This window comes from Canis lupus, chromosome 8 (genome assembly GCF_011100685.1).
Source record: "Canis lupus familiaris isolate Mischka breed German Shepherd chromosome 8, alternate assembly UU_Cfam_GSD_1.0, whole genome shotgun sequence".
Taxonomy (NCBI): Eukaryota; Metazoa; Chordata; class Mammalia; order Carnivora; family Canidae; genus Canis; species Canis lupus.
In genome coordinates, this window is record NC_049229.1 from 4,112,660 (window position 1) to 4,236,565 (window position 123,906).

General features: G+C 49.0%; 5 protein-coding genes and 2 long non-coding RNA genes across 19 annotated transcripts; 5 read left to right on the top strand and 2 right to left on the bottom strand.

Moving 5' to 3' along the window:
- The first annotated feature begins 31,475 nt into the window (after positions 1-31,475).
- LOC111097197 lies at positions 31,476-37,142 on the top strand. 2 transcript variants are annotated; one of them, XR_005362810.1, is made up of 3 exons: positions 31,476-31,685; positions 32,201-32,339; positions 36,459-37,142. It is a non-coding gene; the product is annotated as an uncharacterized LOC111097197 (long non-coding RNA). The 2 variants fall into 2 exon arrangements; XR_005362809.1 differs by having other exon boundaries at positions 36,514-37,142.
- A 21,191-nt stretch (positions 37,143-58,333) lies between these two features.
- On the bottom strand, positions 58,334-59,662 carry LOC102154870. The gene is made up of 3 exons (XR_005363059.1): positions 59,434-59,662; positions 58,765-58,885; positions 58,334-58,647 (listed from the first exon to the last, which is right to left on the bottom strand). It is a non-coding gene; the product is annotated as an uncharacterized LOC102154870 (long non-coding RNA).
- On the top strand, positions 59,166-71,116 carry DHRS4 (dehydrogenase/reductase 4). Its single transcript, NM_001048234.2, has 8 exons — positions 59,166-59,378; positions 60,481-60,658; positions 66,096-66,197; positions 68,215-68,285; positions 68,382-68,433; positions 68,740-68,874; positions 69,066-69,121; positions 70,581-71,116. Exons 1-8 carry the CDS (start codon positions 59,248-59,250, stop codon positions 70,693-70,695), a joined length of 840 nt encoding a protein of 279 aa, NP_001041699.2. The 5' UTR covers positions 59,166-59,247; the 3' UTR covers positions 70,696-71,116.
- Positions 71,117-71,886: 770 nt separating this feature from the next.
- On the top strand, positions 71,887-89,003 carry CARMIL3 (capping protein regulator and myosin 1 linker 3). Of its 10 annotated transcripts, none has more exons than XM_038544257.1 (40): positions 71,887-72,016; positions 73,513-73,607; positions 73,942-73,992; positions 74,093-74,152; positions 74,238-74,353; positions 74,569-74,666; positions 74,907-74,977; positions 75,076-75,149; positions 75,386-75,461; positions 75,545-75,633; positions 76,118-76,212; positions 76,439-76,525; positions 76,748-76,857; positions 76,998-77,075; positions 77,641-77,717; positions 77,798-77,902; positions 77,997-78,066; positions 78,554-78,635; positions 78,760-78,856; positions 79,019-79,073; positions 79,154-79,326; positions 79,603-79,671; positions 79,886-79,979; positions 80,069-80,167; positions 80,590-80,718; positions 80,903-81,016; positions 81,463-81,638; positions 82,431-82,518; positions 82,655-82,792; positions 83,072-83,135; positions 83,279-83,487; positions 83,873-83,976; positions 84,681-84,996; positions 85,392-85,520; positions 86,182-86,248; positions 86,363-86,452; positions 87,935-88,053; positions 88,140-88,320; positions 88,476-88,586; positions 88,700-89,003. In XM_038544257.1, exons 1-40 carry the CDS (start codon positions 71,977-71,979, stop codon positions 88,726-88,728), a joined length of 4,125 nt encoding a protein of 1,374 aa, XP_038400185.1. In that variant the 5' UTR covers positions 71,887-71,976; the 3' UTR covers positions 88,729-89,003. The 10 variants fall into 10 exon arrangements, 7 of the variants coding, with proteins under 7 accessions (XP_038400185.1, XP_038400186.1, XP_038400187.1 ...); XM_038544258.1 differs by having other exon boundaries at positions 88,703-89,003; XM_038544259.1 differs by having other exon boundaries at positions 83,876-83,976.
- A 1,836-nt stretch (positions 89,004-90,839) lies between these two features.
- Positions 90,840-97,320, top strand: CPNE6 (copine 6). 2 transcript variants are annotated; one of them, XM_038544021.1, is made up of 17 exons: positions 90,840-90,946; positions 92,300-92,471; positions 92,855-93,034; positions 93,388-93,462; positions 93,628-93,702; positions 93,854-93,937; positions 94,029-94,118; positions 94,474-94,578; positions 94,806-94,892; positions 95,114-95,173; positions 95,429-95,562; positions 95,650-95,704; positions 95,791-95,842; positions 96,158-96,291; positions 96,429-96,665; positions 96,850-97,027; positions 97,136-97,320. In XM_038544021.1, the coding sequence occupies exons 2-16, from the start codon at positions 92,304-92,306 to the stop codon at positions 96,985-96,987; spliced, it is 1,674 nt and encodes a 557-aa protein (XP_038399949.1). In that variant the 5' UTR covers positions 90,840-90,946; positions 92,300-92,303; the 3' UTR covers positions 96,988-97,027; positions 97,136-97,320. The 2 variants fall into 2 exon arrangements, with proteins under 2 accessions (XP_038399949.1, XP_038399948.1); XM_038544020.1 differs by lacking the exon at positions 90,840-90,946 and adding an exon at positions 91,608-91,702.
- A 2,764-nt stretch (positions 97,321-100,084) lies between these two features.
- NRL (neural retina leucine zipper) lies at positions 100,085-102,634 on the bottom strand. Of its 2 annotated transcripts, XM_038544022.1 has the most exons (3): positions 101,843-102,634; positions 101,282-101,689; positions 100,085-100,417 (listed from the first exon to the last, which is right to left on the bottom strand). In XM_038544022.1, exons 2-3 carry the CDS (start codon positions 101,660-101,662, stop codon positions 100,085-100,087), a joined length of 714 nt encoding a protein of 237 aa, XP_038399950.1. In that variant the 5' UTR covers positions 101,663-101,689; positions 101,843-102,634. The 2 variants fall into 2 exon arrangements, with proteins under 2 accessions (XP_038399950.1, XP_038399951.1); XM_038544023.1 differs by lacking the exon at positions 101,843-102,634 and having other exon boundaries at positions 101,597-101,662.
- An 8,953-nt stretch (positions 102,635-111,587) lies between these two features.
- On the top strand, positions 111,588-121,667 carry PCK2 (phosphoenolpyruvate carboxykinase 2, mitochondrial). The gene is made up of 10 exons (XM_038544264.1): positions 111,588-111,742; positions 113,677-113,922; positions 114,386-114,570; positions 114,657-114,860; positions 115,228-115,415; positions 115,742-115,904; positions 116,173-116,391; positions 119,131-119,268; positions 119,528-119,623; positions 119,865-121,667. The coding sequence occupies exons 1-10, from the start codon at positions 111,714-111,716 to the stop codon at positions 120,317-120,319; spliced, it is 1,923 nt and encodes a 640-aa protein (XP_038400192.1). The 5' UTR covers positions 111,588-111,713; the 3' UTR covers positions 120,320-121,667.
- The last annotated feature ends 2,239 nt before the right edge of the window (positions 121,668-123,906 follow it).

Below are 123,906 nucleotides of genomic sequence, written 5' to 3' on the forward strand. Positions count from 1 at the left end.
AAGGAAATATAATCAAAATCACAATAGATAAATTGGAATAGAATATTTAAAAGATATTTAAATAATTCAAAAGAAGACAAATGTAAGAAAACTATTTTCTTCTACATGAGGAACATTCTGACATAAAATGTATGGGTTTTTTTATTCCAATCAATTTTCCAGATGCCATCTGGGTATCCCACAATTTAATTCAATTCGGATATTAACTGCCCCAAGTGCAGACCTTACAGGTTAAAGGCTCAGTCCCACAAACTTCCCTTACGTGGGATGTCAACCACAAGTTGAGGCCTCCCATACTTCTGACTGTTTGGCTATAAATCAGGGGTTCCCACAATCCTCTCCTTAGTTTCTGTAATTTGCTATAACAGTTCATGGAACAAAAGGAAAAACTCTACAATTGCTGGTTTATTATAAAGATGATAACTCAGGAACAGCCAAATGAGAGTGATGCATGGGCAAGGTATGTGGGAAGGAATATGGAGCTTCCATGTCACCCTCCCAGCATCTCCATGAAATTCACCAACCAGGAAGTTCTCTGAACCCTTTCAGTTAGGGTTTTTATGCAAGTTCCATTATGTAGACATGACTAATTAAATCGTTGGTCATTGGTAATTAAGTCTACCTCCAATCCTTCTCCACTCCCAGGTCTGGATTAGAACTGAAAGTTCCAACCCTCTAATCACAGGCTTGTTCTTCTGGCAACCAGCCCCCAGCATCCAACAGTCATTTCATTAGCATAAAAAAGAGACTTATCACTATAGAGATTCCAAGAGTTTTAGGAGCTCTGAGCCAAGAACTGGGGAAGAGGACCAACTTTGTATTTCTTATAACACAACATTACAGCACAAGGGGGAAAGGAAACAAGCAAAAACAAATTTGTAAAATGGTATACCTAAACCCAAACATAAATAATTACATTAAAAAAATGAAGTATGTCTATATGCACTAATGTAGAAACATCTCTGTGATATTATGTAAAAAACAAGTTATGGAACAAAACATTAATTACAATAGCAGTTAAATTTTAAATATGTTCCTATATGTCCATGTACATTTATATTTTCAGCACAACACACACATATTAAAAAAGGTGTGGAAGGATCTTCAAATTGAAATTCATTCTTGAAAAGTCAAGGGAATTAGAGAAGAGAAACAGTATCAAGAGGAACTTCTTTCTGTATGATTTTAATTTTTATGACAAGAATGTATTTATGTATTACTTTGTCATTAAAAATAAATGAAATTAAATTTAAAAGAACATATTGTTTCACAGTGTACTGGTGATACCATCTGGGAATTAGACATTTTTAGGTCTCCTGACTCAAGAGTGTACCCAACTGTTATCAGAATTTGTCAAAGGGAGTTATTAGTATTTCAATCTATTTCCCTTCTGTGCTATTTATCTTCTGCTCCCATTCTTATTCTCCCTCTGAAATTTGAACCCTATAACCGAAGGGTTATGGGTCTCATCTCCTTTCCTTCACCCACCCCAACATCATAACACTTTTCTAGAATTTAAAATTTTCAAAATTTTACATATTCCTAGGCATGGCATTTATATTAAATATATTAGGCAGTCTTCCATTATAATTTTTTTTTAATTTTAAAATATTTATTTATTTATTCATTTATTCATTTGTTTGAGAGAGAGAGCATGTGCGTAGCATGTGGAGGGAATTGGGGGCTGGAGGGGCAAAGGGAGAGGGAGAAAGCAACCCAAGTAGACTCCTTGCTGAGCACAGTGCCCAAGGCAGGGCTGCAGGAGGGCTTGCAGTGGGGCTTCACCCCACAACTCCAAGACCCCAAGATCATGACCTGAGCCAAAACCAAGAGTTGGAGGCCCAACCTTCCATACTACCCAGGCGCCCCTTCCACTATTATTTTTAAAGTAGTTGTAGAGCAATATTTTTCAAATTGTAGGTCTCAATCAGTAGTGAGTCATAAAACTTATGTAGTGGGTCTCCATTCACATTTATTTTCTAAGAAATGAAATAGAATAGAAAACATCCAAGTACACTGAAACTGTAGTGAGGGTGAAAATTGTTTTGTGAAATGTTTGTTTTGTTGATGTGGGTGGATGCTGTGTGGAGATGTGAGGGATGGGAGGGGGTGTGGAAGTGGGGGTGGGGAGTGTGAGGGTAGGGGGTGGGGGTTTGTGTGATGAGTTGCAGTAGAAAATGTACTTCTAAAAAAAAAATGTACTTCTGTGGGTGGAGGTAAAGGAAGAAGGAGGAGAAAGGTAAAAAAAAAAAACTGTTTTAGTGAAAACATTGAAAAGAAACGTGATGCAATTTACCTTCTTTCCTTCTGATACCTACACAGATGAGTAATGTGTAGATACTTACACATTAAGTAAATGATTAGCCAACAGATTCTTCACTGTGTAAGCCTAGAAATCTTAAGTTAACTGGACTTTTTACAGAGGATGCCATTTAGTCATCCCTTCCTTCATCATTTATTTAGCATCTGTTACGCGCTAGGCCTCAGTGAAAGAATCTTTGGAAATTCAGGGGGAAGAAAACATCTTGAATAGAACAAGGAACAAAAATAAATAAGATGTTTGCACAAGGATCAAAACTGTAATACAGATGTAATACAATGAACCAAGGGATGCCCCCTGAGAGAACAGGGAAAAACAGGCATGCATACCCAGACCCACTGTCTCTGCCTGGAGCAGGTAGGGGCTAGGGAGGACCACAGGAGCAGAATGGGTGCCATGGGAGGACCACAGCTCCGTTTAGCATAGGACCCACTGGGCAGGGATCAGAGCTGTTGCAAAGTTGGGCAAATATGCTGATATTTTGAGTTGAATAGTATAGAAAAGTCTTGCTGTGGCTTTGGTTTAGAAAGATGACAAAAGTTCTGGATGATGGTGATGGTTGTACAACAATATGAATATACTCATGCCCCTGAACCATACACTTAAGAATCATACAAAGGTGGGGCGGGGGGGATGCCTGGCTGGCTGAGTTGGTGGAGCACGCAACTCTTGATCTCAGGGTCATCGGCTGGAGCCCTGCATTGGGTGTAGAGATTACATAGATGATAGATGATAGATAGATAGATAGATAGATAGATAGATAGATAGATAGATAGATGATAGATAGATCGATTGATCTTAAAAGAAAAAAAAAGAATCATGCAATGGTAGCAGCCATAAAAAACAATGAGATCTTGCCATTTGCGAGAACATGGTTGGACCTAGAAGATATCATGCTAACTGATATAAGTAAGTCAGACTGGAAAAAACAAATACCATACAAGTTCACTCATATGTGGAATTTAAAAAACAAAACAAATGAATAAACAAACAAAAAGCAGATTCAGACCTATAAATACAGAAAACAAACTGATGGTTGCCATAGTGAAGTGGAGTGATAAGCAAAGTGGGGGAAAGGGTGGGAGGCACAGGCTTCCAGTCATGGAATGAATAAGCCATGGGAATAAAAGGCACAGCACAGGGAATAGAGTCAATGACACTGTAGTAGCTTGGTATGATGACAGATGGGAGCTACACTTGTGGTGAGCATAGCATAAGGTATTGATTTGTCAAATCACGATGTTGTACACCTGAAACTCATGTAACACTATGTGTCAACTATGAAATTTTTTAAAAATTTATAATCATTACAATGGTAAATTGTATGTTTTGTGTCTCTTGCTACAACAGCAACAAAATAATAAGCTGAGGCTTGAAAGATGAGTATAAGGCAGACAAGAAAGAGGATACAAAGAGACTTTTAGACAGGGAAACAGAATATGCAGTCTTGGATGTAGAAGCCTTTTGATTATGAGAAGTAGAAAAAAGGCCAGAGCTGCTGGAGGGTGGAGTATTGGCAGAAGGCAAGGAGATGGGGTGAGAAACGAGCCTGGTAAGTACTTATTCTCACAACCAATCAGTCACCAAACCCCACAGAACCAACCAAGAAACATCTGGAAACCCTGCTGCCCCCACTTTGGTAGTAGAACTGGTCTCCTCCTGCCTTCCAATCTTCTCTCACTTGGCTATCCATGTACTGAATGAATGAGACCACAGGCTCTGGACACAAATGGCCTGGGTTCGAGTTCTGACTTTACAACTTGTTAACTCTGACCTTGGGCAAATCACTCGGCATCCTTAAATGCCCATGGTTAAGTGTGGCAAATAATAGTTCCTGTGCCGTAGTGGTTTTGTGAAGATTCAAAAGCCAATACACAGACAACATACACAAAGCTCAGACCACAAATGCAGATCTACACAAAATGTAACTTTATGCTCCTATAATCAAACATTTTTATTTTAAGGGACCATTCTAATAGTTGCCAGAAAGTTAATCTGTCAATACAAGGAATCCCCGAGGCTTTAATTTCAGAGACTTCTCAGAGCCACAGCACTCATCAGGCAGGAGCCATATGATTACACTCTTGAAAGTAGGAATGAGGGACACCTGGGTGGCTCAGTCAGTTAAGCATCTTCCTTCAGTTCAAGTGGTGATCCTGGGGTCTTGGGATTGAGCCCCACATCAGGCTTCCTGCTCAGGGAGAGCCTGCTTCTCCCTTTTCATCTGCTCCTGCTGCTCTGCCTATTTGTTCTCTGTCAAATAAATAAATAAAATCTTCAGAAAGGAAGGAAGGAAGGAAGGAAGGAAGGAAGGAAGGAAGGAAGGAAGGAAGGAAGGAAGGAAGGAAGGAAGGAAGGAAGGAAGGAGGGAGGAAAGGAAGGAAGAAGAAGAAGAAGAAGAAGAAGAAGAAGAAGAAGAAGAAGAAGAAGAAGAAGAAAAGAAAAGAAAGAAGAAAGAAAGAAAGAAACAAAGAAAGAAACAAAGGAAGAAAGAAAGAAAATTTGTTTCAGAGGTGATTTCTGGAAACACCAACCAGTGAAGATGACAAGGGTCACAGAAAGGAAGGAAGGCAGGGTGCCTCAATGAGTCAGTAACTGCTTTGGATTCCCAGTAGGCTGCCAGATGAAATACAGAACTCTGATTAAATTTGAATTTCAGATAAACAATGAATAAGTTTTTATTATGTGTATGTCCCAAATATCACAAGGGACATAATTATACAAGAAAGATATGTATCATTATCTGAAATTAACGTTTAACTGGGTGTCCTGAATTTTTGCTCACTCAATCTGGCAACCCTAGCTCCTGGGGCTCGGTCCCCCCGAGAACCTCTCATGGAATATGCCTCAGAGATGGATTATGGCCCAGAGTCATCCTCAGTGAAGGGTAAAGAAGATGGGTCTATTTACCCACCCAGTCCCATTCGCCATTGTTTGAAGACTCCTCTGTTTTTTCTGGCCTTCCTTGCTCCCAAGCTCAACATGGTCTGGCCAGCCAAAGCCATCATCTGGCCAGCCAAAGCCCTCGGGCATCATCACAGGGGCTTGCCTTAGACCACTGTCTGGGGGAATGCTGGGTGCTCAGGGGAAACAGATGGTGCACAGGCAGTGTCTGCTACAACAGATCTTACCACGTGGCAAGGCTGGCATGCACCGAGTCCTTGCATTCCTATGTTGTCCTTTTTTCCTTTGGCCCCAACAGTCAACTTATCCAAGGGCCTATTGACTCAGATGTTGTGCTAGTAAATAAATAAATAAATAAATAAGAAGAATTAAAAAAGGAATCGTAGGTCTGTGATAATGGATGAGAGTTTCTGTGTAACACATACTTTCACACTGTTCCCTTAAGGAAGCTATCCCCATATGGCCTGGACACTGGCAGTGTACATGCGTCCCTTTCATTCAGTATCATTCACTGCAGCAATCTTAGGCTACTGCGGCGTTAGGCATCAGCCAATCAGCTCCTGGGAAGCAAAGGGCTTCAGTCAGTCTGGGCTCCAGCAAATCAAAGAACGAAGGCTATGAGAGGAGAGGCAGTGAGAACTGGTCCTATTTGTTCCGCTCCATAGAAATGACTGTCATTGTACAGGAAGGACCTCTGGTCACAGAGCTGGAGGACTTAGCCAGAAGCTGCCTGGCCTACTACTACTCAATCTGCCAGCAGTGACAGTTGCCCCCAACCCTCATGAAAGGCGAGTGGGCGCTGCATGTTCATCGGTCAGGGCTCTCGGCGGAGAAGGACTTCAGTGCCCGAGGAGAAAGGACTTCGAGGTTTACACACTTCGAGGCAGTATGGAGACTGCGGCTGGTTCATGAAACCAGGCAGGGGGCGGCCTAGGGAAGCTGCTGACAGTAATCCAGCTGGTGATTCTCAGGAGGGAGCTGGAGGCTACCATATGTGCCCGCATCTGTTCGCATGGGCCGAAAGAGACACTGACTTCTCCTCTGCCTTCCAAATGTCCTGTGCTTACCTTTAATCGACAGACTCCAACCCAGGGGCATAGAGGAAGGTGAGAGTGGGGAACAGAGCTCCAGACTTGCCTGCAGTGCAGAGGACAACAGAGAAAAGGGACAGGGGTGACACTAAGTTGACCAGGGTAACCCGGTTCAAGCAAATTAAGCCAAATACCCATATGCGGGCTGGAAGGCACCCAGGATGCCATCAAAGACCACGGCTCCTCGTGTATTAGAAAGAAGCTTGTGCACACTCTGGCCAGAATCCCTCAGGCAAATGAAGCCCAGGCAGGCGTGGTGGCTTCATAATTCTGCCAGCTTCTGTTCCCTTCTCAAATGTCAAGCTGCCTGGATGTCTCAGGTATGGATCTGCCGCACACACAATTCCCATATGGCACACGTCATCTTTCCCTCAGCCTGGTAGTGGCCTCAAGCATGACTAGACTCTTCAAAGCCTTGGCTCAAGAGAGCAAGGTCTGAAAAGAGAAAGGAGCTTTCCTCTCCCCTGCCTAAGTCCTCCCTGGGACATCTCTTTGCAGGACCCAGAGCCTCCCTGATAACTGACACAAATACCCGAGGCCATCTGTTTTCAGTGATGCCAGAGGGGTATGATCTGAACCCAGGGCCCCACAGGACAGCCACATCATTGTGCAAACCAGTTAGTTACCCACACAAGATGTAAGCATAGACAGTAATCACAGAGAGTTTATTTTGTTACACTCTCAGAGGTCTCACTGGGGAGATGGTGGATAATGAGGACCGGAGAGAGAGGAGATTTAGAGGAGGAAGGTGAATTTGGGGGGCCACACTGAGTTTAACCTGTCTGCTGAAGAGCCAGGCAGTAGAAGCAGCCACGGTGCTCTGGAGCCGGGATTCTGGGGGTCCTTCTTGCTGAGAATACACAGCAAAATCACCACCTGGTGAGCTCCTTCACCTTCCAGATTCACTCTTGGTTCTCCAGACATTTCACGCCCTAAGGGAGCTCCTGCAGATCTGTCTCCTATCTGCCACCCCTTCCTCCATTTCCCCCACCTCATCAACAGATGCACCAAGCATGTGCTAGGCCTAGTGTACTGAGTATGATAATGTAGTCATCAAAGAGCAGTCACTTGATAAATATTTGTTGCATTGAATTGAACTGAGAGGAAAGGCTAAGGTGGTTTAAATTATTACATCTTATCCCATTTCTTTTTTTTTTTTTTTTTTTCCTTATGCCATTTCAAATCAGATTTGAGGAGACACCAGTCAAGGCCAAATAGAGTCAAAAGCAGGAAGAGACCAGTTCTGGGGTCCTGGCACTGGACCCACAAAGTCCCCTTTTGTGCTGCCACATTCAAATCTACCTAATCCACCAGCTAACTGCTGGGCTGCAGAGAGAAGAATGACATCTGATGACACAGGAGTGCTGTGGTCAGTTCTGGAGGCATGGAGCTCTGGCTCAGGAGGAAGCAACTCACTCCTTCCCCTCCCTGGCCATACACACTGCCTGGTTGGGCTTGTGTCTTGTCTGAGACAAAATGCAGTTAGTGATCTTGGTCCAGCTATCCCTGTGCTGGTCTGGTTTTACCTCCCTGAATACAACCAAGAAACAAGATCTTTCCTGGCCTTCATCTCCACCGTAGGAAGGCAAATCCCAGACACCTGGGCTAGACTAGGCCTGGTTGGGCTGAGCTCCCAGTATAAGCCCGGCCTTTGGGGGTGCAGAAGCATTGACCTGTCTCTTTTGAGGGTCTGAAACTCTCAGGTCAGAACTTGAAGCTGTAACTGTACTCTGTCATTATGTTGAGAACCCAAACCCCACCCAATACCAGTTAAGTTACTGCACTGTCTTGGTGGGAACCTTAGAGATTAGAAGTTAAGGGACACCTGAGTGGCTCAGTGATTGGGTGTCTGCCTTTGACTCAGGCCGTGATCTCCGGATCCTAGGATCGAGTCCCACATCAGACTCCCCAGGGCAAACCTGCTTCTCCCTCTGCCTATGTCTCTGCCTCTCTCTCTTTGTCTCTCATGAATAAATAAACAAAATCTTTAAAAAGAAAGAAAGAAGGGCGCCTGGGTGGCTCAGTGGTTTAGCTCCTGCCCTCAGGCCAAGGGCGTGATCCTGGAGCCCAGAGTGAGATCCTGGAGACCCGGGATCCAGTCCCACGTCAGGCTCCCTGCAGGGAGCCTGCTCCTCCCTCTGCCTCTGTCTCTCTCTCTCTGTCTCTCAAGAATAAATAAATAAATAAATAATCTTAAAAAGAAGAAAAAGAGGGCAGCCCCGGTGGCGCAGCGGTTTAGCGCCGCCTGCAGCCCGGGGTGTGATCCTGGAGACCTGGGATCGAGCCCCACATCGGGCTTCCTGCATGGAGCCTGCTTCTCCCTCTGCCTGTGTCTCTCTGCCTCTCTCTCGCTCTCTCTGAATGAATAAATAAATAAATCTTTAAAAAAAAGAAAACAAAAGAAAGAAAGAAAGAAAGAAAGAAAGAAAGAAAGAAAGAAAGAAAGAGGAAGAAAGAAAGAAAGAAAGAAAGAAAGAAAGAAAGAAAGAAAGAAAGAAAGAAAGAAAGAAAGAAATCAGAAGTCAAGGCAAAGCTTACACACTCACACTTTACAGGACAACAAGGCACAGCACAAAGGGCAGTGAGGTGGGGGATGGAGGGCAAGTGAACTGCAAAAGGTGTGTTGCAGAGCTGCCCACAGCCCCGCAAGGAACACTGCCAGTTAGTTGCTCAGTCATGCATGACATCTGGGAGAGGCAGAGAAGAATCACAATGCCTGAGAGCCATCTGTCTGGGACAGAAAGGACGATGACTTTATCTGTCAGCTCCTTCCCCAGCTCCTGTCTCTCACTGCTCCAAGTTCACCCCATGGGGTGTGAACTCTCCTTTATTTCCAGGTTTGTTAGCAGCTGGTGGGGAAACCAGAGCCTCCACGGTTTTGATAAAGTCAGGTCACTTCTAGAATCTGTATGGTCATTTAATATGGGAGAAAGAACAACATATTCTTACTTCCCTTTGCCTTCACCATATATTTTTTTAACTGAGCATAACTTGGGCTATCTCCTCCAATGGGTCCTTGGTCCAAAGTCTCTGGGGTATTTTTGGGGGTTTTTTGTTTTGTTTTGTTTTCTTAAAGATTTTATTTATTTATCCATGAGAGACAGAGAGAGAGAGAGAGAGAGAGAGAGAGAGAGGCAGAGACACAGGCAGAGGGAGAAGCAGGCTCCATGCACGGAGCCCGACGTGGGACTGGATCCCGGGTCTCCAGGATCTCGCTCCCGGCTGAAGGCTGCGCTAAACCGCTGGGCCACCGGGGCTGCCCTCTAGGGTATTTTGAAACCAGTTGTTTGTCTGTCTGTTTGCTTGTTTTGAGAGAGATAGAGAGAGAGAGAGAGAGAGAGAGAGAAACAGAGAGAGTGGGAAAAGGGAGAGGGAGAGTATCAAGCAATCTCCATGCTCAGCAGCAGGGAGCCCAATTTGGGGTTTGGTCTCAGGATCTTGAGATCATGACCTGAGCTCAAATCACAATGTTTAACCAACTGAGCCACCCAGGTGCCCAAGTACTTGAAATCAATTTTAAGAAACAGGAGAAAAATATTAAAGAATCTGTTACTTTATAATACATTTAGATTTTTTTAAAATATGCATTAGAATTTTTTAATACAGGGGTGCCTGGGGCTCAGTAGGTTAAGCATCTGCCTTTGGCTCAGGTCATGATCCCAGGGTCCTGGGATGGAGCCCCATGTCAGGTTCCCTTGCTTGGCAGGGAGCCTGCTACTCCCTCTTCCTCTGCTATGCCCCCTGCTTGTGATCCCTGGTTCTCTCTCTCTCTCTCTCTCTCTCTCTCTCAAATAAATAAATAAATAAATAAATAAATAAATAAATAAAATCTTTTAAAAAAATTTTAATACAAAAAAGCATAAAGATAATCAAAGTGCCAGTGAACTGGACATAAGCTCTCAGCTCCCCTTTTATTCTTGCTGTTGCTATAGCAATAAGTGTCATGCAGGTGTATGTAAACTGACACCATCTCTCTCAGTTGCGCTACATTCCTCTTGTTCTCTTCCCAATGTGTCCCTAATGCCGTGGCATGGGACTCATGAGTAATCCAAAACCGCAAGATGGTTAACAAACCTTGGGAAAATCCTTAACCTGTGGGGGGAGGGAGCTGGTGAATAACTGATCCCCACTCCTAGCCTTTGAATGGGGAGATACCAAGGTACATTCTTTATGGCTTCTCAGAAGATCCCAATAGCTCAAGCCCCAACCTCCCACAGCATAACCTGGGAGACTGTGGATAGGTGGCTCTTGAGGGTGTTGGACCAAGAGAAGAAAGATAAGGTTGGACATGGGGCAGTTTATTGATTTGGGAGCACTCTTTCATAATTCAGATTTAACATCGTGGCAAGGTCACCTAGAGCCGATTCTATACGTCGCTGGGACTGCTCATTGAAGCTTGAACAAGACAATAACCTACAATAAGTGAGCTGAAGATGCTGCAACTGCCTTGGCCAACCATTGAGAAAGGAATCAGAAGCTCTTGTAGGTGGGAATTTTAAGATAGATTATTACATGAGGCCACTGAACTACCACCTAAGTATCCCAAGCCAAAGTGGTCACTAAAGGAGCTCGACACAGAGCTCTGTGTCAATAGTGTCCAGTGGGCAACAAAGATAAACACCCAAGTAGTGTGTTGTTTGACTTGTATAACTTAGAGGGTGGGGTGGGGTGGGGTGGGGTGGGGGAAAGGAGAGGAAAGAGCAGTTGAGTAATCACCACAGTGAAATATCACAATCTCTTATCAGTCTCTAACCCAAAGCCCAGTGATTGAAGGGATGACCTACTGGGGAAAGACATGCAATAGCATTGCAAGTATACATAAGTATTCCCTGAATAGTCCCCGGGGGAACTGCAACCATTTACAAAAAGGAAAAAAATGTGCACTGAGGGAAAAAATAATACCTACAACTTTTGAGGGCTATTGAATACAAGGACTGAGCTGTTAGAAAGGGAGAGCATCTGCTGTAAAGAAGGCTTATGGAGGCCAGGTGATCTATTGGCTCCAGCCAAAACAGGACTGCTGGTGACCACCGCCTCATCGTGTGGCCCTTCAGGACAGTGGTAGGGATGTTCTCCCAGTGGGCAGTTCTTCAAACAATACTCTTGGATGTCTATTTGGTATAGAGAAAGAAGTGTCATGAGGTAAGTCTCCTGGATGATGAATGACCTTCCTAGTTGGTCAGGGACCTGGAAGAAGCAAGACCATAATATCAGAGAATAGGATAACTGGGGAGCAGACAGCCAGATGGACCTGTAGGAATGGGCACAAAGCATGCAGATCAGTGCTCACAAGAGAGCATCTGTGCAGAAACTAAATAGACAGAATGACTCTCTTGATTATTTCAAGTGCTTGCACAATAGTCCAATGGTGACCAGGGATTGAGGCTAAGCATGCACCCAATAGCACGGGCTCCCTTTCATTAACACTAAATATAGCTCATTGCACTACTGAATTCCCAGCCTATCAGAAGCAGGGAATGGCCCCGCACACATTCAATATGAGACCATTCTCAAGGACAGCAATCATCCATGTGGGGGACAGGTTGATCACATTGAATGGCTGGATTATCATCACAAGATTCTGCACCACATTGCCTCAGACCAAGGGACCCATTTCACGGAAAAAGAGATATAGCAATAGGTGCATGATCAAGATATCCACTAGTCCTGACACATACAGCACAACCTAGAAGCCTCTATCTATTAGAACAATGGGATGGCCTATCAAAGGCTAAGTTACAGTTTACAGATAAAATACTGTAGAGTTGGGATTCAGCATATACCATGTATATATTTTATATATATCTTATATATGTAAGTATATATACTGGTAACAAATATATATATATTTTTTATATTTATATATATTTATATATGTATAAATATATATTTAACATATATAGAGAGAGCTTATTACCAATATATAGAATACATGGACCTGGAAAACAAAGACTAGAAGTCATAATGACCTCTCTTACCATCAATCCTAGTGACCCACTCGTGGAATATACACTTCTTGTCCCCAAAACCTTAGGCTCTGTTAGACCAAAGTGCTAGTTCCTGGGCAACAGGGAGCAGAGGGACACTTCTACCTGCAGAGTCAGTAAGCATCCTCTTCCTCTGAGCTTAAAGCTGAGTACTGCCTGGTAATTTTGGGCTTCTCATAACAATGGGTCAGTAAAAAAAGAGAAGAATTAATAGGTAAGAGAGGATATTGATCCCAATTACATGAGGAGATAGGTGACTGCTACACCATTAAGAAAGGAAAGAGAAGGGATCCTTGGGTGGCGCAGCGGTTTGGCGCCTGCCTTTGGCCTGGGGCGCGATCCTGGAGACCCGAGATCGAATCCCACGTCGGGCTCCCTGCACGGAGCCTGCTTCTCCCTCTGCCTGTGTCTCTGCCTCTCTGTCTCTCTCTGTGTGACTATCATGAATAAATAAATAAAATCTTTAAACCAGGGTCTTCCAGGAAGCAGACACTAAAACAATACTTATGAGAGAAAATAGTGAAGGAGGATCCAGGAGAGGCTGGGAAAGCCACCAGACTGTGATTTGGGTCTAACTCTAAATAAAAGAGAGGAAAAGAACATTGAGGGGAAGTGTGCTAGACTGCTGTGCAAGCTAAGGAAAGTTGAGCAAAATTGGTTGATAGAGGAGTCCCATATCTCCCAGGACAAGCCTGTCTCAGTGTCCTTGCCAGGCTGTCATTGGCTGGGAGTCTCTGGGGAGAACCTGGACTCATAGGAAACACCAAGATAGATTTCAGAGTACAGCAGCTGGGGCCTCAGTCACTTATACTCTGTAGTTGGAAGTCTGCAAGACATAGTCTTAGCACTACAGTAAATTAGATAGATACACACATACATACATTATATACGTATATAAATATACACACAATCTCCCTGTTGTTCTTTGTTCAGCCCTTCAGGAGCAAACTGTCTCAACAACTTTCCTTTTCTCTCCCCACTTAAGACATTTTAATCAATAATCTCAAGACCAAAGTATCTAATCTTCCAAGCCACAAAAGATTGGCCAATTTCACTGTGAAAGAACTCTAAACTTCTGGTTGGTAATGAAAAAACAAACTGAGACAGAATATTTGTAACATGTATGATAAAAGGACAATTTCTTCAATGTATGGAAGTGAGGCAAGTGGAAAGTGTTAACAGCCTGATAGTAAAATATATAAAGCAAGTACCCCACTGCGGAGTGTAAGGGGTCATTCTATATGTCAGAAAGTGGCAAATCTAAGTAGAAGCTAAATTTTTATGCACAGACTTGAAAAATTATAACAAGCTATGAAGTTATGTTGAAAGACATGGTTGATAGTGAAAAAATGCAAAAGATTCTTAAGCAATCTGCAAGGAGAAAGACAATGGAAACACATGACCCCCGTGAGAAATCTCTTAGTTGAAATGCATGACAAATTGGCATTCAGTTTGAACAAAATGTCTCCTAAAATAATCCAGTTCCATTTAGTGAGTTCATATTTCCCAAGCACATTTCTGATAAGAATTAGGTTCTTAGGGGTAAAAGGCTCTCACTTGGCGGACATGATATCATCAACCCTTTAGTTGGTAAATTTATGGAAGTGAAATATCCTGCCACAAATCCATTTCAGTAAGGTCATGAGCTGGGGAATTTGCCAATGGTCTGATCACTCAGGAATAAGAGGACAGTGAGGACCTGTGCCCACTGAGCTAAGGAAAGACTTCAGACCGGTGGCTATCCTACTGAGGTGAGATGCTCCAGGAATCACAGCACCAAGCAGAGCAGCCAGCCCCCACATTGTCCATGACCTCTCTCTTGGAGATACTTTAGTTCACCCTGTTGCTCTTCTGAAGATGGAAAGGGCCTGGTGCACCCACCTCTGAATCCCGGTGTCCTCCATCCATTCCAACTCTGCTGAGGCTGCCAAAGCTTCAGGCTGGGCCTTAATGAGTTACAGTTCTGTCCCAAGGATAGGGCTGAAAATGGGAGGCAGAACTCACAAGGAAGTGGGTTTTCAGCCAGGGACTTGAACCACTATTTGGCCATAGGAAAGAAGCAGGAAACACAGAGGCCTCTGATTCAGTAAAAAGACAGCATGAGACTCTCAGAAGGGCTGGCAGATGAGTGAGCAGAATCACACCTCATCATTATTCTACTAGAAGGCCTGCACTGCAACGGTCCATGCAGTCAGGTGGCCTTCACTCCAAGAAGGTGACACCTGCTGGCTCGTACCAGATGAGGACAGGGGTGAGGGAACATGAAGAGTGTAGGTGGTGGAGGTAGGGAACAATGGAGAGGCACAGATGGGAAGGCATGCAATCCAGTATCTTCTTTCTGCCCACATGCCTTTCCCATGAGATGGAGGTACAACTTCTTCCCATAGGGGAAGAGCCAGTGAGGCTTTGCAGGGGTAAGAATAGTGATGGGTGTAAGCACTGACTGTAGTGACAAGGGATGGGAAGAGGAAAACCACTCTGAGCCTCTTATTTTTGTTTTATGGGTCACATTCATATAAACCAAAATACATTTTCAAGTGATTCTGAAAGAGATGAGATGGTAATCCCAAGGGCTTTCAGGTACAATAAACTTGTTTATGTCACAGCATCTGAAGGATTAAGTGTAATAGTGCCCAAATCTCCACGGACTATGAGAAGGGAGTGTCTCTACATATTGGGTGTGTACAGACATAAGGATTAGAGTCATGGGTTCCACTCTAGAGGAACCACTAGAAGACACTTGTAGTAGTTGCCCCGAGACTGGTTCTAGGATATTTGGAAACTATAGTGAATTATTATCTAACTTAGATGTGTAAGTATTTGAAAGTACATAATGTCAAGAACATGGTTCATGCCATCAATTCCAAACATCCTTGCAGTAGAAAACAAATATTCACACCCTCTGTGCATGAGACTGAGCAATGAAAGAGTGAGGAAGATTTCCCAATCCTGTCTATTTACAAGCTGTCATAGAAGGACAAGGACTGTCTTCTTCCCCTAAAACTAAGTCTCCGTGTCCTCCTCCAACGCACTCTCCTCATACACCAGCACCTCCTTTCTCTTCCTCCCATTTCCTTCCTCGAGCAGACCCCAAACTGGTTGTTTGTCAGTCAGATGTATTTTGTAGTCCCAAACTCTTGTTTTAAAATTTTAATTAGTTGTCAATACTTTAATTTTTTAAAGATTTTATTTATTTATTCATGAGAGATACAAAGAGAGAGGCAGAGACATAGGCAGAGGGAGAAGCAAGATCCCTTTGGGGAGCCGGATGTGGGTCTTGATCCCAGGACCTCAGGACCATGACCTGAGCCAAAGGCAGATGCTCAACCACTGAGCCACCCAGGTGTCCTGGTTGTCAACATTTTAGAGAGCACATAAATCCATAAAAAGTCTAGATTTCCAACCCATTTTATTATTTAGATTACCTACCTGAACTTTCTGAAATATTGGTTTGAAATCTCCAACCCTGTGGCCATTTTTGCCTCACCCAACAGACAAAGGCTATCTTTTTTTTTTTTTTTTTCTACTTATTGTCAGCATTATAGACCATTGGGAAGGAACAAGACTCAAGAGTATTTGTCATCAGTCTTCACTTCTTCTAACAGATGAGAAAATTGATGAGTAAGAGATCATAGAATATGGTCAAGGTTATATATTGATTGGGAGTAATACCAGGGGAGCATTTAGACTCTTGTTTTTTGAGTCCTTAGCATTTTCCTTAGTGTACCCATCATGTCTTAGAGGTAGGGAAGTAAGGAAACATTTTTCATTTCCCTCTTCATTTGTTACACTGATTTAACATCTGCTGTGCCCCAACCCAAAGCCTCTTTTCCTAACAAATTTGAGGCTACCAGTGCATGACCCACTATTGGGTAATCAAGCAATCATTTTTAGATGTAACCCAGATATTCCTACCTTCTCTAGCTATCGGGGATCATGCTTCCCTTAGTATGAGAACCTGAGTATGAGTCCTCATCTTGCTTACTTATAGAAAAATCCCATCTTTTATCAGGTTTCCCTTCCCAAATATTTCTGATTATTCCGAAGGAATGCTTAAAGGTCCCACAAATCCATCCAGATTGTCCCTTCTCCCCCTTGCCTGTGTCTGGATGGCTGCTCATCTCTGCCACGGGTCTCTTTTCATCTTATCATTACCTTCTCCACACAGATAATTCTCCCCTCAAACCACTTTCTTCCAAGTCCATATCTCTGTCCACTGCTATATTCCTCAGGTGTAACATTTCACAAAACTATGCTTAAGCTTTACATGATAACAAGATCCAGCAACACCACAGAAAAGAAAACGTAAACCAGGAACTAGTTACATCTGCTCCTTGATTCCCTAGGTTAACCACCCACAGGAGATTACCCACTAACCAGTTCTCTCCTTTGCCTCCTACCTTTAGCACAATTTCAGGGGCCAGGGATAGGCCTTTGGCCATTTCTCTGCCCAAAAACTAGACCTCCCAGCTCTTCTGAGCCCAGTGAAAAAGAAAATCTAAGTTTCAGACAAGTTTTCCACCACAGTCATCCACAATGCCAAGTCTACCTACAGGGAAGACAAACTGTGGAGTTGTTTAGCAGTTTGTTTCTTTGTTGTCTTCTACCTCTCCACTCCAGAATAGTCTTTTATCTTGGCTTTTCAGAATCAAAAGGCCCATTGAAGTTTTTTCACAATATTAAAAAAGCAAGGCTTCTGCTTCCCAAAAATGAATTCTAACTTTCACCTTTAACAAAATGGAAATTTTTCTGGCATTTTAAAATGTTTTCTCAAAAAAAAAATAAATAAATAAAATAAAATAAAATATTTTCTCTTTATACCTCTAGCCAATTAGGGTTTGTTTTTGTTTTTTTTATAAGAAACTTTATTGATTTTTTTTAAATTTATGATAGTCACACACAGAAAGAGAGAGAGGCAGAGACATAGGCAGAGGGAGAAGCAGGCTCCATGCACCTGGAGCCTGATGTGGGATTCGATCCCGGGTCTCCAGGATCGCGCCCTGGACCAAAGGCAGGCGCTAAACCGCTGCGCCACCCAGGGATCCCAGGGTTTGTTTTTTTAATGTAGAGATTTAAACCTTAACTAGATGAACCAAGAAAAAAATGTCTTATAAGACATCTTTTAAGGCCTATAGACCTTCCTGGGAAGTGTAAGTTTTTATTTTTAATATCTCAACATGGGTTTTGGAGAGTGAGTGATCCCCAAAAGAAATAATTGAGAAATTGGTCCAGACACTGTTCTGCAAAAGACAATATCAAGAGAATTAGAAGACAATATTCTAGGAGAAATAGGCTGGGAGAAAATATTTGCAAAAGCACGTCTGATATAGGACTGTCATCCAAAATATACAAAGAACTCTTAAAATTCAACTAAGAAAAAAACGACCCAATTAAAAATAGGCCAAAATGGGATGCCTGGTTGGTCAGCGGTTGAGCCTTTGGCTCAGGACATGATCCTGGAGTCCTGGAATCGAACCCCACATAGGGCTCCCTGCATGGAGCCTGCTTCTCCCTCTGCCTGTGTCTCTGCCTCTCTCTCTCTCTCTCTCTCTCTGTCTGTCTCTCATGAATAAATAAATAAAATTATATATATATATATACACACATATATATCAAAGATCTTAATAGACCCCACACAAAAGAAAATATACAGAAGGCAAATAAGCAAATGAAAAGATAATCCACATCATATGTCATTAGGGAAATTCAAATTAAAACAATGAGATACCACCATACCACAAATAACAATGAGATATTTGGCTTTTAGAATAGCCAAAATCTGGAACTCTGACAACGGCAAATGCTGGGAAGATATGGAACAACAGGGACTCTCATTGTTGGAAGATTGTAAAATGAAACAGTCACTTTGGAAGACAGTTTGTTGTTTCTTGTAAAACTAAACATACTCTTACCATATGATCTAGCAGTTATGCTCCTTGATATTTACCCAAAAGAACCAAGAACTTATGTCCACACAAAAACTTGCATATTGATGTTTAGAGCATGTTTATTCATTATTGCCAAAACTTGGAAGCAACCAAGATATTCTTCCATAGGTGAATGGGCAAATAAACAGTGATACATCCAAACAATGGAGTATTATCCAGTGTTAAAAATAAATGAGCTATTGGGGTGCCTAGGTGGCTCAGTCGGTTGGTTGTCTGACCCTTTATTTCGGCTCACATCATGATCTGAAGGTTGTGAGATGGAACTCCTGTGTTCAGCAGGGAGTCTGCTTGAGATTCTCTCTCTCCTTCTGCCCCTCCCCCTTTCTCTCTTAAAAAAAAAATAGACTATCAAGTTATAAAAAGATAGGAAGATCCTTGAAGGAATATTACTAAATTAAAGGAGCCAATATGAAAAGTTTACTTACATGTTGTATGATTCCAATAATATGACATTCTGAAAAAGACAAAACTATGGAGATAATAAAAGCCTTAGCAGTTGCCAGGGGTTGAGGATTGGGAAGGACATGAACAGTAGAGGACAGAGAATGTTTAGGGCAATGAAAATACTCTATATGACATAATGATGTAATTATACTTTTGTCCAAATCCATAGAAAGTACAACACCAAGAGTGAAATCTAAGGTAAACTATGGACTTTGGGTGCTTATGATGTGTCAAGATAGGTTCATTCTTAGAAGAAAAAAAAAAGTACCATTGTGATGAGTGAGGTGATAATGGGGAGGCCATACATATATGGAGCCAGAAGGGACTTGAGAAGTCCCCATATCTCCCTGTCAGTGTTATTGTAAACCTAAAACTGCTCTAAAAAAAAATAAAATCTTTTTTAAAAACCAACCAATATATGGGCACTTGGGTTGTTCAGTTGCCTGACTCTTGGTTTCAGCTCAAGTCATGATCTCAGAGTCCTGGGATGGAGCCCTGTGTTGAGCTCTGTGTTCAGTGGGGAGTCTGCTTGAGATTCTTTCTCCCTACCTCTCAGATCTTCCCATTCAGCCTCTTTCTCTCTAAAATAAATAAAGAAATCTTTAAAAATAAAATAATAAAAATCAATCACTATAATTCACCATATGATTCAAGAGAAAAAATCACATTATAGCAATCAATGTAGAAACATCATTTGCTAGAATTCAACATTTATTCATGACAAACTAATAGCACACTAAGCATAAAACTTCCTTAACAGATATAACAAATATATATAGATATTTGTTATATATATCTATATATAAATATATATATATCACATAGATAACTTAATGAGGTCATTTGAAATCTTTCCATCTGAAGTCAGAACAAGACAGTTACCTGATATAATCACTTCTATTCGACATTATTGTTGAAAAATCAGAAGGCAAAAATAGATAAATATGAAACACAATATGATCTAATGTATCAGACTCTCCTTCTATGGTTTCACCCATTAAGTCATGCTTAGGGAAGTGTCACCCACTAAGAATATTTTTTAATGTTTTTTTTTTATACTTTCCTCTAGTACTTCTATAGTTTCATTTTTATGTCAACTTGATTTATGTATAACTAATTTTACCATAGAAAGATGAAGTAGTGATCCAGCTTTTTTATTTTTCCTAATCTCTAGCCTCTGAAAGAACTAAAAATAGAAGAGGATTTTACTTTTCATTTGATATTTTTCTAGTCTATTTCATCTCTTAGCTAGGTGTATGTGTGTGTGTGTGCATGTATGTATCTGTGTGTGTGTCTTTTAGAGTTTTTTAAAACCAATTTTTAAAATGATTCCCATGTTTTTCATAGTCTTTACTTAACTGTGGCTAATCTAGGATTTTATATCTCCTGTGACATTAGAAAAAGTTTATTCTATACCTTCTTTCACATTATGGATCTACTAGTTCCCTGACTACTTTCATTAGCCCTCCTATTAATGTCAACACTGTGAAGACTTGGATGAGAGAGACCCCTGATGGAACTTAAGTAGAGGAGAATGAGCACAGGGCCAGAATGCAGACACTATGCCCTGAATCAAGGGTAGGAGGTATATGCTGTTTTCATGGACATGAAACAAAGGCAGAGCTCAAACCTTTGCCCAGATCTTTTCTGTAGTGAGCCCAGAAGGCCAAATTCAGCATGGCTGACTTGCTCAGAGATTGTGCTACGTAAGGAAGAAAGATGCTTCCAAAAAAACTAGGAAAGTTCTCCATAAGGCACATAAATTCACCTCCTCTTGATGAAGCAAAAAGCCCCAAAGAACTAAAGTCATGAGAATGGCAACTGGGACGTAACATTCACTCTAGTTAAACACCAGAAATCCTAGATCCCAAGTTAGCAGAGTGGTTTAAAATATGTGAAGCACTTCAATCAGCCAGAGCTTTAGCACAGAGAAGAGGATGTCTGTGACAGAGGACTAAAGCATTTAGCTCTATCGTCCTGTTCTTCTCAGAAGCTGGCTTGGGTGCAAGGTGGTCTCAGGTCACAGAGCTGAAAAAACAAATCAGCAAGTGCGCCCTGGTTGTGGTGGTACTAGGCGTGGCCTCAGCACCCGTAACAACGTGGACCAATATGTGTGGCAGAAATGCTTGGCCAGCAACCATCATCAGGACAAGGCCCAGGCATCCATCCAGATGAATGAGGCTGAGGTTGACAAGATGATGGGCAGGTCTGAAAGCCAATTTAAACTCTATGCTATCTGTGGGGCCATTTACAGGATGAATGAGTCAAGTGACTTCATTCTCCAGCTAGCCACGGCTAACAGCTTTCAAAGAGCTTCTGACTAGAGAGGATCACAGATGTGGAATATTTGTCATAAATAAATAGTGAAACACTCCACCTCCCAAAAGAAAAGAAACTTCCCACACTAGTAAATATACCAGGAAGAATGAGAGATGCCCTACCCTAGACTACAACCACTGGCAGCAGAGAGGAAGCGGTGGGTAAACAGTACCCATGAGAGGTAAACAGGACATCATCAAGTCCCAAGGCTTTATGGTTATTGTTAAAACTCTTTATTGATAGTAATAGTAATATTTTAGCACAGATGAGGAGCAGGAAGATCAGATGTGTTAATCTTTCTGACAGCCACTAAAAGGTTTATAACTCAGCACCTATTGGAGGGCCAGGTTTACACGAGATGCAGGCCACGCTCAGGCTAGCTCTGGCCTCAGCCACCCACTCTCTCTCTGCAGTGACAATGACCAGCAAGGACCTTCTGTTTGGTTGATCCTGAAAAGCAAGGCCAGGTCAACACACACAGAGACAAACGGAATCAAACAAGGACCTGAAGATTGAGATAATTAACCCCGGTTTGGCTCAAACATAGGGAATCATAACCAGGTCCGTGTTCAAGCCTGGTGAGGAAAAAAGTGGCTACCTTTAAGCCAGAACTCCATGCTTTTGCTGTTGACCACAGTTCCTCATGTTCTGTGGACTCACTATACTACAGCCAGATTCCAGAGGTTAAGGATTTCTGGAGGCATCTCTGGGGTGCAGGCAGAACAGATGATCTCTACTTGCCTTTAGGTCAGTAGAGATCAGGTCAATCTAAGCCTGGATTTTCTACAAATCTGATAGGGAGACGGCTAAATCCAAACAGCTTTAGCTTTCTCCATTAATTCAAGTAAATATTATGGAACACCAAGTATTTAGCCATGTTAATCATGCAGGACCTTAGGCCTCAACTGTTTATGTGCCATCGGTAAACCAGTGCCATTAAGGTTAAAAAAAAAAAAAAAAGCTTTAGAGGCGAAGCAAATACAGAGATTCAAATGCTGTAATACTACAATGGACAGCTATCCATCCAAGCACCATAGATAGGAGTGTATTTCCAGAGGTCATCTGAGATGATTATGCAGATTTCTTTATTCCATTCATGTAGAACTTTCCCTGATTCTCCCAGCTTCATTCTAACTATACTGGAGCTTCATGCCCTGTAGGCATTGAAACTATAAACAGATTCTCAGGTGACCTTTCCTGCCCCTGGACACTTGCCTGGTTTTTTTTTCACTGCAGTGGTGATTTGTTTACCACTAGCATATATACTTTCTTTTTTTTTTTTAATTTTTATTTATTTATGATAGTCACACAGAGAGAGAGAGAAGCAGAGACACAGGCAGAGGGAGAAGCAGGCTCCATGCACCGGGAGCCCGACGTGGGATTCGATCCCGGGTCTCCAGGATCATGCCCCGGGCCAAAGGCAGGCGCTAAACCGCTGCTCCACCCAGGGATCCCATACTTTCTAAGTTTAAGGCAGCATAGGATCATTTGGCCATCATATGTGGCAACTCAATAAATTCCTGTTGAATTAATATGGATGGCTGAGAGGGCATGGATTAGAGGCACATCTTAACATCCTCAAATCAAATCTGAAGAGAAGCCACTGGTCATAGTAATCCCAAGGCAGAAAAAGAAGAGCCCAGACCCATAGTAGGACCAGAGGCACCACAGTCAACTGCAGAGTCATGAAGTTCTGGCTTAGAAGGAATAAAATGCTCTTCCTTTCCCCAGCCCTGCACTGTCCCTTTGCATTTCCCATGTCTGAACCAAAATGCTGGTGATGCAGAATCATTAATACCCCAAGGCCCTTGAAAAGTTGGCACTTTCTGTGAAGACATGACTTTCCCAGGGAAAGAAAGACAGAACCTAAAGGCACTGACTAAACATGGTAATTTTTCAGAGAACTAACCCTGGTTACCAGGAATGCAACAGGATTTAACAATGGCAAATGGAGTCACATCAGGCCTCCCCTGATGTACCAAATGGAATATGATAAATGGTTCTCTCTTTGCTCTTAGACATTTGCATGGAAGAGTCCCTCAGAGAGCCAAAATCACTACAGTAAGTCTGAGCAGCTGGTGTGTCACTCACTGAGACCAGCTGGCAGGACCACTAATGTACCCCCAAGAGAGAATCTGCAGACAGGGAAACAAGAAAGTCACAGTGGAAAGAGAGCTCAGCCAATACGAAGAACCTGCCTGACTCCATAGCCTAAAATCAGGTTTATGCCTCACCAAAGGGCTCAGGGTGCCTCTAAGTGGTAATATCAGGAGACTATGTCAATGTTATGTGGTACTCCTTTGACCGAATATAACCCAGGACACACACACACACACACACACACACACACACACCTCTTATAACTACATTTAACCCAGTAAGAAGTGGCTCCTCTTATTGGGAAGGCTGAGGTGGTGGGATAAGTGATTGAGGAATGTCTGGGCAATGATACAAAAATGAATTCTTCACCAGACTGCTTTTCATGAAGTCCTACAACGTAATTCACAAATGATTTGAAGCTCAAAAGAGGGGAGCAAAATATTAACCTACTCTCTACTTCTTTTCCTGATTTCTGGATTTTTTTTTAGATTAAAAAAATATTTACTTTATGTTAGAGAGAGAGATTGCATGTAAGTGGGGGAAGGGGCAGTGGGAGAGAGAGAGAGAGAATCTTAAGCAGGCTCCATGCCTACCTCAGAGCCTGATGTGGAGCTCAATTTCATGACCCTGAGATCATGACCTGCACCAAAACCAAGAGTTTGACGGTTAATTAACCAAGCCACTCAGGCCCCTGCTGATTTCTGATTCTTAAGTAGCATGAAATCATTTTTAAAACAAAAATTGTAAAGAATAAAATTTAAATGGCTACCATTTCCTAGACATTTGCTACTAACTATAAATGAAAGCAGTATAATACATGGATATGGTTAGATAAATCAAATATTACAGAGAGATACAAAAAATTTTTCTTAAACCTACCAATTTCACTCTCTAAAGGCAATCACTACTTTTTAAAAATGCTTACGTATCATTCAGAAAAATATTCTGTATGCCTATATCAGCATGCATATTTATATATTTTAATTTATATCAAAAGATTTATGTAGACTATTCTGTACATAACTTTCTTTTTCTTTGAACTGAACATTACTTTTTGCACTCACTAGTATGTCTTGGAGATTAGCACATACAGATCTACTTCATTCTGTTAATAGATACATATGTTCCACAAAAACAGTAGATACATCATAATCTACTTAACTAATGCCATGTTAGTAAGTATTAGGTAGTTTCCAAGTAGGTTATTCTGTTTTGTTCTGAGTTTTGCAATATGAATAATTCCAACATAAACATTCTTTTATATATGTGTATATTTATACATACATAATAAAATTTGGATACATAAAATAAAATGCATATAATAAAATATATTTATGTATATTCATAAAGTAAATTTTTACAGCAAATGGAAGGATGTTTGTATTTGAAGAGATTTCCCATATAGCCTTCTCAATGGGATCCTTCCCGCTGCCACCGTGTAACAACAATTGTATCTTGCTTAATGATCGGGGTCAGTTAGTCCTGTCAGGAGGGTGAATCCCCTATTTCCCTACTGTCCCTTGTCACAAGTAGCCTAAAGTATCCAGACAGAAGCCATAGCTTATAATTCAATAGAATTCTTGCCTTTTCCCAATGAAAGAATTTCCTCCTTGGGAATGCTTTACATTCACAGAACCCAGGAATGTAGGAATGGGAAAGAGATTTTCCCCAAGTTGGTCACTGGGAGTGATGGTAAACAGGGCTACTCCTGCTTGTACCCTTTATTTCCCAGGGAAAGGTGAGAATGCATAGTTCAGGAGTATCAGCTCTGAGGGCACATCTCATACGCAGGGTCCCATTCTTTCCCATCAAGGGCCCTGGCCTCAAATGGGAGTCAAACCTTCTTTGAACTCCTCGACTTTTGTAGCTAAGACTTAAGCCTGATTCTCAGCTTTCTTTACCCTCTCACTGCAGGAGCTAAGAGCCTCTTTATATGCCTCCAAAGAGGTCCTCCAGCTCTGACACTTAGCTTTTAATGATTACCCCCAGTTTTTTGTAACCTTTTCCAGAGCATCTATATGTTTATGATTTTCCCTGTGTGTCTCAAATGTTCTACAAGAGCTGATATGTTCCCTTCCACCAGTACACCATCACAGTTCATAACCAGCAAATGAAAGCACTGCCACCTTCCAGCAGTGCTCTACCACAAGCAACACCAGCTGGGTGGCCAGTCATCCAGCTCTAAAACCCTACCTCAACATCTGCTTTCTAGAATACTCCATCCCTGTTTGGGTTTCCCAGGAAGTGAACTCTGAGATGGAGACTAACATGCAAGAGGTTTATTAGGGAGTCCTTCTGGGACATACCCCTGTGAAAGGGAAGAGTAGGAGAAAGAGTGGGTAGAGGATAGAGTGGTCTTAGTGGAATGCCTCAGGGAATTCTGTGTCTGAACCAAACGCTGAAGATGGATCCATCTTAAAATGAGATGACCCCTCAGGGATCCCTTGAGTTGGAGAGAGAGGTCTGGGCTCCATACCACTCATTTATCAATCATTAGTTGTGGGCTGCTAGAAAAGGGTCAAGACCTCAGGCATAGTGTCTTTCTCAGCTAAAGAAATCCTGAACAGTTTGATTGTTGAGAGCACTCCCAGCAGGAAGGGTAATACTAGCAGCAGAGGGGCACCTGGGTGGCACAGTCAGTTAAGCATCCAACTCTTGTTGGCTCAGGTCCTGACCTCAGGGTCGTGAGACTGAGCCCCACATTAGGCTCCACACTTAGAACAGAGTCGCTTGAAATTCTCTCTCCCTCTCCCTCTGCCCCTCACACTCCTATACGCTCTCTCTTGCTTTTTCTCAGTTAAATAAATAAATCTTAAAAAAAAAAAAATACTAGCAGCAGATATCAGCAACTACCACATAGCTTGAGCTCTGGAAGTAGATATACCTATTATATAAACCCTTAGATCCTCTTTATCAATAGTACAGTATACCTGGGGATTATGTGCTCTGTCCCCTGCTTATTCCCAAGAAAACCCTGAGGAGCACAATATCTGACATCACAGATGGGCCTGTGCCCTCAGAGGTGGCAAAACCTATTATAATAATTTCTTAATGCTCAATCATATGGCCATTGGTGGGAAGCATCAGTTCCCCACCACACAGGCCTCTCATCAGGTCTACTAGAGGATCCTCACAACAAAACAGCTGGCTTTCCCCTGAATCCAAGAGACTTACAAAGAAGAGAAAGACCTAAGGCCACTTAAGTCTTCATCTCCAATATCACAAACAATCCCTTCTGCCACATTCCATACTTTAAAGGCAAGTCACTAAGTACCTCCCCCACTTAAGGTGAGGGAAATTAGGCTCCACCTTTTGAAAGAAGTAGGATCAAATAATGTGGACATATTTTCAAACCACCACACGTACAGAGAAAGATATTTCCTGAATCAAGAATGAAAGAAACTTCCAAGGAAGGGAGTAGACGGAGGAGTTGAGTAAAAAGTTTTTGTTTTTACTTCTGTTTTTTTTTTTTAATAATCGGTGTGTATTTTTGTCATAGTTTTGTGATCAAAAAATAGAAATATTATTGACTATTGAAAATGCAGCAACCAATGAAACTGGGAAAGAAGCCAGATGCTCATCAAAGGGGCAGATTGTGACTTACTGCCCATCTCTGTCAAGGTCTTTTCTGCTTGTCCCCACCCAACCTGACACGGGCAACAAGGAACAAAATGATCATTGTTAAGAGCCTCTCGGAGAAGTCATCATTTTCCTAGCACACAAACGAGGAGTCAGATGACTGCACTTTACTGAGAAGTGAAAGGTTGAGGGAAAAGCATTTAGAACCATTAGTCTGTTTTCCTGCATCCCCATTCTTCATCCACAATTTCATTTTATGCGGAAATCATCCTATTAGTTTTAATGGCTTGATTACAGGCTCTGGCTAGGGCACAGACATCCCAGGGGAGGCATCCAAGAGGGCGAGCTGGGGGACTCTATACCCTTGTGGTTTCCCTCAATGCGGCCCTTGGGCCCACTCCCTTTCCGGTATCCTGCATAGACTCCCATTCTCCAATATCCAGGGCCTGTCCCAATATTTCTAGGCAGTTAGGGGAACACTGTGGGAGGATTTGTCGACAACATGCAAGCAGAGAAATCACACAGCAGCTAGGTAGGGATTGTCCCCTGGTCCTGATCTTATTAGGAAGTGTCTCTCTCCTGGGAGGCAAGGTGTCTCCACCCTTCCTGGGCCTTTGCTGACCCCTTCAGGCAAGGGGAGGAACTTCAGCTGTGTCCACACCAGTGTAACATTCCCAACTCCCTGTACCCAGGTATCTCCCTTACCTGACCCTTTGCTTAGGAGAGACAGCTAGAGTCCCAGGCTACATGCTGCATGGAGGAAGCCCAGCATGTCAGGGCATCAAGTAGGAACAAATAGGACTATCTCCCCTACCTATGACAGAGTATTTTGTAAAGGGGACCTATCCCCCTCACCTTATAGACTAAGAACCATCCAGTGGGCCTCAAAGACATTGCTAGAGGAACCTTTATTTGAACCACTAATTCCCTAGTCTAGATTCAAGTCTTGCATTTTCCTCCCTTTTGGGGGCCCACATACCCTGGAGAACTCCCAAGTTGGAGACATTTTTTATTGAGCCAGGCTGCTTTCACAGAAATGGACCTCCTGTGAGTGTTGGCCAGAGTGCAGACCTAAGGCAGCCACTCTTGAGGCTGTGAGCAGCAAGAGCATTGCTCTGATTCCATCTTTTCTGCCCTGGGAGACTTCTTCAAAGGCAGATTCTCTTTCTGACTTCATTCCCCAGCACAATGCACCTTATTCCCAACCTCTCCATTCCTCTGAGAAAGCTCCACAAAGCCAGGGTTGAGGGTCAGCAAAGCCCAAGTGTCCATCCTCCTTTAGGAATGAGATTCTCATCTCAACAGCTTCTCTAGAAACATCTCCACATATCGTCCCTGATGTTTGCTCTCTATGGAGCAATCAGCTGGTGAGGATTTTCCTAGCACTCCACCAGTCAGATTGACCAAGGCCATGTTTTAGAGGGGGAGATGACTAGAGATGAGTTAACAAAGGGCAGATAGAAGCCTGTAAAATAGGGAATAGCTTTGGGCAGAACGACAACATTTGTCTAAAGGGTCATCTTTCCCCTAGTCATCTGAGCCCTCTCTAGGAGAAAAAGCATGGCCCATGTGAGAATGGATTTGAAATGTTGAAGTTGCTACTTCAACATTGGGAAAGCTTGTAACTGCGCACAGGAGGAACAGTGTGACTCCTGCATGGTGAGATTTTCAGGTAGTATCCAACTTGGAAGTTGTCCTCTTCTCTTCAAGAGCCAGGGCTACTTATAAATACTTCAGTGCAAAACAGAAAGAGATCAAGCATTCCCAGACACTAACCAACATGATTTTTTTTTTTTTTGAGAGAGAGAAAGAAAGAAAGAATCTGTGTGTCTGTATTGGGGGAGAGGCAGGGAAGGGCAGAGGAGAGAGAGAGAGAATCTTAAGCAGGCTTGATCTCACAACCTTGAGATCATGACCTGAGCCAAAACCATGAGTCAGATGCTTAACTGACTGAGCCACCCAGGTGCCTTTGACATGCATTTTTGCAGAACAAACAATATACCATCTGAGGCAGGCTTAGTAATGGCCCCTGAGGATATAGATGTCCTAATCCCCAGAACCTATAAATATTTCCTTATATGGCAAAGAGCACATTGCAGATATGGTTAAGGATCTTGAGATGGAGAGATAATCCTGGGTCATTGGGGTGGGCCCTAAATGTGATCACAATGTACTTCTAAGAGGGAGGCAGAAGGAGCTCTTACTACAGAAAAGGACAAGGTGATATGATGATATAGCAGAGATTGGAGTGATGCCCTTTGAAGGTGGGGGAAGGAGCCACAGGACAAGAGATACAGGTGGCCACTAAAAAACACAAGGAAATGGATTCTACTCTGAAAGCCTCCAAAAGGATTTAGGAACACCTTGACTTCAGTAGCCCAGTGAGACTGATTTTGAACTTCTGACCACCAGAACTAAAAGAGAATAAATTCATATTATTTTAAACCACTTCATTTATGGTAATTTGGTAATAATATACCATCTTTAAGCCCATCATTGTGCGTGCTTTTTAACAACTTCATTGAGGTATAACTGCACATGTTTAAGGTGCACAATTTGTTAAGTTTTGACATGCATACACTTGTGAAACCATTGTAACAATCAAGATAGTGAGCATATTCATGACCTCCAAAAGTTAACTCATGAATCTCTACAATCCCTTGCTCCTGGCCATCCCTCGGCTCCCCCACCCCCTTCAGGTAACTACCAGTCTTTTTTCTTACTACAGATTAGTTCGTTTATAGATGAAGTCCTATAGTATGCACCTTTTTCGTCTGGCTTCTTTCACCCTACCCTTTAGTTCAAGATTCATCCATGTTGTGTGCATATCAATAGTTCATTCCCTTTGGCTGCCAAATAGTATTCTATTGCACAGATATACTACACTTTGTTTATACACTCACCTATTGGTGGACATTTCAGTTGTTTGCATTTGGGGCTATTATGAATAAAAATGCTGTGAACACTCATGTAAAAATCTTTATATGCTTTCAATTTGGGGGGTGTAGTAAATACTTATTAGTGAAATGGCTAAATCATATTATAGTGTGTTTCACTTTCCAGGAAACCACCAGACTGTTTTCTAAAGTAGTTATATAACATTTTACATTTCCAGCAGCAATAACAGCTTGCTTTTATATCTTTTAAACTCTTTAAGATTTTCATTAAATGAAACTCATCCCCACCCCCGAAGTAAGATAAATAAATGTAGTCTTACTATAATGAAAACCAAGAAAATAAATGATAGAAAAAAAGAAAATAAAGATCAGAGAGAGGAGGTAGGAATAGAAAGAAAAAAAGGTAGTCAGAGGGAGGGAAATGGAGGAGAGGAAGGGGACAAGGTGAATGAGAGAAAGGAACACAGTGGTATCAGACTCAGATATTAACACATGGTCATGCAAAGGAGGCTGGGAGAGATTATAGGAAAAGGACTATTCACAGAGCCACAGGCAGGGCTTATGAAACCAACAATGGATATTTCATACTCTGGTTACCACCTCTAGGCCAGAAGGGTTTCAGGAAAGGGAGATTCTGGGCACCCACAGAGCATAGCTGCAGGGAAAGGGCCACTCATTGGAAGTAGGATGCAGCCATCTCTTTTGAACTGGAAGGAAACACACCTCCACCTCCTCTGCACCTGCCATTTCTGTCTCCTGCTGATGGTGTCCAGTAGCCAAACCCAACCAGAGCCAGAAGGCATCAGAGTATGTTGATGACATCTATATGGGCCAGCCTCCCTGTTTGGGAGTGGATGGGTGGAAAGTGCCGTCTGGAGGGACAAAAAGAAGACCTCGGATATAGGAGCCAACAGAGGAAAGGACAAGGAGCTAAGCTGCTTTTCCATCTGCCTCTGTTTTATTTTTATTTTATTTTATTTTATTTATTTATTCATAGAGACACAGAGAGAAAGAGAGAGGCAGAGACACAGGCAGAGGGAGAAGCAGGCTCCATACAGAGAGCCTAACGTGGGACTCGATCCCGGGTCTCCAGGATCACGCCCTGGGCTGCAGGTGGCGCTAAACCGCTGCGCCACCGGGGCTGCCCATCTGCCTCTGTTTTAATGACGCACACAGATTAAGAAAACAATATAACTATTTAGAAATATGCCGAGGGATGGCAGTGCCTTGCGATGTGCAGGGCTGTGCACCAGAATGTTGATTACAATTGGTGCACTCCATTTTGAAGATCTATTTTGAAGGAGTTATTAACTTGGGCTTTAAACACAAAACAAACAAAATGATTAATTCTAAAACTGCTGCTGTTGCTGATCTTATCCTGATTGGATCCTTATTAGAAAGAGGAAAACTAGGGAGACAGAACATGAAAGACTCCTTACTCTGGGAAACGAACTAGGGGTGGTGGAAGGGGAGGTGGGCGGGGGGTGGGGGTGACTGGGTGACGGGCACTGAGGGGGGGCACTTGACGGGATGAGCACTGGGTGTTATTCTATACGTTGGCAAATTGAACACCAATAAAAAATAAATTTATTTAAAAAAAAAAAGAGGAAAACTCTTCTAAATCATGAAACACAGTACTTGTGGATTTGTGTGACTATGAGCAAAGGAAGCAGGTATCCCCAGGATGGAGGCTTGCGTCTGAAGACCCTGGACAAGCTTGATGAGAAAGACACAAAAGTCTTTAAACCTTAACCGAGATGCAGAACATTTAGTAGGACAGAGCATCCTCTTGGCAGATGGTTAGTCTTCCTCTTCATCAGATGACCTGCCTATTTCTGAGTTAATCATTTGCATTCTATTCATTTCAACATGAGGGCTGCTGGTGAAAGAACAAGATAATCAAGGCAAGAACTCAAGCATCCATCAGATCGACTGAAGAGCTGGAAACTTTCTGTGTATCCTTGCTTTTTAATCTCCTAAAACCTTAAACTACATCCCCCTTAAATTATATCCATATTTCATCTTTTATAGAATGTTTTGGATGTCCACAAGCAAGTAATTTATAATAAGATGTTTTCTGAACTTTCTTATCTCAGGTGGGAAAACTGAAATCTTCTTTCTCATTGATTTTTAAAACTGGTGGTATGAACATATCAGCGCCTGGTACGGATGAATTCACCACTTTACAAAGTGGACACTGAAGAGAAACCTCCAGATGATTGGTCACAGTTTTGTCATCTGGATATGCCATCAAGTTCCCTTAATTGGCACTTTTGGGTTCTTTACTGTCTGCTCAGAACCTCTGAAGGGAAATGTTAAGAAAAATCGAGCTTATTGCTATTAATTGCTTCTGGTTCCTGCAGTTACAGAATCTAACAAGATGACACTAACAGGACAAGTAGTTTGCTGTGGTTCCACACATTTTGAGAGGTGTAAAGATTATCAACAAAATTTTTCTATTCATTTACTCACAATGTGAGACAATTCAGGGGTAGAGTGGAAAGAACAGTTAAATATGAGGTCAGAGTTTGGTATTCTAACTTCAGTTGTTTTACTGACTAGCTATACGTGCGAGGTCGAATTCACCCAATTCTGCATCTGTTTCTTATAGCTTCCCAACAGAATGATTATACTTGACAAGATTAATCCACCTGACAGTGGGCATAAGATCATTCAACCGAAACAGCCCTGGGGCGGCTCCAGTCCAGGACAGATTTAATGGTAGGAACAAGAAGTCTCACAAAATGCAGGTAAAGAACAGCCTCGGACAGCACAGCCATGAACAGAAAAAGATAGAATAGAGCACGTAAGAGTCAACACAGAAAAGCAGCATAGACAGAAATCCCCACACCAACAGAGCCAGAAGCCATCCCCACCCTGGTAAATTAGCAGCAGGTATCTTGGAGAACATCTTAAAGTCTCCTTAGGAACACACCTGGCAAAGACTCTAGAAAGGCAAACGTTGAGCAAGTGCATAAGCAAAAGCCCTGTATTTGTCTGCTAAAGCTGCCACAACAAAGTATCGCAGACTGGGTACTTAACAGACATTTATTTCTCATAGTTCTAGGAGGTGGAAGTCCAAGATGAGAGTATTGGCAGGTCTGGTTTCTCCTGAAACCTCTCTCTATGGCTTGTAGACAGCCACCTTCTTCACTGTGTCCTCATATGGACTTTTCTCTGTGTGCTGCTCAAGTTTGGAAAACATATCAGGACCCTCTATATATCATTTAAAGTTCATTATATAGAAGCATGCCCACATATCTGTATTCTCATGATATAACAGCATTTGTCTGGTCTTTGTTCTTTGTCCCAGTTTCCTGGAACAGAGCTTCTAGAACCCCGGGAATTTCCCAAGTGATAGAAGTATCCTCATCATTCATGAGCCCCAAATCATACCTGGATTTATGCTAAGATAATGGGACTGGGGGTGGGGGCTCCTGGATAGCTTCAGGATGAGGGCTGGTCACTACAAAGACTAACCACCTCATTAGAAGGTTGGGACTTTGAGCAACAGCCCTACTTCCAGGGTGAGGAGGAGGGCTGGAGATCACATTCCATCACTTGATCAATGATTTAATCAACCACACGTATGTAATAAAACCACAATAAAAACTAGACACTAAAGCTCAGAAGGGCTTCTTGGTTGGTGAGCACATTGATGGGCCGGGAGGGTACTAGCTCCTGATTCTCCAGAGAGGGCAGGGAAGCTCTGCATTCAGGACCCCTCTCGACCTTGCACCATGTGTTTCTTCACCTGGCTGGTCCTGTTCTGTATCTTTTATAATAAATGTATAGTCCTTAACTACAGTGCTTTTAGCAAATTATCAAACCTGAGAGGACTGTGGGAACCTCCCAAATTTGTAACCAGTTGGTCAATAGTGCAGGTGACCTGGGAACCCCCACAGTGTGCCTAGCATCTGAAGTGGGAACAGTCTTGTGGAGGACTGAACCCTCAACTCATGGAGTATGTGTTAACTCTGGGTGGTTAACACCAGAAGTGGATTATAGTACACAGGTGGTGTCAGACTGGGGAAGGGGGTGGTGGGGATGAAACAGAATCCAGGCCATATTTTGCTTTAGTCATTCTTAATTTCAAATCAAAGAATCTCTTATCAAAGGGTGTAAAAAGTCTTGTCTCAAAACTAAGATAGGAGCAGATTTGTCCACATTTGAGAAAAACCACTGGCTTTGGGCAGCTCAAAATTCAGATCTTGTTACCTGGTGGCCAGGTAAACTCCAGGTAGCCCCTAGAGACTTAGCGTCATTCATACTTTCTCCATCGGCCCTAACACCACTTGAGGGTGAAGCCTTGTTATTCCCATTCCTGGCCACACTGCATCCACTGGTCCTCTGCGTCTGGGAAGTGTTGTCTTTCTGGGACCTCAAGACCTGCACATGTGTCCCCTCATAAGGTCCCGCCATGAACTTCCTTCTCAACAACCAGTGTGCGTTTGATATTTTGGTGACCTCTGCAATGAAACTGCAGCCTTTCATACTTTTTAAAAACTAGGTGCTGACATAAGCAGCATTCACCAGTGCTAAAACCCCTCCTTTCACATCCTTCCTGGATGAGCACACTCTTTAGCTTCCCTACAGCTTCCCACTAATTCCCTACAAACATTGAGCTGTGCTTGAGATCAATTTATGTAAGGAATTTGGTTGAATATCTTTTAGGAATGACTACAGTCAAACTTCAAGTCAGTAGTGGGCAGGGGAAAAACTCCTCGTCCAGAATGCTGTCTTAATAAGGTCCATTTTAGTCCAGTTAGATCACAGTTTATATACTCAATATGCCCAAGCAAGGCACATGAATTAGAAAGATCTGGTTTTCATGCTGAATATATCATTTAACAAATTCTGCCATTAACGTTCTTTAGGTGTTTCTAATTGTTTGTATTATAAATTTGGTTATCAATTTTTTTTATAACCAGAAGTAAAATCCCATTACAAATGACTCTTCATAATGGTTCTCTTCCAAGCCATCCACAGGGGCAATGCTTCAGATCCCACCAGTAGTCTGTGTAATAGTAATTGTCCAGGAGGAAAATCAACAATTGTCTATTCTCTTTATTATAGATAGAGCTGGAGAACTCAACCAACTATGCACAGAGCAATTCCATTTTTCCCATCACTTTGTAGCAAATGCCCTTTTACCACTTTCCTCACTCCCTGACCACCTCAGGCATTCTGACCATTCCTCTCAGAAAAACACATGAAAAACAGGTGTTTTAATGTTTGGAAGTTGGAGGAAGAAAGGGAATGAGTTGGCTAGTATTTTCCTCCTTGTTCTCCTGGGTGTGGAGCTCCTGATCACACATTTCAGAGTCTGAGACTTCATTCTGAGTCACCCCCTGGTGCCCTGTCTTCTGCCTGGGCCAGTTTAGCAAGAACCACACACACCCACGTAGTGGAGAAAGAGCTAGTAGATGCTGCCCTTTTCTTGAGCTCCTCCTTTATTTTGTGCCAAAACTAAGCTTAACTACAGGTTCCCATTTGTGGTCAAACCAATCAAGAATTCTAGGGGTCACTAGAAATTGGTCATTGCCAATTGTGTTCCTGAATATCAGGAAAACAATAATATTCTCAATTGCAGAAAAAATGATAGGAAATATACGGCATACATAATCTACACACACACATTGTCTACATATTTTGCCTCTATTTTGTTTCTATGTGATTTGGAATTATGTGTCTTCTCACATAACTTTCCACTTGTTTCAAAACATTTTCCCTTAACATCACATTCAGAGGTATTTTCAGGTAGCAGTTACTGGAAGAGAAGGAAATCAAAGTGCTTTAATGAGCATTTCTAGTTTTCATCAAAAATGAATGTCTTTATATACAACTGGTCCTGATAAGCATATAAATGTAATCATATTAAACATGAAAATGTCACCGATGAGATTTGTTTATTCCCCAATAATTGGACCAATTATAAAGCCAACTAAGATTATTAAGTGTTATTTTTCATTCTCAAAGAAAAGAGAATTTTTTAAAAAAATAAAAACTTCTTGGTCACAGCAAGAACCCAAAGGACTACTCTCCCTGTCTCTTTGCATGTATTTTACCTCAAACACACAAATACAAAAATCCACTTCAAACAAACCACTATCATTGACTCAAATCTGATCAATATAATCAGTAGAAGAGGGCTTCTGTCCATGTCATTAGAGAGAAAATACATTACCATTATTTGGGAGGCCTAAGAAGAAGCAGATCTAAGACATTTTTCCCAGGATCCCTGGGTGGCACAGCGGTTTGGCGCCTGCCTTTGGCCCAGGGCACGATCCTGGAGACCCGGGATTGAATCCCACGTCAGGCTCCTGGTGCATGGAGCCTGCTTCTCCCTCTGCCTGTGTCTCTGCCTCTCTCTCTCTGTGTGACTATCATAAATAAAAATTTAAAAAAATTAAAATGTTTTTTCCCTTGGAAATAGTAAGAAAAGTAAATAACAATCTTTTAGATTCGGTGAATGAGGCCATATGGGCTAGAATTTATTATGCAAGGTCTTAATAAAATCCTCATGCTACTCTAAATTTAACATTAGAGGGTCACCTGGATGGCTCAGTTGGTTAAGCATCTGCCTTCTGCTCAGGTCATGATCTCAGATCCTGGGATCAAGCCTCACAGGGGCGGGCCCCTGGCTCAACAGAGTCTGCTTCTCCCTCTCCCTCTGCCCCTCCCCATCGTTAGTGCTCTCTCTCGCTCTCTTACACTCTTCTGTCTCTCTCTCTCTGTGTGTCTCTCCTCCCAAATAAATAAAACTAATTTAAAAAATAAATTTAACATTAGAGTTTTGTTAAATCTTGTGGTAGAAATAACTAAGATGCATGCGTTATGAGATGAAACAGTAAATTTTGCTCTACTAGCTGCAGTGGACTTCAGTGCTGCCGGCCCCCAGACAGATTGTCTTCTCATCTACAGAAAGCACCTGTTATTTCCTCAAGATCTGGAATAAGACAGCACAGCAGTTCCATAAGGGGCTCAGGATGGACACCAAGCAGCGTCACTTGGTGCAAGTGGAACAGAGAGCAGGGTCAGCAAGGCCAGGTGCCTGCCCTCCCAGGCTCCCGAGGAACAGTGTGCTGGGGCCAAATGAATGGAATGTGCTATGGAGATGTCCAGCACCCACAGCACCCACCCCCTCCTTGTATTCTGCTGTCTTAGAAGATGTGTATAAAAGTGGCCTCATGTGGGGGAATAAACATTTTGTATATGCACACGAAACAGTTCTCATTTTAGGTGTCTACAGTTTAGAGGGATTCTCCAATATGCCTCAGCTTCCTCAGAAAACATGATAGCCCTCAGTCCCATGGGACACTGGATCTGAGATCTGGCTCATTCCCACACAACTTAGAAAGAGGCCCAGGATCAGGGTCCCACACCAGACAGTCCTGCTTACCTCCACCACAGATAGCAGGACATAGTTGTATATGCATACATGCACCACGTACACAAGTATACAGTTGTCTGGGCGGGGAGGGAGTTAACTAATAGATTTCATATTTTTGAGTAGTTTTAGGTTCTGGGTGATAACGACGTGTCAATGTAGATTCATGGGTTGTAACAAATGTGCTACTCTGGTGGCAGATGTTGACGATGAGGGAAGTTGGGGAGAGGGGCGAGGGGTATAAGGGAAATCTGCGTGCCTTTCATTCAGTTGTATATTTGTAATGTTCAAATTTAAGCACATATGCTTAGACTTGCCCTTTCCAGAGATAGCCCATCATCCATATGACCTAAAATAATATGAGTGGTGATTACAACATGTTTTTTTTAATGCTACCTTGAAACTAAAACTATTGCTCCCCTCAAAGACTGAGAATGGTTGATCAGCAGTGTTAACAATGACAGCCTTGCATTCATGCAAAATTATTGAGAGAAGAAAAAAATCATTTATGCCCACTGAGCACTTCGTATTGTGTCATTGTCCTAGATGTTAGCAAATTGGGTTCTTCTTCCTCTTTTCTTTCTAGTTTTTAGTAGCTTTGCCACCACCCTAGCTAGAAATCATAAAGTTGGGCACCTGGGTGGCTCAGTGGTTGAGCGTCTACCTTTGGCTCGGTCCTGATCCTGGGGTCCTGGGATCGAGTCCCACATCGGGCTCCCCACAAGGGGTCTGCTTCTCCCTCTGCCTGTGTCTCTGCCTCTCTCTGTGTGTCTTTCATGAATAAATAAATAAAATCTTTAAAAAAAAAAAAGAAATCATGAAGTCATCTTTGCATTGTCAGTCACCAAATGGTCTGATTCGACAAGCCTCAGATGTCATCGCCTCCTCCTGAGCCCTACTGCTCCCTTCGCTCACACCCTCAGGGCTCCCACCTGGCCTCCTTGGTGTCTCCTCATGCCCACCCATTCTCTGTAGCCACCAGTGCTGTCTTTCATTCATTTACCAAATGTTGATTTCTTACCATGAACAAAATTGTATGTCTCTTACTTAAGACACAGGGGTGGATAAGACATCTCTCCTGCTCTCAAGGATCTCACATCTAAAAGGCAAATTCCCTTTTGTCACTCACTCTTCAGGGGACTCTCATTGCCTGTAGAATGAAATCAAAACCTCTAAGCACAGCACACTTTGTCATTGTTCATACTCATGGGATCTGGCCCCCATGATACTGCTCTGTCTTGTCTCCCACATTCTCCCACCGGCACCCAGGCTGCAGCCCCCTCAGCTCCCTATATCCTGTCCCCACCCATCCCCCAAGACTCATGCAAAACCACATCCTCTACCTGGAAGCTCCTCCCTCTAGGAAATCCCTGGACTTTTCTTCAAAACAAATGAAATCCCCTCCTCTGCCTCTCTCCCCGACACAGTAGATTCGTCCTTCCTCTTCATATATGGCTGTACAATGTCCACACTGATCTGTCTCTTGGGGGGCTGCCAGCCTGGAGAAAGGGTTAAACAGGCAATTTTGTTTATTCATTCGTCATTTGTCAATTATGCCTGCTTTGGATGAGAGCCTGACAGACACCCCATCCAGCCCTCCCAACCATCCCAAGTGGCCTTCCAACGTAGAAGAAAAGGAAGAACGCAGAAGATGTGCAGAGGCAGCCCACCGGGTCCCTGCCGAAGGGCCCGCAGGACGTTACCTTGGAGAAGTCGCCATGGCTGAATGTCTTCCTCTCAAGCTTACAGGCTCAGAAACCTAACTTCACCAACACAGAGAGAGTAGGAGAGTCTCTCGGGGCGCCAGCATCTCAGAGAGCCTAAGCTCCCGGAGTGTGATGTGGATGAGCCAGAGGGCCAAGTCAGTCACTCTCCATGTGCACCACAGCGAGTGCATGGCACCTACTATGTGCCAACCACTGAGTGCTCGGACGTGACTTAACTCACTACTCCTCACCAGTAGGAGGCAGGAACTCTTAGTATCGCCATTTTACAGATGAGGAAACAGAGGCACAGGGAGATCCAGTCACATGCCCAAGGTCACCAGTTAGGAAGTTGCAGAGCCAGAACTTTTCTCTTTAAGACTTCAGCTTGGGGACACCTGGGTGGCTCAGTGGTTGAGCGTCTGCCTTCGGCTCAAGTTGTGATCCCGGGGTCCTGGGATCGAGTCCCGTATCGGGCCCTCCACAGGGAGCCTGCTTCTCCCTCTGTCTATGTCTCTGCCTCTCTCTCTGTGTCTCTCATGAATAAATAAATAGAATCATTAAAAAAGAAAAAAGACTTCAGCTTTTTTACCGAAAGGGTTACAGAAGGGCTTTAGCCAGCCAGACCAAAGTGCACATCATCATGGGACTCCTCAGATTCTTCTTCTTTGCTTCCACTTTCTCCTCAGCATGGACAGCAGTGGTGCAGGGTTGGGGGGGGAGTGGGGGTTGGAGGGGAGCAGGACTTCCTGATGGAGCAGGTCCAGCACCCCTACCCAGTAGGTGGGGTGCCCAACCTTGACCTCAGCCAGGGCCTTTGCAGACAAGCCTGGCCGGCAAGGTTCAATGTTCACAACCGCTGCTTTAATGAGGGCATTGATCCTAGGCTCTGGGACTGTCACCACACTGCTGCCATGCAGGATGATGGCTGAGTAGATGCCGGTGAGCTCCCAGATGAAGGCCGTGGTGCCCGTGAGCTGGGCAGCGCTGCAGGGCCCAGTGCTAGTCATGGAATGAAGTGCCCTCACCCAGCGAGGCCTTAGCTCCAAGGACTGAGCTCCTTGGTGGCCACTGAAGAGAGGGGAGGCAGAGCTGGAATTTGAACCTGGTCCCCAAGTTAGTGGGGGTTTTTTGTTTGTTTTTGTTTTTAATTGTATTATTTATTTGAGAGAGAGAGAGAACAAGTGGTGAGGAGGTGGACAGGCAGAGTGAGAGAGAGAAACAGACCCTCTGCTGAGCAGGGAACCCGATGCAGGGCTCAATCCCAGGATCCCAAGATCATGACCTGAGCTGAAGGCAGACACCAAACTGACTGACCCACGCAGATGCCCCCGAAGTTGGTGTTTTTAACTATTTTGGTGAACATAGAGAAACAACTTCCAAAGGGACCAGTTAGTTATTCCCACCCTCCCACAGGAGGTTTTATCCTCCCTGTGGGGGCAAGCAATGTGGGAAGCCAAGCAGTGCCACAGGAGGGTTACTCGGTGAGCATGTTACCATGACTCCAATGTGTGATGGGGTCAGAGTAGCCAGAGGCATCCCTTTCCACAAAAACACTACACCTGTCCCTTGCCTGAGCAGCACCTAGCCAGTGTAGACACCTGCCACTCTTCAGGGCTATGTGCTTCCTCAGCTCTTGTTCTAACAAGAACAATATTTTTATTCTAATAGTTTTATTTAGGCTTTGGTCCATCTCAAGTGGCCTCAGTCTTTCTGCCTCCTTCAAGTGATGTGGCACTCCTCTGTTTTGATCTGTTCTATGCTGATTTTATCATTTCTAGCTCAGAGAGCACTTAGCTCCCCATTTCCACCTGTGCAGGTGACCTTGCTGTTGCCTCCTCATTCTGCCTCCGGGTAATATTACCCATATTTGAGATGACAAAACAGGGATTAAGGTCACAAAGCAGGTCTCAAGAGCAGACTTGAACCTAGGCCTTCCCAATACCAATCATGTTCTTTCTACTTTGCCAACTATTTAAGAGAAGAGTTAAGATCTGCAGCTACCCTGGGGCGCCTGGGTGGCTCAGTCAGTTAAGTGGCTGGCTTTTGATCTCAGCTTAGGTCATGATCTCCAGGTCCTGGAATTAAGCCCCACATGGGGCTCCGTGCTCAGCGAGGAGTCTGCTTGAGATTTTTCCCTCTCCTTCTGTCCCTCCCCCTGCTCACATGCACAATCTCTATCCATCTCTCAAAAATAAAGAAATCCTTAAAAATCCTACAGCTACCCTACCTCCCCTGACCCTAGATCCTCGGGCCCAGTCTGGTGTATCTGCTTCCCCCACTTGGCCTCAGCAACCCACCCCAGGACATTCCCCTTGTTCCAAGCCTCCGTGGTGTCCCCACTTTACTTCCCCGGAGGCCCTGGTCCCACTCCATGCCCTACTCCCTGGTTGTATCTGCACTATACCTCAGGAGCAGTCCTGGCCTCTCCCTCCTAGCCGTTGCATCACATGCACTGCCCTTCTGGGGCCTTGTCCCCATCTCTACTCACCTTCACCTTTCACACTGCATCTCTCTGCTCTTTGGCCCTCAACCCCAAGATCTGACCAGATCTCTACTGCTTCACCTGGACTCCCAGGAGGACCCACTCCCGCCTGGTGCCTTCTGTCTAGCTTCAGCTTGGCTTCCACTCCCCATCCTTCCAATTATTCGACACGCTGACTAAATTATCTGGATTTTCCAAGGCCACATTGATTTCAACTATTCTGTCTCATCATCAGACCACTTGGCCCAATTTTTGGATCAGAAATCCTAGTCAATGGAGATTTATTGCACCCGGATATCATTTTCAAAATTGGTGCCACATACACAGGATACAAAATTCAAAAGGCATCAAAGAAGATCGAGTACAAATAAAGTCTCTTCTCAGCCGTGGCCCCAGGCCCACAGGCCCCCAGATCCCCTACTCAGACACTGGGACTTCGAGCAGTTTCTCATCCTTCCAAAGAGCCCACAGATCTCTAACTCGAATGGGACTGGCCATATTTCAGAAACAGCACTGCAAATTCTTAATAACTTATAAATTTTAAATTATTTAAAGAAAGAAATTAGAAAGCTCAGCTTCAATCCCATTCCCTAAATGAATTTGTGTCATTCCTCTAAACAGCATTCCAATTTTTATCTATACACACACATTTTTCATTGTTTAATCATGATAATATGAAAAATTTAGATCTACTCCCATTGCTAATTTCATACACACATTTCGTTTTCATTATTTATAATGACTTACATAATATTCATTTGGGCTATAACCCAATTATTGGGGTTTTATTTCAAGTTTTAACAATTATAAATAATATCAGTATAACCACCTATAACTTTCTTCTTTGAATTGTTGCTCTCAGATAAGTTCCCAGAGTGGTAGTATTGAGTGTAGGGACTAGTTCCTGTCACATTTAGCCAAATAGCTCTTAGAAAGGTGACAGAAGTTTGCAATGCTTCATACAGGAATGAAGAAACATCTTACTTTCATTCCATAAGTACAATAATTATGATTATCAACAAAAAAATGCTTCCTCGTACTTTCTCACTTAGCTCAGGTCAATGCCACCTATTTAGGTTTCTGTGTTTGGTGTAGGCTTCTATTAGAGGCAGTCCTCAGAGCTAATTGGACAAGGTGACCAGTTGACTTACTAGGACCTTGGCCAGGTATTTGTGGCATCCCACATAGAGGGCACTTTGGCAAGGTCATGAATGAATGGGCACATTCTCATTCTCTCTCTCTCCCTACATCCTTGGTGATATTGTTCCATATTCACCAAGCTCTTTTTATGTTCCTAGAAAGGGCAATAGTCTTTCCAATTTACATTCTTTTAAAAGTGATTTTCTCTTTTCAAGTGTCACTGCAGTTGTATTTTCCTTAGAGTGTAAAATGTGTCTAAGACCCTCCCACTCTGGAGAGCGAGACTTGGACTTGAACTTGGACTCTGCACTCGCTAGTTATATCTCTTTGACAAATCACTCAGCCTCTCAGAGGCTGAACTTCTACCAGTAAAATGAGAGAAAATAATATCTGTCCACCTCACCTAGTTGTTGTAAAGGGCAAATCAGAAGATGTAAGAGCATAAGAACTGTGTTATAAATAATGTCACTCTTGAAATATCCTTAGGACTCTGAGGCCATATGACTCTTCTCATTTCAGATCTCATCTCTTATTGGTTCTGGGAAAATATCATTGCATCTTCAACTATTGACTCAGTGCCTCTTATTTTGTCTGCTTTTCCAGGAAGTCTAACTGCAGAAATTGCAATGCTGAACTCTGTTCCCCAGAATGGCCCTCCCAAATGTTTCATTTCTTAATTCAGTTTCTTAAAATTCTGAATATATTGCTCAAGACCTTTTTTTTGTTCGATTTAAGTGGCAATTCCACTTTGTGCAACTTAAACAACATCTTCAGTTTGTCTTTTGCAATGATCGTTACCTTCATTCTTTTTAATTCTGACCCTCTCTCACTTGAGAGGAGATGGTATCCACTTCATTTCTTTGAAAAGAGGCTGCAACCGTTTTCTGAATTCTGTGTGTGGCTCCCCATGGTTGCTCTTTCTTCAGGGTTAATTAAAGCAAAGTTTTCTGTATGTTCTCTCTTCTTTTTTGAGTGATGACACTTTCTCAGAGAAGGCCACATTAAATTTTTCCAGCTTAATGCATCCTCCCCCCCCTTAAGTTATCTTAGTGACTGACCTCTGCTCTACCATGGAAAACTCTTTAGCAAAAATTCTGATTGATTTTAATAGAATTGGTGATTAGGATTTGATTTGATTTGAGTGAGTTTCTACTCACTCCACCATCTTCCTGGATAATATTCCTACCATGTCAGATCCTTCTATCCTCTGGTTCGAGAAAGTCTGGAAAGAACCCAAGACCAAAGATGGGATTAGAACCAAAGACCAGAAAAAAATGCTTTTTTGTGCTTTGTTGCTGCTTTAAGGCTCATGTTGGACCTAAGAAAAGGAGAGCAAGTATGAAGGACTAAAATGAAATCTTACCACAAACCCCTTAATAACTCGATTTTTTTTTAAGATTTTATTTATTTATTCATGAGAGACACAGAGAGAAAGAGGCAGAGACATAGGCAGAAAAAGAAGCAGACTCCCTGCAGGGAGCCCGATGTGGGACTCAATCCCAGGACCCCAGGATCACCACCTGAGCCAAAGTCAGATATTCAATCACTGAGCCACCCAGGTGCCCCTAATAACTTGATGTATTAGCTGCATTCCTAAAGTTTCTGAACTTTCCAGGCATCTTGTAAGCAGCAAAGGCTGTGTGGGTTTCTCTAGCAAATGAGGGAGATGCTAGATTATTTCCAAGGTCGTTTTCCAGCTCTGAATTTCTTCAACGTTAAATAATATTTAAGCTGTGGGTTCTGGCATTCACTGTGGTGACCAGAATTATCCCCACTTCCTGCTACCTCACCTTCAAAGTGCCCCCGTGTGCGTTTGTGCCCATGCGCATGCACACACACAGACACACCCCTACTCTGACTTCCTCATTGGTCAATTTTTCAAATCAACTGTTATTAAGCATAAAATGAACCCGTGAAAGGGACAGAGAGGAAACTGAACAGGACACTGGTCTCTTTGGAATCATGGCAGCTCTGCTCCCCGAGATCTGCTCCAGCACATGAGGTGTCTAAGAGTAGACCCCACATGCCAGCACCCCCAGCCTAGCATGGCTGAGGCACCAAGTCTCCACCCCGTCTGGACTCTGAGGGGAAGCCCTGAGGCCCTCTGGTGGACACACTATAGGATCGCAGTCTTCCATGCTTTGCAAAAGGCCCAGGAGCCCACCTGACACGAAAGCCTCTGGCAGCTTTGCCCCAGTGACCTGAAACCCTAACCAAGGGCCTACCTGTGAGGGACAGGCTAGGTCTTTGCCTCAGAAATGGTGACCTGTGTTATTTTGGGGCACGCTATTCTAGCAGCTGTTAGATTCGAGACTCAAAAAAACTAGGCTGGTTTTCAAACTGGGTGATGTTAAAGGCCTACATTTGTACTAGTATTTTGGGTAATCCAAAATCCGGAAGAAAAATTTTTTTTAGATTCAGGCAATTCAGAATGAAGCTCCTCGCCCCAGGGATCTTGTCTCTCCTTTGAACTTCAGTTACACTTACTTTACACAGGGCAACCCATTCTCAAGAAGGCACCTGTGGCATCTACTGGCAGAGAAGTGAGGCATGGCATAGTGTGAATGGAGGATGTGGCTCCCTTAAACATCGATCAGCCAACATTGTCTCTTTGCTTCTTCACTCATGTAAGCAACAAATATTTGTGAGTTTACCTTGTGCCAGTTGTGGCCTATTTGCTCTCAGATCTCTTCCCTGCCCCTTGCAAACACTGTTCCCTGTTTACTCTTACCAACTGCCTTCCAGCTGGAATGGCCAGTAGGAGACACTAGAAACTGGTGGGAGGCTGGGAAGTAAGAGAAGCCAGGTTAGTTTTTCCATCCCTCTCTCCTTATTTTGAGCACCATTTTCCTGCAAATGGGCCTACCTCCTCACCAGACAGCCCCTCCCTGCAGGGTCCTGGGCAGTCCCTTCCATAGTGCAGACTCAGCTTGTGATTCTAGTGACACCATCCCTCCTCTGTGTCCTTCGAGCCCTCTTGGTAGCAGCACTGTTCTGCGGGTGCTAATAGCTAGTCGTTTCTTCAGTCCATTCAGCTTCTCACCTCTGTCCATTACCTAAGTGATCCATTCCCTGTTTTTAAATCCCCTCTTTGAAGTGCCCAGGATGATGCTGTACTCAGTAAGAGGGATATAGCAGTGAGCAAGACAGTCCCTGATCCCATGTCACTCATAGTCTATCAGGGAAAACAAATACTTAATAAACAATCTTAATATATATATTTCAAAAGGGAATTATGTCAGAATGTACAACAGAGAGACCTGATCTAAAATAAGAATAAACTTTGTAGCTCCACAGGTAACATTAGAGATTCTGAGTAAGTGGGTCTTTACACAGGGACGCAGCCTCACGAGCTATGGGGGCAGCATGGCAAGCTTGAATGCCCCTTCTCAGCCTCCCTGGATCCAGCAGGGAAGAAAGGAAAGGTCTATAGTGAAAGAGGGAAGCTGGGGCTTTCAAGCAGGATTCCATTCACAGTAGCCACAGAAGCAGGAATGGAGTTATTCTGTCCACCTGCAGTTATTCTGTCTGCCAACTAAGCTCTGCCTGGTCCAGCCAGGGAAGAAACCAGAATCTCGGAGGAATGCATTGTCCATCCCCCTGGCAACCTCCAGAGCATGGGAGTTGGGCAACATCCAGGCCAAGGCTGCCTCAGAGAAAACGCAAACATTTAAGCTCCAACGTGACAGTATTTTCTAGGCATCCTCCCAACCCAGCCCCACCTGGTGAGAGTGAGGACAGGAGAGCCAGTGGCTGCTGTGCTCTTTTGTACCAAAAGGTTCCTGTTGTTGTCTTGCTGAGCTCAGGGCACCCTTATCTTCTCTGTTTACCCCGTCAATATTGACAAGTTCCAAATTCATTCAATGCCTCGACTCCTCTTGCCAAATCATAAAAGCTCTAAACTTGTAGATCAGATGAGGCAAACATACACCTTCACCTTTGCTACTTACATCACTGTTTACAAGATCTAAAGTGTATATTTTCAATGGAGGTTTTCCAACTGCAGACTACAGACGAGAGTCACGACTCAAATGTATGGCCATCCCAAGTCACCCCTGCCTTGCAGAGTCCTCGCATACAGATTGAGGGAGAAAGCATGTTTTAGAGTCTTCTTCTCTTTCCAAGTTCACTGCCCAACCTAGGTTAGTATTAGACCTTAGTATAGCTACTAACATTACAATTCAACATACTACTGATGTGGTTTTTGAATGTAGGTGAGGTTTGGTGGGGTCCAGGGCCGATGGCCAAGAAAGAATTCTTGAGATGTCTTCGGTGCAAAATAGTGGTTTTATTAAAGCACTGGGGACAGGACCTGTGGGCAGAAAGAACTACTGCTCCCTGCTGCCTGCTGCTGCCCCGGGTTTATGAGGGGCCACTGATTATATACTTTAGGGTTGAGGGAAGTAAAGACAAGGGAAGTTCCAAAAGGATTTTCATATGCTAAAGATTCATATGCTATCCCACTGGATACAGGAGGCCTTGCTATTTTCAAACTAAGGTTGCTTTTCCCTCTAGCAAGACATGAACATTAAGACAATTGGGAGCTTCCTGGAGGAACATTATACTCTGCTTGTCTCAAGTATTTGTCGATGGGCTGCAGGTTATGTGGACATCTAATTTTATCTATATTTCTTTCTGCCTTTGTTTCCCATTTCACTACCACCCACAGGGCTCTAGTCTTGCCTTTGAACTCCAATTACTTATAGTCTACATTGTCAAAAATCATGACTCAAGAAGTCATGATGGGTCAGTTATGGTTACTGAGTCAGGCCAAGAAAAGAAGGGAGCCCCACTATTGCTTGAGACCCTGGGCTTTTTGAGAAAATAAAGCCATAATGTCTTAAGGCATCTACTGTATGTAATGAATTAGCTTGTGTCTCTTCTGCTTCTAGAATGGTACTAGCTATGCACCATCCTTGGGAAAATTGAGGAAATAGTCCCCTGAATAATATTCTATAGACCTTAGTTCTCTTCTGGAGCCCCTGTTGAGTAAGGCTGGCCCAAGAGCTGAAGCTGGTTCCAGCAATACTTCTGTCACTCTCTTGAACCTGTCTAGTTCAAAGGACCACCCATGAATGATTACACTCACAGCATTAGCACTAGTCTGGGAGGAATGTTTATTTTAAGAATATAGGTATAAAAGCATAGTGAGAGAACCTGGAAAAACAGCCAAAGGAGCTCCCAAGAAGTCCACACCCTGGTCTCCTGATGGCCTTTTATCTTCCCTCTGCGTGTGTGAGGCTCAGCAGATGCTTATCAATTTAACAAGGTACTCATTCAACTAACCAAACCCATTCAATTTTAACAGATAACAATAAAAAACATTAGACCTATTTTTATTTGACCCAATCGCCTTTGCAGGACCCATTTTCTGGAGAGATCTCCATAGGAACCCCTACTCCCCACCTCACCCCACCCCACCCCACCCCCCCACACAGAGCCTGTGGGCAGGGAAAGGACTAAGATGCTAGAATGAGGAGCCAGTAGGGTAGAGTAAAGGCATGAGAGGGAGGATTGTGTTATCCACCTAGAACCTCCCAAGCCCTGCCCCCTGGGGCCAGGGAGAGCTGGGGCATGAAGGGGGAGAGTGAGAAGGAGGTACAAATAAATAACACTTAGTTTAGCACTTTTTTTACAGCAGTTGTTTTCTGGATGTTTCATTGATATGTCCTAGCTCCTCAGGTAGACTGTAAATTCCTTGAGTGCAAGGACTAAGTTCATGCTGTAAATCTTTACAGTGTTTAGCACAGTGCTTCTCCTGCAGATACTTAATCAGTATACTGTTGATTAATTAGAATCTGCTTTGGGGAAAAAATTGTGTACCCTTGCAACAATTACAATATGAGGTTTATGTGAAAGTACTGTATGAATATTATAAAGCTTAAAATACTTACTAGTTGTGCACTATGAGCCATCCCGGACCCTCACCATGCCTCCTGGGGGACACTCCATCACACCTCAAATGTCCAACAGCCAGCACTCTGAGCTAGGGAGCCTGTCGTCGCCACTGGAATTGAGCACAGCTTCCCCTAGAGACAGAGCCTAAGGATTTCTTTCTCACTTAATTTTCCAGAAACAGTAGTCAGGACAGAAACTGAGGGCAAAACTAACCCCTCACACACACACCCCACCCCTACTCTGCTCCCTCAAGTCAAAGCTTTCTCACCCCTCCCCCTATGTGAACACCCCCTTTATGGCTGAATTCTAGAGTCTCAACAACAGTCAGGAACCAGCTTATATTGCCTCCCCTGGGGTTTGTGGCTCAGCGAGGCAGGGGTCTGGTGCTCTCTGTGGTCCGAACCAGTGAGATCTGACTGCGTGTTTCAGGCTGGGCCTCACAGGGTCCTTCCTCCTGGCATGGCTCTCAGACTGGTCAGCCTGAAACATGGATAGTCAACACTTTGGGGTGGGGAGGGGCATATGATACTGACTCTCACAACCTGAACTCACATGAAATTGATTTAGTCACAAAAGCCAATAGGTTTTTGCAGCTGAATAGGTTTTGGTGGGGAACGTTACCTCCCAGTGACAAAAAAGATGTTAGCTGAGATCCACATCTCCTACCTGCAGTAACAATCAGAAAGCAGTGGAATGAATGCGGAATCAGGTGGGAGGGAGTTGGCTGATGTTGAAGGATCCTGCAACCAGACATTGACCATGCTAATGAACATCTACCTCCCACACTGCAGTACACCTTTGTGGTGACCAAAATGGCCACATCTACCAGAAAACATGGCTCTTCCCTGGGACAGTAGTAGAGACCCTACAAATTCTTTTTTTTTTTTTTTTTAAGATTTTATTTATTTATTCATGAGAGACACACAGAGAGAGACAGAGGCAGAGACACAGGCAGAGGGAGAAGCAGACTCCATGCGGGGAGCCTGACATGGGACTGGATCCTGGGTCTCCAGGATCAGGCCCTGGACTGAAGGTGGCGCTAAACTGCTGAGCCACCCGGGCTGCCCAAGACCCTACAAATTCTTAACTCACAGCCATCTTCAACCAAATCCTCCTAAGCTGAGCTCTCCTTCCTTTTTTCTTAATCATTCCATTGAATTTTCAATATATCTTAGTTCTTTATTAAATACGGACACAATCTTACATCATGTACTAACAAATAAGGATCTTCAACCGATACCACGATGGCAGGGCTCCCAAGGCCTTGCAGGAAGATAGGTCTCTTGCCCTTTCTCTGCACTGCTTTCCAGATTTCATCTCTACTGTACTTTGGGGGTTGGTGTTTTCTTCTATTTGTGGCCTCCAGTGGGTTCTGGCAGCCAGGTCTGCCCTGGGATCTCTACTGATCTGTCCAACAGAAACTTGCCTGACTTCTTTGTTAGGTCTCATCAGCTGTTAGTATTGTGATGTGTCATCTTCCCTTCTTTTAACGGCACTGTCTTGAGGGGTAATTGCGGAGCAATTCTGAACACCCCACTTCTCTCCACCAAAGCCACAGTTTTGGGCCATAGCTCTGGAAAGAATATCCTGCCATGCAGTCAGGTATACCCTCTGGCTCTGCTCCAAGGCAAACTTGGTCTTCCTATTTCTGCTGGTCGGCAAAAAATTAACAATCAACCATCATGACCTTTATACCATAGCAACCTTAGCAAAGAGAAATCTGGACTTTGAAAGCTATTTGGCAGGCTTGATTGCCCAAAGAAGTTCAAAGAACAGCCTAACCAATTGTGTCAAAGTCGATGGTGTTCTCTAGACCCATGACTGATACATTTTTATTCAATATATTTTAAGTTGCTGGACTCAAATAGGCAATAAGACCTGGAAAATGATCTGCCATTCTGATTCTGGAGCACCCAGGAAACTTTCCAGCTCAATGAATGCTATACAAATAGAGACAGTTTAATGTGTTATAGGACAGTGGCTTTCAAACTTTTTGGCTCCCCAGTAAGAAATTCAAGTGAGGGCAGCCCGGTGGCTCAGCGGTTTAGCGCTGCCTTCAGCCTAGGGCATGATCCTGGAGACCCGGGATCGAGTCCCACTTCAGGCTCCCTGCATGGAGCCTGCTTCCCTCTCTGCCTCTCTCTCTCTCTCTCTCTCTCTCTCATGAATAAATAGATAAAATCTTTTTAAAAAATTTCAAGTGAAATGGCAACCCAATATATAAACACACATGCACACACGCACACACGCCTCCACATAACTGAACCAAAGCTTTCTTGAGACAGTACTGCCTTAGAGAAAGATGCATGTGAAAGAGATGTATTAAGAAATATTTTCAGGGAAAAGAGAGGAAGTGAGGAGGCTAGGCCACATAAGGTGCAATATCAAGCCAGAGGGTAATCTGGACTCATTCCCACAAAGGACTTGGGGGACACTGCAGGTCACACCTCAAAGCCATCTCAGTGAGAAGACAAAAAGAGCTAGAATATGTATATCTCAACCCCACAGTCTTTGGTTAAGGGCTATGGAGGGAAGGAAGGGACATTCTTAAGCCCCTCCAGCTCTCCCGTACCTTCCAACATCATGCTGGCTTTGGGCAAAGAGCTGGCACTGGATTTCCCTTGCCATGCAAGGAAGTACAGGGATCCCAGGTAACGTGGGTAACGTGCTGTATTTTCTACTCTGGCTTTTCATTGCTGTGTTTGGTTTTTTATTGCTGGCCATGGATTTGAATCTCAGTGCAGCCACTTTTGATCTGTTATTTTACCTACTTGAGGCTTTTCCTCATTCCTAAAATGAGAATAATAATATTAACTTTGCTTGTTGTGGTGAGAATTAGAATTGACATAGGATATCCCTAGCAAATAGTAGGCACTCAACTTGTAGCTATTATAGTTAATAAATGTATCCCCAAAATGACTCAAAAGGGTAGTACAAAAATTTCTTAATGCTCTTGACTGTATTCAAGACATGCATACATAAAAACCCAAGTGGTGGACTTTGGGCTCCTTTGCAGAGATACAACAGGCATCTGCACAGATATTCAGCACCTCCTGCCTCCATGTCTTTGTTTTTTATTCCCTTTGACTAATGAAGCTCATTTAAGCTCTATCTTAAATGTCTCTCTTTCATAAAGCTTTTCCAAACCACCCAAACTAAAAATACTCTTTCCCTCCTCTGAATTGCCATGCCACTCCATTTGAAATTATTTTATGGCACTTTTTCCACTTTCTTTTTTCCTCTCTGCAATAGCTATTAAAATCCTGACTTGGGAAGAGATAGACGAATCAATGGAATGAAATAGAAACCAGAAATAGGCTCAAATATATATGGGAATAATAAAGAAATTAAAACATGGGGGAATAATTCCAACAGGGCTGAGATAACTGGCTAACCATTGGAGGAAAAAGTTAACCTGGATCTCTATATCACTTCTCATACAAAAACAAATATCAGGGCAGCCTTGGTGGCTCAGTGGTTTAGTGCCTGCCTTCGGCCCAGGGCGTGATCCTGGGGTCCCGGGATCAAGTCCCACGTTGGCTCCCTGCATGGAGCCTGCTTCTCCCTCTGCCTGTGTCTCTGCCTCCCTCTCTCTCTGTGTCTCTCATGAATAAATAAATAAATAAAATTTTAAAAAATATATCAGATGCCCTAAGGATTTAAACAGACACATATTAAATATACTACATGAAAAATATTGAATAACTACATGAAAACATGAGTGAATTTCTTTATACTCCTGTAAGAAAGGCCTTTCTAAACATGACATAAAACTCAGAAGCCATAAGAGAAAAGACAAATACATTTGATTCCATAAAAATGTAAAACATATATATGACATCCAAAAGACAAATTCAAAAGTCAAACTGAGAAAAATATTTGCAACTCATGACAGTCCTTTCATAAAGAGTTTATAAGAATAGATAAGAAAACAGAGTAACAACCCAATAAAAGTGGACAAAGGATATGAATAAGCAGTTTATGAAACAAAACATATAAATACCTGTAAATATGTGAAAATATATTCAATCATCTTAATAAAGAAATGTAAATTTTTTAAATGTTTTCACCCAGACTGGCAAAAATTAAGATGTTTGGTGAAACTGTGCTCCAGGAGGTTGTGAAGAGCTAGGCATCATCACACTGAATTGCCCTTTAGGAAGGTTCCCTGAGACCAGAGAAGGGCAAGCTTTTCTGGAGGGCAACTGACAATTTCTATCAAATGCCAAAGTACATACGCTTGGCTTAATGACTCAACTATTGGCGTGGGTTTAGTACAGAGTCCTCCTAGCTATGTGGACCAAGATGCTATTGCAACATCACTTGTATTCGAGAAAAGGCAAAAACGACTAAAAACAATAGAGAACTGACAAATAATAATCCATCCAGATAATGAAAAAAGGAACAAGAATGAAGTAGATCTGTATGATCCCGCTAGTCAAAGATCTCTAAGATATACCAACAAGTTGAGGAGTGTACAGACACACACTGACACACATAAAAGAGTGCACATAAAAAATGAACACTGAATAGGGTCTTTGCTCTAGTTAACAGTATCGCGTCAATGTCAATGTCCCAATCTTGATATTGTATTACAGATGTCACCTCTATAAGGTGTCATCACTGGGGGAAGTTGAAGGAAGCATACACTGGGACTCTAGGTACTGCTTTTGAGTCTATAATTGCTTCAAAATAAAAAGATTTTTTTAAAAAACAAGGCGCAGAATGTGTGTATTGTATAATCCTTGGGTTTTTTAAGAAGTATCAAAAGATGAGAACAAACCCTTTGTCATTACGTTCAAAATGAGTGGGTAGAGTCTATGCAACCAGAAGGACAAACACACCCATCCCCTTCACTCCCAAGGGTTTGCTTGCAGCAAAAGGATAATAAATCCTTAAATTACCCCCATTTCCTTTGCAGAGATTAAAAGAAGTGCAGTTTTGTTCAAGAATTTGATCTGGCCCAACAAAAGAGAAAACCCTCAGAAGTAGACTGCTCTGTCCTTTGGCAAGTCTTGTGACAGGCCTTATTCATTTCAGACCATAGGCCTCTTACACTGTTCTGTAAAAGCAAGGCAAAGGAACTGAAGCTGCTTTGCATAAGAATGTCAAATGCTATCTCCAGAGAGGGCAGGCTGGCACCTTTAGGGACATGGTTCTCTTTCTTACTGTAGCTTTGGATAGCATTCTCCCTAAGAATCACTATTGGTTCTTAGAAGAGTGTGTGCGTGTGTGTGTGTGCATGTGTGTGTTCAGTTCCTCACAGGAAAATGGAATACCTTAGGAGAGACAAGGGGACTTTCATCTCATCCTCCAGTGAGATCTCAGGGAAAACATGGAGCTCCAGAACTGGACTTGCACTATCGTGGTGGCCGAAGTCAGCCAAAATGCACCCTGCAATTTTCTACTAATGCCCCTCATCAAATAAGTCAAACTGGCAAGAATTAATAGCTTCAGAAGACTTTTGCTTCAGAGTGCTCTGATGCTCTGATTCCAGGACAAGGACGGATCCTCTGGAAGACCAACTCCTACTGTCGCATTGGAAAGATTCTGAAGAAAATGTTAACTGTGTTTCAAGCAGCCTAAAAGCTATATACCTTTAACCAACTGACCTGTGTCCTCTAGCTGTTAACTTGACTAATTATAGCTTCTTTGAGATTTCAACAGAACACTGACTCTGGGGAAATAAGGAACAAGATGTTCTAAGATCAAGCTTGACCATACTAGAAACTAGCCTTCCCTGATGCTAGCAAGTCTGCTTGAGATCATACCAAGAATAATTAACTGCTGTACTATTGGTTTCCTGCACGTGGACCTTCACCACTTACCAGTGCTTCCCCCTGAACAACCCCCTGCTTGGTCCAGGACTTTGGAGATGGTCTTTGGACACTAGTCCACCATCTTCCCAGGTTACCCACTTCCTAAACAAAGCAACCTTTCCTTCCCAACCAATTCGTGTCTCTAGAGTATTGGCTCTCGAATGTCAAGCAGCCAAACTTGGATTTGGGTAATGAAAGAGACTGCCAGTGAGTCCTCAGCAAAGCAAATGCCTGATTGGAGTCAGGAGTCAGAAGAAGGGTGGAGTAGGAATAACGCCTGCAAAAAGAGAGGGAGGAAGCAGGACTAAAAAGGAGCTGTTGGACAAGGTCTGACAATAAGGCCAGCCCAATAGGAAGCTCTAGAGCAAATATGGCCAATTAGAAGAGCCCTGTGTGAGGCAGAAATAGGATAGTCCTTGTCCGCTGTCCTGCTGGGTCAATGGCTGGGTCCAGTCTGAGAAGGAGTTAATTGTCAGCTGAAGGCTAGCAGCTAATCAGGCTCCCAGCAGACAGCACAAGTCCTTTCTAGAAGGAGGATCTGAGCTGTTTCCTGCATCTCCATGTCTGCATCTTGCAAGGCCTGTCTCTGTGGGAGGAAAGGGGGAAACCACAATTTTGAAAACAGGGTATTTGTGCCTATAAGGGACCCAAGGAGAAGTCATAGTAGGCATCCCTTTGGGGGGATCTGCCCCTCTATATTGTAATTCACACTACCCACAATTCCTCAGTGAATTTCTTGGTGTGATGGAATTGTAAGGAATAAAGAATAAAGCAGCTGGGGAAGTGTGATCTTCCCCATCTTATCCCTGTCCCAAAGCTTGTGTCTCAGCATCCACGTGGAAACCACCAGAAACCTAGAATCCTGGAGTTCCTGGAAGCAACCAGCAGCAGAAAGCACTAAAGACCAAGACAGAGCCAACTGCTACCTGAAAATAGACTGGGGAACACCCCACCACCACCACTACCACCCGTTCCTAATCCTGGAAATGGGGAAAAAAGAAGCAATCATGGGCGTGGGGAAAAGAGAAGCCAATGACTGTCTTATAAGAACCTTTTAAGAACCCATAGCACAGAGTTCCTGAGAAGGACCTGTACAAAGACTGGATGCATGAAACTAAATGGTGTTCATGAACAGTTGCCTAAATACAGGGCAATCGGGGAAAAATTGAAAAACCAGAAATTCAGTAAGCTATACAAGAGATATGAGATTCTAGATAGGCCAGTATCTCACAAAATTAATAAGCCTTGCCATTTATATTTTTCTTTGTTTTGTTTTGTTTTGTCTTATGTAAACTTGACACCCAACATAAGGCTTGAACTCACACCTGAGATCAAGAGTCACATGCTCAACTGACCGAGCCAGCCAGGCACCCCAAGCAAGCCACTGCAACTGAATGAGCAAAGACCCAGCCAGTCTCTAGCACTGACAGATACATTCACTGCTTTAGTTTGGGGTTTTGCTTTGGGGGTGCCTTGTGGGGGGGGAGGGGTTGCTTTCTTTTTAAGTAAATTACTTGCCAACATTCAAAAATCAAAGAGTTCATATTAAAATTCAGATTTCTACCTTCTGTTTAAAAATTCCTAAGATCTGGCATCACAGGGCTGGCATCTTCAATGCCAAACTTGGGTGGAAGTGAGTACACATCAAGTGTGCAGGCTGCAGGTCAGCAGGACCCACCAACCTCTACGGGCTCCCAGCCATCAAGGCCACACAGTGTTGCCAACACACTGTGTTAAGCTTCAGCTATCAACCAAAGTTTAAACTTTCCTATGTGCTACGTGGAAGAGGGTAGGACAACAGGTAAACTCACTTTAGAAAAACAAATCCATCAGAACTGGTCAAACCTTTTTTAAGGTAATTTGACCATAGCCATTAATTGAAAACATTTGACCCATGTTACAAATGTTTTTGCACCAAACACAAAAAATATATACATGCAAGCTTGTACACTGAAGCATTGTTTGAAATAACAAAACACTAGAAGTGACTTAAATGTTCATCAGTAGGAGACTGGCTAAATAAATTAGGGAATATCCACACAATGAATATACTGTACAGCTATTTTTAAAAGGGAGAGAACAAAGTAGATCTATTGTGTACCACTCAGAACATTCTCTAAGAATGTATTTTAAGAAATGAAAGAAATAAAAGGAAAAAGGGGATAAAGAAGAGCAAGCAGTTTGAAGGACAGTATATATAGTGTTCTTGCACTCATCTGAAACATTTTTAAGGGAAAAATGCATGCAATGCATAGGAAACTTCTAGAAGGATACACCAGACCAGGAGCTCTACAGGGAGTAAGTAGAAACAGCATAGGGAAGAGTTACTTTTTCAGTTTTCACCTTAAAACATTCGGTCTCTTTTTAAAATCATGAGCATGTGTTATTTTCATAATTTAAAGACTAGATATTTAATGATTAAAACAACAGTGCTGAAAGTAAAATTCCAATTCAGAGAAAATTAATTTCTATGAAAACCGTCATTCCCCAACAATGTCAGAAAAAGGAAGCATAGCTATTCAACATACACAGCAGGTCAGGCTGTCATGACTCACTCTGGTTTCACATCTGGGGATGAAAATGCCTACCTCACCAGATTAGAAACAGTCAATAAAATTTATAAAAAGCACCAACACTTGCCACACTCAGTGAGTGAGCATTCAGTAAAGTTTGCTGTTATCCCACAGCCCTCCCTCCCACGCCACCCAGTTCTGACTTGTGTCAACGACCATCTAGGATGATTACTGCAAAATGCAAGACTTAAATTCCATCCCAGGTGAATGTCAGCCCTCAAGGAAGATGGGAGTGTCTCCCCAACAATGAAGATCCTCAGGATCTGCAGATGGTACCACCTCCACATACACCGCAGCAATCCCATTGCCTATTACTGCTCCCCATTTCAAAGAGACTCCTACACACCCAGGTATTTCCCCCAAAGATTTCCTACCCCTCCTACCATCTCCAACAAACCAGCTTGATGAAGAGTAGGAGCTAGAGGCTCCCACACCACTTGCCTTCCCTCTACGCTTTTCTATCCACAGATCCCCCTCCCTAATGTCCCCTGTGCTCTCCCAAAAGAAATGGTCCTGGAGGCCAAATATCAACCTTGTCCATGTGATGTTCACCAAGCTCCCAGGCCAGAATTCTCTTTTTCAGAACACTTTGGTCTTTGAGGTGTGGTCTCCCTCCTCACCCCAGCCTCAGCCCCTGGATCTGGCTGCCTGCCTCTGCTCTGGATGAAGAGAGATCAGATCTGCTGTGATGGCCTTTCCCTGTGAGCCCAAAGCCCTGAGAACCCCCACTCCAATCCTCCTACATACTCTCCCCAGGGCCCACAGGTGGAGAGCACTGGGAAGGGTTCCCACAGTGCATTAGCTCTGAATGGGGAGGGGAGGGGGAATGTCATGCTATCCAGCCTCTGTTATCAATAATTCATGAGGTTCAGACTGAGGGGCACCAGTCAGAGAGTCAGTTTTCCCCGGATATGGGGAAAACTAGACTCGGCTCTCTTATCTCATCAGGATGTGCTGAGTACCAAAGCTGAGGACCGCATCTGTAGCTCCTTGGTTGAGGAATATACTATAAATCCAGTGCATGCCTGATAGATCACTTGCTACCCATACATCCCCTTTTGAACGTTGAAATCTCTTTTTAGCTGCTCTGCAGAACTACACGTATACTAAATGAATTTCTAGCAAGTATGAATTCTATTAAACAGCAATCCCCAGAACTGAATTTCATAGACTAGGACTCTCTCTCCTCTAATTGTAAGGACTGATATAGAGTTGCCAGACTGGTGATTTTACCAACTAACAACACTTTTCTCAACGTACCCATCTGCTTTCATCATCTTATCTTAACAAAAAAGACTAACACATACACACACACACACACACACACACACACAAAAGGAGCAAAACATATCCCCGGATAAAGAACTGTCAAGTTAAATAAGCTTAGCTTTACGAATCTCACTATATTGCCTTTCTCTGTCTCAGTTTGCCTTGAAGGAGTGCAAACTTTGCCATGGATCAGCACTACTTCTCAGTCTGGCGTTTGGAGGCCACTGTGTTCAACCAATCCAGACAGATACTTGGGGGTCTTTTGGGGCCTTTCTACAGTGTCCCATATGCCCTCCAGATTTATTAATTCTCTCAGAAACCCAGAGGAGAGATCATTCCAGCCTGCTCAGCAGAAGTGTAGGGTGCAGTCTCAGATCCAGAATATATAGCTTGAGAGGACTTTATCCATCATCTCCCCTGGCATCCTCTGTTTACAGATGAAGAGCCTAGCCTGTAGCAACGATAATAATAACTCTATGGTGGCAAAAATTACTACGTGTTTAGTAGTTTCCAGTTTATAAAATGCTTTTACCTTCAATAAATATTTATTGAACTGGGACAAAGGCTAAGATCTGGGGACATGGTGATTATGGAGAATTGAGTACCCCTGGGTTTGTGTTTCCATCACTGGCTGGGAGATCCTCTCCCCTCTTGCTACCACTTAGGCTCTGTACAATGGGGCAGTCCTCTTGGAGTAGAGGGTACCAGAAGTCTGATCCAATCAGGATCTTCTTCCCTCTGCACACTGGTTACCATAGTGATCAGAGTCTGCCCTCCGGGCCTATGAGGATGGAGGAGACCGTCAGCCAGTGTGAAGGGCAGTGCCAGACCTAGCCCGGCTGCTCCTCCCCATCACATCTGTCTCCCAGGCTCCTCCACCCTCACCTGAGACCCTCACCTGATGACTCCGTAAGGACCACAGGCCTCACTTCCACTGGCAATCTCCAAACATTTGCTCTCTTGTGAGCTAGCTATCACAGACCCAGACTTTCTTGGAGGTGGAGGTGCATCTCGAAGTTCTGGGAAAGAAAAACAGCCAACTTTAAGGCTCTCCCGCCCCGCAAAGATAACAAGGTCAAGCGGCGGGACGTTGCCGAGGGCAGGGAAGTCTGTGGGTTCCCGCCAAGAGGCGGGCCCCAAAGGGACGGCCAGAGCGAAGCCGAGGACAGCAGGGTGCGGCAGCCGTGGGCCGGCAGGGGGCGCTCCGCAGCCACAGCCCGCTCCCGGGAGCCAGGGGAGCGGGGCGGAGCTCGGCGAGCCGGGCTGGGGGCGGGACGGAGGCGTGGCGCCGGGCGAGGAGCTCGGCCAGGTCCCGGTTCCTCTTCCTCACTGCGGTCGTCCCGCCCGGGTGTCCCGCATTCCTGCACCGCCAGGCGGTGCCATGCAGAAGGCCGGGCTGTCGCTGGCCTGCGGCGCCCGGGCGTGGAGGTCTGTGCGGAAGGCCAGCTCCGGGATGGCGCGCCAGGACCCGCTCGCCAATAAGGTGGCTCTAGTAACGGCCTCCACCGACGGGTGAGTGCCGGCCCGGAGTCTCGGGGGCCCCAGCTCTCTGCAAACAGGTACTAACCCCTTGACCTCTGCTTCCCGGCCTCCGACTTCACTCCCGGGCCAAGTCCGACCCCAGAAGGAAGGAGCCACATGGTGGGCCTGCAGCGCCTCCGAGCCCTCTTGCCTTCGCCCCCCTCCCACCGGTCTCCTGGCACAGCTGCCCCGGGTTCAACTGCGCCACTTCAGAGCAGCCTCCAGCAAGCCAGGCTCCCAGGGCTCCGGGCGGCCCCAGGCAAGCCCCAGGCAAGCGGCCCCACCTAGAGTCTGGGAAGACCAAACACCAGGAATCCGAGAGCTCAGGATTCAAAAATCCCATCCCACGGCCTCCATCGACTGTGGAAATGTTCCAGCCACTGCATTTGGCGCCCCTTAACCTGGACAGGACACAAGACCCATGTGTCCAGGTGTTTTTTTTTTTTTTTTTTAGCTCAGTACATTTTGCCCTTGCCCTGTTTCTCACTCACCGCTCTTGTCTATCCATTTCTCATCCCCACAGGACTTTGCTAGATGCCGGCACTACACAAATCTAAAATACAAATATATGCAAAATGCTAATGGCAGACACTTCCAGAGTGTGTAACCCTTACTCCCACAGGAGTAATGTAAAAAATTTACATTTTTTACTAGAGACCCACCCTTTCACATGCCCCCCCCCCCATAATTAACAATATAATTTTGAACCGATGTAGAATAAGTAAGGGAGGTATCTGGGGCAAGGGCTCTTTCAAATGAGACCCTTCAACCATGGAAGTGGCTGTTGCTCATTTCTCTCCTCTCAGTCCCTATAGGGTATGGGGTGGATATGAGGAAGATATTATCAGTTCCTAGGAACCTAGCCCGAGGGCCAAAACCCTGGGGGGAAATCAGTAAATGAGTGCTAAGAACATGTTAAGCCCGTCCATCTGTGCGGTAATGGCTGTGCCACTAGCCCGCTTTTACATGTAACGCAGACAGCACGTCCAACAGAGGCAGAGCTGGAATTCAAACCTGGGCATTCTGACTCCGGAGCCCACCTCTCAACCATTTCCCCTGTCCTGGCATTGACAGTTATTTCTCTCTGCCGCAGGATCGGCTTCGCTATCGCCCGGCGCCTGGCCCGGGACGGGGCGCACGTGGTGGTCAGCAGCCGGAAGCAGCACAACGTGGACCGGGCGGTGGCAGCGCTGCAGGGCGAGGGGCTGAGCGTGACCGGCACCGTGTGCCACGTGGGGAAGGCCGAGGACCGGGAGCGGCTGGTGGCCACGGTGAGCAACAAGGATATGGGCACCGAGCCCGGAGTGGCAGAAGGGAGCCAGCCTGAGCCTCCTTCCCTGCTTTCCTAGACATCACTGATGTGATCCAAGCCAGCAGTATTAACTAAGACATAACCGGTAGTTCTGCCTCCCCGCACTAATCCTCCAGCACGTTTTTATTGTGTTCCTTTCTGTTATGTCTCTGAGAATCATCCCATCCCAGTCAGAAAATCAAAAACCACTCTAATGCTTCAACCCTGCATCATCCCTTCGGTCACCCAGAAAAACAGCTGGCCCTGGTTCTCCAGTAGTTTCCAATCTTTTTTCTTTTTTTTTTTTTTTTAAGATTTTATTTATTTATTTATTTATTTAAGAGAGAGAGAGAGAGAGCATGAGCAGGGGGAGGGGCAGAGGGAAAGGAAGAAGCAGACTCCCCACTGAGCAGGGAGCCTGATGCTGGATTCCATCCTAGGACCCTGGGATCATGAACTGAGCTGAAGGCATACGCTTAACTGACTGAGCCACCCAGGCATCCCTAATAGTTTCCAAACTAATTGGGAAGATGAGAAGGGTAAATGCAATTGCAAAATAGATGTTCCCAGCTACAGGCTAGTAATCAATTCCCTGTTCTTTAGGTTATAGAGTTGAGTCCCTGGGAACCTCCAGGAGGCAGCCCGCCGTGTTTCAACCACCTACTGTGTGCCATCCACTTTGTTCAGAGCCTTCATGGGTTATCTCTAAACCTGACAACAACCCAAGCAAGGCAAGGACTATTCTCCTGGTTTCGGAACATTTGGAACATTCTGCTCCGAAAGCTGGAGTAGCATCCCAAGGTCCCTCAGCCAGTTAGAAAGAGCTGTAAGGCAAACCAGACCTGCTGAGCTGACTACAGATCACCAGGCATTTCTCCATTAGCATCAGGTCAGGTCGTTGGTGCCCACTTGGATGTAAGTCTCAAAGAAAGTGTCTAAGCCAGTGTCAGAGTTGGTACTTGGCACCAGCCTTCCAGCTACACAAGAAAATACGACTATCTGGCAAAGGAGGCTGCTCTTCTCTCAGGCTCAGAGCACACACATTATGCCCTGGAGTAGAAGGGAGAATCTACCCTGGATAGAAAGTACAGGATGGTGCTAACAGATTGAAAGGGTGACAGAAATAATTTGGTAATCATCATAGAAGAGGGGTACCCTAAACAATGGTAAACAGTGGTAGGATAGACAGGATAGAATCATTCTGTTTTAAGGAACCATTTGGCAGATGCTTGAATGTGCATTGGAGAGAGCCAAATGTGTGTCGGAGAAAGTTACCTGGGTGGTTCAGGTCATGGTCTCTGGGTCCTGAGATCGAGGGCTCCATGCTGAGCATGGAGTCTGCTTAAGAGTCTCTCTCTCCCTCTCCCTCTGCCCCTCCCCACCCCCTCTAAAAATAAATAAATACACCTTTAAGAAAAAAAAAGAAGAAAGGAAGTCACCTAGTCTGGCATAGGTGGCTGGACAGAGCCTGAGATCGGGACCTTGCTCCTAAGGGTGAAGAGAACCATCTGGGAGATCCAACTGGGATCAGCCAGTTTGCTGACTAGCCATATGAAATGTGCTTAGCAACTTAAGGTCGAAATCCCACCAGGGAAACCACCTCTCACCCCACCAGGTCCACTTAACCTGTCCTACAGCCCTGGCTCAGAGGTAGGGGCTTGAGCTAGACCTCCGGGAGCAGGGGAGACTGGACAGATAGAGGAGGAACAGGGTTCCTGATGATCTTGCAAAATAAGCAGCCAGCCAAGGAGGGACTGAAGGGAACAGGGGAGCCCTGTGAATCCACAGCAAAGAACACAGGCTCTGGAGTGCTGGTGGGAAGTTTAAGGGACGAGGGTCTCCATAGCCTCCTAAAGGAGTTCAGATGTTCTTGGAGGAAATAAGCCATGTGAGGTTTCGAGCAAGATTTGAAAAGGATAATCTGGCACTGGTAAGAAGACATATTAGAGTAGAAAAGACTCCGAGACAAGAATGTTAGCAAGGAAGCTGTTTCTGTCATTCAGGTCTAGAGCAGCAGCAGTGGGACCAGAATGGATACACCCAAGAGACATTCAGTGGGAGCCAAGTGAGATTTTCTTTTTTCTTCCTAACCCACTGTCGAGAAATGGGAAATAGGAGGGATGAGACAAAAATAACTCTCAGGTCATTTGGATGGCCAGTGTCAGGGTGGAGAATGCCAGGAGAGGAGAGGATACTTATTAGTATTGGAGATGGGTTCTGCGTGTTGCCAGCTGCTACCCTGCAGTGGGGAAGGCCGCTCCTTAAGAATCGTTACTATCCGGGGCACCGGGGCACCGGGGCGGCTCAGTCGGTTAAGCAGCTCACTCTCGATTTCAGATCAGGTCACCGTCTCAGGGTCATGATATTGAGCCCCACGTGGGACTCTGAGCTCAGCGGGGAGTCTTCTTGAGATTGTCTGTCTCCTTCTGCACCCCCCTGCCCTGCCCCCACTGAAGCGCTTGCTTTCTCTCTCTCTTTCAAAAAATAAGTAAATAAAAAGACTGGTTACTATCCACTGGCTTCCAAATCTGCACTGCAAAGTTTCTCAAAGGTGTGGGGAACAGAATCCAGATCAGCCACTTCTCCACTTGACTATACTCTTTCTAAAAAATATACCTGTCGGAACACAGAACACTCAACTCCTAACCACTTCAGTGTAGTGATCACACAATTTAGAGTAGGCTTAGGAGACACCTGGGTGGTCATTGTGCCTTTCTCATGAGTCTTCTATGGGTCTTTCTCTCTGTTCAATCAAAACCTAGACCTTTCTCCTCTCCAAGCTGCTGGGTCCCCTGCCCCCAACCATACACTGGCAGAGTACAGCACACACCCCTTTCTAGCTGATTCTACACTTCGCTCATCACAAGTCCATAGCCAAGACTTACACAGAGCCAAGACAGGTGACCGGAGCTTTGTGCCGAGACACCAAAATTTAAAGAGAGCACCAGACAGTATATTGATACTGGTTTCAAAAGCTTATGTGACTTTAAATTTTGTTAAATTTACATGTTGACAGCCCAAGCATTCCTTCCGCGGTGTGGAAGCAACTGAGCTTAGCACCTGGTTAGCAAGAATAATTAGTTAAAACGGGAGCCAGCAGATGGTACACATTGTTAATAACACCCCTCTGTGTGCCAAATCATGAAGCACAAAGTTGATTGAGGGCCCATTTAGTGCTGCTCGCCCAAGGCATCAGAGTCGCCTGTTCTGGGTAAATGCATAGTCTGGTTTTAGAGCCACGTATCGTTGGCAGATTCTGGTTGGCCACTCGTTACTCTGGCACATGCCTTCACTGCCTACTTTCAGTTTATTAGCGAGGTGAGATGTTGCCGTATCTTGGCTTCCCCAGTTTAAATCTCGGTTTCTGCCTTGAATCTTCCCCACCTCCATGCCAATAAAGGGGGGAGGGGAAAGAGAAATGACATAACTGAGTGGGAAACTGCTTTAAGCCCAGGCTGGTGGTGTCTTCCCCACTGTGGCTCCTGGGTAGCCACTTTCATAGTGACCCCAGCTCACTTTTAGAGGGCTCTTAAGAATTACCTCTGTGGTAGAAGGGAAACCATGCTCAGATCTGTTGCCACTAACTAGGTTGTGCCCTAAGCAGATCACTTGGCCTTTCCCAAAGACCCAGTGAGCAGGCCTCCTGTTCCTTAGCCAACCCTCATATGTCATTACTGAGAAATTCACTTCCCTGGACCTCAGTTTCTTCACCTGCATTGGGCTGAGTGATCTAAAGGCCCCTCCCAGTGGTGATGTCCTGTCAGTCCATTTAAAACAGTGTCTCCGGAGTGCTCAGCAGCTGAGAGTCTGCCTTCGGCTCAGGGCATGACCCCAGAGTCCCAGGATCAAGTCCCACATCCGGCTCCCCAGAGGGAGCCTGCTTCTCCCTCTGCCTGTGTCTCTGCCTCTCTCTGTGTGTCACTCATGAATAAATAAATAAAAATCTTTTTTTTTTTTTAAATAAAAATCTTTAAAAAAAAAAAAAAAAAAGTTTCTCAAGGGGCACCTGGGTGGCTAAATGGTTGAGTGTCTGCCTTTGGCTCAGGTTGTGATCCCAGAGTCCTGGGATCAAGTTTTGCATCACGCTCCCCATGAAGAGCCTGCTTCTTCTCCCTCTCCCTCTCTCTGTGTCCCTTATGAATAAATAAAATCTTTTTTATAAATAAATAAATAAATAAATAAATGAATGACAGTTTCTCAGGACATCTGGGTGGCTCAGCAGTTGAGCGGCTGATCCCGGAGTCCTAGGATCAAGTCCCACATCTGGCTCCCCACAGGGAGCCTGCTTCTCCCTCTGCCTATGTCTCTACCTCTCTCTCTCTATGTCTCTCATGAATAAATAAATAAAAATCTTTAAAAAATAATAAAAAATATTAGCTGAGGGGCACCTGGGTGGCTAAATGGTTGAGTGTTTGCCTTCGGCTTAGGTCATGATCTCGGGGTCCTGGAACTGAGCTCATGTCAGGCTCCAGGCTCAGTGGGGAGTCTGCTTCTCCCTCTCTGTCTGCCCCTCCCCCACACTCATGCTCACACTCTCTCTCTCCCAAATAGATAAATAAAATCTTTACCCCCCTCAAAATAAATATATAAATAAAACATTTTCTCTGTTCAGGTAGGTGTGGACAGATTGAGTTTGAGATCATGGTAACTCAGTCAAGGAGAACTGGACAGTAGGCATTTGGATAAATGGGACTGGGACTTGGTGCGAAAAGTAAAGAAGTCTAGAAGTGGGTTTTTTTTTTTTTTATTTTTTATTGGTGTTCAATTTGCCAACATATAGAATAACACCCAGTGCTCATCCCATCAAGTGCCCCCCTCAGTGCCCATCACCCAGTCACCCCCACCCCCTGCCCACCTCCGTTTCTACCACCCCTAGTTCGTTTCCCAAAGTTAGGAGTCTCTCATGTTCTGTCTCCCTTTCTGATATTTCCCACTCATTTTTTTCTTTCCCCTTTATTCCCTTTCACTATTTTTTATATTCCCCAAATGAATGAGACCATACAATGTTTGTCCTTCTCCAATTGACTTATTTCACTCAGCATAATACCTTCCAGTTCCATCCACGTCGAAGCAAATGGTGGTATTTGTCATTTCTAATGGCTGAGTAATATTCCAAAGAAGTAGGTTTTGAGGTGGGACCTGAAGCCATGAGAATAGAGGAGCTCCCCAAAGGGAAAGAGTAAAAGGTCAGCAACAACCCTGGAAGTGGGGGCAGGAAGAAAAGACCACAAAAGAAACTAGACCCAAAATGTTTAGCAGTAGAACTTAAGGAAGCTGGGGAGGGAAATGTTTCAAGAAAAAGAGATGTCATTTTGACATCAATTTGTTCCTAAGAAGAAAATCTTTATCCACATTGATAAATGCACCTCCCTCACTGACCTGCCGTCCTAATTCAGACCTTATGCCTCTCTCTCCAGGCTGTGAACCTTCATGGGGGCATTGACATCCTGATCTCCAATGCTGCAGTCAACCCTTTCTTTGGAAACCTAATGGATGTCACTGAGGAGGTGTGGGACAAGGTGAGAGGCGATTAAAGGAGCAGGAGAAAGGCCTTAGCAAACAGCCAGAACAAACTCAGGCTGCTTTTAGAATGCATTTGTCAAGTGCCTCTGTACATATGAGGAATCTTTGTAATTTGCCCACACCTGGAGTGCACCTGGTGAAGGGCAGTGGGAGGTGGCTTCCTCTATCCTTGCCCCTCTTTCATTTCTGCTTCTCCCCAGTTTGGCTCTTCCCTTTGCTCCTTGCTAGCCTTCTTCTGCTTCACTCCCCATCTCTCTCCCCGCACCTGCTCATCCAGGCTCTTCTTCCTGGTGTTTTTCCAGCAGAGACATGGCAGCTCGATGCCAATAACTAATACACTTAAGCCTACACACACACACCCTCCCCACCCCCTTTTCAGCTGCCAAAAAAGAACGATTTCTCATTAGCTGGAAAACTTTAATAGCTGCTAGTCAAGCGAAATGACCTGTTACCACTTTATAACATACAATGTTTGAAAAAGACCCATGCTCTTTCCTTCTTAACCTCAATGTCAAGAGAATCTGAGATCCAGATGTCTAACTTCAAGTGTGGAATATAGGTTTTTATGTGAGCACACATAATTATATTTGTGATGTATTTCACATACCTACAGCTTTTAATTATGAAGCCTTAATTAAAATATTTGTCTTTGTTTACTAAGGTTAATATTCACACATATTTGGAAATGCTGAATTTTTTATGATCTCCCCTGGTTTGGCTTTTCATTCTGATGTCATCAATAACTTCTCAACACTGAAGTTTAAGGATACTAAAATATTATAGTTTGTTTATCAGTGTTTCACAGACATAAAGACCAAAGTGCCAAATGCACTTCAGTGAGTCAGTTCCTGATTGATATTCTTTAAAGTAAAGAAACATCTTTCATGAGCAGTCTGAATAAAGACCACATGAAAATCAGTTTTAAACTAAGTAATTTTTCTTTTTAATTTGCATTTTTTAAAATGTCACAGTACATCAAATATAAATTCAGTGGTTGATCCTTGATTAAACCCTGGATTTTAAAAATAAGGACATTTGAGGAGGCAATTGGGGAGATTTTGTTATGGACAGCGTATTTGGCAAAATCATTATTACTAATGTTGAATGTCTTGGTGTGATACTGGTTGGTGGTGTGTAAGAATGTCCTTATTCTTTGGAAAAAATGCTAAAGTTTTACTGATAGAGCATTGTGATGACTGCAACTTATCTTCAGTGGTTCAGGAAAAAATTATGCAGCTACAGAGGTAGGACACATGGGGGAAAATGTGAACAATTGGTGAATCTAGGTAAACGATATCTAGAGATTCATTGTACTTCTATTTCAACTTTTCTGTAAGATTAAAAATTTTTAAATAATAAGTCGGCATGGAGGGTATGGGAGGGGAATATCCCAGCAGTAACTAGAACAATGTAAATGGGGATTGTGCATTTGTTTTAAATTATGGATGTGGGGTTTGACTGTAGACTATGTTTCAAAAGTACCCCCTCAGGATCCCACTTTCCAATAAATGTCCATCCAGACAGTCCATCCCGGAGGGCCAAAAGCATCTGATTCCTCAGCTCAGAAGCCAGAGAAATGGCTGGAACCACCCCAAGTGCCCGAGGTCAGGCCACATTTTCCCTGAGCAGCACAGCCCACTCTGGGGGATGTCCAGGAGGCCAGCCCAACTCCAGGTTCTTCCTAGTCAGAAGAAACACAGAAAATCCAGCTCAAATCCAAAGTATTCCAGCTAATATAGGCCAAATCGTGCTCGGTTGGTTAGGAAACAAGATAGACCAGGTTCCTTTGTTTCCCATAGGAACCTAATATGTCATTCTCTAGCTGGATAAGCCTCTGAAAGGGGCTTCTCCCTGGCCTCGGCTCCTGCACTTGCAGGCTCCAGGCAAACCATCTTTGAGATCTGCACCAGGACCCAACAAACATCTCAGGAAATCCGCCCTGGGAGTCCTCATCGCCCTGCCTTCTCCAGCTCTTACCTCATGCTCTTTCTCCTTCTTCTCTCTTGGTTTCAGATCCTGGACATTAACGTGAAGGCCACAGCCCTCATGACCAAGGCAGTGGTGCCAGAGATGGAGAAACGAGGGTACAGACAGTAAGAGGGAGCCTGGGTATGATAGACCTCATGTGGGCTGAGGGCCAGGATCCCATTGGGAAGAGGATCATTGTCTTCTTTTTCCAGAGGTGGCTCAGTGGTGATTGTGGCCTCCATAGGAGCCTACCTCCCGTTTCCTGTAAGATCCCCCTTCTTTACCACTTCCATTCCCACCCCCACTCCCGATCCTACATTTTTCCACTCTCCCAGTCACCCTGAGAAGTATATGTCCCCTTTTAGAATCATACCACCAAGCCCCTTCCGACAAAATAGACACCTTGCCTCTACAAACCTTAACCTATGTGTGACTTCCCACAAGACAATTTTCTAGCTAGGACCCTCCCTTTAGGAGACTCCTCTATCATCTACTGCCCTTTATGCCTTATAGTAAGAACCAAGAATGAACTGGAAACAAAGACGCTGACCCGCTGTCTCCTTTCCCCAGGGCCTGGGCCCCTACAATGTTAGTAAAACAGCATTGCTGGGCCTCACCAAGAACCTGGCCAGAGAGCTCGACCAAAGGAACATTAGAGTGAACTGCCTGGCACCAGGACTCATTAAGACTAGCTTCAGCAAAGTGGTGAGGACTGCCAGGACCCTAGAAGGGTATCTTCCCAGATGACGAACCCCAGTATCTTCCACCCCCACCACCCTGGGCTTTTGGACAACCTCCCCCCTTCCAGCCACCTGTCCAGAGCAGACCCCACATGCACCTTTCTCCCTCTCTGTCTCCTCTTCTGCCACATAAAAAGATGTCCCTTTTTCCCACAGCTTTGGATGGACAAGGCAAGGGAGGAGAGCATTAAAAAAGTCATGCAGATAAGAAGGTAAGGCTGTCACAGGGGAGGGTTGAGAAGGACCAGGACGAAAGGTCTCGTCCCTCACACAGCCCACAGCTTGCTGTCACTTGGTCCCACAGCCAACACGAGCTCTCCTCTGCCGCAAACACAGACCTCATAAGTCCATGAGCACTGCATCACTACAGTGGTGCGTGCTAGAGGTCCTCTCCCACTGCACAAACCAAACACAGAAGCTCTGGGTTTCAGCAGAGCGCTGCTCTGGGAGAAGCCCTGACTTCTCTCTCCACCTGGGTGTGGCCTCCATCTCTGGGCAACCCTAGCGCCCAGGGACCAAGACCAAAACCAGAACCTTTTTTTTTTTTTAGTTCCCTTTGAATAAAAAGCCATGTTTCTAAAGCTCAAATTGATGATCCTCCAATACAGATAAAAGGACTGAAGAGCTTCACGGCATCCCAAAACTCCCCTTGCTAAGAAAACTCACCTCTTCCCCACAGGGCTAGCCAAACTGTTCAGGCCCCTTTGTCTGGCTCCTCTTCCTCTATCTTCCCTGCCTCCAGCTCTTGGCTACCCTGTCTTGTCCCTTCAAGTACACATTCCAGCAATGCCTAGTCTTTACTGGTCCAAACATCCCAGACCCCCTCAGGTGCGCCCAAAGCTTTTCTGATGTCAGGCATGAGCCGCACACCTAGTTCACAACTCGCTGACATGTCAGAGTACCATCATCCTGGAGCCCCAGTGAATGTCTACATCCTTGGTCTTAGATGTGCATTAGAATCATCTAGGCACTTGTGAAACGACATATGTTCAGGCTCTACTCCCAGAGTTTCTTTTTCAATTGGTCCAGTGTAGGACCTAAGCATCTTTTTTCACTGCACGTTACAATGTGCAGCTAGGATGGAGAACCGCACTAATCCAGCCTTCTAGGTTTGAAGTGACCATTCTGCCCACCTCTAGACCATTCTACAGCAGTTAGGTTACAGTGTTCCCTAACTATGCAATCACTGATACAAGCACTGAGAATTAGCACATTCTCCCAAAATGAACCTGACTTTAAGGGACAAAAATAGATTCCTGAAAAAGTTGTCTGTGAATTGAAGCCATACAAATGCAACCGTTTTAAACAAACCATTTACTGTCTCACAGACTCCCAGACACTGGAACAGTATACACACACGCGAAACAAATAAAATCGCTGCTCACCAGTTTATCTGTATGACGTCAGATTTTGCTGTCCTGAGTTCTCTAAAAACCAAAGTATCTCTGTATTATTGAATATAATGTGTGGTGGGTTTTGCAGGGTACAGTATTTATACAGTATTTATTACGACAGCTCATCATCATGCCAATCCTATTTGATTGACAGGAAGCTTGTACACTGGTCCTGATAAATCACCTGATACTTCTTGATTAAACAAATTCATTCCCTGTGGGCCAGATCAGGGGTTGTTTGATTTTCACTACCTTCCTTGTTGCCCCTATTCTCCAGGATGGGCAAGCCAGATGACTGTGCAGGCATCGTGTCATTCCTGTGCTCTGAAGATGCCAGCTACATCACTGGGGAGACAGTGGTAGTGGGTGGAGGGACACCATCCCACCTCTGAGGACCTGGAGAGACCTCACCAGGGCAGAGATTGGGCTCCACACCTGAGTTCTCTTCTAGTATTCATTGACTTTCCTTTCCCACCTCTGCCTAATATATTGCTCACCTTACACCCCGCCCCACCCCCCAAATCAGTTCTGCTCTGTGAAAAGATCCAGCCTTCCCTGTGGTCAAAGTATCCTCTTGTGAGGATTCCCTCTGTTGCTGTACCCTTGGATACAAACTTCCCCTGAGAGTGTAGGGCAGGCCTGCTGAGAAAGCTATGTCTACCTTGGCAAAAACCAACCAGTATCTTTTTCCCTTGCATGGGGGAACTTGAGGGAGATGGGACTGAAGGAACCCAGGTGGGAAGAGCAGGGTGGAAAATCAACAACCTGCAAAGGGAGATGCAAATAAAATGCGGATGATTGTGTTGCTTTGAATCGGTGTGTTCATTTTTCATAGGAGTGGTAGCCAAGCAGAGATCCTAGGTGGACTACATGTCTGCATTTCCCCCTAATCCTCCTCCCTGTCTCCAGGACCTCAGCTTGATGCTCAGGGGTGGATATGTCTGCAGAACTGCCGGCTGAGAGGAGGTGGCTCGGGAACTCCCGAGTGATACTCTCGGCCTCACACCTATGGGGCTGGTGCCAAGGGCACTGCAGGAATCCCCACAGCTGGGCAAGTGGGAGGGAGGATGAACATCCCCAGATCTGGCCAGGTCCTCTCCTGGCATCGCCCTCGATCCTGAGTTCCCTTGCGGGTCAGCTTGTAGGAGCTGGACGCGCGTCCCTAGCAGTAAGGCAAAAGGGAGGGGCCTTGCAAGGATGACCCAGGAGGGGTCCCCGGGCCCACAAATAAAAGAAATGGGTTCTGCTCACGGGGCCCAAGGAGTGGATGGCACGGAAAGTGTGAGCCACCCCGTCCCGGAAGCGGCCGGCTCCGGGGGACACGCACGGGGCGTCGCACTCGGGAGCCGACGGGAGGGGTGGGCGCGAGCGCGCGCGGGGTCTCACGCGGCCGGGAGGCGCGGCGCGCATGCTCAGTCCCGCACCTCCCCGGGCGGGGCGGGAGACCCGGGCTTCTAGGCCCGGGAGCGGGGGGAGCGGGGGAGCGGGCGGGAGTGGGGGGGAGGGGGGAGGAGCGCTCGCGCAGCCGCCCCTGACAGGAGCGGGCTCGGCGGCTGCTGCAGCGCTGAGCGCCCGGGCCCTGCCGGAGCCGGGTCTAGCATGTGCCGCGGCTCCCCGGCGGCGGCGGCGGCGGCGGCGGCTCCTCTGCAGCAACGGCGGCAGCAGCGGCCGCCATGGCCAAGCCCGGCGCGGAGCTCACCCGCGAGCTGCAAGGTACGAGGCTGCGGTGGTCTCCGGGACGCCCCGTCCCGGAGCATCCCAGACCCAGTGCGTTCCTCCCCGCGGTGCACCCCTGCCCCGGTGCCTCCTCCCTCCCCGCGCCCCAAGCATTCCGGCTCCAAGGCAGCCCCCGGCCCCTGCACCCTAGCTCGGGGCATCGCAGTCCCCGGAGCATCCTCCACTGCCCGCCTCGCCTCACCCCGTCAGGACCTTCCAGCCCCAGAGCCGCCCGACGCGATCTTCGGTGACAGGTGCAGTCCCCTGGCGCTCCCTGGGGCTGCCTCTCATTGCTCCTGGCCCATCCCTCGGCGAGGCGTCCAGTCTCCCCTCCGGAGAGTCCCCGCTTCCCCGCCGGGCGGGGCCGCGGGCGCTGCCCCTGGTCCTGGCCGCCTCTGGGCTCAGCACCCTCCCTCCTCCCGGCCCCGCCCCGGAACTAGCCCTGAGAGCCCCTCCGGCAGCCCGGCAGCTCCCAGGCCAGTGGGGCAAAGAAGGGAGTCAGGGAAGAGGGCCCCACTGGAGCTGAAACCAAGAGCAGGGTCTCTGCAGCTCCCCTCCCACAACCCCCGTCTTAGCCTGCCCCTTCTCCCTACTTCTACCCACACCTCAAGGTCTCTCCTGTTTGTGAGGTTCTCACACTCAACCCAAACCAGGGCCCGACCCCCAGCACTATCACAGCCCTCACTGCCCCCTGCCCCAGGCGGGAGCCTAGTCTAGCCCACGCAGAAACCAGGACGCTCAAGGGTACTCAAGAGGCATGCTGCGCCGTGGCAATTTCCCATATCTACACACACACATAAACACGAGCATCGGATGTGTGTGTACACACATCTTAACAGAAACTGCACCCCCACCACACAAGCGCATGCACACACACGCACTAGGATATCTGGATGGTTTTACTAGGAAATTTAAACAGTAACTCCTTACCACCACCACCACCACCACCCCTGCCTCCCACCCTCATCCCCAAAGCAGAGCCGTCTTTCACAACTACAAGCATGGCACACTCATTCACCTATCCACCCCTACTAACACCACACACACAGCCTCCCTGGCGTCGTCAGAAGGCAGGCACGCATGCATAGTAAAAGGCAGACGCTCACACCCAGACCACCCAGAATATAGTCAAAGGGACACCCCCACACCCCCACACTGACTCACTATGTATGTGTTGATGGCTGCTGGAGAACATGGGTTGGAAAAATCCTTCACACCCGCCAAAGTGTAAGACACACCCTCCCACAGACAGTGTCACTCAGCAACTGTCCCCTGACTCAGGAACATCAGGAGCCAGAGTTTTCTCCACACCCCCCTTCCTCTCTAATAGGAAGAGAAAAGCCACCCAAGAAGGAAAGCCTCTCTCTCTCTCTCTCTCTCTCTCTCTCTCTCTTTCTTTGTCCTCTCATCTGACCCCACCCCTGGAGAACCCTGGGGAGGTGGGGATGGCCAGGGTAAGGGGAGCTCTGAGCAGGCCCCTCACCCACCCACAGATAGCATCAGGAGGTGCCTAAGCCAAGGGGCTGTGCTCCAACAACATCGGGTGAAGCTGGAAACGAAACCCAAGAAGTTTGAGGATCGAGTTCTGGTGAGGGCACTGCTCTTAGGCTGGGGGCTGGGGGAAGGAGCAGGCTGTGGGAGCATAATCAGGGGCAGCTGGGCTGCTGAGAACAAAAACACCAGGAGGCAGGGGAGACTAGGGATGGTGGGGGTGTGAGGAGACCAAGGCTGTGGAAGGGAGCAGGCCGGACTAGGTGGCTGTCTAGGAGCCCAGGGTGGGGCTGAGAGAGAGGGAGGACCCCTGGAGCAGGGGGCCACTGCTGATAGGAGTTGCACACAGGCTGAGGGGGCTGAAGGTGGACGGGAGGCCTTGGGCCCAGGAACTGCCACTGGCTGCTGACATTCTTTCCCTCTCTCTGAAGGCCCTGACGTCCTGGCGCCTCCACCTCTTCCCTCTGAAGGTCCCAGCCAAGGTGAGTCTGGCTGAGGAGCAGGGGTACCCCTGGACTACTCCTTCCAGAGTTAGGCACCCTAACCTCAAGATGAACATCCCCATGCCCACCCCCTCCACAGGTGGAGAGCTCCTTCAATGTCCTAGAAATCCGCGCCTTCAATACACTCAGTCAGAACCAGGTGAGTAGCAGGACTTGGGCCCTACTCTTGGGCCAGCAGGAGGAAGGATTTGATGTCCAAGGCCTTGGTTCCCTCTTTCCTCCAGATCCTAGTGGAGACGGAGCGTGGCCTGGTGAGCCTGCGGCTGCCATCCGCAGAGAGCGTAGACCAGGTGACGCGACATGTGAGCTCTGCCCTCTCCAAGGTCTGCCCTGGCCCCGGGTAAGTGGCAAAGGAGGAATCTTGCAAAGGATTAGACAACAAGGAGACTTCTCCTTCATTCTCTCCTTCCCCTGGACCTGGGCTCCTGGCACACCGAGGGGAAGAGCCCATATGTCCCCACTCGTGCTTGTTCCCAGGGACCCAGAAGCTATAACAGGAGAAGAACTGAGAGCCTCTTTCCACCCCTCTCTGGGATGGATTTGTTCGTTTTCCAGGTGTCTAATCCGGCGTGGAAATGCTGACACCCCAGAAGGGCCCCGAGACACATCCCCCAACTCTGAGACTTCCACATCTACTACTCATAGCGTCTGCGGTGAGCAGGGACAGACTCGATGGAAGTGGAACCTCAACTACCCTGCCCTTGTCCAGAGTCCCTTGTGCCTGAGGCTTTACCTGCCCCGAGGACTCTGTAGCTCTCAGACCTCAGAGGTTCATGGTGTAGCGGGTACCCAGGACACTGGCCACATACAATGACCTTCACCTTTCCTTGAGCCCCAAGCCTATTCCCCACACCCTTACCCCTCATGGAGCCAGCTCATGTTCTGCCCCACAGGTGGCTTCTCCGAGACCTATGCTGCCCTGTGTGACTACAATGGACTGCACTGCCGGGAGGAGGTGCAATGGGTACGTTGGGCAAGGACCCAGCAGGTGGGCAGGTGGGACCCAGAGGGAGAGGGCAAGGGATAAGGGGAGCAGCTGTGAGCCAGTTCCACCTCCCCAAGGATGTGGACACCATCTATCATGCCGAGGATAACCGGGAGTTCAATCTTTTGGATTTCAGCCACTTGGAAAGCCGGTAAGCGGATGGAGCAGAGACTCAATCCCCCCCTTCCAGCCTCAGCCCAACCCTGGCCCTTCCAGGCTCCCTCTTCTAGTCTTGCCTACAGCTCCAGCTCTATCTCCCCAACCCCACTCCCCCTTTCCCTCTACCCATCTAGACTTTCCCCAGCCCAACTACCCCATCCCTAGATTCTTCTTTCCTGCCCTGGCTACCTGCTCACCACTTGCCTGCCCCCTTCAATCTGCCCACAGAGACTTGGCCCTAATGGTGGCAGCCCTGGCCTACAATCAGTGGTTCACCAAACTCTACTGCAAGGATCTGCGACTGGTAGGGACTAGGAGGGCTGGGAGGAGGGGCTGGAGAGTGGTGTCCTCTCTGGCTCCTGATCAAAAAACCCCCTCTGTCCTTAGGGCTCTGAAGTGCTAGAACAGGTGCTACATACCCTGAGCAAGTCTGGGAGCCTTGAAGAGCTGGTGCTGGACAATGCTGGGCTTAAGACGTGAGGCCAGCCTCCTCCCTGGGCAGTAGTGCCCCAATGATGTAGGCTTAGGGTCACAGAACCTCAGAGCATGATGCGGCCTCCAAGCTATCTCCTCCAGCTCCTCACTTGACAGAAAAGGAGACATAGGCCCCAAAAGGGCACAAAGCAAGTCTGTGGTCAAGCTGGGACTCAGACCCAAGCCTCCTGGCCCCCCAGCTCCAGGGCTTCTCCCAGTATGGTCCATGCCCCATCCCTCTCTTCTGTCAACTACCCAGCAGGGTGGGCTGCTCTAGTCTCAAGGACCCAGAGCTAGGCTTTGTCTTAGTACAACTTCCCAACTTCCCACTTCCTTCAGAGTGATGACAAGCTCCCTGGCAGGGCCCAAGCTGGTCCCCACCTGTGGGGGCCTCTGACCTTTCCAGAGCCATGCAGGCAGGCAGGTGGAAGAAGAGGGGAAGCCCAGGGGCTGGGACAAACAAATCCTTCCTCCCCTTCCCTGAAGGGACTTTGTCCAGAAGCTGGCCGGGGTGTTTGGGGAGAACGGGAGCTGTGTGCTGCATGCCCTCACTCTGTCCCACAACCCCATCGAGGACAAGGGTGAGCCCCAGCCCTGAATCCTACCCCCCACAACACAGACCCCTGTCCTCGCCCAGAGCCCAACGCCGGGCTGAACAGGGGCTCTATGGCCTGATGCCAGCCCTTGCCCCAGTACTACTGTCCTTGACCCCGGGCCTATACCCCCTTCAACCCCTCACCCTGACTCTGCACCCCTGATGCCCACCACCTGCCCCTCACTGGGCCCATTTCTCTCTCCACTCCCCAGGCTTCCTCAGTCTGAGTCAGCAGCTCCTCTGCTTCCCCACTGGCCTCACCAAATTGTGCCTGGCCAAGACTGCCATTTCCCCTCGAGGTACTTGCACCAGGACCCCCGACCTCTGACCTCAGCCCCCCCATCCCACCCTCCCTTAGCATCCTCTGGAGCCTTGAGTCCCGGAGGTGGACCAGCACACTCACACAGTATCGCAGGGATCCAAGGAAGGGAAATGAGCCACATCTCAGGGTGGGGAAGAATTGTGGAGAAGGGGAGAGGTGGGGATGGGGGCCAACCCAGCTCAGTGCCCACTGTGCTCAGGGCTCCAGGCGCTGGGCCAGACCTTCGGGGCCAACCCAGCCTTTGCCAGCTCCCTTCGATACCTGGACCTGAGCAAGAACCCTGGGCTGCTCGCCACAGATGAGGCCAATGTGAGTCCATGGGACATAGCTGAAGCCCTGCAGAAGCATGCTCAGGCTTCAGGACCTGGGAATCTCTGCCCTATAGCTTGGGGGTAGAGGGGCTCTGTCGCCCCTTCCTTCCCTGGCAGCCCCTCTGTCCTTGTTCCCAGGCCCTCTACAGTTTCCTGGCCCAGCCCAATGCTCTGATGCACCTGGACCTGGCAGGGACTGACTGCGCCATTGACTTGGTAAGGGGTCGGAGACAGAAGAGGTGATTTAGGGAGGCTAGGGTGGGTCCCTGCCTCACCACCCTTGCCTTGAGTGGACAGAGCTGGCAGGATGACTCGAAGTTCAGCTGAATTATAAGGCAACGCCAGCTCACACCTCTGGGGTATGCTATCCCGGCCACTGCCCGAGGTCCGACTGGCTGTGCCTGAAAGCCAGCCCTTCCTCTACTCCGCAACTGTGCACCCTGGCATAGGGCTGAGCCCATCAGGAGGAAAGGGCTCTTCCTCTAACTTAAACACAGTGCCTCATGAGCCCCTGGTAGCCCTGGCTTTACACATTCACTACCTGTGAGACTCTCCCCACCCCTGGGGGTCAGGCAGGGAGTAGACCCACTTTCCACAGAGGGGAAAACTGAGGTATTGAGAGGCAAAGTGGGCATTCATAGAAGGGCTCACACAGACCAACTGCTGAGGGTGACGAGGGTGATGAGCCAGGACCTTGAAGGGGAGGGAGGGAGGAGTCCTTGCCAGCCCCTCCCCACACCCCTCTCAGCCCCTGTGACACCCACCATGTCTCTCCCCACAGCTTCTGGGAGCCCTGCTCCACGGGTGCTGCTCCCACCTAACCTACCTCAACCTGGCGCGCAACAGCTGCTCCCACAGGTGGGAGCACGAGGGATGCAGGGAGGGATGGGGTGAGCCACACCTTCCCCCTCCCTTGCTGATCCCAGGAGTCTCTGCAGGAAGGGCAGGGAGGCCCCGCCGGCCTTCAAGCAGTTCTTCAGCAGCACCTACACACTGAGCCACGTCAACCTGTCTGCCACAAGGCTGCCCCTGGAGGCCCTCAGGTCGGGTGGGTGCAGGGTTGGGGGGCGTCCAAGAGGGAACCATGAGAGAAGAGGGTGAGAGGTAGAGATGGGCCCGCTGACCTTCCTCCCACAGGGCACTGCTCCAGGGCCTCTCCCTCAACACTCACCTCAGTGACCTGCACCTGGACCTCAGCAGCTGTGAGGTGAGCCCCCCTTCCCCCAGCACCACCGCCAGTCCCCCACCCATAACCCCACAGTTCATTTCCCCAACCGTCACCAAACGCTGGCTCTATCTTGCCTCTGTGCTGCACCCCTGCGGCCCTTGGACCCACCACACCTCCATTTTCCTTCTTAGTCGGTAGTTGGCACGCTGTCTTCAGAAGTCATTTTCAGCCACCCATCTCCTCCTCCCTGGAAGCTTTGGAGCGAGAGATACTAGACATTTCCACCAGAGGGCAGGAGCGAGCTATCTCAGAGCAGCCACCTGGAGAGATTTCGGGCTAAAGGGAGACGGGGAGAGAGCCCTGGGGAAGGATCTGGTGTGGAGAAGGGGCCTCCTGATTTGACACCTGAGACCTGGGCTGGCCTTGAGTCCTGGTGTGACTAGTCTCTGAGCATTAAAGGTGCCCTCCCTCCACCCCCACCCCTGCTCTAACCGCCCTCCCAAACCCCCCCACCGTGTCCCTGCAGCTCCGCTCAGCAGGAGCCCAGGCTTTGCAGGAGCAGCTGGGGACTGTCACCTGTGTGGGCAGCCTGGATCTGTCAGACAATGGTGAGTAGGGGCACTTCCCTTCCTGGGAACCAGTGGGGTCAGGGCTGGAGCATGGGGAGAACCCCCAAGGATGCTCCAGTGAGCCTCAGGCCTCAAGGCCAAACTTCTCCCATCTGTTGGCCAGGGTTTGACTCCGACCTCCTGACGCTGGTGCCTGCACTTGGAAAGAACAAGTCCCTCAAGCACCTGTTCCTGGGCAAGAACTTCAACGTCAAGGCCAAGTGAGGCCCCTCCCCATACCCACAGACCCCACTCCATCATCCACCTACCCTTTTGTCTCACTGTGGCCCCTCTGCCCCCTCTCCTGCTCAAGTCACTTCCTGCTCCGCCAGTACCTCGACCCCGGCCCCTCCCCTCCTGCTCTGAGCCCTGACTCCCCACAGGACCCTGGAGGAAATCCTCCATAAGCTGGTGCAACTGATCCAAGAAGAGGATTGTGTGAGTTCCTGGGCCCTGGGAGGGACCCACAGTGGCAGGGGCTACGGGGACCAGGCCCAACCCCACTCTTGCCCACACAGTCCCTGCAGTCACTGTCTGTGGCAGACTCGCGGCTGAAGCTTCGCACCAGCATCCTCATCAATGCACTGGGAAGCAACACCTGCCTAGCCAAGGTAGACCTGAGCGGCAACGGCATGGAGGACATCGGGGCCAAGATGCTGTCCAAGGCCCTGCAGATCAACTCCTCCCTCAGGTGCAGTGCACAGCTGGGCCCCGACCTGGAGCTTTGGTGCCCCCCCACAACACACACGGACACAGACACACACGCACACAGGCGCACACAGGCGCCCTCCCCCCCTTGCCTGTTGCTCTGTACCCCAGCTTCCAGGACACCCTCAGGCCCAGAACCATCCTGGAGTCAACCACATCACCCAGTAAAGGAGGGAGGACTCCAGAGCAGGCTAATGTGCCTGCCAGAAACAGGGACCCAGAGGGAGGAGCCACCAGCTACTGTTCACTGTCTCCCTAGAACCATCCTATGGGATCGGAACAACACATCTGCCCTGGGCTTTCTGGACATTGCGAGGGCCCTGGAGAGGTGAGCGGACCAGGGCTCTGCCCTGACCCCAGTCCCAGCCTCTCTGGGCCTAGACCAGGCCTGTTAGACCAGCCCTTACCCCAGCTTGCTCAACCTATTTGCACAGAAATGCTAGGAAAGGCCGAGGGTGAGGGAAATGGTCGGCAAGGGGGTGTGGGGAGCAAGGGCCGGTCCCCCCCTCTCCCCCACCCAGCTGTACCACTGTGCCCCACAGCAACCACACACTGCGCTTCATGTCCTTCCCTGTGAGCGACATCTCCCAAGCCTACCGCAGTGCCCCTGAGCGCACCGAGGATGTCTGGCAGAAGGTAGAGGCCTCGGCTGCCGGGTAGAACAGGGAGGGGCAGAGGCCAGCCCATGTCCCAGGCCCTGATCCCTCCTACCTCATCCCCTCCAGATCCAGTGGTGCCTGGTGAGGAACAACCACTCCCAGACGTGCCCCCAGGAGCAGGCCTTCAGGCTGCAGCAGGGCCTAGTGACCAGCAGCGCCGAGCAAGTAAACGTTTCCCTCTGGGACACATGGGGCATGCATGGGGCATGTGGGGCTCAGGTCTGACACGATGGAGCATGCACATGCTTGGGGGCAGGACATGAAAGAGGCATTTTATGGCATCTATAACTGGACTGAGTATGTGGGACAGCAAAAGACAGGACATTGGCAGTATGGCCTCAAACATGAGAGGACGTGTGGGGGGCCCCAGACAAGGAGTGTGCAGGACTGCAGGAGCTCCCCTGGGCATTCAAGGGCATCCCAAGAAGACGAGAAAGCAGACCCTCCAGAGACACCACCACCACCCCATCAATGCCAGCATCAGGAGCACTGCCCCAGGGGACCCAGGAGTGGGGTGCCTGGGGTCCCACCTTAGGAAGATAAGGGTGCAAGTGTCCACCCTGACTCTTCTACTGGCTGTGCTCCAGATGCTGCAGCGGCTGTGCGGCCGAGTGCAAGAGGAGGTTCGGGCACTGAGGTTGTGCCCCCTGGAACCTGTGCAAGATGAGCTGCTTTATGCTCGGGACCTCATCAAGGATGCCAAAAATTCACGGGCGGTGAGCCCTCCATAGCCCCAGCCTCCCTCACAGACCGAGAGCCCAGGAAGGCCAGCCACACTACTCCAGGAGTATCCGGGCCCTGACCCATGCATGCATCTGCTCTCCTCACCCAGGGCCCCCAGGGACATGGTCAGGCCCAATTTTGACACACACACCCCCATGATAATCCCTTCCTCTGCAGCTATTCCCCAGCCTCTACGAGCTGGGCCACGTGCTAGCCAATGATGGGCCTGTACGACAGAGGCTGGAGTCGGTTGCTAGTGAGGTGTCCAAGGCTGTGGACAAAGAGCTGCAGGCAAGTCCTGAGGGAGGAAGCCCAATGTTGACCAAGGGTCAAAGCCAAGGGCTAAGATCAGCATGGGGATATTACTGGGGACAAGAAGGAGACACAGAGTGGAGGCCACCCACACTCCCAGTATGTCAGGCATTGCTGGCAAACAGGGCTTGGATTTTTTTCTGCTATCTTCCACTTTGGCCTCTGAACTCCAATCTCTCCCCTCTGGACTCTGATCCTTGGACTGACTCTCCCCTGTCCATATGGTAGGGTGGAAGGGACACTTGCCAGGATGTGGGGGAGCCTGAGTGTCCCAGGCTCTCCTGGTAACCAGACCTGGAATGTTTGGTGGGCCTTTCAGTCTCACCACAGGGGGCTGGAGAGATAGGCTGGAGGCTCTCCTGGTGTGGTGCCAGCCCTGACCCTGCCCCCCCATGGGGCTCTGGCCTCCCTTCCCCCCATACCAGGTGATCCTGGAGTCGATGGTCAGCCTAACACAGGAGTTATGTCCCGTGGCCATGCGAGTGGCTGAGGGGCACAACAAGATGCTGAGCAATGTGGCCGAGCGCGTCACTGTGCCCCGGAACTTCATCCGAGGGGCGCTGCTGGAGCAGGCAGGACAGGACATTCAGAACAAGCTGGAGTGAGAGGCGGAGGGGGTTGGCACTGGGACGGGGCTGGATTTGGCCCAGAGCACTTAGGGACTTGGGGCCCAGCTATCAGCAATGAATAATGAATGGCACAATCTCCATTACAAGGGATAAATCTTTAACTAACTGCAACCTTGCTATTTAGGGTCTGACTGGTCTTTGCCCTAGAATCTAAGTGCTGAGCCTGGGTTTAGGAGCCTGGCAAGTACACACAGGAGTACACTCACACACACACAGCCACGCACAGACACCAAGATTTATCTCCCAAAACAAAGCACAGCCTCTTCAGAGGCGTGGACAAAATTGAAGGGGGGGGGGGGGGGTGCGTGGTTATATTCTGCCCCTTCCAGTTCTTGTTGCCTGCACCCCTGCCAGAGCCCTCATTCTGGGTACCACCCTTCACCAAAGCAGAAGAAAATGATCACACACATACATGAAACGGCCAAGCTCAAGCCAAAAAGTTTCTGGGCTTACAGCAGAGACCAGCAGGGTTTATTCAACACCCCAGTTTACCCAGCTCTGCTTTACTGGAATTCCAGGAGCCTGGCCTGGAGGCCTCTTGCTCCCCTTCAACTCCTCTTTGCCCGCCCTCCTGACCCACACACACCTATGCTGGGGGTCAGTGGGTGGGACGGGGCATGTCTTTATGGAGACATAGGGGAGACCTAAGGTGCCTCTATGGACAGCGAGGCCAGCTGCCCACTCCCCTAGGCATCTGAGGAAGGGTGGGGCCGAGGCCCAGGGGCCTGGAAGGGGTGGCTGAGCAGTCCTACCTGTACCCACAGCGAAGTGAAGCTCTCAGTAGTCACCTACTTGACCAACTCCATAGTGGATGAAATCCTGCAGGAGCTCTACCACTCCCATAAGAGCCTGGTAAGACTTCAGAACCCACCAGGCTCAGGTGCACCCTCCACCCCACATCGTCCCATCTCCCCCAAGCAACCCTTCCCCAAAGCCCTGGGAAGTGGGCAGCTTCCTTGGGAACCTGTTCGTGCCTGTCCCTCCCCAGGCCCGGCACCTGGCCCAGCTAAAGACACTATCAGATCCACCGTTGGGGCCAGGCCAAGGGCAGGATCTGTCCTCCCGGGGCCGAGGCCGGAACCACGACCATGAGGAGACCACAGATGATGAACTTGGGACCAATATTGTGAGTGCCTCCACCCTGCACTCCCCACCCTAAACTAGAAACCTGCAAAACACTGTCCCTTTCCATTTCCCTGGGCTCCCCTCTCCCCGGTCACTGGGCCTGGGTTTCATCCTCCATCCCAATCCAGCCTCGCCCCTTCCCTCATCCCAATCCCTCAGCCACCCAAGGACAACAGGGAGGCAGGAGGGTCTCTAAAGAGTAGGCTTTTCAAGGAATAGCCTTCGGGTGAGGGTCCTGGGACTTGCAATCACTCCCCACCCTTCGTCTCCATTTCTGCAGGACACCATGGCCATCAAAAAGCAGAAACGCTGCCGCAAGATCCGGCCAGTGTCCGCCTTCATTAGTGAGTCCCCAGCCTCAATTCTAATGTCCTCCAGGTTCCTCCACCCTTCCCAGGCCCTGGTCCCTTTCTTTTTAATTCTGTCTCGCCAGCCTGCTTTCTCCCTGTGCCTCCTGCTGGTCCTTCTAAGGCTACTGTGCCCACAGGTGGGAGCCCTCAGGACATGGAAAGCCAGCTGGGGAGCCTGGGGATCCCCCCCGGCTGGTTCTCAGGACTCGGGAGCAGCCAGCCCACAGCCAGTGGCTCCTGGGAGGATCTGTCTGAGCTGCCCACTCACGGCTATAAACTGAGGCATCAAACACAAGGCAGGCCCCGGCCCCCCAGGACCACACCTCCAGGACCCGGTCGGCCCAGTGTGAGTCCCCAAATCCTCCCAAGAGGACCAACTTCACTTAGCAATGCCACAGCCAGAGGTTCTAGCTTTAGGACCCAAATGCCAGAAACATCAGCCTTGGGAGAGCAGGCAGGGGCCGAAGAAGGCCACCAAAGAGAGGATGGGATTATCCAGTTCTCCGAGATAGGAAATCTCTATCTGCCAGACAGCAGCGGTTCCCATCTGGGTGAGGAATAGAGCCAAGAGCCACCAAACTTAGGAAATGCCCCATGTGCACTGAAGTCTCAGTTTCCATGGGACAAACAAGAGGCAAGTCCAAGTCCAAAGAGGAAGGCCCTGAGTGGATGGGGGCAATGGGGAGGACTTCTGCATCCAGATGAGATACCCTCCAGGACTTTCCTCCCAGCAGATGCCAGTGACTGGGACTCGTCAGGAGAATGGGATGGCCACCCGCCTGGATGAGGGGCTGGAGGACTTTTTCAGCCGAAGGGTCATGGATGAAAGCTCCAGGTGTGGCAACTAGATACAGTCCCATTTTCTGCAGGCCCACAGGCCCTGTAGGGCTCCTGTGTCCTCCCAGCAATCACAGGGGCCTCTCCAATAGCAGGTTCCAAAGCCAGTCCCCCTGGAACATTTCCCCACGTTCTCATCCTTCCCCACCCAGCCCTTAACTCTCAGGTTCTCTGATTGTCCTCAGGACAGCTGGAAGGGATGGCCAGGGTGAACCACCACAATGGCATGATGGAGACAGGGGTGGGTGAATGGGGGAACAGCAGGCCCTAAGATGGGATGGCAGTCAGTGGAGAGAGGCCTGGAGGGTATATTCTCCGTCACAGTCCTTCGGACTCCCTAGCATCTGTCCAGAAGAAACAGTCGCCTGGAAAAGCAGAGAGAAGGGTGAGGGGTCAGGGCCAGGGGGTGCCTGGGAGGAAGGAGTTGCTGTGGAGATGGGGGGAAGGAGGCTGCTGGAGGGTTTTTACAGGGAAGTTAAGGACACCATCTCCCCTGAGAACAAAGTGGAAAGGATTACGGGGTAGCAGGAGAGGCTGGATGGGAGAGGGAAGTGGGAGGTTTATTAGACCTAGGCCTACACTAGTGCCAGCACTGCCAGCACCAGCCAAGGGTAGGGGGTGGGGGTGTCCTGATCTGCCCCCGTATTTGGCATTTGCATCTGCCCTCATGGCTTTGTCACTAACTCACCCAACCCTGCCCAGCTACCCCCGGACTCTGCGGACCCTGCGGCCAGGCCTCTCAGAGCCACCGCTGCCTCCACTCCAGAAGAAGAGGCGCAGAGGCCTGTTTCACTTCCGCCGGCCCCGGAGCTTCAAGGGGGACCGGGGCCCAGGGTCCCCCACCACCGGGCTCCTCCTCCCTCCGCCCCCACCCCCACCCCCAACTCAGGAGAGTCCCCCCAGTCCAGATCCCCCCAGCCTCGGCAATAACTCCTCCCCCTGTTGGAGCCCAGAGGAGGAGAGTGGCCCCCTCCCTGGATTTGGGGGGAGCCGAGGGCCTTCCTTCCGCAGGAAGATGGTAAGTGAGGTGAAGTGCTGCATCCTTCCTGGTTGCTGTTCTGCACATAGCCCACCCATGTACCCAACCCAGGTAGTTAATGGGAGAAGACTAGGACTCAGGATTCTCGGGAGCTTTGGTCATCCCGATGGCCCCCTACCCCCCCCACCCCAGCCCCACTCCTTGAGCGGCCTAAGCCTGGTGACCCAGAGCATGCTGGGAGTGCTGCATGCAAAGGAGGGCAAAAAAAAAAAAAAAAAGGACTCCTCTGAGGAGTCAGAGGAGGGCCAGAGGGCTGGGGCAGGGGAGCCCCCGGGCTGGGCGCTGAGGGGGGAAGGGCCCTCCCTTGCTCCCTTGCTGCCCTTGGAGCCCCTTCTCCATCAGGAACTGCTTGTAAACCCTAGGCCTTGTTCCAGGGCACTGAGGGGGCAGAGCCAGGGGAGGGGGGCCTGGCCCCTGGGACAGCACAGCAGCCAAGGGTCCATGGTGTTGCCCTTCCTGGGTTGGGAAGAGCCAAGGGTTGGAGCTTCGACGGGAAACGAGAGGTGAGGGGGAGCCCAGGCACCCAACCGTTCCTACGGATCCCCCGTCTGCCTTCCCTTCCATGCCAGTCCCTGCTGGGCCAGCAGAGAGAGTGAGTCTGTGGTGTTAGAAGGTGTGAGCCGCAGGTCTGCTCCCGTCAGTCCGCAACCTTGCCTGCCTCGAAAGCCTGGGCAGGTCACCTCCTCCTGGAGCCTCTACCTCCTTGCGAAATGGGCAGTCATAGAAATACTGACTTCTAGAGCTCACTTTCTGAAACTTTGGTGACTTGATTACCACCTTCACAATGGATTTTTACCCTCTCCACCTACCAACCTGTATTACCATTTACACATTTTTCTTTAAATCAACTTACCTTTTTAGCTTTGGTCCTAAGCATTATTTTTTCAAAGCGTGGGCTTCCTGTACTAGTCATGTTTTTTTTTTTCTACCACACATAAAATAAGCAAATAACTATTAAAATAACAGTATGCTCCTTCGTCTAAACCATTTCTTATGCCCCTCGGGTGGTAGGGGTGCCACTTTCAGAGGGAAGAGGGTCCAAGGGTCTAGGGACTGATGCCATGAGAACAGCCTGAGAGGCCAGAACAGAAACCCTCTCCTCACTAACCACAGCCCCAGTGTGGAGGATATTTTTCTTATGACCTGACTCTGCTGTCCTTTCAGGGCCCAGGCCCAGACCTGGAGGGCAGTGTCCAGGCTTGGCAGAAACGGCGCTCTTCAGACGACGCAGGTAAGAACAGTTGCCCTCACTTCCTTTCCTTGACCCCTCTCTCAGGGGCCCCTCCTGATGTGCCTCTCCCCTTCCTCCCTTTCCCCCTTTCCCCATCCCCTCCCCGTGCTCCAGGGCCTGGGGCCTGGAAGCCCCCACCGCCACCCCAAAGCACCAAGCCAAGCTTCAGCGCCATGCGCCGAGCAGAGGCCACATGGCACATAGGTATGGAGCGCCTCTTCTCGGGCAGCGACACTGAAGGCCCAGGGTGTGCCCAAAGAACCAGAACCCACAGCCCCTGTGTTGGGGAATTTACAGCCAGGATGGGGCAGTGAGGATGTCACCACCGTAAACGTGTTTACGGATATTTACAAAGCTACGTGCAAAAGAAAACGAACAAGCCCATCCAAAGCAACGTCCTACAAAACAAGTTCTGTTTGCCAGCCAGGGTTAGCAGATAGGAACAATACTTTGTGGGTGGTTCCAGGGAACTCTGGAGGGCAGGTGCCACCTCTGGCCACCATCAGCAGAGTGGCACTTCTGTAAAGAAGGCCTCTCTCTCTGCACCTCAGGGGGTAATAGGGTGGGCAAGTACCCCACCTCAAACAGGGCAGTCTCCTCCAAAAGTAGCTTGCCACGCTATCCTCAGTTCACTCAGAAACGTGCCTCAAGGAAGGGGCAAAAGGCATGCGTTGGAGATCAGAAACTGGATCTCAATCCCAGCTCAGCCACCACTTCCCAAGTCGACCTTAAGCAAATCATTTACTTTCTGGCTTCAGGACTCTGAAGGAGTAAATAAACTGTGACATGATGCTTTCTTTCTGCAGGAGCATCTTTCACTTAAGGAGCCTCTAAAGGAAACTTGGTCAGCTGGGCATCAACTGAATTGCCCACAGGCCTAGAATATGACCCTCCAACAACATCAACATGGACAAATCTCCCCATAGAAGTAGACACTTGCTCCCCTGCCCCACTCCCATTGCAAGGCTAGGGTACAAGGGTGTGATGCAGAGCCTGTGCTCCTGGCCCGTCCTCCGAGGCCGTCTTTGCCACTTATCCCATCCCACACACAGACCAGTTCAAACACCTAAAGTGAGGCTCCATCCTTCATTTAGAAAACTAAAAGAGTCAGATACTCCACTGTGTACACACCTACCACCAGCACCTTCCAGGTCCCTCTTATACCTCACATATACACAACACAGACAACACCTTCCAGTCAGCATACCCTTGGGTCAGATTGCATAAAGCCACAGAGGCGGCAGGAGGAGGGTGTCAGGACATCTCTCCCCAGGGCTCTCACCATCTAAATCAGACTGGCAGACAGAATCCAGCAAATGCCAGGCTGCAGCCTTGGCAGGGCCCCGGGGCACTGCAGCCCTGAATAGACAGCCATGCCTGTGGACCCAGCGGTCCCTGCACCCTGGCTCTGCTCCAGCAGGAACAGGCCTGGGGACTACTCTTCAAGAGGAACAGCCAGGCCAGAGCACCCATCCTCCAAAGGCAATGGGCTCCAGACAGTCCTGGAGGCCAGGGGCTATGAAAACATGAGAGTGAGGGATACATCCAGGACAGACACACAGGAGCAAATGGGCTTGGGGGCAGGAGTGTGTCCTGGCTTCTAGGGCGTCATGAGGACAGAGAGGGCAGGACGAGCTATGCAAGAATGCCTTTTCCTGCAGCTTCTCCTCTCTTCTCATCCCCCAGCGGAGGAGAGTGCCCCCAACCACAGCTGCCAGAGCCCCAGCCCAGCCTCTCAGGATGGGGAGGAAGAGAAAGAGGGGGCCCTCTTCCCAGAGAGGACCATTCCCGCTAGGAATGCCAAGGTGAGGGCCAGCAAGGCAGATGAAAGGGGTCCTTGGATGAGGTGAAAGGACTAACTGACTGACCCAGCATTTTTCTTCTTCTGCAGCTACAGGACCCCCCTTTAGCTCCACGGCCTCCCAAACCAGTGGCTGTGCCTAGGGGCCGCCGCCCCCCTCAGGAGCCTGGGGGCAGGGAGGAGGCTGAAGCTGGGGGTACAGCCCCAGGAATGAATAAGCCCAGGCTGAGGCTGGGCTCCCAGCAGGACCAAGAGGAGCCTGAGGTCCAAGGTCTGCCACCCAGCCAGAGGGGGGGTCGGGTGCCTCAGAGGCCTTACTGCCCACATCAGGACCCCCTCCTGGGCTTGGAATGAGTCATAGCCTGCATAAGTGCCTGGCCTATGAGCTCTACTCTTGTGTCGGGCCTGCCTTGACTGTCATTTCAGGGCCCCCTGATCCAGGCCGCCGGACTGCCCCCCTGAAGCCCAAGAGGACACGGCGGGCACAGTCCTGTGACAAGCTGGAACCTGATAGAAGACAGCCCCCTGACCCCACAGGTGCCAGTAGGGTGGGCAACAGGGCGGTCCCCCTCTGCCTGACGTGGCATACGCCCTGCCGAGAGGCTGGCTCTCCCTGTCCAGGAAACAGGACTCCCTGGATTTGTCCCCAGCAGGAACCAGTGAGCCAGGAACAGACTGACAGCTACTGCAGCACCCTGCCCAGCCCTCCTCTCGACATGTGCCTCACAAGGACTCAGACCCCAACCCTTCCACCCACACCTCCAGGCCCTCTGCCCTCCCATCCCACAGGGGCAGGATGGCAGGATGAGGTGTGGGGACAGGAAGGGAAGGGCCACCTGGAGAGAGGGAGGCAAAGCTTGGGACAGAGCCGTCCTCTCTCCTGGAAGGGCGGATCTGTCCCTCTATCCCCAGGGACTCTCTCCCTCCTTGTATAGAATAAAAAACCAAAATCACTGCCTGCCTCATCTCTGCTGTCTTCCCCCATTCACTGCCACCTCCACCCCCACCATCTGCTCCCCTTTAGTGCACAATGTTTGGTCGCAGTAGGGAAAAGTAAGGAATACCCCACAGGAATGGGAACAGGAGCCCAATAGGAGAGGGATGGACCTGAGAGGTACCAAATGGGAGGGTACTGAGAAGTGCCCCCTGAGTGGGTGGCAGGGGTCACGTGCAGGATCGGGGCTGAGCTGACTGGAGCAGAGACTGAGATGACACAAATGCTGATTTCTCTGTGTGTGTGCCCAGCTCTGGGAGGTGTGGTGGGATCAGAAGACCCCCGTGTACCAGGAGGAGATGGGAGCAGTATACGTGCAAGCCCACATACAGGCAGGCTCACTAATGATGGGATTAAATGTGTTGCATTATCCTAGGGGTGCCATCAGTAGTCAGAAACCTCAACAGTAGAGTGGCCTGAAGGTGAACAGAAGTGCCTATGGCAAGAGACAATCGAATTATTTGCCTCCTGTTGGTGTACTAACAAATACTACTTTGGCTTTCAAGGCTCCATTCAGGGGCCTCTTCCTCTGTGAAGCCCTTCCTGATGCCTTCCCCTGACTCATTTAAATTGAACCCTCCCTCTTTGTGACCTGTGGCCTCCTGAACCGGTCCGTAATTTTGCACCTGTCACACTTCATAGCATTTGTGTGTTAGCTTATCATCCCTCTGTCTGTGGGTCTGTCTGTTCTTTACACACGCACCTCCCCCAGGGGCAGGAGCCATGTCTCAATCACCTGTGCAGCCCCAGCCCCTGGCGCCCAGGAGACGTTCAACAAATGGCTGCTAAATTATTATGTGAGCAGTTCAGAGGAGGGAGGGTAGAGATGTTCAGGTGAACCCTCTCGTGTACTCATCCCAGGTCACCATGGACCCAAATGTCTTCACGCACGGCATGCAGCTACCCAGGCAATCCCTCACTGTCCCTGGTCTCAATAGGGAATGACTAATGACTTGTTACCTCACGATCTGTCTGTGGCATCGCCCCTCCCACAAGGATATGACCGCTCGGGCTGAATATGGGGGGAGCGGTGAGCCATGGGTGCTGGGAAGATGCCATCGGTCCTTCGGCACATCTCTCTACTGGCAGCCCCCGCTTCAGGATGGGAGGCTGTGTGCCCTTAGGTGACTGCATCCATTTCCTTAAGTGTGTCCCTGTTTAAAAGCAGTTAGGGAAAAACAATAATAAAATAAAATAAATAAAAGCAGTTAGGGAGCTGGACCTCATTCTCAAAGCTATGAGATTTAGCGTGGCACGGGATGATTTTTAAGGAGCATGTGAAGATCTCCATTCTGTTGTATTTAGGTTGGTGTGAATGAGTGTACGTGTGTGTGACAAGTATAGCCCCGTGTTCTTTGATGTGTTACTGCGAATATCCTCAACAAGCGTGATGTGGAGAGTGCTGTGAGACTGGGTGTGTTTCCTTATGTGTATTGGTAGGGCTGTAACTGTCGTGGTGTCACAGTGAGTTTATGTGCTGGCGCCTGTGTGTGTCAGTATCCCATGAGTCGTGGGTGCGTGTGTCTCCATCATCCCCCAGCGTGAATGTGTGTGCACACAGGCACTGTCACAACGTGAGCGCGGGTGTGGGTGTGTCACTGTGTCTGTGGGGGTCCTGCCTCTGAGCCACCCCCAGCCCGCCCTCCTCCCCGGTTCTGTGGGTTCTGTGGCTCCTTCCTCGGCAGTGGCCCTGCCCCTTCCCTCTTCTCCCTCCCAACCGGTTTGTGCGGGGGGGGGGGGGGGGGGGGGAAGCTGGTACTGCGGGCCCCCCCACCCCTCCCCATCCATGCCCCATAAATAGCAGCAGAGCCGGAGCTGGAGCCGGCGCCAGCGGCTGGAGCAGCAAGGGAGTCAGGGCCAGGGCCAGAGAGCCGGAGAGAGGAGCCCCCCGACTAGAGCCCAGGTGAGCCTACCCTTCCTTCCTAGCTCCCAGCCTGGCCCAGTCTCCATAACAACGTCTCCCCCAGCCCCCAGAGAGGCCTCCACTTCTGCCCGATCCTCTCACCACCACATGCCCCTGCCCATCTCAGGGACCCTGCAAGAACTGGGAGACTTGTGACTGGAAGGCAGAGACCCCCACCCACCCACTCAGACCCTCCCCTCACATATCCAGAAAGGTACGCACTATGGGGAGGGGGGGTACCCTAGCCAGAGAAGGGTCCCAGTCCTGAGGGAGGTACTGGAACTGGCACACCCTCCTGGAAACAGACACACAACCAGGGGACAGACACACAGGGTGGGGGCATTCAGACATATCAACACACACTCGGCTGGGGAAAGCACGACACAGGATCAGAGACAGCCTCACCCTGCGATGTGGACAGACACAGATAGATGGACTGACCGGCCGTGAACTCGGGCCAGCATCCCCCTGCCTGCTGCTGCCCGAGGCTTGGTACCACTGCTGGGGGAGGGTGGCATGCGTGCATCCCACGGGCAGCATGGAGGGGGCTGTGGCTCCCCAAAAATCCTGTCGCTAAGAGACAGTGCCAGTGCTGCCAAGAAGTGTGAGAACAGGGGAGGTGGGGAGGGAAGCGAGACTTGTCATAGTGGGAGTCCCTGCCAGGAACCTTGGAGGAGCTTTCAGCAGGCAGAGACCAGCATCCGTCTCCAACTGCCCAAACCCACCACCCCTCCCTTGCCATGAGCCACCCAGAAGGTGAGTAGGGTGAGGTGGAGAGGGACAGCCCCACAGGGCACCTTATGAGCAGCCTCCTCCCGCTCCCTGCAGACTCCATTCCTGAGGCCCATCCCCTTTCAGGCTTCCAGGGGCTCCTCCACCCATCTCCCCACTCCCTTGCCCCAGTTCAGCTCCCTTGTGCGTGCCAAGACTGAGTGCGGTGCTGGCTCAAACATCAGTCGGGAAATAGCAGAAGGTGCTGAGATAGCAGAAAGCTTAGATCAATCGATGGCCTAGGAGCCAAGACTGCCAGGAATGCCCCCCCACCGAACACCCCCAGCCTTCTTGAGCCTCATCCACGAACAGTAGGCCAGCAGGAGTGACTGAGGCACACGGCTGTGCGGCTGTGCGGGAGCGGGAGGCTCAGATCCTCCTCCCTCCTTGTTCAGAGCCCCAGGGAAGCCAAGCTGAGGGCAGGGGTGAGGGTGAGTAGGGGGGAAGCAAGAGATCTATGAGATCCTAGGGCCTCAGGAAGCTTGACAAGGGAGGAGGGGGGCCTAGGTTCCCAGAAGACAGACCCCTCCCCTGGCAGATGTTCCCTTTCCAGTGTCCAGGTCATCTGTTCTGTCCCCACAGTGACATGTCAGACCCTGAGATGGGATGGGTACCCGAGCCCCCAGCCATGACGCTGGGGGCCTCACGGGTAGAGCTGCGGGTGTCCTGCCATGGCCTCTTGGACAGAGACACACTCACCAAGCCCCACCCCTGCGTGCTGCTCAAGCTCTACTCTGATGAGCAATGGGTGGAGGTGAGAACAGGCTTGGTCTTATCTTAACCTCCTGGCCTGGGGAGGATGGGGGCTGGGAAGGGGCAAGGGAAGCCTCACAGGGGAGTGTGAGGACCCTGAGGGGCCTCTTCTAGGCAGTGGGGGTCACCCTGGGGACAGGTGTTTCATCATGACAAACACAAACCGTTTTACAGCTTCCAAAGTCCGCAGAGTCCCAGACAGTCCTGAGATGGGCCCTATGGCTCAGTGGGCTGGCAGCATCCTAAGCTCAGGGCTGAACCTACCAAGGGAAGAGCTAGTCACCGGGGGTATGGGAGCCCGAAGAAAGCTGGCATGAGCAGGGTGGTCCAGGGCAGGGCAAAGTAGCCTGGTGTCCCAGAGGGCCCTCGCCCCTCCTGCTGCAGGTGGAACGCACAGAGGTGCTACGCTCCTGTTCTAGCCCGGTCTTCTCTCGGGTGCTGGCCCTTGAGTACTTTTTTGAGGAGAAGCAGCCCCTGCAGTTCCATGTGTTTGATGCTGAGGACGGAGCCACCGGTCCCAGCAACGACACCTTCTTGGGCTCTACAGAATGCACCCTGGGCCAGGTTTGCATTCCCATTCACCCTACCCTCGTAGGCTTCTGCCTCTGAAAGCCAAAATAACAGAAAATCAACTCTGGAGTGAGTTCATTCTGGGCTTGGACCCCCATCTCCACCAGTTGCTGGCTGTGCAGCCTTGGGCAAGATCCTTAACCTCTCTGAGTCTTAGTTTCCTCATCTAAACAATGGGGGTCATCACATTGTTTACTCTTAAAACGTTGCTGTGGAAATTAAGTCCAACCCTAGCCCAAGCACAGCCGCTGTGAACACTCTAAGGATACCTAGTACCCTGTCCCTTGTTCCCTGGCCCAGGCAGATGGGGATGTCACAGCTGGGTCTCCCTCCACTTCCATCTCCAGATTGTGTCACAAACCAAGGTCACCAAGCCATTACTGCTGAAGAATGGGAAGACTGCGGGCAAGTCCACCATCACGGTAGGCAAGATCACCTTGTACTCACCCTTAGATGGGGCATTCAATGCCCTCTCATGGATATCCATGGTGACATCACGTCCAGGACTGGCCCTCACTGAAGGGACAGGGCATAAAGTGGCTCTTTGGGTGGTAGGGGGGAATCCTGCCACTTATATCCCCTTGCAGATTGTGGCCGAGGAAGTATCTGGCACCAATGACTATGTCCAGCTCACCTTCAGAGCCCACAAGCTGGACAACAAGGTGGGAACCCCCAGAGTCTTGGCCCCCATCTTCCTTGTTAGAGAGCGTAGGCCCCCACTCAAGACAAATCAGAGCTGCTCCCTCCTCAGTTTTAGCTGCCTCCCCTTGCAGACCTCACCAGGCTCACATGTCCTTTCCTCTGCGTCCCCAGGATCTGTTCAGCAAGTCTGATCCTTTCATGGAGATCTATAAAACCGATGGGGACCAGAGTGATCAGCTCGTCTGGAGGACTGAGGTTGGTGACTGGGGCTGAGGGGAGGGAGGGAAGAAGAGCAAGGTAGGGGAACCCAGACAGGAGGTGACCAGCTCTCTGGTGTCTCTCCAAGGTGGTAAAGAACAACCTGAATCCCAGCTGGGAGCCATTCCGCCTGTCCCTGCACTCCCTATGCAGCTGTGATGTCCACCGGCCTCTGAAGGTGAGGCCCCGCCAAGCAAGAGCCGCCAAAGAGCGTTCAGCCCCTGTGGGAGACATGGCCCCTGAGCCTGTCAAGACCCCTCCCCCTCCCTCATGTGATAAGCCTTTCCCACTGTGGAGCAAAGACCCAGGCATGGCTCAATACTCGCACACTGTGTGCCTTTTATCAAGGCCAAAGTCTGGGCCAGATGGAGCCAAAAAATAAAGTTCAGCAGGTAGCCTCTTTGGGCAAACTGAGTTCATGTGTGTGGGCCCAGGGACTGTTAGCCCCCACCTCCCTAAATCCCTCCCTCTGCTCCCCAGGAACCACTGCAAAGTGACCCTGACCCTTTTGCCTCCCCTCCTTGCTTTCTCAGTTCCTGGTGTATGACTATGACTCGAGCGGGAAGCATGACTTCATCGGCGAGTTCACCAGCACCTTCCAGGAGATGCAGGAAGGGACCGCAAACCCTGGGCAGGAGGTGCCGCCGCAGAGACCCCCAGCCCCTCAGAGTCCCACCCAGATCCCTGGGAGAGTTCCAAGAGTACTGAAGAGCCCAGGATGTGTGATGAGGGAGAAAGGGTGGAAAGTACCCGGGCTCTGTCCTTAGACAGAGGGGGTCTTGCTCTGGGAGGCCCAGCTGGAAGGGAGACAAGGGGTCACCACAGGAAATGGTGACTCTGGGATTGTGGGGTGTGTGGGGTCTAGATGCAGTGGGACTGTATCAATCCCAAGTACCGGGACAAGAAGAAGAACTACAGGAGCTCAGGAACCGTAGTCCTGGCCCAGTGCACGGTAAATCCCAGGGTCTGCCTCAAGTCAGACCCTCAGATTCACCCCTGCCCTTGTCTCAAAGACCAGTTTCTCCTCTTCTGAGAACTGAGAAGCCCTGCCCTATCCCACCGGGAACTCCAACCTCAAAAACGTGTTTTTCCACTTACCCCATGGAAGCCCCGACCAGTTACCTCCTGAAAGAACGGTCGGTCCTGCTACTTTACCTCTCCCCCTCCTGCTAGGTGGAGAAGGTGCACACCTTCCTGGATTATATCATGGGCGGCTGCCAGATCAGCTTCACGGTAAAGGGGACAGGGGACAGGGGACACAGGCAAGAGTAAGAGTGAACAGAAGGAGCTCCAAATCCCCACTGCCCCTATTTTGGGACCTCTCAGGAGGCTTAGTATGGTCTTCTTGTACCCGACACCCACTCCATGATAAGGCTCCCTGTGGGCTTGACTGGGTTTACCTTAGTCCTCCCTACAGATACTAGCTCTGGGTGAGCCTCTCTGTTAGCTCTCACGGATGCGGTGTGACCCTCTCCCCACTTCTACTAGGTGGCCATCGACTTCACTGCCTCCAATGGGGACCCGAGGAGCAGCCAGTCCCTACACTGCCTCAGCCCCCGCCAGCCCAACCACTACCTGCAGGCCCTGCGTGCCGTGGGAGGCATCTGCCAGGACTATGACAGGTGGGAGAGGGGTAGACTGGGGAGGAGGGAGGCCAGGAGGGAGGCCTGCCTTGCCGGTTAGGCCCCACAGCCTTTTCTTCTCCCCAGTGATAAACGGTTTCCAGCATTTGGCTTTGGCGCTCGAATCCCCCCTAACTTCGAGGTAGGCTGGATTGAGAAAAAGGGAGGATTTGTTGGGAGAGTGCGAAAGGAAGGAGAGACATCTTCTCCCGGCTCTCGCCCTCACAGGTGTCCCATGACTTTGCTATCAACTTTGACCCAGAAAACCCGGAATGTGAAGGTAAGAGGAGAGATTTTCACTGGCCCACCTCCCCCCATACACTTCGTGCAGCCTGTACACCCCATGGCACAGACTCCATCCTCATGGGCCCAGGCCTGGGCTGATCGGACCACTCAGCTGCTGTTTTCATTGGGGACTCCTGGTCCCTGGCCCACCATCTGCCTGGCCTCCTCTCCCAGAGTCTGGACCATCCAACTCTCCCGCTTAGTGAGGAACTTAGGGGGACAGGCAGTCCTGAGACAGGAAAGGACCTCTTTGCTTTAAGGGTGTCAAAAGGCCTGCTAATCTCTGCTGGCTTCACCCCCTCGCCTACAGAGATCTCGGGGGTCATCGCCTCCTACCGCCGGTGCCTACCCCAGATCCAGCTCTACGGCCCCACCAACGTGGCCCCCATCATCAACCGCGTGGCCGGGCCAGCGCAGCGCGAGCAGAGCACCGGCCAAGCCACGGTGAGGAGACGCAGCCGAAACCAGGCACTGCCCCACTGGCTGTGCCCTGGTGGGGCCAGGGCCGAGGCTTGAGCCTGGGGCAGGGGCCAACGCCCTGGCACACAGAGCCTACCCCTTCTCCCCGCTGCCTGCCCTAGAAGTACTCGGTGCTGCTGGTGCTCACGGACGGCGTGGTGAGCGACATGGCCGAGACCCGCGCAGCCATCGTGCGCGCCTCCCGCCTGCCCATGTCCATCATCATCGTGGGTGTGGGCAACGCCGACTTCTCGGACATGCGGCTGCTGGATGGCGACGACGGTCCCTTGCGCTGCCCCCGAGGGGTGCCTGCGGCCCGAGACATCGTGCAGTTCGTGCCCTTTCGGGACTTCAAGGATGTGAGTGCCCGGCCCCCCCTCCCGGCTGAAGGACTCAGCTCCCCAGGCCCTCAGGCCCTCAAATCTCACCCATCTGTCCCACTTGGGGTTGATGGCGCGTGAGGAACACTGGCTCCCCGCGGGCCACCCCCGAAATCCCCATTGTCCGGCCCCCCCCTCACCCCGTCCCCACCCCCACCCCCAGGCCGCACCCTCCGCTCTTGCCAAGTGCGTCCTGGCTGAGGTGCCCAGGCAGGTGGTGGAGTACTACGCCAGCCAGGGCATCAGCCCCGGGGCTCCCAGGCCCTGCACCCCGGCCACGACCCCCAGCCCTAGCCCGTGACTGCCTCCCATCGGACCACTGACACTCCCTCCGCCTCTCAGTGAGTCCCGGGGCCCTAAGGGGTGGGGCTTGGTGGAGCACGTGGGGGCGGGGGCTCCGTGCAATGCAGAGGAAGGTGCTAATGGACTATCCATCCCACCGGTCCCAGGTGCCTGTCCTGACCCTTGTGACTCGAGTGCCCAGTGCCTCTCCCCCTTGGACCAGCTGTGCCCCCTAGGTCCTGGAAGTGCGTGGTGAGCCCTGCTCTTTCTCTCCAGGCCCCATACCCCTCAGCCTTGTAACTTTCTTCAGTTATCCTGACTTTCTGGTCTTTAATAAAAGGAATCACTCCTAGCACCTTGGCCTCTATCCATCGTGCCCCATATGGCCATGGACAGTCCATAACCCCCGCCCATCCACCCACACTATTTAGAAATGAGGACCAGCCCTTTCAAGTCTGAGCCACAGCTCCTATGCAGCCTGGTATCTCAGCGGTTTCACCCCAACTGTGTGCCAGTGGGATCTAAGGAGCCCCTCCCTCACCTCCCAACCCCAGGGGGCCCAGCACCATGGAGGTTAATTGCCAGAGATGCAGGGTGGTAATGAGGGGCTGTCAAAGGGGCAGGTTGATGCCCTCTTACAGCTGTCTCCAGAGAAGCCCTGCTGAGTCCTCCAGGAGCTGCACTCCAGCCCCCACACAGCTGTGGGGCAAGCCAAGCAGGGGCGTTGGGGGGACTGAAGGAGGGCAGCAGGTCTGTGAGTGAATTATGAACACAGAGGGGGCATCTAAGGTCTGCGCAGCCTGGTTTTCCTGGGGACGTGAATGTGCGCATGTCCTCATACACTGCACATCCCTGCCTCTCCATGAGTGTGGTCTTAATGTTTCAGGAAGTCAGTCTGTGTCCCCTTAATAACATTAACAACAGCAGTGGACGTTATTGTTTGGCATGTATGAAACTTTGTGCTACATGCTTTAAATGCATTCACTCTCACTAGCATCATTTACCCCATTTTTCTGGCAAACCACGTGAGGCTTCATTTAAATTCACCCATCGTCAAAGAACTGGTGAGCCTGGAATTGAGCCCAGACCCATCTGACTGAAGTGCCCACACTCTTAATCACTAGTGTGCAACTTCTGTGTGAGCCCCATCTAGAGACCCAGGTGTATGTATACATGGGCTGATTGTGTGTAGGAGAGCAGGTGCCTATGGATGGTGTCTCTGCCCGTGTATGTGTTGTGCAGGCCTCAGCCAGTTAAGGAAGGTGTGCAAGAGCAGTATTCAGTCTGGACTGAAGCTCCAGAGAGCAGGCAAGGACACAGGTGATAATCCAGAACAAGAGAAGAAAAGATGGGCTCCTGGAGGGGTCCTCGCTGCCCCAGCCTCTTCCTTCAATGATGCTCATGGGAGGAGATGATGGAGGAGAGGCCAAAGGTGCTGTGAGCCACTCAGGAGAGAGGAGCCAGAGCCAGAGAGGGTGGCTAGTGGCCAGTGGCCAGTGGTGGAGAAAGAGAAAAGAGGAAGAAATCCTGGGGGAAATGGAGGAGATGCTTCCCATTGCAGGTGTCTGAGTGGAAGAGGGACAAGCTGCGCTAGAGGAGGGGGAGGAGGGAACAAGAACTGTGAAGAGACAGCTGGGGAGGGGGTGGAAAGAGGGGGCAGAAAGGAAGAGAGACATATGGGAGCCTCTTCTCCACCCTCAACTGCTTCTCCCTATTTATTATGTCCCTTAGAGGACCTACGACAGTGGCTGGTGAGGTAGATGCTCCCAGCTCAATGCCTCTGCTCTGCCCAGAGCCCCCGCCTACTCTCTCTGTAGGCAGATGAACTAGAGGGCTGGGTAACCATGGCAACTATGGGACCTCAGGATAGCCATAGGCAGGCCTGGCCCAGTCACTGCTGCTCCTGGGCTTCTGTGCTATGGTGGTAGGAGGAGGAGGCTCCATCTGGCCCAATCCCCACCCTTCCACCTCATTTTCATTGGGCCTCCAGAACCGATACTACACACACACACACACACACACACACACAGCCAAGAGCAAGGCTAAAGAATGAACACATCCTAAATGGCAAGAACATTTAGCCAATGGCATACAGTTCTTCCTGAACTTCAAGTTTAATTCACAAAAACCACATTCTTTCAACATCTTATCATACTGAGTAAAATCTCATCTCAGCCCTCAGCAAGGCAGGAGGTAGCAAGGGTACTCTATGCAGGTTTGGAGGGGCCAAAGCAGCCCAGAGGGAACAGCAGAGGACCAGTGTGTGGGCTCATCCACTGCCTAGGCTGCAATCAAGAAGCGGGAGCAGGACAGGAAGTCCCTTTGGTGAGGTTATTCTGGGGGCTTCTTGGGGAGACTCTTGGCACTCCCACACCAAGGAGATGCCAGAACTGGAAAGGTGTCAGAAGTCATCCAACCCAGGATTAGATGAGGTAACCAAATCCCAGTGAGCTTCCCTAGGTGACAGAGGTATCCCGTGGCAGAGCTGGGACTAGCACCCAAGTCTCCAGAGTTCTCTCCCAGCCACTCTCAGAGCTCCTCAGGCCTTTACTGCCCTGGGCCCTGGAGGCCTCTAGGTTGGGTAGGAGTAAAGCCTCTTGGAGAGAGTTCTTAGTCTGTCTTGCTGTTGGTAACTGAAATCTTGAAAACGCAGTAGTCCTAAAATGGGGAGTTTACAAGCCTCCGAATGAGGCTTCATTGCTAATTACCACCTTCATGCACTACAGGTTGAAAACCTTGAATTAAATTCTAAACTGAGGGGGAGTCACACCACTCCCTCGGCTCCCATTCACTGTCACCCAGCTACCATCCACACCTCCCCACCCCACCCCATAGTGCCCAGCACCCGCCCCTCCAGATCTCAGTGTCCTGGTCATGTGGGGCGGAACGGGAGGTGGGGGATTCTGTGTGCTGCCTGCGTGAAGAGAGAAGACCCCTCTCCCAAAAAATAACCAGCATCTAACCTTGGAGCATGTCTTGAGAGGATATTTACGTATAGTCATACTACGGAGCGTCTGGACCAGAAGGCGCTCAGTAAACCATCTAGTGAAAGGTACAGTGGCCTCCTGGGTGGTGCCCCCCACCCCCTACGACACCACTCCCCGGCCCCCAGCGGCTCAGAGGAAGAAGTGGGCGTGGTCCCCGGCCCCGGGGCCGCTCGAGGTCAGCCGGTCACAGCGAGCCTTGTAGAGGTCGCGCTCCCTGGCCAGGCGGGCCACCTCGGCCCGCAGCGCGTCCAGCTGGGCGGCCAGGCGGGCGCGCTCGGCCTCCAGCCCGCGCCGCTGCTGCAGCCGCTTGGAGCGACAGGCCTGCGCGTAACCGCGGTTCTTCAGCGTGCGGCGCCTCTGCTTCAGCCGCAGCGCCTCGTCGCGCCCGCAGCCCCGCAGCTGCCGGTTGAGCTCCCGCACAGACATCGACACCAGCGCCGCGTCCGAGAACCGCTCGGCCAGCTGCAGCGGGAGAGGGCAGAGGGCTGGTCAGCGCCGGGTCCCGCCCGGCTCCGCAGTTCACACTCAGGGGGCCTGCGGGACGGCCCGCCCCCCCGCCGAATCCACCCGGCAGCCCAGACCCCGCCCCAGGCCCCAACAAGCCCCGCCTCCCCGGGGGACGCGCGCCGCTGCGGGCCGCCCCGCGCTGCAGGCCTAGCCTCCCGCCTTCCTGCGAGCCAGCCGCGCGCCTGGCACCCACGCCGTCCCCGCGCGGTGCTCAGCGGCGGTCCGCAGGCTCTGGGTGCCCCGTGGACACGCGCCCAGGCCAACCCCGCCCCGCCAGTGCGCCTCGCTCCCCTGTCCTGAAGGCCGCAACCCTGTGACCCTCAAAGGATTTGGATTACATCCTAATGCCCTCAACACCCCCATCTGTGTCTATAATTAATAGGATGAGTCCCGATCCTTCCTGAGAAGGTTGGGGGCTGGGGAGGCACGATGTTTGGAAAGGCCAACCTCATTCCCGTTCCCACAGCCTCAACACGGTTCCTTCCACTCCGCACACGGCTCTTTCCGTGTTTGCACAGACTGAGGATATTTACCTCCCCGTCATCAACCGCTCCCCATTAATTCTCAACTCTCCCCTTCTAGTCCTCTCCTGCCTTCTCTTCTCCCTGTTCCTCCGGGTTCATACTAGCCATTTCTCTCCATTTGGAAAAAGAGGAGGGGGCAGAGGTATTTTCTCTATTTGATTTCTTTCAAGGGCTCCTCCTTTCTCCTGCCCTCGGGCTCTTCCCCAATCCATAAACCTCTCCCGAAATTCTCCTTCCTCTCTTGAGCTGTCCTGCCTCACCCTGCCTCCCCTCAGACCACTCACTGATCACTCACCTGTGTATGCTGGGCTTCCGTCCCCTCGGGGCTCCCTGGGTAGTAGCCGTGGGGCCCCTCGATGGGGACTGGACCCTGACCCTGCAGCAGCTCCGCAGCCTCCTCGGGACTCAGCCCCAGTGCCTCCCCAGTTCCCAGCTGCTGCTGCAGGGTGGCCAGCCAGTACAGCTCCTCCAGGCCTGGCCGGGGGCCCTCAGTCGCTCCCGCCATGCCTGGCTCACTGAAGGTGGGTGAAGGAGGCACTGAGCTGTAAGGTGTGGAGCCCAGCGAAGCTGTTGGGGGGCCAGATCGCCCCTCAGCAGGTTCCCGTTTTACCTCAAACTTCATCAAGTCAAAGTCATTGACATATTCCATAGCCAGGGGGCTGGGAGGCAGTGCCATTCTGGGGCTGGTTTGCGGGGAGTGCACCTGCAAAAAAAGAGGAGAGGTTTGGAGCAGCATCTGCAGGCTGCCTGCCAGCCTCCTCCATCAGAACCTGCTTCTCCCAGAGCCCAAGTGCCCTGGAGAGCCGGAGTTCCAGAAAGCTGGGGTGATGTGCAACCCTGTTCCCTAAATAGTCACCTCTGGGCTGCAGCAACTTTTCAGGTGGCAGGGGCTCCTGACTGGGGACAAGCAGCTTAGAGGCCTGACTGAGGAAGAGGATAAATAGCACAGCCTCTGGCCCACTGGCGCCTCTGGGAGCTCTGAAAAACAGGAGGAACATGGCAGTGCTCCCAACTCTAGTGCTGGGACGTACTGAGAGGCTCTGCCATCTCAAGAGACATCATTCCATTTCCAAGCAATCAAAAAAATTTTGCTTAATTAACTGTGACAGAGTATGTGTCTATTTTAGGACAATGGGAAGGCACAGATACCACGACTTAATTTAATGTATAAGGATAATGTGATGTTATATTTCTCTCTCAGAATGCCTAGGTCAATGCCTTGCACATGGAAGGTCCTCAGTGCACATCTGTTCTATGGGTGAATCAATTAATCAATCCCTTTTATAGGAGCATGAGACTTTCCAAAGAAAAAAGAAAGATCCTAGAGTCAGTTCTAGAAAGATCAGGACTGAGTGGTGACCACCTTTCCCCAAGCCAATCTCTCCAAAGGGAACCAACTAAAATTGGTTTTCCTCCTTCTACTCAGAATCTGCTATGTTCTGTGAACTGGACAGATTGCCTTCCCCTTTCTGACCCGGGTTTCCCATTTTGTTCCATAAAGGCAGTTAAACTTTACCATTTCCCAAAGAGTGTTCTGGGAAGCCCTAAGTCTGAGAAATACCCAAGAAGTTGATGTTCAGATCATTTTGAGAGATGCTGCCTCCCATCCCCACATTCTGCAGATTCACAAAGCATAGCAGCTTATCGATCTGACGAGTCGTTCAGTAAACTGTCTGTTCAAACTCAACCCAGAGTGTCCCAAACTTATGTCAGCAAGGAGCTCTCCTCCCTGTTATCAACTGCAGAGTGTGTGCTCACCTGAGGGACCTCAGGCTAGATGACCTCAGACATCCTTCCCAGCCTGTAGCTCCCAAGTTCTAGCCCAGGTCTCAGTTCCAACAGCCCCACTGCCAGCCAAAGGTGCAAGGCAGGGAGCAAGGCAAAGGTGCAAGGCAGGGAGCACTCATCCCCAGGGCTTGGCATTTGGCTCCATCTTGAGACCCCAAGCCTAGGCAGCCCTCTTTCTAAGGACATCGCAGACCCTCAGGTTCTGCTCCTAGAGGTGGGAGGAGAGACAAATCCTTCTCTCTTCCTTGCCTCTGGGAAGGATTGTTGCCTTATCTCTTGAGCCCCTCACCCTTGAGAGGACAGGGGTGGTAGAAACAAAGACATAGGAGGTGCCTGGGGGGCTCAGTGGTTGGGCATCTGCCTTTGGCTCAGGTCCTCATCCTGGGGTCCTAGGATTGAGTCCCACATCCAGCTTCTCTCAGGGAGCCTGCTTCTCTCTCTGCCTATGTCTCTGCCTCTATGTCTCTCATGAATAAATAAATAAAATCTTTAAAAAAAAAAAAAAGAAACAAAGACACAGATTGAAGGAATAATCCTTGGCAGGGAAGAGATGGTGAAATGCTGAGAGAGGTGTCCAGAGAGAACTAAATGAAGAGATGCGTGGGGAGGGTTATTTGTCTTTCTGATGTGACAGCACTGAGGGACATAAAGCCAGTCAGGGTGGGAGTGGGGCAGGGAACAGATGTGTGGGGATTCTGAAAAACAGACAACAGAGAGCAGACAGCAGGTGACAGAGGAGGAGGCTGCTGGTGAATGGCCCCAGGTAGGCCCCTGGCACCCAGGTAGGCCCCAGATATACTCACCTGGGGAATGGTAGCAATGATGTGGTCAGTGTCAGAGTCAGGCAGGCACAGCTTCCCCAGAGACTGGAGACCCCATTGAGCAGGGCCTGGTGCCTCAGCACTCAGAACAAGACGCTGAGGGCACCAAGCCCACAGGGCTCTCTTAAAGGGCCAGTGCTCTGAGGTCATCCGTGGTCCTCAGGCCTCTAGCCAATGAGGTAAGGGGATCATTTGCATATCTCATTGGCCTGGGGGGCTGAGGGCAATGAGAAGAGGGGAGAAGACAAGTATGCCTATTCTCAAGGAAGGAAAGAGGGCATCTGCCCCAACAAAGCTCCTCACTGATGGTCCTTCTCACAGGTGCCCAGTTCCCTTGTACAGAGAGCTGCTTTGGCCTGGCCAGCCACCCTCGGGTGAACATCACCCTCAGCCCTCAGCAACTGAGAGCCTGGGACTGGAAAAGAGGGCCAGAGAAGCTCCTGGTGCCCTCACCCTCCAACACACTGCAGCACCTTGGCAGTGTTTGCAGGAGTACGAGCAGTCCTGAACCCACTCTTTCTCACCTAGCCAGTTGGGACTGTTTCTTGTTTTCAGGAATCCGCACACTTCTGTCCCCTGCCTCACTCCCACTGTGACTGGCCACATACCCCTCACAGCTATTGTATCCGAAAGACAGGCAACCATCCCCACGGTGAATGTCCAGGACTTGGCCACCCAGTCCTCAGCCTCTCCCACTCTCACTGAGCCAGCCCCAGGACAGGCAGCCCAGCTCAGGAAAAGGGGCAGCAGAAGGGAGAGTGGGGGAGAGTGGGGATCTCTGCTCCTTCCTTCCGGGCCACCTCAGGACACTGAAATCTAATCACCACCAATCCATCCGAGACACTTCTGTAACTGCCCTCACACGCCCTCTGCTTCCTCTTGCCTTTTCCCTGCGTGTCTCTGTCCCTCTATCTTCCTTCTCCTCATCCTGGTTCCCAGATGGCTTGAGGGTGACCTACATTTTCAGCCTAATCCCCTAACACCTCTTAGAGCTCTCATCCCTGAGTAGAAGTTGGAACGGGGATGCTAGGAATTAGCTAAGGAGGTGTTTAAACCTGTCTGAAGCTGTTTAAAACAGGGTGTGTATGAGAATAGAACTCTAGGAGTTAATGGTTATTCCCTACCTGGTGAAGATACTCAACCATTCCCATGGGGTTAACGGGCCCTCTGTCTTAAGTCAGAGAGAGACCTGGGTGTCCATCGGCCCCAAGGATGATCGGTTATAAAAATTAACCTTGTTCATGCCTTAGGTGTTGGGTGAATAGCTGGTGGATTCAGATGCCCTAAAACAGTAGTTCTCAAAGTGTGGTTCCCCCAACCAGCAGCATCTCCTCGGAACTTGCTAGAGATGCATATTCTCTGGTCTTACCTCAAACCTACTAAATCAGAAACTCTGGGGATGAAACACACACACACAAACACACACACACACACACAATCTGTGTTTTAATAAGCCCTCAGGCAACTTTGATGAACATTGAAATTTGAGAACCACTGGTCTACAGAATACCTACAGCTAATGCAGCTTTCCCTCTGTGTGTGTTGTGGGGGCAGGGGGGGGGGGGTTGGGGGGTCCCTCTTACCATGCTTACAGGTACACACCTATAAGAAGACCTAGATCAGAAGACATCATTCTCTTCCCACATCTGTCCTGCATTGTGTGGAGCAGAGACCATTGTCCCTATTTAAGTAATAAGGCTTCTCAGTGTAATTGCCTGGATCTCGCTGTTTTTTGCAGAAGAACCAGGGCCTGGGGACAATATCACAAAGTGGGAATGGAGATCATGAAGACAGAGAAGACAGACACACTCGTCCATGGAATGTGGCTTTGCAGCATATACCCAGGAAAGGCCCCCAGAACTTCCTGAGTTGAAGAAGTGTTGAATGCAGCCCCTTTCTCATGCCTGGCCCCAGCCAGACACTCGCCCCTGAGCAGCTGTCAGGTCTGTGTTGATCTTCTTGTTTACTGGACAGCTCAAAGGAGAGATGGGGGGGAGGTGCTAAGCTGCTAACGGGCTCAAAGAGTCAGACTAAACAAGCTCAGGCTAGCTGAGCCGCTCAGGGCTCAGACAAGGTGCCACTGGCTAGGGAAAAGTGTCCGGGATGTGAGGGCTGGGCCAAGAAAAAGAAGCAAGGGCACAGAAAGGAGATGCCGTGGCAATCGGTGGGGCCCCAGAAGGTGGTTCATGGACCATCTTGGTGGGGGTTGACCCGAGCCTAGGAGATGCACACACCAAGACATCTGGGGACAGGGAAATGGGAGCGAAAAAGATGAAGCCAGGTGGACTTCAGAGATGACAGAGGAGAGGAAGGGAGGCAAGGAAGCTTCGCTGAGTGGGGCAGGAGGTGTAGGCCTGCTTCTCCCTCTGCCTATGCCTCTGCCTCTTTCTCTGTGCCTCTCATTAATAAATAAATATTTTTTTAAATAAATAAAAGAGAAAGGAAGTCTTCTGGGGAGGACCAAGAAGGGAGTGAGGGGCCATGAGAGGGGTGATAGGAACAAGGGACCAGAAGAGCAATGGTGATAGAAGGAAGGGACAGAGGAAAGGTAAGACTGGGGACCAAGAACTTAAAAGAAATACAGAGGAACAGACAGACAGAGGGTCAGGCCACAGAGGAAGCACAGTGGCCAAAGGACACAAAAGGAAAAATATCTAAACAGAGGGATGTTGGACAATGGGGGAAGAGGGCCAGTCAAGTGAAGTGCCGGGAGAATTGGGGTACAAGATGGAGAGGGAGGAGAGGAGATTGAGCCAGCAATCCAGGGCGCCATCACTAACCTCCTCTGTCCCATACTCCCTTTTTGGAGTCATAAGACCCTGTAAGCCGTACAAGTTCTGGCTTTTGGTATCTAGATTTTCAGTAATGGATTCAGGTCTTCAAACCTCTTCCTGGTCTACCTGGTATGTTCATTTGACAAGTGTTTACTAAGCACCAGGCATTGTTTTGTTTTGTTTTGTTTTTTTAAAGATTTATATTTATTTATTCATGATAGACACAGAGAGGGAGAGAGAGGCAGAAACACAGGAAGAGCGAAAAGCAGGCTGCACGCAGGGAGCCTGACGTGGGACTCGATCCCGGGACTCCAGGATCGCGCCCTGGGCCAAAGGCAGGCGCCAAACCACTGAGCCACCCAGGGATCCCCAAGCACCAGGCATTGTGCTCAGCGTTAGGGACACCTCGGTAAATCAGACTCACACCTGCCCTGCCTTCGTGGAGCGTATAGCCTGATGAGACAGGAAGACATCAATTTATTGCCCTTAGGCCCAGACAAAAGTGGTCTCTACCCTGGGCTCTGTGCTTTTGGAAGGTTCCATTCTGGCTGTGTCCCACCCCTTGGGGTGAGGAATTCAGGCCTCCCCTGCCCACCTCTATGGCCCAAATACCCAGGAATTCCCTACCTACCTCTAGGGCCCACATGGACCTCTCTCCTGGGTTGACCCTTGTAGAAGTGGACCACATTACTGGTATACACATCTCCAGAACCAAAGGCTGGCTGACAGTGACTATTTGCAGGAGGTCACAGACAGAATTAGGACATGTAGACAGAGAGGTCTACATGTGTGCACATGAGGCCCCTCACAGTACAAGATGGTGTCAGGATTGAGAAAAGAAGCAGGCCCAAAGGCCAGGGGCCAAACACATCTTCTCCCCACACCACCACATTCTATTGTAGAATTCTTAGGGCTCTGAATAAAGTCCAAATCTGAATTCAAATTTGAACTAAATTCCAGACCATTATGCATATATCTATCAAGGTAGAAGAATAGAACATATTTACCAGTTTCTCTTTTTTTTTTTAAGATTTTATTTATTCATGAGAGACACAGAGAGAGAGAGGCAGAGACACAGACAGAGGAGAAGCAGGCTCCATGCAGGGAGCCCAAAGTGGGACTCGATCCCGGGTCTCCAGGATCACGCCCTGGGCCAAAGGCAGGCACCAAACTGCTGAGCCACCCAGGGATCCTATTTAACAGTTTCTTAGCATAAGTTCTACACTTTAAATATTTAAACGCAAGGGAGTACCTGGCTGGCTCAGACAGCTAAGCAACCGACCCTTGGTTTCAGCTCAGGTCATGATCTTGCTTTCATGGGTTCAAGCCCCTTTGTGTCAGTTCAGTGTGGAGTCTGCTTCAGATTCTCCCTCCCTTCGCCTCCCACTCACTCCAGCAGAGCTTTGCAGTCCAAGTTTAGGATTTGGGCTTTTTTTTTTTTTTTTAAGATTTTATTTATTTATTCCTGAGAGACACACAGAGAGAGAGGCAGAGACACAGGCAGAGGGAGAAGCAGGCTCCCTGTGGGGAGCCCAATACAGGACTTGAACCCAGGAATCCAGGATCATGACCTGAGCCAAAGGTAGATGCTCAACCACTGAGCCACCAGGTGCCCCTGAGCTCTAAGAGCAGAAAGAAGCTACTAAAGAATTTCTGGCAGGACTGTGACATGATCAGATTGTGTTTGAAAAGCTCATTTTGGATTTAGTGTAGAGGAGGGAAAAACGGAATCAGAACCAGATTAGGGGGCTAATGCAGTATCCAAGTTGAGTTTGGAGGATATCTTAAGCTGGAAACAAGCTCTGAGATGGAAGCTTGTGTACAGGTGGTTTCCTGCGGGGCAGGGTGGGGGGGGGGGTGACTTTTAAAAGCAGAGAGAAAAACAGGACTGGATAGCAGGAAAAGCAGAAATGCACTGCAATTGCACAGAGGCTTTAGCTGATCCCACAGGAGCTCTGGAGCTTGGATGGACCAAACTGAGGAAAGGGGACCAGGCCTTTGAGTGGGGCAGGAGGTGTAGGCCTGCTTCTCCCTCTGCCTATGCCTCTGCCTCTTTCTCTGTGCCTCTCATTAATAAATAAATATTTTTTTAAATAAATAAAAGAGAAAGGAAGTCTTCTGGGGAGGACCAGTCCTCTTCTGCATCAACCAGTCCTTGGATACACGCTGCCCCAGGAAAGGGGTGTTACATTTGGTGAGACTGCTCCCTTCGGCCACAGGATGTATTTAGCTGTGAGCCATTAGCAGCCAATGCTCCAAGGCTGGGACAATGAATACCTGGATCCTAAAGAAGGAATCTAGGTGGCACACCACAGCATCCAAGGGCCAGACCCAGAGAGCCTTGGGGAAGAGAAAATGCAGACCAGGGGAAAGCTGGTCACACCCTGCCCCCTGGTGGTGGTGTGGCTGGAACACTGGGCCTACTGGTTGACCAGGCTGGGTGGTGGGCCAGGGAACCATAAAAAAGTGTAGCAAATAGGGGCACCTGGGTGGCTCAGTGGTTGAGCCTCTGTCTTTGGTTCAGGTCCCGATCCCAGTGTCCTGGGATTGAGTCCCACATCGGGCTGCCACAGGGAGCCTCCTTGTCCCTCTGCCTATGTCTCTGTCTCTCATGAATAAATAAAATCTTAAAAAAAAAAAAGTGTAGCAAATAAAGAGAATCAACACTATAAGGAAACCTTCATAGGAGCCCCTAAAGTTAAGGAAGGAAGGATATAATGGAGCTTCAGGAACATGAGACTTGTCTACTCTTTTATTCAAATAGCATTTATTAGCTGCCTATTACAGGCCATTCTACTAGGAACTAGGATAAAAACAAGACTAAAATGTGGGTCCTTCCTTCAAGGAACTAACACTTGAGTAAGGATTATAGAGATACAAAAGCAACTATAGTAAAGTGTGAGAATTTCAAAAACAGAGGTATGTATACAGTATAAAACCAACACAAATGACATAGATGTTAATTCTAAGAGTCAAACTGACTTCACCTAGGAGGGAATGTTTAATTTAAATCTGAACAGCTGAAGGGGTTCACAGAAGTGCTCTGGAAACTGCAGCTGGGTATGTGGGAGAGGTGGCAAGTAGGGAGGTGGCAGTGATAATGCTAGATAAATAGGAGCCAGATTACAAAGGGTATCAGTTGCCACGTTGTAGGAAGCCTCGAAGGGATTTTAAGCCTGAAAGTGATATGATCTCACTTTTTTTAAAATGATAAATCAAGGGGACACTATAGGATTGGAAGGGAAAAAAGTAACCTGGTAAGAAGAGTCAGAAAGGCTTGGATTCAGATTCCATTTCTCTCTGATGACCAGCTATGTGACATTGAGTAGATGACAACTTCTTCTAAGGTTGTGAAACTGAATGAAATGATGCGTGTAAAGCTGTTGGCACAGAATCTGATCTAGTGGCCACACAATAAACATTATCCCTCTTTCTCTTAACTCATCAAAGTGAAGTTACATGCGGAGTTTGGAGGGTAGCTTAGTGGAAGGGAGTCAGGTGGCATTTGGAGAGGTGGGCATCCAAGAGGTGGCTTGGAAAATATCACCTGAAGCCAGGTGAGAGGTAAGCCCTGAACTAAGCCAGTGGCCATGGGGATAGACATAGATTTGAGAGCTAATTAGGAAGTACAGATCCAAAGGTTCTGGTGTCTGATTGGCTCTGGAAGAGAAGAAATAGCCTAGACTGATTCAGGTTCCTCTGGAGCAACTGCCTAGATGCTGGTACCATTCACTGAGATGGGGAAGCATGAGAGCAGGTGCAGGATTATGGAAGAGGTGATGGCCTTCGGCAGATCCATGCTGCCACTGGCATGCACAGCTTTAAGCCCAAAAGGTGGACAAGAAGGCAGCTGTTTGAAGTGGAGTAGGTGTGGACAGAGTTTGGATATAGGAACTGGAGGAAAGAATCCCAAATATATACACATGAGGTTGAGTCCAGGATGCAGACTGGGTGGAAGAGATAGAGAGCCAACAGCAAGCCTAAGGCTGGAGGCCAGCCCTCCTTGTCCCACTTATTCTAGCACAAAACTCTGAGAAGCCTGAGAATCAGGATTGTTTCTGTTGCAAATGGCAGAAATCCACTGAAAGTTAGCTTAAGCGAGAGAAGAAATTTGTTGACTCATATAACTGAAATCAGGGAACTGCAGCTCTCCATCCCTCTGCTCTACTTCCTCCAGGCTGCCTTCCATCTAGGGCAGTGCCAAGCTGACACCCAGCAGGTTTATCCTACCTGGTTTATACCCTACCTAGGTTTATATCCTATCCTACCTAGGTTTATATCCTACCAGCTCAGCAAACCCAGCAGAAAGAGAGCCCATTTTGAAAGTTTACAGCAAAAGCTCCCAAGAGGGAACTCATGCCCATCCCTGAACATTCCCAATCGCTGTGGCCAAAGTGAGGGACATACAAATTGGCCAAACTGAGAGCCTACCCATAGGAGACCCATATGATCACAGAGACTGAAGAGGTGGTTCCCCAAAGGAACATCAGGGTGCTACTACCAGAAAGGGGGAATCAATGCTGGGCAGGTGCCTACCATAGACATGTTTGAGTTTGACATACTATGGCGTTTGGGGTGATACTCAGTGCTCTCAAGTTGGAGACCTGACTTGAGAAATTACCTAAGGACTTGATGGTGGTGGTTGGGTGGGACAGATTTGTTCTCCGGGAGAGTGTGGCAAGAACAGCCAGGGCAGAGGCCCAAAGGAAAGACTCTGGGGGGAGAGGCACCACCACTTCATGCGAAGGCAGAAGAGAGACCTCATCAGGAGAAGCAGCAGGGATATGGGGTTATGGAACCTTAGCCCTGGGGCCCTGGGAAAAAAAAAAAAAAAAAAGCCTGGGTCTCAGAGTGCCCAGTCCCCAGGAAAAGGGAAAAGGCAATGTCCACCCCCCAGCTTCTGGACTTCCAGCCTCCTTGGGCCCCTGCCCTGGCCTCACGCCTCGCCTCGTTCCTGGCTTGTGTGCCACCCCAGTGGCTCCCAGCCCCAGCTCGGGAGCAAGAGTCCTCAAAGTTACATCATGTGCAGGGGACGAGGCGGGGCGGGGCGGGGCGGAGCGGAGGCGGGGCCGGCACGGGGCCCGCCGTCCAATGGGAGGGACGGGTTTGGGCTCGGATGCGGGCGTGGGGCGGCGCCTGGCGGGCCTGGGGCCCGGGACCCGCGGAGCGAGGGTCGCGCCCGCCGGGCTGGGTTCCGCCCCCGCAGCCTCCCGCCCGCCTCCCTCTTAAGCGCCTCCCGCCGGGCCGTCGCTCCCGCTCGCGGCGCCCGCTCCCGCCCCGCCTTCCTTACCTCCCCGGGTCCTCGCGGCTCGCGTGGCCACCCCGCAGCCCCCGCCCAGGTGCCATGGCCGCTGTGTACCGCCCCGGCCTGCGGTGAGTGAGCCCCAGCCGGGGCCGACCCGCACCTCCCGCCGCGCTCTGCTGCCCGCCCGCCGCCGCCTCCTCCGCGGGGGACGCGTGCTTCCCAGCGCCCGGCGGCCCGCGGGGGACCGGGGTGGCCTCGGCCGCTCCGGGTCGCCCCCGCTTCCGTCCCCTCCTCCCCCTCCCTGCTCTGCTGGTCTCTGACCGCGCGGTCTCCGTCTGCCGCTCTTAGAACTTCCTCCCCCTGCTCGCTTCCCCCCGCTAAGCCCTGTCTCCTCGACTCTTCCTTTCCTGTGCAGAGGTAACTCTTGTGCCTCAGTTGCGATCAGAAGCGGGAGGGCCCTGGGCTCAGGGGTGCATGGACCCCTGGGGGGTTGAGCTCAGAGCTCCCCAAAGAAGGTAGAAGGTAAACCTCCATTTCCCAGCCTCCCGCGAACTGGAGGGAAGCCGGGTGCAGCCAAGGGACCTGGGGCCAGGGCAGGAGGGAAACAGGCTGCCTTCAATTCGTATATGGCTGGCTTCAACCCCTGTCCAGGACGGGAGCCCCTTGGCCCTCTACCTTTTCACAGCTTCCCATCTTTCCTGGGTAGCCTCCCTTCTCCCCAGAATCTGTCCCAAAGTCTGAACTGACCCCATATCTCTCCAACAGCTGGTTCCACTTTGCCAGCCCTTGTAGGTGGTCTTCGGAGCAGAGGAAAAGGAGAAGGTCCCACTTAGGGGACTGGAGAGGAGTGGGGGAACATCACCAGCGCCTTCCTGAGCCAGGCCCCCTGTGGGGAGAAGCTCTCCCCAGGACTGGGTGCCTTTGAAATTAATGGTCAGGAATAACTCTCCAGGTTCCAAGAGTCCTCATCCTCTGCCCCTGTGGCCATACTGGGTTTCCATCCTGCTTTCTCCATTGGAAGCCAGCCCGGGTCCCCCTCCAAGCAGGCTCTGGCTCCCACATCCATGGTCTGAGTGACTGTTCTCCCTCCCCTAGGCTGACAGCCTCTGAGTTTGAGCTTTCTGCAGTCTGATGTTCCCTCCTACCACTAACACCCGAAGCTCTCTAGGCTTCCCCTCTGAGGGGAAGGACAGGGGCATGCAGTCCAGTGTGTGGAGCAGTTTCTGGTGGGCAAGGCCCTGGCATAGGAGGAGGGTAACTTCCCTCTTGTGGCCTTTGCTCTCTGGGTTACTCCACCCTGGGTCCAGGCCAATCAGAGCAGACCCTGCTTCTCCCTCTCCCTGTGAAGAGACAAACAACAGGGACCCCGCCCTCCTGGGAATGGGCTTGAACCCTAGCCAGTGACATTCCCCAACAGTCAGCTTTCAACCCACCTACCCAAAGGCAACATCTTATGCAACCCTTGTTGGCCAGATGAGCAGGTGGGGAGCCCTAGCTCTGATGCCTGAAACCTCAATATCCAGCTATTCACTCTCTGTGCAAGAGAGCCTAATCTAGAAACCTGGGACTATCCAACTCAAAGACTGGGTCCTTTGCTGAGGCTTTCACAGTCTTATAGCATACACGCCAGAAGAAAAAAAGTAAAAATGGCTGCTTTTTTAACTTATAAAAATTGTACTTGAGAATGGGAAGAACAGGGATGAGACCTTCAAATACGAGACACATGAAACTCACCTAGGCACAGCTTATCAACACTGGGCCATGGGGCACCTCCTCATTTCCGACATCCAACCAGACACAGTTAAACGTGGGCGTGGGCTAAGCCAGCAATAACCTCAGCATGCCTACACACATGCTCCATACCGCCAGGCATGTGCCCTTTTTCTCAGTGGGCAATACCTGTCCCTTGCTGAACAGGAGACTCCCTCGCTGAGACTCACAAAGCCCATGATATACACGCTTTTGCACACTCCCTAGCACCCATCAGGCTTCCTATCCCCTTGACTCGCCCATCTTCCATGAGAACACCCTGCTCACCACCTCTCTGCTTCTTGTCTTGCAGGCTTAGCTGGCCTGGGCTGAGCCCCTGGGGCTGGTCATCCTGGCGCAGCATCCAGACCCTGCGGGTACTCAGTGGAGATCTGGGCCAGCTGCCTGCTGGGGTTCGAGACTTTGTGGAACGCAGTGCCCACCTGTGCCAACCAGAGGGCATCCACATCTGTGATGGCTCTGAGAGTGAGAACACTGCCACACTGACCCTGCTGGAAAAGCAGGGACTTATCCGAAAGCTCCCCAAGTACGACAACTGGTAAGCCCTCAGCCCCATGACCCACCCATGAGGTGGGGGCAGGGACAGCTGCTTGCACCGAGGCCACTTTTGATTTACCAAGACAAAATCAAAGTTAACGAGACCATCCCAATGAAATGAGCAAGAATGGGACCTCTGGGAGAAACAGAATCAGGAATTAGTGGGATTGGTCTGTATTTTTACATTAAACAGAGCAGCTGACACAAGTAAAAACCTGTGCCTTTTTTTTTTCTCTCTCTCTCCCCCAAGTTCAGAGAGTTTTCACTAAGGACCTTTAGAAGGCTGGGCGGAGGGAACTACCCCCTTAGATGGGATAAAATCTGGAGGAAGCAACTGAGGTGCAAATGGATGGAAAGAAATCAGGCCCACAGAAGACCTAGAGTCCAAGTGGGACCTGAAAGATTGGATCTGGGGATGAGGGAGTTCGGCTGGCCACATCTTCCTGATAACCCTTCTCCCCCAGCTGGCTGGCCCGCACAGACCCCAAGGATGTGGCACGAGTAGAGAGCAAGACGGTGATTGTAACTCCTTCTCAACGGGACACAGTGCCCCTCCCCGCCGATGGGGCTCGTGGGCAACTAGGCAACTGGATGTCCCCAGCTGAGTTCCAGCAAGCTGTGGACGAGAGATTCCCGGGCTGCATGCAGGGTAACCTGGGCAGGGACACAGAACCAGGGGCACTGAAGGTACGAACAGGTTAGAACCCCTCATCCAGGTGGCATTTTCTTCCACAGGCCGAACCATGTACGTGCTTCCATTCAGCATGGGTCCCGTGGGCTCCCCACTGTCCCGCATTGGGGTGCAGCTCACTGACTCAGCCTATGTGGTGGCAAGCATGCGCATTATGACCCGGCTGGGGATGCCCGTGCTTCGGGCCCTAGGAGATGGCAACTTTGTCAAGTGTCTGCACTCGGTGGGCCAGCCCCTGACTGGGCAAGGTAAGTGTTTGCACTTACATAGTGTTTGCACTTACATAGACCTGCTTGCACTCGGAGGGAACTCCAGATTGTACCCATCCTAATTCGTGAAATACCTAATTCCCAAAATCTAGGGCAGCGGTCTGGGCTGGAGATGATGCCGTACTGCCAGAGCACTTTGCACAAGATTGAGAAAAGTCAATTGTCCACGTCCCAAAACAGGGACATGGGAACTGATGGATATTATGAGGTGGAGGGCCTTAGCCCTCATTGGCACCACCACTGCTCCTAAGTGTCTCTCCTGCCAACCCCGATCCCTCCAGCCCCTAACACCTCAGTCCCTGATGCCCTCGCCAGCAGCCAGCTCTATGACCCCATTGTCCCCCAGGGGAGCAGGGGAGCCAGTGGCCATGCAATCCAGAGAAAACCCTGATTGGCCATGTGCCTGACCAGCGAGAGATCGTCTCCTTCGGCAGCGGCTATGGTGGCAACTCCTTGCTGGGCAAGAAGTGCTTTGCCCTTCGCATCGCCTCTCGGCTGGCCCGGGATGAGGGCTGGCTGGCAGAGCACATGCTGGTGAGGGCCTGGTGAGGATCTGGGCAGCTGCAGGGAACAGGGCAGGGGTGGGGCCTGGCTGGCAGCATTAGCCTCACCTCCCCACTGCCAGGTGCCAGGCTGGTAGGCAGGGATTCTGCCCAAATGACTGAAGCTTTGGTCCCAGGCTGCTGAACACTGAGGGGGCTCTGACTTGCCACCACCCCAGCCCCATGGTGAGGTGTTGGCACCTGTTTAGCAAATAAACATTTGTCCTCCCTGTTAATAACCCCCAGCTGTCCTTTCTGTGCAGACCATAACTGACCTTTGGTGACCACCTCTTCGTTCCCTCTCTCCCCAACACACAGATCCTGGGTATCACGAACCCGATGGGGAAGAAGCGCTACGTGGCGGCAGCCTTCCCCAGTGCCTGTGGCAAGACTAACCTGGCCATGATGCGGCCAGCACTGCCGGGCTGGAAAGTGGAGTGTGTGGGGGATGACATTGCCTGGATGAGGTTTGACAGTGATGGTGAGAGGCCCTTGGATCATAGTCGCAGTTCTGGCTCTTACCAGAGTGTAAGAGTCTCCCTTCAAAAAAAAAAGAGTCTCCCTTCCACTGCTTCTGGCAGACCTGCTCCATACCTCCTGGCAGCAGTCTAGCCACCTAGAGACAGAATCTCCCCATCAGATCTGGGGGCCAGCTCAGGGCAAGCAGGAGCAGAACAGAACCTTCCATGGCTGCACCTCTCAACCCTTCCTGGTTGGTCCTTCTTTTCTTTCACTTCTCCTCCTAACAGGTCGACTCCGGGCCATCAACCCTGAGAATGGCTTCTTCGGGGTGGCCCCTGGTACCTCTGCCACCACCAATCCCAATGCCATGGCCACAATCCAGAGTAACACTCTCTTCACCAATGTGGCTGAGACCAGCGATGGTGGAGTATACTGGGAGGGCATTGACCAGCCCCTTCCACCTGGTGTCACCGTGATCTCCTGGCTGGGAAAACCCTGGAAACCTGGTAAGTGGAGTGGGAGAGTTGTGACAGCCTCCCCCCGGCTCAGTACCTTGATGATATAAAAGCCTTCTCTCCACAACCAGCAGCCATCCTCCAGGACCTCTGGGAGGCACAGGAAGTTATGAATATTCCCAGTTTCCAACCCCAAACTAGATCTCAGGTCAAATCCCAACTCCATTAAGTACTGGCTTTGGGATCTGGCTAAGTTGCTTACCCTCCTGAGCGTCAGTGACCCCATCAGTTAAATAGAGGTAGTTACCAAAGTACCTATCTCCTAAAGCTAATATGCATGCAAAGGGTTTAGCACAGTGCCAAATACATAGCAAATTATCAATAAAAATAAGCCGGAATGTTTTTTTAAAAAAAGGAAAGGCAAAGACTGCTTTGAAATTTTTTACCGGGCAGCCGGGGTGGCTTAGCAGTTTAGTGCCACCTTCCGCCGAGGGCATGATCCTGGAGACCCGGACTAGAGTCCCACGTCAGGTTCCCTGCATGGAGCCTGCTTCTCTCCCTGCCTGTGTCTCTGCCTCTCTATGTATGTCTCTCATGAATAAATAAATTAAAAATCTTTTTAAAAAAGTATTTTTACACAAGGAATTGGGCTCAAAGTACAGTCCATAAAGTTTGACCCATTAGGAAGGAGGAAACCTGACCCTCCCCCTGCCATTTGGTTCCCACCATCCTCTGTATAACAACCATTGTCTAAAGGTAAGTGTTGGGGAGCCTGGGTGACTCACCAGATAAGTGGTCGACTCTTGATTTTGGCTCAGGTCATGATCTCAGGGTCATGATATTGAGCCTCCTGACCACTCTGCACTCAGCAGGGAGTCTGCTTAAGATTCTCTCATTCTCCCTCTCTCTTCTCTCTTCTCTCTCTCTCTCTTTCTCTACGCCTGGGTGGCTCAGTGGTTGGGCATCTGCCTTTGGCTCAGGGCATGATCCTGGAGTCCTGGGATCAAGTCCCACGTCGCTCCCTGCATGGAGCCTGCTTCTCCCTCTGCCTGTGTCTCTGCCTCTCTCTGTGTGTCTCTCATGAATAAATAAATAAAATCTTTTTAAAAAAATTCTCTCTCTCTCTTCCTCTGCCCCTACCCCCCTCTAAAATAATAAATAAATCTTTAAAATAATAGTAATAATAATAAATAAAGGTCTGTGTTGTTACCCTTGCCCTTCCTCATCCCTCTAACACGCACAACCCATTAACCCAGTCTTCTGTTTGTCCATCTTCTGGATGAAATCAGACCAGTTCTTTTGCCGCTTCTTTAAAAAAAAAAAAAAAAAAAAAAAAAAAAAAGATTTTATTTATTTATTCATGAAAGACACAGAGGGAAAGGAAGAGAAGACACAGGCAGAGGGAGAAGCAGGCTACTCACAGGGAGCCCCATGTGGGACTGGATCCCCAGACCCAGATCATGCCCTGAGTCGAAGACAGACACATTCAACCACGGAGCCTGGGCTGAGCCACCCAGGCAGGCGTCCCTCTTTAGCCTCTTCTCTAAAAGCTAGTCTCTCAACCCTGTCATTGCCCCTGGAGCCTCGCAGCCCTGCCCCTCCCCCACCCCTGCCCTCTGGACCTTCTGCAGCCAGAGAGCCCTGAGAGCTAGGGAAGGGAGCAAACAAGTGCCTGCTGGGGACGACATGCTTGTGGTCGCTGAAGCCTACATTCACATTTGCTGGGCTGGCTGAGCATGCTCCCTCCTTATCTAATCACCCCTCACTTTATCCACCACCATCATTAAGCCCTCCCAGGCCTCCCCACCCAACAGAGAAACCCAAGAAACTTTCCTACTTCCCTGCAGGCTAATTCCCCAACCCTTTCATCATCTCTAGATTCAGGGGTATAAGTAGGGCGTGTTGTGTCCAGCTGTAACTCCCGGAATAACCCTGTGCCAGGGACCTGAATTGGGGGTTGATGGAAGTACAAGAGGCTCTTACATGCAAGTGGAGGCAGGAGCTGGGAGTTGGGAAGGGGACATGGTGGGAGTAGGGGACTGGCTCTAGAACTCCCTTGGTCCCCCCAGGGCTGACCAGCAACCTCCAGCAGAGAAGACACCGTGTCCACTCAGGGTCCCCATGGTGCTGCTTTGTACATATGCCACTGACTTGGTCCATCCCCTCTCCAGGGCACCTGAAGGGGCCAGATGACCTCTGTTCCTCAGGTTATCTCTGAGTTCTCCAAGCCCTATCGCTCCATCTGGGTCTGAGCAGACCCAGGGAAATCACCAGAATTCTGCTAGCTTCAAAATGAATTTACATTTTGATATCTCAGAAGATCCCATCTTCCCCTAGTTGCTGATGGAAAGCCAGTGGTCTGAAATGCTGATCTGACAGTCTCAGTTTTTGCTTCAGATTTGAGTGTTTGTTTAAATAATAATCCCATAAATAAATTGTTTCTGGGATAAATTTTCCGCTCTAACCTTCTGCCACTAGCTAAGCCCATTCCTTTGAGCACTGGTCAATGCCAAGTAGCTATAGCTTGGCATAAACAGTAGTGTCTTGCTAAACCCCAATTCCTCACCCACTTTTTCTCACATAGCTCAGCTGGCAGCATCATTATAGGTAAATAACCTGATCTTTTGGGGGACATGTCCTGACTCCCTTCTCCCTCCTCCTTCCCACAACAACGGCTTGCAGGGAATTGATAACACAAATGGAAATTGTGCAAGAGTGCATGCAAAAGTAAATGTGTGTTGGGGGTGGATAAGTCCTTGGAAGTGATAGTGGTTGTATTTCCCCTGCCAGGAGACAAAGAGCCCTGTGCACATCCCAACTCTCGCTTTTGTGCCCCGGCTCGCCAGTGCCCCATTATGGACCCGGCCTGGGAAGCCCCTGAAGGTGTCCCCATCGATGCCATCATCTTTGGAGGCCGCAGACCCCAAGGTAAGCATCGTGTGGGCTCCATGCCTTCTGGCTCCATTTTAGGGCCCGCCTCTCTCTTGTACTTCCTGGATTGCCAGCCGTAGCTTTCTGGCTGTAGAGCTGTCCCCTGGAGAATGCAAAATTAGGGGGAGGCATGGGATTCAAAAATGGGATGGCAAAGATCCTAGGAGAGCCAGGCCAGGAGTCAAGATCAGCAGTAGGGATGGAGTGAGGGTCCAAAGAAAAAAGCCACCTGTGACCCTGTTCCCCTGGGTTCTAGGAGTACCCCTAGTATATGAGGCCTTCAACTGGCGCCACGGGGTGTTTGTGGGCAGTGCCATGCGCTCGGAGTCCACTGCAGCGGCAGAACACAAAGGTGGGTGCCCTCATACCCCTCTTCTGAGTACCCACATTGCTGCTTCTCACCCTTCCTGAGCCAGACCTTCCTCCTGCCTGCCCTCCCCACGTGTCTCTTTTCCGGATCCCTTCTGTCCACCCTGCTCTGAGGAGATTCCAGAGCCACCAAAGTTTCGCGACTCCCTCCAGCCAGATGCAGGGTGTCCTTGCCTTCTCCGATAACAAGACAGATTCCTTACCTGCCCTGCTCCCCTCCCCAGGGAAGATCATCATGCACGACCCATTTGCCATGCGCCCCTTTTTTGGCTACAACTTTGGGCGCTACCTGGAACACTGGCTGAGCATGGAAGAGCGCAAGGGGGCCCGGCTTCCCCGCATCTTCCACGTCAACTGGTTCCGGCGGGACGAGGCAGGCCGCTTCCTGTGGCCAGGCTTCGGAGAGAATGCTCGGGTGCTAGACTGGATCTGCCGGCGACTAGAGGGAGAGGACAGTGCCCAAGAGACGCCCATCGGGCTGGTACCCAAGGAAGGCGCCTTGGATCTCAGTGGGCTGGGAGCTGTAGACACCACCCAGCTGTTCTCACTCCCCAAGGACTTCTGGGAACAGGAGGTTCGTGACATTCGGAGCTACCTGACAGAGCAGGTCAATCAGGATCTACCTAAAGAGGTGTTGGCTGAACTGGAGGCCCTGGAGGGACGTGTGCGCAGGATGTGACCTGAGGCTCCAGGCTAACAAGAAAGCACAGCATCCCCCATCCCTTCCTACCCCTCATCTAGGGATAGGAGAGCCACCAGGCTTGCAGAAAATATGAGTAATTTGATATAACTGACATCTGGGTGCCATGAAACCAGGCCACAGACTTCCTCTGGCACTCTGTCCAATAAGATGCTCATTTATTTTCCACAACTTTCTTGCTGTTTTCATTCCTGCCTGTCTTCACGGGCTTCTAACATCAATTTCACAGTCGTCTTGCAGCCCTCCAGGCAGGCAGCCTGGCCTGGCACAGCCTCGTGGTTTCCAGGACCTCACAGGCAGCTCTGCCATTGGGCCTTAGATGTAGGAATTTCTGGGAGAAGGCACATCAACTCTATGTTCCGAGGTCTTAAAAAGATGGGGCTTCTGTGAGCTGCTCAGTCTAGCTTCTAGGCCTAAAGTTCTTGATCTCCTTCTGTGAGATGCAGAAGCCTCTATAACCCCATTCCCGCAGTTCCATTGTCAGTTGTTAAACCTGTTCTTCCTCGTGCCTGACCTGAAATTGGGACTCCCAAAGCATACATGAAAACGTATTCAATATTAAGACAGCTAACACTTCTATAGTACCTTCTATGTGCCGGGTACTGTTCCGAGCATGTTACAAAACAACACTTTGAAGCAAGTACCACATTACAGAGGAAGAAACAAAGGCCCAAGGAGGTCAAGTAATTGTCCAAGCCCACACAGTGAACAGTAGAGCCAGGGTAAAGAGTAACTGCATAGACATCTCTCATAGCAGCAGCAGACTTGTAGAACTAGAAGGACTTGGGCAGCCCGGGTGGCTCAGCGGTTTAGTGCCGCCTTCAGCCCAGGGTGTGATCCTGGAGACCCAGGATAAAGTCCCACATCAGGCTCCCTGCATGGAGCTTGTTTCTCCCTCTGCCTGTGACTCTGCCTCTCTCTCTCTGTCTCTCATGAATAAATAAATAATATCTAAAACAAAAAACTAGAAGGACTTTAGATGTCCCCCATCCCATGCTTCTCAAACTTAAAAGTACATATGAATCACCTAGGGATAAAATGCTCATTCAGCAAGTCTGAAGTGGCCAGAAGATTCCGTTCCTCTTACAATCTCCTAATTGATGCTGATGCTGCTGATCTGGGCACCATAGTTGAAGTGGCAAGGCCTTGGCCTAAATCCTCAGAAATCAGCTTTAGAGGGAAACCACAAAGAAAGCGATGATCCTCCATAAATCAGGGGCACCGGCTAAGGGATAACTTCACCTCTGATCTGAATCAGGTTGAGTGACGGTATAAGTTTGGGAAGATGGAAATCTGTACCCAGAAAATGAGAATAAACTTCAACAAATATAATGGAGTTACTGGGAATTGCCTCCAAAGAAAACACTGGAGGAGGAAACACTAAGTGTTTCATAGAGGACAGCCAATCAATAGCTACCATGTATGTGTAAGCAGAAAAGAATCTAAGGGGATCCCTGGGTGGCGCAGCGGTTTAGCGCCTGCCTTTGGCCCAGGGCGCGATCCTGGAGACCCGGAATCGAATCCCACGTCGGGCTCCCGGTGCATGGAGCCTGCTTCTCCCTCTGCCTGTGTCTCTGCCTCTTTCTCTCTCTCTCTGTGTGACCATCATAAATAAATAAAAATTAAAAAAAAAAAAAAAGAAAAGAAAAGAATCTAAGGTCAGAGTGGATCACGTGCTAAAACATGGTTAGTAATGGGGTCTATTATACTTAAAAATATACAGCCAAATCCTCAGCTTCATGAGCAGCATATGGTAACTGAGAATAGGATCAGAGGCAGCATAACATAGATGTTAGGCACACAGTAGAGTCTGGGCAGCGGTGCTTTGAGTTTCTTCATCTGTAAAATGGAGATGTGCCTGCACCTCACAGTGTTGTTAGGAGGATTCAAAGGGTCAGTGGAGCCAGGCACTCAGAACTATGCCTGGCACAGAGTAATCATCGGCTATATGCTAGCTGCTCTCACTTTTCCACTCTGTACTGATTGGAGTAGACCCTATAAGCCTCTATCACATATTGCTGACTCCTCAGTTTACGAGGAAAATAAGCAATGTAAATAATATTTAGGCGAGAAAGAAAATAGGTTTGGAAATAAGTCCCTCTATGAAAGAGGCAGGGAAGTGGGGCTCCAGGCCCCTCCTGGTATCCACATGCTAAGTGATATGAAGGTACTAGTCTTAAAAGTGGTTTTGATGATTAGAATAAACTTGGGCTGCGTGCCTTGCAGCTGCAGATACATGATAAAACATAGTTAACACATTTTAAGTAACCTTTTCATTTTAAGTAATTTCTTTTTTTTTAAGATTTTATTTATTTCATGAGAGACACAGAGAGAGAAAGAGAGGCAGAGATACAGGCAGAGGGAGAAGCAGGCTCCATGCAGGGAGTCCAACTCAGGACTTGATCCCGGGTCTCCAGGATCACACCCTGGTCTGAAGGCAGCACCAAACCACTGAGCCACCCAGGCTGCCCATTTAAGTAATTTCTATACCCAATGTGGGGCTCCAACTCACAACCATGAGATCAAAAGTTGCACACTCTTCTGAATTGAGCCAGCCTGGCATCCCTAATCTTTTTAAAATAAAACACAGGTAGGGCACCTGGGTGGCTCAGTGGTTGAGCATCTGCCTTCCACTCAGGTCGTGATCCAGGAGTCCTGGGATTGAGTGCCGCAATATATCTGCCTATATCTCTGCCTTTCTCTCTGTGTCTCTCATGAATAAATAAATAAAATCTTTAAAAAAAAAGAAATTACTTAAATAATCTCACACACACACACGTACAAAAAACCATGAAAAACAAAGGTATAGCTTCATAAACTTAAGAAAAAGTGAACAGGGATCCCTGGGTGGCGCAGCGGTTTGGCGCCTGCCTTTGGCCCAGGGCGCAATCCTGGAGACCCGGGATCGAATCCCACGTCGGGCTCCCTGCATGGAGCCTGCTTCTCCCTCTGCCTATGTCTCTGCCTCTCTCTCTCTCTCTCTCTGTGACTGTCATGAATAAATAAATAAAATCTTTAAAAAAAAAAAAAAGTGAACACCCTTTAAACCATCACCCAGGGCAACCCGAGTGGCTTAGCGGTTTAGCACCGCCTTTAGCCCAGGGTGTGATCCTGGAGACCCAGGATCGAGTCCCACATCAGGCTCCCTGCATGGAACTTGCTTCTCCCTCTGCCTGTGTCTCTGCCTCTGTGTGTGTGTGTGTCTCTCATGAATGAATAAAATATAAATAAATAAATAAATAAATAAATAAATAAACCATCAGCCAGAGAAAGAAACAGAACTTTGCAGACACCCAAAGCCCCCCACCCCTCCCCCGACATCACAGCCCCCTTCACCTTCATCACAGCCCCTCCTTGGCATAAATGGATACTTATGGTGCATGATAATCACGTCCTTTAATTTTATTTTTGTGGCTTTATCACCCAAATGTGGATCCCTAGACATTATACTTCAGCTTTGCCTATTTTTAAGAATTTCATATGCCTTTGAAGGCATGCCTTTCAATCTCCACGCTCCCCCTCCATTCCTTTCTTTTCCCTCAATTTAACCATTGAAGCATCCAGAC

Coding starts and splice junctions, on each gene's coding strand:
- DHRS4 (NM_001048234.2), top strand. CDS start 59,248: ATGCAGAAGGCCGGGCTGTCGCTGGCCTGCGGCGCCCGGGCGTGGAGG. Junction 66,198..68,214: donor CTGAGGAGGTGTGGGACAAG/GTGAGAGGCGAT, acceptor TCTTGGTTTCAG/ATCCTGGACATTAACGTGAA. Junction 68,875..69,065: donor AGACTAGCTTCAGCAAAGTG/GTGAGGACTGCC, acceptor TTTTTCCCACAG/CTTTGGATGGACAAGGCAAG.
- CARMIL3 (XM_038544257.1), top strand. CDS start 71,977: ATGGCCAAGCCCGGCGCGGAGCTCACCCGCGAGCTGCAAG. Junction 73,993..74,092: donor CTCTGAAGGTCCCAGCCAAG/GTGAGTCTGGCT, acceptor CCCCCTCCACAG/GTGGAGAGCTCCTTCAATGT. Junction 77,903..77,996: donor CTGCCCCTGGAGGCCCTCAG/GTCGGGTGGGTG, acceptor TTCCTCCCACAG/GGCACTGCTCCAGGGCCTCT.
- CPNE6 (XM_038544021.1), top strand. CDS start 92,304: ATGTCAGACCCTGAGATGGGATGGGTACCCGAGCCCCCAGCCATGACG. Junction 94,119..94,473: donor ATGTCCACCGGCCTCTGAAG/GTGAGGCCCCGC, acceptor TTGCTTTCTCAG/TTCCTGGTGTATGACTATGA. Junction 94,579..94,805: donor CCGCAAACCCTGGGCAGGAG/GTGCCGCCGCAG, acceptor TGTGGGGTCTAG/ATGCAGTGGGACTGTATCAA.
- NRL (XM_038544022.1), bottom strand. CDS start 101,662: ATGGCACTGCCTCCCAGCCCCCTGGCTATGGAATATGTCAATGACTTT. Junction 100,418..101,281: donor CGGAAGCCCAGCATACACAG/GTGAGTGATCAG, acceptor CTCCCGCTGCAG/CTGGCCGAGCGGTTCTCGGA.
- PCK2 (XM_038544264.1), top strand. CDS start 111,714: ATGGCCGCTGTGTACCGCCCCGGCCTGCG. Junction 116,392..119,130: donor GGGAAAACCCTGGAAACCTG/GTAAGTGGAGTG, acceptor TTCCCCTGCCAG/GAGACAAAGAGCCCTGTGCA. Junction 119,269..119,527: donor TGGAGGCCGCAGACCCCAAG/GTAAGCATCGTG, acceptor CCTGGGTTCTAG/GAGTACCCCTAGTATATGAG.